The sequence below is a fragment of the Gouania willdenowi genome, chromosome 4 (assembly GCF_900634775.1).
Source record: "Gouania willdenowi chromosome 4, fGouWil2.1, whole genome shotgun sequence".
NCBI classification, from domain to species: Eukaryota; Metazoa; Chordata; class Actinopteri; order Blenniiformes; family Gobiesocidae; genus Gouania; species Gouania willdenowi.
In genome coordinates, this window is record NC_041047.1 from 39,081,236 (window position 1) to 39,220,200 (window position 138,965).

The following is a 138,965-nucleotide window of genomic DNA, read 5'->3' on the forward strand; positions in this document are numbered from 1 at the left end:
AGCAATTTTTTTAACTTTATTTTTATGCAGATTTCTATAAACCAAACCACCATTCCTTACTTTTCATAAAGAATTGTCCTTTTGTCCTCTCATCAATAAGCTTCATGGCATCTAAACATGTAGTTAGGTGAATGGTGTTTGTGTGTTTTATTAATAGTAATAATATCTGTTCTTTCTCTTTTCAGTTTATGTACCTCTCTCTCTCTCTCTCTGTGTGTGTGTGTGTGTGTGTGTGTGTGTGTGTGTTGGACATTCCTGCACTAAAGTCTTTTGGGGCTTCATCAATCCTGAGACCGGACTAAGTACTGACCCAGGTCCGGTGTCCTCGTGCTGTCCTTCCTCTGCTAAAAGCGTCACATTCTCTTCTCCAAATGTTGTTCTTTAAATGTTTAGTGTGGAAGAGAAAGAAGACGCTGAACGTCCGCCATTTTACTGCTTAATAAATGTCCGATCCATTCAACGCATGCGCAAAAATGTCTCAATCCGGTTGGCCTATTTTACGGCAGGTATCTATATATTTAAATCTAAATGTAATATATCATATCTAAATGCTTAATCTTATATCTATATGTTAAATGTTAAATCTAAATGTTAAATCTAAATGTTAAATCTAAATCTCAATGTTTAAATCTAAATCTAAATGTTAAATCTAAATCTAAACGTTGAACCTAAATGTTTCGCACATATGCCAATTGACCCCACCCCTTGTAACCTCAACCAATACACAAGCAGACACAGACAGCCACTCCCACCCACCTCTTCACTGGGTGATATGTATGGCTGGTTCTCCCCCAGCGGCGGAGATCGAGCACGCGGTAAAATTTAGATTTAGATTTAACATTTAGATTTCAACATTTAGATTTAACATTTAGATATAAGATTAAGCATTTAGATAGGATATATAACATTTAGATTTAGATTTAAACATTTAGATTTAACATATAATTTTTACATTTAGATTTAAACATTTAGATTTAAACATTTAGATTTAAACATTTAGATTTAATATTTAGATTTAAATTTAACATTTAGATATAAGATTTAGCATTTAGATATGATATATAACATTTACATTTAGATTAAATATTTAGAATTAGATTTAACATATAGATATAACATATAACATTTCAATTTAGATTTAGATTAAATATTTAGATATAGATTTAACATTTAGATATAACATATACAATTTAGATATAGATTTAAATATTTAGATTTAATGCTTTTTTTACCTCTATATATGTGGTTAAATGTTGTGTTAAATGTAGGAAAATGTGCTAAATATGAGAAAAGTGAGATAAATAATGAAAATGTGGTAGCTACAACTTTCATACAAAATTTTTACACTTGGCACCCCATATGTAATGCACAGACATCATCGGTTCTCAGATGAAAATACAGTATATGCTGTTAGTTTAACTTTACAGTAACGCTATAACAATGATTTGGTCAACTGACATCAACTTGAGTCACTGCTCATCTACGTTTATGTCATGTGACTCTATAGAGGGGTTTCACCGAAGTCACGTTCTGAGCAGTAACCCAGATGCTCGGCCATGTTGGCGGCACTCGGAGGTTAACACTGCGATGGATAAACCACAGAAAAGCTCCTCAAAATGCATTATAGATACAAAGGCATACAGGGAAGCACTCGGTCCAGAGGAAAGGACACTATATTTGGAAAAGTGATGCTATATTGGTGGTGCAGCAACACATTAGTAATGATATGAGCACGTCTGTGGTGTGTGATGTTACTAATGTGTTTCAGAAAAAAGTGTTAAATGGACTTGATTTTATATAGCGCTTTATCACCACAGTGAAGCAGTTTCAAAGCGCTTTACATATCAGCTCATTCACCCAATCACTCTCACATTCACACACCAGTGGGACAGGACTGCCATGCAAGGCGCTAGTCGACTACTGGGAGCAACTTAGGGTTCAGTGTCTTGCCCAAGGACACTTCGACACATAGTCAGGTACTGGGATCGAACCCCCAACCTCTCGATCAGAAGACGACCCACTACCACCTGAACCACGGTCGCCCTACAACGACTTGAGGTTCATTAAAATGTTCAGAAACAGTGTTCAGGTGGGCGGAGCCAGGTAGAAACCCGGGGTTTCTTTGATAAAACCTGCCAGCGACCAGGTTTAGTTCACTGACAATGTTGCCATGGTAACATACTCAGAGAAGAACATACCTCGCGTTTAGGAATGGGATACTCAGAGTTTCCCTCATTTGAGCCTGAACATACTCAGAGTTTGAACATAACCCGCTTTATGGAATACCCCTCTGGACTGATACTGAGAATATAAGGACCTGGATAATGTGGGGGGTAAACACATCCAGAAGAGGGCGGTAGAGCAACAATAAGGATACAAGAAGAAGAAGAAGAAGAAGAAGAAGAAGGTGAGAAGCTGTTTTCTGTCTTTAAAGCTGATTATTGTCGGTCAAACCTCCTTTAGGAGAACATCTGCACCGTGTTTATCTTCCTAACACTGACTGTTCCACTCAGCCCAGCCTCAGGGTAACACGGTCACTAGTTGAACCGTAACACCAGCTCAGCACCACAGATGCATCTGTTCTCTGTATTCTGTGTAGCTGCTCACTGTACGAGGACTTCTATAGATCTACACTAGATATGTGCTACTGTTCATATAGTCGTTGTTCATCTTTGCTTGGTCAAATCAGCCGCTCGTTGTTTTCTAGTGCGCGAATCTGGAGCACTACAATGTTATTAACTAACTGCTCCAGTGATGTACTGAAATACAATGTAACTGCATTTGTAGGTTGACCCATTAAGCTGATCATTTAGTGTGTTTTTGTGAGTGGACAGCATGGGATGACATATTGTTACTCCTTATCACACCTTTATTATAGCCAATAATACTTTTAAAAACTCTAACTAATAATAAAACATTGTGTCGTTAAGCATATGTCTTCTGATAATGTCTCAGGAAAGTGTCATGGTAAGTACAATGAAACAATTTTAGTATTGCATTGTTAAATATAACTTGTGGGAAACAAAAAAGACAGTTATAACTGTATGTACAAGTAATTTATATATCTCATCTGACTTAACATATGGCCACTGAATGTTTATAAAGTCAGGGTAGAGTAAGATTTTTTTTTTAAATTTTTTTTATTGCTACTTTGTATGTAACGACAAGAGATTTGATATATCTTAAATTAAAGTAAATATATAAACGTATGTTTAAACCTTTTGAAAGGCTATTTCGATTTATGTCACTAGATGGCAGCACAAAGCTGGTTCACATGGCCTACATTTATTACCACAGAGGAGTCTATTATGTTATATATTATAACTGCAGTTAAATAATATATTTAATGGACGGATAATTTGGTAAACGTCTTGTAATTGGCTAATCAAGCAGAATATTTGGCAAAAGCTTTAGCCTACATTTTGTAGTGTTGAAGGTCTGTATCAATATCATGTATCAGTAGACTGCCAGTCTATGCATACGCAGCCAGTTTAGGTGACGTGATAGGTGCACCACGTGACTTAAAGTTCCGTCAGTTTTATTTTAGCTGTTTTTTTTTTGTTTTTTTTAGCTACCCCTTTTATTTTATCCCTAACCCAGGAAATACCCTAATTTTATTTATTTATTTATTTTTTGTATATGTATTTTTAAATGTGGAATTTGCCGTGTTAAAAATGTTAAAATGAAAAAAATATATTTGACAAAAGTGGAATTCGAATCCACGGTCGCGTAAGGAAGAATCCTTGAGTCAGGCGCCTTAGACCACTCGGCCATCCTGACACGGTGAAAACAGGCATATTCTGCTTATGTAGAAAAGGTACAGAAAACGTACCAATAGTCCTGGGGGCTATTGATATATATATCTAAAATTATTAATGGTATCAATTAGAAAAATAGACGGGATCGATGCCCAATTAAGTTAAATATTCTGTGTTTGAAAGGAGTGAATCTGTTAAAAAAAAATGTCGAAGGAGTTTAGGGTCATACTTTATCACCTGGAAGAATAATAATTAGAAAAAAATAAAGAATTTGGTCGTAGAACATGCCTCCTGCATTCACAACCACTAATACTCTGTTACAAGTAAATTTCTACATATTCTTCACAATTTGAGTGAAGTATAATTATTCTTGTCCTTTGTAATGGATTATCATTATTTTAATTTTTTTTTACAGAGACTTACTCAAAAAGTACACAGTAAAAGTACTCCGTATTATGTATGCAAGTAGTCTAGGAAGTACTAAGTTCAGCAGTATATGAATCATAGACTACTAATATGCTTTTTATTCCACATCAATGTTGGGTGAAATATTCCTATTTTTGTCCTCTGTAATTAATTTTGACTGAGGATTACTCGCAAAGTACACTGTAAAGTATGTCATATTGTACATGCAAGTAGCCTATGAAGTACTAAGTTCAGTATGAATCATGTACTACTTTTGGAAAATAAGCTTTTTATTCCACGTCAAGTTTGGGTTAAATTTTCCTAATCTTGTCCTCTGGTAAGGAATTGGACAGATTAATAATAATAATAATAATAATAATAATAATAATAATAATACATATGTTTTATATAGCGCTTTTCAAGGAACTCAAAGACACTTTACAAATTGAAACAGACAAACAAAAAAAGGGAGTGCTATTGTTGGTTGTAGGCGAGCTGAAACAGGTGAGTTTTGAGCAGTGTTTTGTAGGTGGTCAGTGAGTCTGAGTTTCTGATGTGGGTGAGGAGTGAGTTCCAGAGGGTCGGAGCAGCGGTGGCAAAAGCTCGGTCCCCCAGTGTTCGATGCTTTGATTTGGTGATGGGTTTGAGAAGGTTTAAGTCAGCAGAGCAGAGGTGACGGGAGGAGCGGTGGTGCTGTAGAAGGTCTGTGAGGTACGGAGGGGCCAGGTTATTGAGGGCTTTGTAGGTGATGAGCAGAACTTTGTAATAGATGCGCTGGTGTACGAGGAGCCAATGAAGCTGTTGGAGGACGAGGGTGATGTGGTCTCTGGAGCGGGTGTGGGTGAGGAGGCGGGCGGCGGAGTTTTGAACATATTTCAGTTTTTGTAAATCAGACGAAGGGAGACCATACAGGAGGCTATTGCAATAGTCAAGTCGTGATGTGATAAATGCATGGATCAGAGTTTCAGCAGCAGATGTCGAGAGTGTGGGGCAACGGTGAGCAATGTTACGGAGGTGGAAAAAGGCGATTTGGTGATTTGACGGATGTGGGGCTTAAATGTGTGTGGGGTCAAAAATGAAAACAAGATTTCGGATCTGGGGAGAGGTGGTAACTGTATGGCCATCGACAAAGAGGGTAAAATCCTGAGAGGAGGGGAGGAGGGCTTTGGGATGAATGACAATAATTTCCGATTTATTGCAGTTGAGTTTAAGGAAGTTTGCGTTCATCCAGGATTTTATTGCAGAGAGGCCGTTTGTGATGGTTGATACTGTGGCAGGAGTGATATATCTGGTGCTGAGGTAGAGTTGTGTGCCATCTGTGAAACTGTGGAATTGTAGTTTGTGATTATGAATGATAAGTCAAAGGGGAAGCATATACAGAAGAAACAGAAGGGGGCCAAGCACCGAGCCTTGAGGGACTCCATGGTTGACGGGTGTGGTGTGAGACTTGCAGTTGTTGATGGATATGAATTGGGATTTAATGGTGAGGTAGGAGGTGAACCAGGAGAGAACTGAGCCGGAGATGCCAAGATGTTGTAGGCGTTGGATAAAGATGGATTGGTCGATGGTATCAAAGGTGGCAGAGATGTCAAGTAGGAGGAGAATGAATTCTTGAGCCGATATTTGGAGCTGACACTACTTTTGCTCCCTCAATTTACATCATAAAATCTACACAACGATGATAACAAATGTTACAAGTCTCAATTAAAAAAAAAAAGGAACATTTATTGAGATTAACAAAGGTGAGGTAGAACGATATGAGTAAAAGATATTTAACAAATAATAAACGGGTGATGCATCAACATTAACAGGATTCAAACAAGTAGTAAACTGCTTCTCAAAGTTTTAAAAACTCTCCTTCTCAGCGCAGCACTTTCATATCGCTGTAATGTGTGTACCCCACTGAGTGAGAAGCAAAGAGGGAGGGAGAGAGAAGCACACACACGCCAAACCTCTAGCCAGCTGCTCATTAAATACAACTGCGACAACAACACGGAACCATGGAACAACGTCAGCTAAGTTAAACAGTTCAAAGATGCTTTGAAAGTTTAAAACTTGCCGTTGGGGTTGAAGAGCTTCTTTCACGCTCTGCTAGTGGGGGGAGGGGCTCTGCACTCTGCAGCCTCTGTCTCCAGCCACATGGAGCAGCCTGTGGCAGCCGCTCTTTATAAAATACGGATCGGCGAAAGCAGCAGCCCGCATCGGCTGATGCCGATACACGTAAAACACGCAAAAATTGGCCGGCCTAATGAATTGGTAGATCACTAGAGGGAACCAGAGTCGGAAATGAGCAGGAGGTTGTTTGTTACCTTGAGTAGTGCGGTTTCAGTAGAGTGATGAGTGCGGAATCCAGACTGAAAGGTTAATTGGAGAGGAGGTGATGTTTTAGTTGAAAGGTGACAGAGCGTTCCAAGATTTTAGACAGGAAAGGAAGATTGGAGATGGGGCTAAAGTTGTTGGGATTGTCAGGATCCAGGCCAGGTTTTTTGAGTATTGGTGTGATGGCGGCAACTCTGAAGGAGGAGGGAACTGTTCCAAAGGTGCGAGAGGAGTTAATGATGTCCATGAAGAGTAAGGCTCGGGTGAGCGTGGTTCAGGTTGTAGTGGGTCGTCTTCTGATCGAGAGGTTGGGGGTTCGATCCCAGTACCTGACTGTGTCGAAGTGTCCTTGGGCAAGACACTGAACCCTAAGTTGCTCCCTTTTCTAATCACAAAGGCTGCTATTTTTTAAAATTTTTTTTGGACTGACAAGCTACATCCTTATTGGCCCTGTTACCGGTATTTTTAAGGTAGCGTTAATCCTCAAGCCTCAGACAAGCATTGATACTGCTGTGCTGCCTGTCAGTCTATCCTTAAGAATCCGCATGCGGAGCTGAATGATGGGAGGGGCTACTGTTGATAGTGCTCGCCTGTTTGCCTTGTTTCACGAGTAAGCGTGTCTCTAGATGCTATCTATTATTGTTTTCAGCCAAAAAACTGCACACTACAGTAAAACACATGGCTATTTAAGCGGCTATTGTGATTTTGAGTTAGAAAAGTGTGTGCCGCCATAGAAACAGAGCAGCAGAAGCAGATGAGTTGTGTGTATGCGCGGTGCGGGGTTCTCCACGGCTTAGCCTTTAGCCTAGCCAATAGTGCTTCGTGGCAGCCACACTTCTGCTGTTTGTCACGTCGGCTCCGTCGGCTCCAGTGGTGCTCCAGAGTGCTGGCAGGCAAAGCTGCTGGGTCTTCTTGGCGTAGCAGTCCGATGCTGTGTAGGTTTCCCCGCACATCGGCCGCTACCGTGCTTCGGCTGCCGGTAACGTTTAGGTCGAGTAGTGACTTGCGATCATATATTATCTTACAGTTAAACTTTGCGAGTTAATATGGCAAAACGGGTAAATCAACATAATTAGCCTTGTTGTCACGAGCTGCTGCAGCCATCAGCCTCACTAATTCTCCTTTTGCACATTTTTTCATTAACTTGTTTGATATGCTTGATTTGGATATTTGTATTGTTTAGATAGTTGGTTTAGTGTTTTGTTAATATAAAAAAAGTTATTAATACGGTATTTTTTTACTGTTTTATTTATAAATTTATATACATCGATAAAGTACTGGATCGATAAGAGTAGTAGTATGGTAGTATACCCATCCCTAATGTTGAAGAGGTAAAGCCACAGATTTGTTGCTTTATTGTTGTAATCTGTACTTTAAAATTTACATTTCATATTTATTTAAAATTTAAAAAAATCTGAAATTTTTTATTGAGAGGAAAAAAATCGCAATTAGAACATTTTCCAAATTCGTCCAGCCCCAATGAAGAGTGGGCTGACGTAGCCCTCGAGACCCGTCAAAGCAGCATGGGCAAAAGGCACGCCCACGAAACGGCCTCTTGAATGCCTTCATCTCCGAGAGAGTGGGTGTGTATGTTCACCATAAAGGCACAGCATCGGCAGCAGGCACTTTCTGAAGGGGACGGTTCAGATTCTTGTGTGCGTCAGTGGCGGATGGACCGCTGGTTTTTCAGAAGAGGGCGGAGAAGCAGCTCAAAGAGAAGATTAGTGAGGATTGCTCAGAGATGCAGGAAGGTAGCTCAATACTATTTTGGGGGGTGCTTTCGATAAGGAATTAACATTGTAACAAGGTTAAAAGCTCCAAAAAGTTGATTTAGCATGATATAGGACCTTTAAAAAACTAATAAATTGGGTGAAAAAAAAGGAGAATGAATGAGCAGATGCAGAGAAGGACGAGGAGAAAGAAAAAGAGAGACAAATATTTTGTTTTGGCTTTTTGTGGTGCCAATTTGTTTTTAAATACAGTAGAGCTGAGTGCTTTTGCCTAAAAAAAAAATCTGATTTTTTTGAGGAAAAATTCGATTTTCGATTGTTTTTTTAATGCACTTAAAAATGACTTCAGACATCAGATATATGGTCAAAAGTGCAACTTTATTGCTGTGATTGTCCTCAAGAGTTAAAATGCATGCCCAAAATAAAAAGCAAGTGAGGCTCTGCATTTCAAACTTTAACCCAGGTTTAAGCAAAAGTGCAACAGCACACAGTAGCTTACATTTTCTGATTAAGAATTCAGATAACTACATATTCTATTACATATAACATTACAATTAAAAAAATAATAAACTCTTCCTTTAGTATCTCAGCATAGTGTGAATAAAAAGTTGAACATGCTTGTGGCGCACATATAGCCTACTCAAAGGGTAAACAAATGTAAACAAAGAGGGGGCTGGTTCACATGGGAACGCGAAAAAGTCCGAAAAAACTGTGGTGGGGAAAAAAGAAAAAATATTTAAAAAAAAAAAAAAAAAAAAAATCGTTTTTATCTACAAATTCGATTACTCGATTCAAAAAAAAAATCGATTTTTTTGCTCAGCCCTAAAACACAGACCATTTATGATATGAACCGTATTGACCAGAACCCGACAAAGCAAAAGTGAAACCTACAGGTCCGACACAGACATTAGGTATTTATATCAGTGTCCGACCTGAAACTGACAATTGAAACGTTAGTTACGTATGTAACTATGGTTCTATGATTCCCGAATGACCGCCAGAGGCGGTGCTTCAAGCAGTGAATGATCATTCTTGAGCATGCGCAGGTCGAGAAATTAATAACAACAAACTCACCTATGACCTCCGGTGACCCACGTGAGTCTATAAAGTCACGTCACACCGGAAACCCAGTCCCACAATCTTCTTGCTTAACGAGAGGATTTCTAGGCACTGAATGCTCTGGCGGTCATTTGGGATTCATAGAACCATAGTTACATACGTAACTTACGTTCTATTTCATCCCTTCTGATTGCCAGAGGCGATGCTTCAAGCACTGAATGACTAATATCAACAAGTTCACAAGGAATCCACCCACCCAAAGACACTCACCTCACTCAAGAGCGGTGTTGACGGAGGACACCCTCCAACGGATTGGGGAGTAGCCACGTTCACCCTGTAGAACCTGGCGGAGGTGTTTGAAGACGTCCATGAAGCCGCTGCACAAATAGGCCAGCCTTTGCAACCCAGGAAGTGGAGACGCTCATAGTGGAATGGCACCTCACACCTGTAGGCAGTCGCCGACCACACCTGGCATAAGCCTCAGCAATAACAAAGTGTGACAGACGCTGCTTAGACAGTGGACGGCCCACATGGGATCCCGCAAAGCACACAAACAGTTGATCAGACTTACGTACCGCCGCAGTCGCTTACAGGTAAGCAGTCAGCGAGCGGACAGGGCAGAGATGCTCGGAGCCAGAGTCGGAGTCAAACCAAGCGAGTTGTAAGGGCCCGACAGGAGTCGTAGAGGGCACCTTGGGGATAAAAGATGGATTAGGCCAGAGAATAACCCCCGAACCGTCCGGGTTCCACCGGCAGCAGGATTCATTGACAGAGAAGGCCTGCAACTCCCCCATGCGCTTGGCTGAGACCATCGCCAAGACGAATGCAGTCTTCATGGATAACCACTTAAGGCTCACCTCTGTCAATGGCTCAAAAGGCGGAGACCATAAAGCCTCAAGCACCACAGCCAAATCCCATGAAGGCAGTGCGTGGCGTCTGCGGGGATGCAGTCGCCGGGCGCCTTTCAGAAACAAGGAGACAATTTTATTGCCACCGATAGTCGCACCATCCACTCCACTGTGTCAACATGATATAGCCGCCCTATATGCCCTCAGAGTAGAAGGAGACCGGCCCTTGTCGAGCAGGTCTTGCAGGAATTGGAGGATGGATCACGACACCACTTGTCACACAGTTTCCACATATTAGCATACGACCTGCATGTGGAAGGCGCCCGTGCATTGCACCGTCAAATCTGGAAAAGTCTATGCCGGACCTTGCAGTGGCCAGACCCAGAGCTGGAGGCGAGTGGGATCGGGGTGTAACACCCGGCCCCTCATTTGAAACAATAGGTCCATCCTCCCCGGGAGACGCATTGGAGAGCTGCAACAGAGCCTGTGCAGCAGCGGAATCCAAGTCCTCCCCGGCTAGAATGGAGCCACCAGGAGGAGCCAGTGTTTGTCCTGAATGACACAGAGAAGCGTCGTGAAAACGAGCGGCAACGGTGGACATGCGGCCAGTCGTTCGCCAGCGCATCCTGGGTCATCGGGCTGGTGTTGTCTCCCAGAGAGAACCAGAGAGGGGAATGAGCTCTGTCTCTTGAAGCAAAGAGATTCACCTCTGCCTCCAAATCTGGTTCACCACCTCCGAATGAAGCCTCCACTCTCCGGGCGGCAGCGTATGACGGGACAAGAAATCGGCCATCTGATTTTGCGGTCCCGGTATTTGTGTTGCACGCAATCCGGCCAACCAAGGCCACACCCACATGAGTAGCCGACCCGTCACCTCCGTCAACCTGACCGATCTGATTCCCCCCATGTGGTTGATGTGGTAGACCACAGAGGTGTTGTCCTATCATATTAAAACATGTTGACCCCTCACATACGGCAGGAATCGACGAAGCGTTAAATGCACCGCTAGCAGCTCCAGAACATTTATGTGTTCCTGCATTGATTGAGGGGACCATGCGCCCTGTGTTACTCGGCCTTGCCATGTTGCACCCCAGCCTGTGTACGATGCATCCGTACACACAACTTGTCACTGAGCCGGACAAACCCCCAGTCGGACGCCATGCATTGGCCAAAATCTGTCCATCCATGGAGTCAGAGTCGCAACACGCTGACGCGACACTCACAACAACACACGTTGGTGTGCAAGCCGTGACGGATCTAGGTGCCGGTTGTTCAGCCTGATTTGCTGGGGGTGCAGGTGAAGCAGTCACAAAGGAACTATGCTGGAAACCGACACTAGCTTGCCAAGGAGCCGAAAGTATTTGGCCAAAGGCAACCTCCTGTCCTCTTGAAACGCAAAGAGGGTCTCTTTGAATCTCCCCAAGAGCCAACTTGCTCTTGGGGAGATTCACCCTGAGCCCCATCTGTCGTACGTGCTCGAGAACAGTCTCCGTGTCCCGAATAGCCTGTGTGCGTGACGGTGCACAAATTAGCCTATCGTCCAGGTAGGGTAGTATCTTCAAACCTGTGCCTGTAATGGTGTCAACGGTGCCACAACCCGTGTGAACACACGGGGGGACAGCGAGAGACTGAAAGGGAGAACCCTCCAATGAGGAGGGGCGATCGGGACGTGAAAGTACGCATCCTGCAGATCAATACTGGTGAACCACTCGCCCCTTGATACAGTGCGAAGCACCGCCGTGGTGCGTAACATGCGGAACGATAACACTTTTAAAAACACGTTGAGACCTCTCAGGTCCAGCACGGGATGCAGGTCCCCGGTCGTTTTCGGGATCAGAAAGTATCTTGAATAAAAAACCCCTGGATCCTCCACACAAATCAGAATCAGCATCAAGGGGCCAGAACTGATGGACTATGATGCCAGGCCAGATGTTCAGCTGTGGTTCTCCAATCTGCGGCTCTGGAGCTTAATGTGGCTCTTTGACTCTTATGGCTCCCTATAGCTTTAAAAACATATTGAAAGAAAAAGTTATTTTTTACAGTGGCTGTTAATGATTAATGACAAATAAAATCAAGATATAACAATTTGTTAACCTAAAAATAAATCACGTTGTGCACCTTCCTACTTCGGCTCCTGCAACATCTACAGACCATCAACTTTCCTGCACCTGTGGCTAACCTTAAGTTTTAAATCCCTGGTAAGATAACTAAACCAACAAAAACACTAATCTGATAGAAAATAGAGATTTTAATTGTGTGGGAACAGATTCATTTAACCACCAATGTGCAGGTTAAATATACATGTTTTATGTGTGGCAAGAAATTAGCAATTAGCATGAGTTGACTGATATGGTCATGTGTTATCAAATTGAAGTTACTAGCCTTTCAAAAACATTAACTATAAAAAATCTTCTTTATATAACATTGTGTTCATGTAAACTGAGATGCGTACGAATTTGAGGATGCAAGATACTGTTTTATTTCTTGATGTCAATTTATTTTTATTTTATTTTAAACTGTTTAAGTTTCCATTTACATGATCAATACAAATCAAGTCAAATTAAATCAAACATTGTTCTATATAATTTTAACAGTATATAATTTAATACACTGTATTGTCTTCATTGAGAAGGTATTTTTTTTGGCTCCGGGAGGACTTTAATCCAGGTGGGAAGAGGGTTAGGAGACCCTCTTTTGAATTGAATTCCATGGGGTCAAGCAATGCAGATGCTAAGTTGGTTATGCTACTGTTAATTCAAGTACAGCATTTTTACAATAAAAAAAAAAACAGAATACATGTAACCTGTTATTATGCTTTGCTGTTATTTAAAACATTGTATTATGTGTTATTTTAAAATTATATGAAAGAAATTACCTATTATTTCAGCCACTGCTTGTTGCAGCAAAACTTAATATTGACAGTAAAACATTAAAACATTTTGCAAATATCTCGTCACTTGTTTTGTTTTTGTTGTATACTGAAGACATTTGGAATTCAGATCAAAACATGAATATGAGACAAAAGATTAGAATTCCAGCTTTTAGTTTATGGTATTTACATCTAGATGTGTTAAACAACTCAGGACAGAGCACCTTTTGTTTGAACCCACCCACTTTTCAAGTGAGCAAAAGTAGTGGAACATGTGACTGTTGGGTGTTTCTAGTTGCTCAGGTGTTGCCTTTTAGATCGATTGCTCAAACATTGAATAGTTCTTGTTTTTGGCTTTGCGTTTCACCTGTGAAAACTGCATTTGCTGTTAAGCAAACATGAAGACCAGAGAGCTGTCTATGGGAGTAAAAGAAAACCATTTTGAAGCTGAGAGAAGAGGGAAAATCAATCAGAGCTATTGCACAAACATTGTAAGAGCTGTGAAGAAACACCCCAAGACAACCGTCAGTGACATCACTGCCAACCTCCACAGAGCAGGGGTGAAGGTATCACAATCCACTGTTTGAAGAAGACTTTGAGATAAGAAATATAGAGGCCATACCACAAGATGCAAACCACTCATCAGCAAAAAGAATTGAAAGGCCAGTTTAGATTTTGCAAAGAAGTACAAAGATGAGCCACAAAAGTTTTGGAACAGTTTTATGGACTGATGAGACCAAGATGAACCTCTACCAAAGTGATGGAAAGGCCAAAGTATGGAGAAAGAAAGGATCTGCTTATGATCCAAAACACACAAGCTCATTTGTGAAGCATGGTGGAGGTAATGTCATGGCTTGGGCATACATGGCGGCTTCTGGAACGGGCTTACTAGTCTTTATTGAAAATGTAAGTCATGATGGTAGCAGCAGAATAAATTCTGAATTCTATAAAACTATTTTGTCTGGCAATTTACAGAAAAATCCATCCAAACTAATTGAGAGAAGCTTCATCATGCAACAAGACAATGACTCTGCTAACACAACAAAGGACTTGATCAAGGGGAAAAAGTGGAAGGTCTTAGACTGGACAAGTCAATCAATGGACCTTAACCCAATAAAGCATTTTCCCTCCGGAAGAGGAGACTGAAGGGAGAAACCCCCAGAAACAAACAAGAAATGAAAGAGGCTGCAGTAAAGGGTTGGAAAAGCATTTCAGTTGAAGAATGCAGGCTTGATGCAGTTATTGCAAGTAAGGGTTTTGCCACCAAATATTAAATGTTATTCACTTTAAGTTAATTTGGTTCCAATTCTTTTGCTCAGTTGAAAAGTGGGTGGGTTCAAATGAAATGTGCTCTGCCCTGAGTTGTTTAACACATCTAGATGTAAATACCATGGAATAAAAGCTTAAATTCTGAACTTTTGTCTCATATTCATGTTTTGATCTGAAACCCAAATGTCTTCAGTATACAACAAAAACAAATGAATTGCCTTTCCAATACTTTTGGAGGGGACTGTAGATTATTTTTCATATAGATCTATGCTATTTACGTTCCTGTTCATATAGGTCTATGCTCCATGCATTCCTGTTCATAAAGATCTATGCTAGATTACATGTGTTGGTAATTATAGTTGCTTGTCCCTGATCTATCCTGACATGTCTACAGTGAGCTTTTGATTCCATGTTGACCTTTTGTTTAAATCTTCTTCTCTGTGAATAATTGCAGCTGATAAAGGAGATCATGACTGAGCAAAGCCAGGAGGCAAAGCAGACTGACAGAGAACCTGAGGAGGTAACATCACAGATCTATCACCATGTTTACTGCAGACTTCTCTAACCTACATATTTCTACAGCTGCTCACGCTCATTATCTGATTAAATATATTTACTGTTTCCCAGAAACTGGAAATAAAAGCTTTGTTCCAGAACAAGAGGATTCCAGCCAACATCTTGTGTGGTAATCAAGTTTACTTTTATTTTGAAATTCATCTGAAATGACTTGAATCTTTGCTCTTCACCTGTTCATATTGTGCTGTGGGCCAACAGTGATAAACACATGAGAACTTCCACAGCTTCACAACTGAATATCTACATTTTAATAAGTCTCTACAGACGTGTAAACATGTTCTGATTTTCAGTAACATTTACTGTTGTACCACAGTAACATGTTATTATAAATGACTCTGGTGTTTCTTTTACTACATGAAGTCACCTCCTCACTGCCTCCCGTCTACATATCAATTCATTTACAGCTGAGCAGGATTACTATTGCAACAACACATCGTCAGTAGGGTAAAACTAACCTGTTGATTATTGCTTTTTACTGGAACCAGACTGATACACCGCTTGTCCGGGCTGGTGTGCTGGCCCCCAGACCAAGACCACTCCTCCCCTCTTACACCCGGCCCACAATGTCCCTGTATCTCAGTGCTGCCTTTGCCTGCTCAGTTGCAGCCAGTTGAGTCCACTCCCTCCCGGTGGCCAGGATGGGGACAACTTGGATCACTGAAATCCTCTTGACCAAGTGGTACCCCAGCCTGCACTAGGCATCCTCCTCTCAGCGTCAGTTCCTTTGAACAATAGTGTGTAAACAGACATTTCCCACTATAAAAAGCAACAACTACCAAAACAAACAAAATGACTCCAAATACACGCAAAACTACAAAAATAAGCAAAAGGTACTAGGGCTGAAATGTTCCTCGAATAATTAGATTACAAAAAAGCTTTGAGGCAAATTCTTTTCCTCGTTTAATTTGTGTTACCAATGTCCGTTTCAGGGCCGCTTTGTACGCGTCATGTTTCACCCGGATTGAATTAATTGACACGCATCATCTGCTCTGCGGTAGACGGGGTCACCGGTGGAGTGCAAAAAAGACAGAAATTGTCTAAAGTGTGGGACCATTTTACGCTTCGCAAGGCAACTTCTGCAGGTGTACTCGGAGTCTGAGCCTCCACAAGGTAATGCATTTTAGCCTGTATTATGAGTTAATAGTGATGAGGCATAAGTAACAAGAGGGCAAATGCGCTAAAATCTCACTCATAACTTTCTTCTTCACCTTCACACACACACACACACACACCCCTACCTCAAAACACGTCCTCACCGCACATAAGGTATTTAGAATAAAATTATACTAAATGAGTAAAATTAAGCAAAAAACTAAACAATAGTTATACAAAAAGTACACAAAACGACCACAGAAATTGACAAAAATATACAAAATGACTCCAGAAACACAAAATGACAACAAAAACCAACAAAATGACTGTAAATATACACAAAAAGACTCCAAAAACACACAAAATGACTCCAAAAAACATACATTACAGAAAAATACTCAATGACAACAAAAATATGAAAATAAGTTAAAAAAAAAAACTAAATATTTATACAAAAAATACACAAAACGACCACAGAAATGGACAAAAATATACAAAAAGACTCCAAAAACACACAAAATGACAATAAAAACCAACAAAATGACTGTAAATATACACAAAAAGACTCCAAAAACACACAAAATGACTCCAAAAAACATACATTACAGAAAAATACACAATGACAACAAAAATATGAAAATGAGCAAAAAAAAAAAACTAAATATTTATACAAAAAATACACAAATCGACAACAGAAATGCACAAAACTACACCAAAAAAGATACAAAAATACACATGACTTCAAAAAACATACATTACAGAAAAATACACCAAACGACAAAACAACAACAAACTAAACAATATTTATTAAAAAATGCACAATAAATACTAAATATGGACAAAGCTGCATTCATTACCATATAGATTTACTTATGAGTGAGTTTATTGAATTTGTTGTACAAATCAATGTTTTTTTTGTCCCCCACAGTACATCACAGTGGCGCATGAAAAGCTTTGTCCAGACAGGTCCCTCATGCACTGTGGAGGAAGCTGCAGGTCTTACAAGATGGGTTAGAGCAGTGACACCCGTTTTACTTTTTTCATTATGATAAACCTAAGGAAATAGGTTGTATACTTATTTTAATTTTTTTGCCCTGGCTTTTGTTTACTGTTAAGTTGTAATGTTAAGTTTTGAAAAATAATTTTGAATACAATTTTGAGGAATAACTGAGGATTGCTTGCTCATTTTAAGAGGTCTTTCATCTTTCATAACACACTATTGACATAGTTGTTTACAAACACTAAAGTAATTATCTGATTACGTGATTAAGTGATGAAAAAATTGACACAATACTCGACTACAAATATATTAGATAGCTGCAGCACTATAATGGACACAATGACAACAAAATCAAACACACCGTTTTTTTGTTTGTTTTGTTTCCTGTAAAGGAGAATCCACTGATGGACTGCAGCTCCAGGATCATCTCCACATAACGAAGGAAGAGGACGAACTGTGGGAAAGTCTGGAGATAAAGCAGGAGATGGATATTACAGCTGTTACTGTGAAGAGTGAAGATGAAGAGGAGGAAGCTCAGTGTTCTCTGCTTCTCTGGAGACAAAGTGAGGAGAACATCAAAGGAGAACCTGCAACCTGCAGCTCAGCTAAACTCATTAAAGTAGAACCAAATGTAGACATCAGTGAAGGTCCAGATGCAGCAAACACTTGTACACAACCAGACACTGATGGAGAGGAAACAGACTGCTCTGACACTGAAGACAGTGAGGATTGGAGGGAACCTTTGTCCCAGTCTGAAGCTCAGAGTGAACACATGGACATGAGCTGTGAGAGCTTTCAGACATCTGAGGTTAAGACTGAGAAGAACACCAAAGAAAAATCACAGAACACAGAGAAACGCTTTGGTTGTGATGTGTGTGGGAAACGATTTGGCACCAGAACACATCTGAAGGTCCACCTGAGAATTCACACAGGAGAGAAACCCTTTGGTTGTGACGTGTGTGGGAAACCATTTAGTACAAGATCTAGTCTGAAGAACCACATGATAATTCACACAGGAGAGAAACCCTTTGGTTGTAATGTTTGTGGTAAACGATGGAGGCTAAAGACTCAGCTGAATCTTCACATGTTTATCCACTCAGGAGAGAAACCCTATGAATGTGATGTTTGTCAGAAAAGATTTATTACCAAGCGTGAAGTGAATGATCACATGAGAATCCACACAGGAGAGAAACCCTTTGGTTGTGGTGTTTGTGGTCAAAGTTTTACTTTTAAGAGAAGTCTTTCCATACACATGAGTGGCCACACAGGAGTGAAAGCTTTTAAATGTGATGTTTGTGTGAAAGGATATATTAGCAAGTTTGAACTGGAGCAACACATGAGAACCCACACTGGAGAGAAACCTTATGTTTGCGATGTTTGTCAGAAAAGATTTATTCAAAAGAATAACCTGAATCGACACATTAGAATACACACTAGAACAGGCTTCACCAAACGGCAGACCCTGGTCCAGGCCCGGACCCACAGGGGGTGCCATGCAGAGTGAAACTTAATGTAGCGCTTCTATGTTTAGCCTGTGTAAGGAAACTCTCAAGCCATTCACATGTGAGTTCTCTATCCCACTTGACATGACTAAACCAATCAGGATTTTGTATTATCATTGGTAAATATTATGACTCAGAGCAGAGACGGACAGGAGGGTTTCACATGAGAAAATGGAAAAAGAAAAAAAAGATTGCATTACTGAGAAAGAGTAAAAGAAACAGATGACGGAGCTGATGGAAAGGAGAGACTCAAACAATGGCATCCTGAATACCCCTGCACTAGAGAGAAACCCTTTAGATGTAGTGTTTGTAGTTAAATTTGTAGTTTTAAGAAACTTTTAGGGCCTACTACGAAGCTAGATAATTATATCCTGGATTTATCTCCGTTAGTGGGCTTCACCTAACCAAACATTCTCCGTCAGACAGAAGCTGTCCTACAAAGCTAGATTACAACTTGCTAAATTAAGTGAGTTGATTTCAACCTACCTATGTGGGTGCTCTTGTGACAGAGCTGGAGATAACAGTGTCAGACCAGTCACAATCACAGAGGAACTGAAGAGTAATTTACATCACAATTGAGCATCCATCCATCCATTTTCAGATCTGCTTGTTCCTGTTATTTAGGGTCGCAGGGGTCTGCTCACACTAGGCGCTGGCAGGGGTATCGCATGGCAATACAGACACAAACAACCACTCCTACGGGCAATTTGTTTGTTTTTTGGATTGTGGGAGGAAGCTGGAGTATCCGGAGAAAACCCACGCAGCACGGCGGGTGTGCTAACCACTAAGCCAACGTGCGCCCCACAATTAAGCAATAATTCTTTAAAAATAAGAAAACTTAAAATCCATAATTCAGACCAAACACAACATTGTTGCTGCAGTAAAAGCATCAAGAAATTGATGAGTGTTGACGCTTAAATTACTGAGATTATAAACAAACACTGATCAGTTTCATTTTCACTTTTAGCTTGTCCGTGGCTCTGATGCTGCGTCATCAGAACTGGACAATATTTGTATTTTATATTATCTTACAGGACTGAGGCTCTCTGCAACACCACACAATACATTAATTAATTAATTATATCATTAATTTATCAGTTTGAAAGTGCTCGATGCACTTTATCAGCTGACTTATTTAGGTCAGTCCATCAGATGTAAATCTATTTGTGTCCTGTCAGATGTCATTGGGTAAATGAAAAGATAAGTATTCTCTCTCTGTCTTTTTTTCCCTTTTTTGTCAGCGTCAGATCAGATCTACACAGCAACATGTTCACAATGATCCTCCTTTTATTGGGCAGGTCGTTTTTAAGATAACTGATTGGTCAGGAGGCGGGTCTTTCGTACTCGCTCAGATCCAAGCCAGAACAAATCCTGGTCTCGACCAGGTTAGTCGTTCAGCCAAAGTTACCATGGTGATTTAGCTCTGTAAGACGTGAGCCAGCTTCGTAGGACAGCACACACTGATTAAATCCAGGAAGTTAGCGCGATAAAAGGCTCACAACCACACACAGAGCAAATGTGAGGTTTGTGGCCAAAACTTTGTATTAAATTTGACTCTAAAAAAAGGGAATATACACACTGAAGTGTAACCTTTACAATGTGATGTTTGATGTGTGTTAAAGTGTAGAAATGTTACAAAATGTGGAACTTATTTTATTAAATACACGCTAAAGGATAAAACATAAACACAAATTTAAAAACCTTTGTTTCAGAAACATGAATCTCCTGAGTCGATTATACATTTATGAAGCTAAATTAGCTTCATTCTTTTAACTCCACTCTTTTAAATTTAGATATTTAGAATTCTGAATCATTTTTTTTTTTTTTTAATGATTTGTTTGAATCATTAAAATAAACAAAAACAAATGTTAGTATGTATAAAACAAAATGTGATGAACTGGGTTGTTTTGGTCTTAAATGACTTTAAATGGTTTCAGTGTTGGGGATGGACACACTAAGCTGTGATATGGATTATTATGTAAATCACAGACTGTGCTGCAGTGTATCTTTGCTTGTCGGGGTGTGGATGTGGCTGAAATGCACACATTTGTATCTGTTATCAACTATTTGTTGCAGCATTTCAAAGCTTGTTTAACATATATTGTTGATTATATTAATGTTTCTCCATTTTTATTAAACCTGCCTTTTTTGTTGGACCAACAATGTGTGTGAATGTTAATGGAGTGTGTGTGTGTATTGATGGTTCCTGTAAACCCAGTTTGAATCAGTCAGTAAAAAAAAAGTTTCTTTAAATAGGTGGAGGTTTTGAAATAGACCGTGGCTATTGATACGAAAACGTATCAATAGACTGCATGTCTATTGATATGCAGCGCTCCTCATTGGCCAGTTTAGGTGACGTCATAGGTGCACCACGTGACTTAAAGTTCCGTCAGTTTTATTTTAGCTCATTTATTTTTAGCTACCCCTTTTATTTTAGCCCTAACCCAGGAAATACCCTAAAATGTTCCTTTTTTGTATATGTATTTTTAGAAGTGGAATTTGCCATGTTAGATATGTTAAAATGAAAAAAAAAAAAAATGACGAGCACGGGATTCGAACCAATGGAAGCGGAAAGTAGAATTCTTGAATCTCGTGCCTTAGATCACTTCCTTTGAAATAAGCCCCTGTGGGTTTTCTGCCTCTTCCTGCACATATTGAATATATTCTTTATTCTTTTAATTTTTGAACGTTTGTTTTCTTTAAATAAAAACCTGCATTACAGAGGATATAAGAACCTGAATAATGTAGCAGGTAAACAGATCCAGAAGAGGGCGGTAGAGCAACAATAAGGATGTAAGCAGCAGATAAACTCCAAAGTGGCAGAAGGAGTGCTGGTCTGCGTGAGCAAATTGTGTATTTTATGGTCAAATTCTACAATAATAGCCGAGAAAACTCAGTAGAAGTACAAAGCAAAGATCTGTCGACACTGGCTGGTGTCACGATTCAGGATTCGGCTCAATCGCTAAATGGGAAGCTGGACTCTCAATCACCACAAACACCGATTTCTGGACAGAAATTTGTTGCAATACCTTTAAGATGACTAAAAACACAAACCTTCAGCTAATTCAATACAAGGTCCTCCACAGATCCCACATTACCCAACAGAAAATGTATAAAATGGGCTTCTCCTCAACAGACATCTGCTCTCAGTGCACCCAGGGAACAGCTGATTCATATTTACATGCCGTATGGCTTTGCTCGCCAGTTCAACAGTTTTGGTTTCTAATTACTGAAAAACTGTCCTCCATTTTGGACTGCAGGATTCCTCTATCTCCAAATCTATGTCTGTTAGGAGACCTGACTATGCTTAATATTTCAGCAAACCAATCACAATCCATCCTTACGGCACTCGCCATAGCAAAAAAAAAAAACAATATTAGTGAATTGGAAAGATAAAAAAATCCTTAAACATAAACCAATGGCGAAATCTCCTCATAGAATTTATTTCCATGGAAAAGATGTCTGCTCTCAGAAAAAATAAAATAACCTGCTTTGAGGAGCGTTGGACTCCTTTTCCATTTGCATTGAATCTTGATTTTTCATTTTTAGCCTGATGATCTAGCCTGCAAGCAACTGCCAGCACCACTCTTTACTAACACACTGATCTAACTGTAGTCCTGGACATCCATGGGCTTGTGGGGTGGCCTTGACCTGGGTGGCTCGAGTGGGTTGCTGGGGTGTTTTGGGTGCCTCTGTGGGGGCGTGCGTCCCTTTCGGGTGCTCTCGTGGTCCCTGGGCTGTTTGGTGTTGCTCTCCTGCCCCCTTCGTGCACGTCTGGGTGGCCCTTGGTGCCAGGGGCCTGCGTGTCTCTCTGCCACTCTTTCCTCTTGCTCTCTGTCCCCCTGTCTCGTCCCCCCCCTTCTCCGCCTTCGCTCGGCGCCTGCTCTCCCATTGGGTTTGGCGTGGGGGGCTCCTGTCCTGGGACGGGCTGCGGTTCGGCGAGGTGCCGCGCCGCCTTGGGCGGGGTGGGGCTGGTGGCTGGGGCCCGCTGTCCTCCGGGCTGTGCTGGCGTCGGGGGTGTCTCATGTCGGCGCGGGGGTGATTGGGGGTGGTCTCCGTGGGTGGGGGGGCTCTGCTGGCGACATTGATGTGGGGTTGCGGTGCCTGGCTGGGGGAGCATTGGTTCGCCTACCTATTAGTCCGTGGCTGGCGGGGTGGCCCTGCTTGGGTGGTTGGTGGTGTCCTCTCTCGTCGGGGGGGCCGGGGCCGCCCACCTGTGGAGGGTGCTATGTCGTGGTGTCGTGCGGGCCTGTGCTGGCCCTGGTGTGGGAGCCGCCTGCTTTGGTGGGGCGGGCCGCTCTGGGCGGGCTGGCGGCGGGGGTCGCCTCCTGGACTGCTGGGGGATGTGGCTGGTGCCTGGCTCCGCCTGGGGGAGGTCCCGCCTTGCTCCGTATGGCCGCCGCGGTTCGGGGGGGGTTCCGCGGGGGGTCTCCGGTTGTGCTGCTCGGCGCATCTCTGGGGCCCATGGTGCCGTGTGCCTCGTCTGCGCCGTCTGCCCTCTCCGGTGGCCCGCCGTGCGGACGGGCCGGGCTCCTACCAGACAGGCCTCCTACATGGACACTTCACATCACTCACTCCCAGCTGGTCTGGCTCACCCACTTGTTTCACCACACTCACATACCCAACCCTTGGGGGGCTGGATGGTGGGGCTGGGGTGGAGGGGGCCGCCGCCTGCGCTACTAAGTAGTGGCGCGGGGGCGGCACACCCACCACTTGCTGCCATACTAATCCCTCCAATTTTAATTACACCTCAACACACCACCCCCCGGAGGGTGGGACCACCACTTCCACCCTCCGGAGCTATACACATACACATATATACCCCTCCATCCACCCTTTTTTAATAGCACTTCATACATTCACTAAACACATACATTCACTCAGGGGATAGGGAAGTGCCTCTCCATTGGGGAATGGAGAGGCACCATAACAGGGTGGTGGGTAAATTCACACATCTGGGCCTGTCGGGTGGGGGCCCGGCCCCTCTGTTGATGGCTGGGCTACCGTGTGGGGATCAGGGGGTGCGGTCGGGCGTGGCGGGGTGGTGGGTCTCTGGGGGGCATGGAGGGGTGTTGCTGGGGGCTCCCTTTGCGGGGTCTCTCCAGGCGGTGCCGGCCTGGTGGGGCGTGGGGGTGCCCATTCCCTGCGGGTGGGGCTTGGTGCTTGTCTCGTCTCCTAGTTGCCTTGGGGGCGTGCCTCGTGGCATGTGGGTCCGGGGCGGCTTGCCGCGCTGGTGTGGGGTGTGGGCGCGATGGGGGGTGCCGACGTCTGAGCCGGGGTTGGGGCGGGGTTGCTTGGCGCGCCGGGGTGGTGCTCTTTGCTGGGGGGCGGCTCTAGCTGTTCCGGGGGTTGAGGTCGGTATCGGCCACTTGGTAGGTCTGTCCTGCTATCTGCGGGCTGGCGAGTGGGTGGGTTCTGCGCCTTTGGCTGGGGGCTGCTGCTCCGCATCGGTTGTGTGCCATTGGGGTCCCTCTCTCCTGTGGTGGCGCCCGCTCTTGCGCCGGGGGAGGGCATTGCCCCGTGGCTTGCGCTGTCCGGTGGGGGGCGGGACCTGGGCAGCTGTCTTTTTGCCGTCTGGGGCTGAGCGGTCTGTTCGTGGGCTGGGGGGTGGGGGGGGGGGTCCGGCGGGGGTCTTCCGGGGCGTGCCCTGCCATACCTGCGGGTGCGGCCCAGGGTGGCCCCGGCTTGGGCGGCGCCCTGTGAGCCGGGCTCTGTGGTGTGGCTGGGCCCTTTGGTGGTGGTGGTGGGGGGGGGGGGGTTGTCTGGGGCGCATTGCGCGGGCAGCATTAAGGAAAGGCAATCTGGCGCGCTCTGAGGTGCCTGGTCGGTGCGCCTGGGGGCCGACGAGGCGCTTTGCAGCATCCCCTTGGTGCCCTCGGCGACTATGGGCGTGGTTGTCGTCCCTGGGGGCGCTGCTCTCGGTGCTGCTTCCGTTCCGGGTCCTTCTGGCCTGGGGTCCGGACCCTGCGGGCTCTGGGCCCACCGGCGGGAGCCCGCCGGCTGCCAGTTCCACGCGGCTCTGGCCGTCTGCTGGGCGGGGGCCTTGGCTCCTCTGCTGGGGTCTCGGGCGGGGGGCTCTCTGGGCCCTTCCCTTGGGGGGTTGGGTGCTTGGGTGTGGGTGGGTGGGGGGGCTGGATGCTGGCGGGGGGGCTTGGGGTTGGGGGTTGGGGTCGGTGGGGGGATGCGCTGGGTGCTCGGCTGCTTGGGGCTTCCTCGGATGTGTGTGTGGGGGGCGGTGGCTGCCTCTCAGCCTGGGATCTTGGGGGCATCTGGGGGTATGCTCGGCCGCGGGGGGGTTGCCTGGGACTCCCTGGCCCCCACTCTTTCTGCTGGCCTGGCTGCATCTGCGGGCCCAGGGCAGTTCCTGGGTTTGCAGTAGCGTTTTTTTTTTTTGCACATATACTGGTATACGATGCACTGGCACGCCTTGGGATGTGGGATAAAACTCATACTGGGCTTAACCTTAGACACGTTAATCCCAAATACCTGCTTTAGGTACTACCACTCACTCATTCCACCACCATTTTAGCTAAGCTTCACACTTGTCACTATACCGGCTTGATTACACAACATAATAAGCACAATTTATTCTACAACCTCACATCTCACCCTCACTGTAAAACAGTCTATTCTTCCCCACCTTTTCTATTTCCTACCTTGAGTCTCTCCTCCCTGCTCCCTTTCCCCTCCCCTTCCCCCTCCCCCTCCACTTAGGTGTAACACTGCTCTCCCTTTTTATATCCTCCCTATAATAAAAGACTTCTTACCCTTCCTTAGGGAGGGCTGGTGATGGTCACAATTAAGCAATAAAATAAATCAATGTATTTTATTGCAATAACAAAATATGCTTTGCTGTCTCATAATGATTGCACTTCCTGTGGTGTTGACCTTTGACAGCATGTGCAGACAAGTAAAAAAAAAAAAAAAAAAGGATTCGGCTCAAAAAATGAAGAATAAAAAGAGGAATAAGGCGACAATGGTGGTGGCGGGTAGGCATTCCTGTATTGGGAATGAACCAGAGAGTGCAAGGGAAGATCTAAGTACTAGTGAAGATGGTATGGAGTATAGCCAGGGTGAGTCAATCAGTGCAAGAAATAGCGATAGAACAATTGGATTAAGTAGTGACAAACAAAGTAGGGAGAGAGAAGGGCAATAGGAAATGAATTTAAGGTTATTTTGAGGTTTGCAGAGCAGGGAGGGATTGCGACAATGACAATGTCAGGTTGACTGCAGTGCTGAGGAAAGAGGTAGGATATGTTCTGTTGGCAAAAGTGTTAAGGGATGGAAACCTGTTGGTTTTGTGTAAAGATGCACCACAGAGGGAGCGTGCATATGGACTGAAAGTGATAGAACAGTGTCAGGTTGTGAGCGCTAATTATGTTGGAATTGGCAGTAGGTCGATTAAAGGAGTGATATGGGGCGTCCCTGCTGAAATGTCAATATAGTAGGTTAAAGCAAACATGGGGTGCAAATGTAGCAGCACTAGGGTGTCTGCAGACAAAATCCCCTCTGATTGGTCTCCTTGTTGGGCGGGCAATATAAAACGGTAACGCTGGGTGTCATTTCCTCTTTGCACTGTCAGCTTGGGGAAGGAGCAACCCCGGTGTTGCAACTGTGGCGGGGATCACAGTGTGGCTTATGGGGGCTGTGAGGTGTTAAAAAAGCAGAAGGAAATTCAGCAGGTAAGAGGTCATCAGAAAGTCACTTATGCGGAAGCCGTCAAAGTGGTCAATGAAGGTGGAGGAAGAGCTAAAAAGGATGAAAGTGTGAACTTAAGGATAGAGCGCGTGGTGGCGGCTGCAGATCAAGAAAGTGTGGTGAAGGTAGATCTAAAGAAGTTGGTCACTTTCATAAAAGCTGCGATAAATTCAACTATGGATGTGAAATCAAAGTCAGAAAGAATTCAAATAATTGTTAAAGCTGCAGAGTGTAATCTGGGCCTGAGTGGACTTACTTGGGGGGAGGTAAGCAAAGACCTGTATTATCAAGCCAGGTCAGAGAGACCATGTACATAATGACATTTTTATTCTTTAAATGTTTTTATTATTACAATGGAATGCTAGGAGTTTGTTGGCTAACGGCCAGGAGCTAAAGAAATACATTGATGATTTGCCCAGTAAGCCGGAGTTGGTGTGTATTCAGGAAACGTGGCTCCGGTCTAGGTTGGATTTTAAAATCCAAGGATTTATTGCTATAAGATGTGAAGGTGGTGGTGGGGGATGTGCAACGTTTATAAGGGAGGATGTTCCTTTTAGAGAAATGGGCATAGGAAAAGATCAAGAATGGGAATGTGCTGGAAGAGCTGTTGGAGGACAAGAGTATGGTCAGTTTAAAGGATGGTAAAGGGACCCGTATTGATGTACGGACAGGGAATACCTCTGCCTTTGATTTGACTTTGGTTACAAGAAACATGGCTGGTTTGTGTGAGTGGGAGGTGGTGGAAGAATCAACCGTGGGCAGTGATCATTTCCCTATAATAACTAGAATTTTGTTTCAAGGAATAGTGTCACAGAGCAGTTTAGCTGGAAGATGGATTTTTGCTAAAGCTAAATGGATAATGAAATTATTGATAGTAAGATATAGAAAGTATTAATTGAGGCGACAGGGCAGACCGGACCTAAAAGCAGTGGGAAAATAAAAATAAAATCAGTTCCGTGGTGGACGGAAGAGAGTAGTGCTGCCGTTAAAGAAAGGGATTCAGCATTTAGACGTCTGAGAAGAGTTATGAATTATGACAGCTTGGTAAAGTATAAAAAGGCTCAGGCTGTTGTGTGAAGGGTTATTAGAAAGGCTAAAAGGCAAAGTTGGCAGGTGTTTTGTGAAAAAATTGGTAGAACTTCACCTGTAGGAGAAGTGTGGGGTGCCATAAAGAGTATGCGGGGTATCCGGAAAGAGCGACACTATCCAGTTTTAAGGATGCAAGGTGAGGTAGCAGTGTCTAATGAGGAAAAAGCAGAAATGATTGCAAAAGCGTTAGTTAAAATTCACAGTTCTGATAATTTGACAGAGATGGGTAAAAGAGGAAGAGAAGAGACTAAAGCAAGGCACCCTGATGCTCTTTTGAGGAGGGAGGACAGTGTAGGTGGATGCCCCCTTTACTATGGAGGAAGTAAAGAGGGCAATATCTAGGTCTGTAGACTCCTCACCAGGTAAGGACAATATTAGTTATAGCATGCTCTAGAATCTGGGTCCTAAGGTGCTCAGGAAAATCTTGGGGTTTTATAATAAAGTATGGGAGACGAGTTCTTTGCCAAAAAGATGGAAAGAGGCAGTTATTGTTCCTATTAGAAAACCAGGAAAGGATTCTTCTAATCCAAGTAATTATAGACCAATAGCTTTGACATCTCATATGGGAAAGATGATGGAAATGATGATTACAGATCGGTTAGTGTATTATGTTGAAAGCAAAGGAATTCTGTCTCCATATCAGAGTGGATTTAGAAAGGGGAGGGGAACAATGGACCCTGTAGTATGCTTGGAGACAGAAATAAGGAAAGCACAATCTAATAAAGAGTCAGTCATGGCAGTCTTTTTGTAGAAAAGGCTTATGACATGGTTTAAAGGGAGGGGCTTATGATTAGACTAAATGAAATGGGTATATTAGGTCGAACTTTTATTTGGATTAAAGATTTCTTGTTTGACAGGCATATTCAGGTAAGAGTTGGGACGGCGATGTCTGAGCTGTATTCTGTAGAAAATGGTACTCCCCAAGGCAGTGTGATAAGCCCAATTCTTTTTTGTATTTTGATAAATGATGTTTTTGAACAGGTTGATAGTAGTATTGGACGGTCGCTGTTTGCGGATGATGGAGCATTATGGAAAAGACGGAAGAATATTTGCCTTATAACAATAAAAATGCAAGAGGCCATGAATATTGTTCATGGGGGTTTTGGTTTTCTGTGGAGAAAACTAAAGCAATGGTTTTTACAAGGAAAAAGAGATTTGATGCAAATATTAAGATATATGGACAAGATGTGGAACAAGTGAAGGAGCTTAAGTTTTTGGGAATGTGGTTGGACTCTGGATTAGCATGGAATTTTCATTTAAATCATATTGTGTCAAAATGTAAGAAGATTCTAAATGTGATGAGGTGTCTTTCTGGTGAGGAGTAAGAGGCAAGTAAATCAGCATTAAAGAAGATATATATAGCTCTGATTAGATCAGTATTAGATTATGGAAGTAGTGTATATGGTTCAGCTGCAGTATGTGTGTTGAAAAAGCTTGAGGTAGTGCAATCAAGTGCATTGATGATTTGTGGTGGAGCTTTCAGGACTTCTCCGGCCTCAGCCCCTCAGGTTGAGATGGGCGAGATGCCTTTGCACTTGAGAATACAATTAGTAGGGAATTATTGGGTGAATTTTAAAGGACATTCTGAAGATCATCACCCTGCAGTAAGAACACTATGACCTTGTTGGGAGAGTGAGAGCGCAAGGCGTGATTGTTTTGCATGGAAAGGGCAGAGAAATGCGGAGATCATGAAGATAGATCAGAAACACTTTTCTTCAACTGTTCCATTGACTGTTATCCCTCCGTGGTTGTTTCCAGCTGTCTCAGTAGATTTGAGTTTTTTTAGTAAGGAGAAATTATGAGAGTTTAATAGGAATATGGCAGTGTTGGTAGAGGAACGGTTGAGAACAATATATAGCTCACTCACATCAGTGTTTACAGATGGTTCGAAGGATCCTAACTTAGGAAGTACAGTGTTTGCATTTGTGATTCCAGCTCTTCAAGTAGCAGTGAAAAGGAAGGACGCAGACCATTTGGCAGTTTTTACAGTGGAGATGTTGGCAATTCCATCAGCGTTACAGAGGATGGAAGAATCACAAGTGAAAGAAATAATTATCTGTTCTGACTCGAGCTCTGTTCTAATGGCAATTCAAATTTTTAAGTCTTCTACTACACAGGATTTGGTGAAAGAAATTTATGAAAACTTGTACAGACTTCATAGGAGAGGTTTCAAGATTTTATTTTTATGGATTCCAGCACATAGAGGGATAAGCGGTAATGAAGCAGTGGATAAATTAGCAAAACACGCGTTTACTTCAAATGACCCTTGTATGGACATACCTTTTAGTAGGACAGAGGAAAAGTCGTTTATTAAAAGAAATATCATGGCAGAATGGCAGGCGTGTTGGGACTCATCAAACCCAGGGAGACATTTATACGCTATACAGAGCACAGTGGGTTCTAGGAGGTGCACCACTGGAAGTAACAAGGAAGAGAGGATCTTTACTACATTCAGAATAGGACATACGAGGCTGAATAAAACTTTACATCTCATCAAAAAGCATGATGCAGGATTGTGTCAACGACCAAGAGAATGTAGAGCATGTTCTCCTAAGATGTAGTAGATATGCAAGACAAAGACAAATTATGCTTCAGGATTTACATCGTCAGGGGATGGAGATTAATGTGGGTAATGTTTTGAATAAAGTTAAAATGAAAAGGGTCATCAAATTCCTTAAAGATTCAGAAGTTTTGAAAACAATATAGTTTGTTTTTTTTGTTTTTTTTTAAATTAATTAATTAATTTTTTAAGATATTGTTATTAAGAATAAGGATAATTGTTATGAGTTAGGAAAAGGAAAAATCTCTGGTTCATACACCGATACAGTAGATGGCGCAAAATGCACCATTATGTGATGAGAAACAGACTGCTCTGACACTGAAGACAGTGAGGATTGGAGGGAACCTTTGTCCCAGTCTGAAGCTCAGAGTGAACACATGGACATGAGTTGTGAGAGCTTTCAAACATCTGAGGTTAGGACTGAGAAGAACAACAAAGAAAAATCACAGAACACAGAGAAACGCTTTGGTTGTGACGTGTGTAGGAAACGATTTAGCAGACGAGCAACTCTGAAGATTCACAAGAGAATTCACACAGGAGAGAAACCCTATAGTTGTGGTGTTTGTGGTCAAACATTTACTTATAAGATAACTTTTTCCGTACACATGAGTTGCCACACAGGAGAAAAACCCTATGATTGTAATGTTTGTGGTAAACGATTTAGGCACAAGACTCATCTGAAGCCTCATATGTTAATTCACTCAGGAGAGAATCCCTATGGTTGTGATGTGTGTGGGAAACATTTTATCAGCAAAACACATCTGAAGGTCCACACGAGACTTCACACAGGAGAGAAACCTTTTGGTTGTGATGTTTGTGGCTTAACGTTCACTTATAAGAGAAGTTTTTCCGTACACATGAGTTGCCACTCAGGACAGAGACCCTATGGTTGTGATGTTTGTGGTAAACGATTTATGTACAAGACTCATTTGAAGCCTCACGTGTCTATCCACTCAGGAGAGAAACCCTATAAATGTGATGTTTGTCAGAAAAGATTTATTACCAAGCGTAAAGTGATTATTCACAACAGATCCCACACAGGTGAGAAACCCTATGTTTGTGATGTTTGTCAGAAAAGATTTATTATAAAATCTAACATGAATCGACACATGAGAATTCACACTAGAGCAGGGGACACCAAACATGCAGACCCAGACTCACAGACTAAACAGGAGTTATGAATGAAAACCTAAAGGTCCAGTATTATGCTGTTTTTCACTCATCTCCATTTGTTCTAAGAACCCAAACAACATAGTATTTGAAGTTTATTTTTCCAAACTCACCTGTTTTTTGGGTCACAATCTGTGACCCAGAGATGTAGGCAGAGGAACGGCTTGAGCCGCTCCAGAGTAGCTGCGTACATCAGCAGTATCATGTTTCACCACCTGAAATGATGACCCGAGCAAACGCTGCAGTCAGTACTAGCTTGTCTGGAAATGGGCCAACGTGTAACATGTACAGACATATTACTGTTCGTCGGTGGTCAGAAATTAGCGAGGGCCATTTGGCCCTCAATTTAGCCAAGAATGCCCCCCAAAACTTTGTTCCACGGGCCAAAAATACCCCCAATTTTTTGGTAATCAACTGATTAAAAGCCTCCTTTTGCAGAGCGCCATTCACAAATTATCAACCATAACTTTATGTAACTTATTGTCAGATAAAACATTTACAAGATTCAGTGGCAGTGGTTTATATTAAACAGTAAAAACACAATTCTCATTATAAATGAGGAAATAAATGCCAAAATTGCCCCATAATATTTTCTTAATTTCATACCCTGCTGTTCATGTCAGAGATGTTTGTTCTACCTCAGATGTGCACTGATTTATTATTTACAAAAAAGTTTAAGCATTTATTTAATGTCTGTTTGTACATTGAGAAGTATATATTTTTTTTAAATGAGGTTTTTTTTTTCTTCTATAGTTTTGTTGACTTTGTTTAAAACAAAAGTATTTAAATATGCCTTTTTTCTTCTTATTTTCAATAGGTTAAAATACCAGATCGTTATATACACACAGCCAGTGGTATTAAGTACAGACTAAATTTTGATTTATTTTTGTTATAATGATCATTGAACGGATCTTTTGGGGGAGGGGGTTGTCACTGTGACTGCTGGGCTTGCTGTTCCTCACTATTACTTTAGCATGTATGGACCAGCATAGCTCTATAGCCGGGCTTGTTAGTGGGCTCTTGAGGGTGTGTTTTCTTTGGGGTGGATGGGCGTATTTCATTTTGGGAGGTGTTTCTAGCTTTTTCCTTGTTATTGGTGTTCCTGTGTATTTTCTTTTTTCATGTTACTTTCTATATTAGCAGCAACCACTTTAAGTTTCATCATCTTTAAATTATTTTAATTTCTACTTATGAAAGTGAAATGTGAGAGGATTAAATAAAATTGTTGAATTAAAGCAAGTTATGAGCCGGATCCAGCAGTTAAATGCTAAGATAGTTTTCCTTCAAGAGACACATTTAACTGCTGAGGATGTGATCAGAGTGAAGAGAAGATGGTCTGGTCAGGTGTTTTCGGCTTCCTTTAGCTCACATTCACGAGGGGTAATCACACTCATACATAAGTCAGTTTCTTTTGAGCTAATAAATGTAACTATAGATGGTTTTGGCCGATATCTTATTGCTCAATGCCAAATTCTTTCTGTCAGGCTAAATTTGGTAAATGTCTATGGGACAAACAATGATAACTCAGCATTTTACAGACATCTTTTCCTATCATTAGCTGCCTTGCCTGGTCATCTTATTATCAGGGGTGATTTCAACTGTCTGTTGCAGCCAGAGTTGGACAGATCTACGGGAATATACTGTACACCTCACACCCACAGACAAGAAAAGAGCTTCTTCAGTGTATGGAAGATTTTAATTTGATGTGTGGAGAAGCAGGCACCCAGGCCAGTTGACTTTCTCTTGCTACTCCAGCTCCTACCAAACCTTTTCCAGAATTGATTATTATCTAGTTTCAGCAGGCTTATTATCCATAATTATTAACTGTTGGTATGATAGTATAGTAATCTCAGATCATGCCTCAACTTTTTTCCTGTTAAAATTTTCAAATATTGTTTGTCACCCTCCTATACAACGGCTCCAGACAACTTGGCTCAGAGACCCGAAATGTATTGATCAAACACTATGCTATGGTTAAATGCTAGGTTAAATGATAAGTTTTACAAGTTTCAAACACTTACAGGCTGGAGCTAGAGTCGCTTGAGAAATCAATCAGAGAAACTGAAACTCAAATTCACCAAAACCCTTACCAGCAGTTATTTGTAAAACTACATAAACAGAGCTAGATATAATGTTATATCTGCAAATAAGGCAACAAAAAGTCTGATGAGGCTAAAACAATCCTATTATGAACATGGTGAGAGGGCTGGGAAGTTACTGGCTTGGCGCATTAAACATACAAACAGAGAAAGCCATCAACACAATTCAAACATTTAATGGAGACACAACTTCTCACCCAAAGGAAATCAATAATACTTTCCTAGAATTTTACCACTCCTTATAGAGCTCTGAGTATTCAGACTCAGCCTCGCACCAACAAAAATAATTTTTGGACCAACTAGAATTTAGTCCCCTTAGTGAAGAAATCCTGGGCTCACGAGTCCTTGACCTCGAGACACAGGAAGTGTCAGAGGCTATAAGTAGCTTGAGAGGGGGCAAAAGTCCTGGACCTGATGGAATTCCAGTGGAAATCTATAAGATTTTTAAGTCGAAAATAATACCACCTCTGCTACATATGTACCGAGAATCATTTGACAGGAGACCCCTTCCTCCCCCATTAAAGCTCAAACGAGGAACAAGACATGGATGTCCCATCTTTTTTTCACTCTGGCTGTTGAGCTATGTTTATTCGTAAACATATGAATATATCAGGAATAGAAGTAGGCGACATGGAACATGGAAACGCTCTTTATGCTGATGATGTAATTTTATTTTGCTCAAACCTGAAACAAACTTTACCCGCATTACTGGACTTATTACACACTTTTGGTACATTTTCGGGATACAAAATAAATAACTATAAATCTGTAATAATGTTTTTGGCAGAAAATGAACGACTTAAACCTCCAATTTCAACCCCATTTGTGATATCAAAACAATAACTTACTTATTTAAGTGTCAAAATTACTCCATTTATTAACAAAATTATTCAAGTAAATTATAACCCCCTTGTGGAGACAGTAATGCAGCTTATTAACAGTTGGGGAAAAACTACCAATATCCTTAATTGGGCTCATTGACATTTTAAAAATGACAGTTTTGCCTAAGTTTCTGTACCTTTTCCAAGCAATACCTCTCTCTCTACAACCCTCCTTTTTTCAAATGTTAAAAAAAACCTTCTCCAATTTTATTTGGAACGGCAAAAGACTTAGGCTTAAGAAGCCAGCTCAATGGCAAGAACAAGTCCCGGGCAATAAACAGCTACGCCCTGCCAGTAATCAGATACCCTGCAGGAATATTAAGCTGGCCAAAGGATGAGATACAGACCACAGATGTTAAGACGCGAAAGCTCCTAACCATGCACGGAGGGTTCCACCCCAAATCCAGCACCCTGAGACTGTACGCTAGCCGGAAGGAAGGAGGCCGAGGACTAGTGAGTGTGAGAGACACTATCCAGGATGAAACATCCAAGATCCATAATTACATCAAGGACAAGGCTCCAACAAATGACGTGCTCAGTGAATGTCTCAGACAATGGGGAACAGAAGATGAGGTGCTGGAGGTTCCGTCATGGGAGGACAAGCCCCTACACGGGATGTACCACCGAAACATAACTGAAGTGGCGGATATCAAGAAATCCTACCAATGGCTAGACAGAGCCGGACTAAAGGACAGCACAGAGGCACTCATCATGGCTGCACAGGAGCAGGCCTTGAGCACCAGAGCAATAGAGGCCCAGATCTGTCACACCAGACAAGACCCCAGGTGTAGACTGTGCAAAGAGGCCAATGAGACAATCCAGCACATAACTGCAGGGTGCAAGATGCTGGCAGGGAAAGCTTACATGGAGCGCCATAACCAAGTGACTGGTATAGTGTACAGGAACATCTGTGCAGAGTATGGGCTGGAAACCCCAAGGTCAAAGTGGGAAACACCTCCCAAAGGTGGTAGAGAATGACCGAGCCAAGATCCTGTGGAACTTCCAGATACAGATGGACAGAATGGTAATGGCGAACCAACCAGACATTGTGGTGGTGGACAAAGAGCACTTCAACATCAGGAAAAAGGAACATGAGAAACTAGAGAAATACCAGGGGCTCAGAGAAGAGTTGGAGAAAACCTGGAGGGTGAAGGCATCAGTGGTGCTCGTGGTCATTGGGGCACTCGGGGCAGTGACCCCCAAACTGGAGGAGTGGCTCCAGCAGATCCCAGGAAACACATCAGACATCTCGGTCCAAAAAAGTGCAGTTCTAGGAACAGCAAAGATACTGCGCAGAACCCTCAAGCTCCCAGGCCTCTGGTGGAGGACCCGAGCTTGGAGGAAAAAAAAGAGACCGCCCGCGGAGGGTGAGGAAGAGTTTTTTTTAATTTTTTTATAAATACATATATATATACAGTATGTATATGTATATATATGTATATGTATATATATATATATGAAATATTATTGTTTTTTATATAAAAGTATAAAATAGAAAACGTGATACATCTTGAATCTCGATATATCGCCCAGCCCTAATTCCTAAATTATAAAACAGCCTAGATAAAAACACATTACATATTTACTGTTAATTTCACATTGCTTGTCTTTAACGTAGACATTAACATTTTATTTTCATTATATATTTTCTTATAATTTCTCATGCTCACTCATGTGGTTCTCTGGTATTCACTAATGATTTATTAGACACATTTATTGCAGATTTTACATTCTTTAACACTTTTTTTAAAGCAGTGTATATTTGTGGTGCTTGTGATTGGCTGATTTTTCATGGTGACTTACATGTTCCTTCCGCTGTGGTAAACGTTAAAATCTCAGTTATTAATCTAACAGAACGTGTAACTGTGTCCCATCCTGCTGCTCTTTAGGAAGATAAACTCTCTGTCACATTTTACAACGTTTTACACCAATTCTTTGTTTTATTCGTCGGAACGTCTTCATTCATCATCTCTGTTCTGAGTTGTTTCCGGGTTTGTTGCCGCTGTCGGAACTAATCTCGTGAGAACTGCCACACAGGCCATTTCAGGAGGCAGTTCTCGTGAGGCTAGTGACGACGTTCTGTTTAGTAAGGCATTTTTTAATTATTATTACTTTAAAATACGGGATATTTACGGGAAAATAATAATACGGGAAGATGGCGGGAAAGAGGGGTAAAATACGGGAGTTTCCTGGCCAGAACGGAATACTTGACAGGTACGATCCATCCACTACCATCACCATCTGAAGTACCACCCATTGCTACACTCACGGTACAGTTTGTTTGTAGTAACCCACTATTTCCACATTTTCCTGTCACTACTACGATCCCGAGCCTCCAGGTATTTCATATACTTAAACTTTTTAACTTGCAAAAAAAACATACATTGAACTTGTACTTGTTCAAAAAAGGAGAAGGAAAAACACCCCCAAACCAAACAACATGGGGACACCATTTCATTTCGATTCGTTTTCTTTTCTGAGTGTTACACTCTAATGTGTCCATGTGCAATAGGTGCGAGTAAGGTCTATTTTTATGTGTTCCTCAACCATGATAAATCCATATTCATGAAATCAAATCTCATAAACATTATGTGTGAACAAACAAATAAAATAATCACAACATAATTTATATTCAGAAAAGTATCTGCTTTGCCACAAGTGTTGTGTCTATACAGACAATAACCCACTTAGCCACTTGTCTTCCGCAAAACTGGGTGCCACTGAGCAGCGATGGGCAGCCCAGCTAGCTAGAAATGTCCATCGCACACTACTAAAAGTTGTGGTTGGAGATGGCTCCACAGGTCCAGCCCCTGGACCCCATACCTCTCAGTCTGACCACCCACAGTCAGAGGATGAGCTGTTGAGTGAAGAGGATATATTCGCTCTGAGGCAAGAGGCTCCACCTGTAAATTACTTTCAAACACCTGCCGTGACCCACACACCTGGTTTACAGCCATTGCCATCTGTCACAGTGCCAGGTCCCCTTATTTGGCCGTTCCATCTTCTGTTCCGCCAGATGTGGGTAAGCCAGCTGTGCGATGTACAGGACAGTTGACTGCTGGACAACCTCCCCAGAGCCATGGGTGCTGCAAACTCAAGTGTAATGTCAAACTCTGTTTCAGCTTTCTTTTGGCCTTGGTGCTAGTTTGTCTCATCGTCGGGACGACGATGCCGAAAGGCGGGTTAGATTGTAGCAGCAATAGGGTGTCTGCAGACAAAATCCCCTCTGATTGGTCTCCTTGTTGGGCGGGCAGTATAAAACGGGAACGCTGAGTGTCATTTCCTCTTTGCACTGTCAGCTTGGGGACTTGCCCACTTCCCGGTTTCCCGTCGTGAATCGCTCTCTAACCACCAGAGGATGTATGATTTCAGCTGCATGGTAATAGTTATGATTGGCAGCCCTTCTCATGCTGCTTTTCTTTCCTGTAGCTTTGGGTTTTTAGCTGCATTGGTGCCCGTACTCTCTCTCCGTGGTGCTGATGTGCACTTGCCTTCCGTGTGTGACAGCTTTTGAAAACTCTGGGTTACCGCTGTGTACGCCTCTCCTTGCTTCCTGCTAGTGGAATGTGTTTTTTGACTCCACGATTGATGGTACTCCTTTATGGGCTGTTTTATTGTGTAGCTGTGGCTGTGTGCGCCCTCGCTCTCTGCTGTGCCGGAGCGCATCCGCCTTCAGCCTCTGACAGGTACACACACCCCATGTCTGCTTCCGCTGTCATTAATTTAAATATTATTTCTAAATAAAGGTTTGTGTGACAGGGTTGTTTATTGGAGTGAGTTTGAGACCGCTGCTGCTTTGCTTTACTTCACGTCGCTGCTCTGCTGCACTGAATATCTGTGGAACTGTGTGCGTGTCCAGCCGCCCTCTTTGTGTCCCCGTGACTCGTTCCGACGTGTACCTAACTTTTTTTGCTTCGTTGCACTGTCACCTTGCACTGTCACCTTTAATTCAATGGCTTCAAATTAAATTTGCCCCTTTCTTCCACTCAGCTCTCATGTATTCTCCATGTGGAATGCACAAAACACTCCTTTAAAAATTAGCGCCTCCAAAATATTTAAGTTGCTCACTTTATTTGAGATCTTAGTAAATCTGCCTCTTATTTGGCTGCTATCTTTGGGTTTCCCTCAGTCCTCCAATTATTTGGTGTTTTTTATACCTCATTTTCTCATCAATGGGGTACACTAAAGACTGGGCTTTTTCCCTCGTCTCTGCATATGTTGTCAAAAGTTAACACTATTACATATATATGAGAAATACAATATTTTTTTGGACATCTATGCAGTTTTTTGTTTGTGCAAATAAAATGAACTAATAACATACCAGCCAGAACATATGAAAAGGGTGGGCAGTGCTACACACGGGTGATGTGGGATAGGACAGAGCCTATCCACCCGCCTCTGCTGGTCCCTACATAATAAGCTGTTTTGAATTTAAAATATTCAATGCCTTATGGCGTTGATTTGACCGAGTCCGTGCCGTACCACCACTAAGTGCGCTTGGTCAGCCAGCAAATGTATCAGTCAGTATCTACACACCACACTAATATGTACATATATTTATTTTTATACTTTATTTGTTCTAAAGTGTTAAATGAGGAAAATGCAGACATAAAATAGTTGTATGGTTAAAATGTAGCTTTTTAGGTCGATATCATAAGCACCGGTAAATAATGACAAACAAATGAAATACAGTTTTTTTTTTTATTTGAATATAGCAGACGTTCAAATATATCACAATATAAAAAGAAAGAAAGAATGAAAAAAAAAAATTCTTTTTTTTTTAATGTAGGCAGAAGCCGGAGCAAACGGTGTAGCTCAAAGGTTACCTATGTAACTACGGTTCTATGAATCCAGGATGACCGCCAGAGGGCGCTGCTGAAAGCACTGAATGTTGCCTTTGCGCATGCGCAGTTCAAGTAGTAATACAAACAAAGTCACACCTGTGGAGTAGTATCCAGCTGCAGCCCTGGAGTGGAAGCCCCTGACGGGACAACAAGCCTCTGGCTGGGTGGAAGTGACGTACAATACCAGTAACTAGGGATGTAACGATTAATCGTAAGGCAGTTTAAAATCGATTCATCGGTATCATGATTGACATCAATGCTTTGAAAATTGAATCGCAGTACTTTTTTTAAACAGCAGAAGGGATATACACGTTTGTAGATTGTGAAGTGATTGAGCTCCCCTAGAGCCAAGACAGCAGTATGGCCTCAGAACTCAAACCAGTTAACCTATTTATTTTTTTCTGTACAGTTGTTGTTTTCAGTATGGAGGAGGAATTACATCAGCTCAAGGAGCTTGTGCTGCGCCTGAAGGCAGACAACGAGCACCTGAATCGGGAGCGTGCTGTGTTGCATGCGGGTGCCAGTGGAGCAGCTTCAGGCTCCTCTGCTCCAGCTGCTGTAGCGAAGCGGCTGGTGGTTATACCTAGAGAATGCAAATGTCAATGGTAAAACAGGCATTGGTGTAGCCGAATGGCTTGAGGAGATACACGCATGCATACGGGCCCGCCACCTCACTGCTGCAGATCAAGTCCTCTTTATCATAGATCATTTGGAGGGAGAGGCACGGGAGGAGATCAGGTTTCGGCCGGGTGTAGATAGAGATGACCCTGCTCGCATTTTCTCCAACTTGCGAGAGCTATACGGTCATTAGTGATGGGACTTTCGGCTCTTTTAAAAGAGCCGTTCATTAGAGAGCCACCCGCTGTTGGATTATGATTTCTCATGGTTCCGGCAACCTGTAAACGTGGTATGTTTGTGTTGTTCCGCCTTCGTTCTGTGGGAGCTACTGACTGGCTGCGTGGCGACTGGCGTGCGGAAGGAGCCTCTGCCGCGCCTGCTGTGCTCAAGGGTACACGCCCCTTTCCCCATGCTTCTATCCAATGAAAAAGTAGTCTGTATCGAAAAGCAGAGAGAGAAATAAAAAAAGAGCCGTTCACCTCCGCGAACCCGTTCATGTCGTTCACTGTAAAGAGTCGTTCAAAAGAGCCGGATCGTTCATGACCGACACATCACTAACGGTCATACTCACACTTATGTCACTCTGCAGCAGGCTTTTTTCGCCAGACAACAGCAGGAGGGCGAGACACTGCTGGAGTTCTCATTATCCTTGCTGGCTTTAATGCAGAACATCGAGCAGTGTGCACCTGATGGGATACCCAATGCCGCAGCGCTGCTACGCGATAAGTTTGTGGAGCATGTCCTCAACAGTTCTCTGCGCCGTGAACTAAAGAAAATGGTCCATCAGCCTACTGCTTCGTTGCTCCATGTGCGTAGTGAGGCTATAAGATGGGAGAGGGAAGGCCTTCCTGGCGGTTCTCGTGGAAGAAGCCACTCTCTTCCTTCTGCTCATGGGCATCAGTTTAGTGTTCAGGGTAGCTCCCGTCCACCCGCTATGGTTGCTTCTCAGGGGCCTGATTTAACTGAACTGATGGACCTCTTGAAACGTCAACAAGAACAGCTTAACGATCTTAGTTGTACAGTAGCTTCCCTGCAGGCTCCCCGTCCCCAAGGCCGTATTTCATGCAACAATACTGTGATTTGGACATTTTGCCCGTGATTGTGATGGGGAGTGCAAACCCTTTCGTTCTCGTGCTCACTCTGCTACCGGGTTATTGTCCAGCCTTCCCAGCCCCCTCTTCTCCACTCGGGACGGAAAACTGCATCCGGCTGAGTTTAGGAGCCACAGCTCAGTGGGGAAATCTTCGGGCTGTGTAGAAGGTAACCTGGCTGGTCTCATGTTATCTTGTCCAACTGTTAATGTTTTAATGGGTGATGTGTCTGTGTCATGCTTGGTGGATACTGGATCAATGGTGTCCACCATAACGAAAAGCCTTTTCCTGAAGCATTTCGGAACATTGGGTCAGGATCGGCTCCAGTCTTGTCATTGGCTACGACTACAGGCCGCTAATGGCCTAGCCATTCCATATGTGGGTTATTTGGAGCTTGATGTGTGCCTTTGTGACAAAACAATGCCAAGCTGTGGTATTTTGGTTGTTAAAGACCACCTTGGAACGGTAACTTCGGTCCCTGGAGTTTTAGGGCGCTGCTATCGTGATCTTTTTGGGGCATATGGCCTCTCTTTGTTTGATTCATCCCCTGTGTTGGAGGCTCCTTTTCCAGTCGTTGAGGCCCTCCAAAAGTACCACCAGGGTGCAGCCCAGGTCCAGAAAGACCCCACCAATGTAGTTAGAGTGCATGGTAGACGGGCACTTTGTGTCCCGGGCGGAGTGATGCAGTTTGTTGCCAGCACGTGCTCCACACACTTAACAGATCTACTGGTGCTGTTTGAGCCCCCGGACTCTGGTCTGCCAGCTGGATTCCTGGCGTCTTCTTGTTTGGTCCAAGTTGTGCAGGGAATGGCTTATATTCCTGTGGTTAACGTAGGTAGTACTGACCTTCATTTGTACCCACAGACCTGTCTAGGTGCACTTCCTGGTGCACAGGATATTAGTTTACCCATGGGAGTAACTGAGTTGAGGCCCACGACGGCTACAATTGCTGCACAGGTAGCAACCAGCTCCCCCTTGAAGTGGCCCCACCGGTTGATCTGTTGATGTTGACTGAAGAAGAGCAGGGGGAGGTGAGGTCTGTGTTGCAAAAATACAGTTCAGTTTTTGCTACCCATGACGGAGACCTGGGCTGTACTAATCTTATTGCACATGACATTCCACTTCTCGATGATGTCTCTGTTCGCCAGAGGTATTGTCGTATTCCACCTTCTGAGTATGAAGCTGTCAAAGCTCATATCAATCAGCTTCTGGAATCACAGGTCATTAAAGAGAGCAGCAGCCCCTATGTTTCGCCCATTGTCCTCGTCCGAAAGAAGGATGGGAGTCTACGCTTGTGCCTTAACTACCATCTTTTAAATAGTAAGACAAGAAAAGACGCTTTTCCACTGCCTCGCATCGAGGAGAGTTTGGATGCACTTTGTGGTGCCCGCTGGTTCTTAACCATTGGTCTTGCTAGTGGGTACAACCAGATGCTGATGTCAGAACCAGACAAGCCTAAAACAGCCTTTTGTACCACTTTTTGGCTCTTTGAGTACAACAGGATGCCCTTTGGGCTATGTAACGCCCCCAGTACTTTCCAGCGGCTGATGCAGAGGATGTTCGGAGATCAGCAAAGTCAGTCCCTTCTCCTGTACTTTGATGATATTGTCATCTTCTCCTCCTCTGTTTCCCAGCATCTGCAGCGGCTGGAGGTAGTACTGGGAAGTCTCCAAAACCAAGGTCTAAAGGCCAAACTGGCGACAAAATGCACCTTCTTCCAGGAAGAGGTTAGGTATCTGGGCCATGTTATTTCAAACAAGGGAGTGTCTACAGACCAAGAAAAGATTGAGGCTGTGTCTAACTGGCAAAGACCCTGTCATGTTTCAGAGATGCGCTCCTTTTTAGGGTTTGCCAGCTACTACCGGCGTTTTGTTGAGGGCTTTGCCAAACTGGCCTACAGACATGTAGAAGTAAAGGATGGAGGCTGATCCTCTGTTAAAAGAGGTTTTGGTAATTTGGATGAGACGGGCTCGGCCAACGCATGTAGAAAGACCTCAGGTTTCTAAGCCAGCAATGGCATTGTTGCGCCAGTGGGACCGATTGGATGAACAGGAAGTCGTACTTTACCGGCGTGTGTTCCAGCCTGAGAGTGGAGGCAAATCCCTCCAGCTAGTCTTCCCTGCAGCCCTCAAGCATGAGACCTTGAGCGGCTTGCATCAAGACTATGGCAACCAAGGCATTGACCAGACCACCGACCTGGTAATACAACGTTGTTACTGACCAGGGATGTCAGCAGACATCAAAAGGTGGGTCCAAGAATGTGAGCACTGCCAAGTTGCTAAAGACTCTGGGTCAGTGCCTCACAGCTTCATGGGTCATCTGCTTGCTTCAGAGCCCAATGAAATATTGGCCATTGATTTCACCCTGCTGGAGCCCTCCAGTAGTGGTCTTGAAAATGCCCTTATAATGACTGATGTTTTCAGTAAATACACCGTCGCTGTCCCTACTCGGGACCAACGAGCCTCTACAGTGGCCCATGTGCTTCTGACAGAGTGGTTTTATAAGTTTGATGTCCTGACCCGTCTCCACTCAGACCAAGGTAGAAGCTTTGAAAGTGTCTTACTCCACCAGCTCTGCTGTTTGTACCAGGTTGCAAAGTCCCGCATAACCCCCTACCATCCCGCCGGTAAGGGCAGTCCAAGTGGTTCAGCAGAACTCTTCACAACCTCCTTCGCACTCTTCCAGTCTCTAGGAAATGGGATTGGGTGTTCTGTTTGCCTCAGGTATTATTTTCATATAATACTACACCGCATCAAGGGACAGGAGAGTCACCATTCTACCTAATGTTTGGAAGAGAACCTCATCTTCCCATAGATTTCCTTCTAGGGTGAGTTCAGGATCCTGTATGTGGGGAAGTAAAAGATTGGGTTGTTGAGCACCAAGCCAGGCTTCAGGTGGCTTTCAAAGATGCTCGGGAATGTTTGTTGGCCACACTGGCCGCCAGAAAGGGCTTCATGACCAGTGGGTTCTTGATGCACCATTCCAGGCAGGCCAGTTGGTTTACTTAAGAGATCACAGTGCTTGAGGTCATCACAAAATTCATGATATCTGGAGCCCAGTAGTCCATCAGGTGTTAAAAGCTCCAGAAAATCAAGGGGCTGTATATACAGTGCATCCAGTGCACCTACAGAAGGCACGAACAGTACATCTGGACATGCTGAAAGCTGTCCTTAGACCGGAGCCTTTTCCTGCTCCCTCGAAAGTTCCCTCACCATGTGGCCTGGACCATGTGGAGAGTGACTCCCTCGTGGATGGAGATTTGTGGCTTTTGGTTCCCGAAACATTTGCGCCACCAGCTACGGTTCCTAGTTGATGGTTGGTCAGAGCACTTCCTATGCTGCTGCTCAGCAGGAGTTTCAGGACAACTCAAAAGCACCTCCTGCATCGAGGAGCAATAACACTCCATCTCATACTTTGCTCCCATCAGAGCAACCCGGACCTAGCCAGCAGGTTTTACACCGGACTGCGCACTCCACAGCTGGCCACCATTCCAATGATCACCATCTTCCCTCAGTTGTAGGCACGAGTGGTAGGCCGAAACAGCCTATGTCTAATGCCCAAATAGCCATTTTTCGACCGTGGTGTTGGCATGCGATCTGCAATTCATCGTCGGGACGACGATGCAAAACCTGGGGGTAGATGTGGCAAGAGGGAGTTTCTCTCCCTACCGCAGGGGGCAGTATGGCCACTAAGTGATTAGTGCACTGCCTAACAATGCACCCAGCTGGCCTCTTCTTCTCTCTTCCTCTTCCTCCTTCATGGAACTGACACGTGTGTGTGTGTGTGTGTGTGTGTGTGTGTGTGTGTGTGTGTGTGTGTGTGTGTGTGTGTGTGTGTGTGTGTGTGTGTGTATGTGTGTGTAGGGGGGGGGGCAGTTGACGCTGTGCTCGTGCGGAGCCGTGTGCATAACAAGGTATGGATGCTCTGGTTTTCAATCCTCTGGGCGCTGTGTTTACTCCGGTTCCCTCCGTGTGGCGTGGTGTGGCTGGGAGTGGAGCTGCTTCCTGGAGTCTGTGTGGCACTATGCACTAATCCTGCAGGTAGGGCGCTGGATTGTCTGCTTTATGGTGAACGGAGGATGGTCTGGGGAAGCTAATTGGAACTCTTTTCCAGCCCTCCTTTGTGGAGTCTGAGCCATGTTTACCTCCTCCTGTTTAAACTCAGACTCAACGTTGATTTATCATTTGTTTTCATTATTTTTGTTCCTTATAAATCAATGTGTTGAATTATTGATGTAATATTTTTTTATTTCTTGTTTTCCATTTGTTGCTTGGTTTCTGGTTTATTCGGGTTGGGTTATTGTCTAGTTTTGTTTCTAGTAATATGAGGGCCGCCATTAATGCATGTGTTTAATTGTGTTTTCTTTATGTTTAACAGGTGCTAGGGGCCTTGGCAACAGCGGTTCCGTGGTGGTGGTCCCTTGTCTTTCACTTTTGGTTTGCTGTTTCACGGGTGCTGTGTAGTTTGGATCCTCTTTTTTTTTTTTTGTTACCACTGTCGTGGTAAGCCCCAGCCCTGTCTTTTTCCTTTGCAGGTCCTCATACCATGGGTTTTCTTGTTTAGTTTGTTTTTCATTCATTTATTCATTCATTCATTTCCAGACCCACTTATTCCTGTTCAGGGTCACGGGGGTTTGCTGGTGCCAACCTCAGGCTCTCATTGGGCGCTGGGCGGGGGTACACCCTGGACAGGGCACCAGTCCATCGCAGGGCAATGCAGACAGACAACCACTCATTCTCATTCACTCCAATGAGCAATTTAGAGACTCCAATCAATCTTACAGTCATGTTTTTGGATTGTGGGAGGAAGCCGGAGTACCCGGAGGAAACCCACGCAGCACGGGGAGTAGTTTGTTTTACTTATTGTTAATAAAGTAGTTTTAATTGATTGAAATCACGCTCTCTGCCTGTGGGTTTTTATTCTAGACCTTTTGTCCATCTTGTGGAAATTTATATCCTGGGGTGTAGGCCCCCAGGTGGCGTTGCCTCATAAACATTGCCACAATCGGTATTTAGAGCAGTTACAAGATAATATTTACTGGCTTTGAAATGTAGCGTGTTTCACTGAAAGAGTATCTGACTCACAAACCATGCTGGTAAACTCCTGTCGAACACGGCTTCCATGTGATCTGCCTCTTGCGTCAAGACGTCAGAACGAGCGGAATTCACGTGACTCACGGTGAAAGGGACGCTGACTTTTTTCCTGTGATTTCGTATTTTATTTATTCACATATTCTTTAAAAAAAAAAATGTCACTTGCCCAAAATAAATAAATAAAGTATAATCTCACACACCACCTCATGGGTAGGCAGAGAAGTAAGCATGAGCCTGCAGCCCGGAGGAACCGTCCACCCTTTAAATGACCCTCACTAACACTAACCATCACCATTTACTGAACAATTTCTTATTCTAATAAAATCATCAATGTGTTACAACAGCCATCATTCTATATCTACCTTACCAATTTCTGTCTTAAAACAAATTATTCAAAACTTAAAATTTTTGTTTACACAAACTAAGGGTTTGTGTTTAACACCAATGTAACAGCATAACTATGATGGATAACAAATTCATACTCATTACAATATTTGACCAAACATACCCATTAATTATCCTCAAAACAAAAATCTAACCAGATTTAGCTTTCAAAATACTTTCAATTATCATATAGGATGCAGCCTACCATTGTTGTTAGAGCTATCTTTACCAGGAAGCAAATACTGTATCTATTCCTGATTATTGTTTTCTAGAGTTTTATTAGGCTTTATTTACCGGTGATTAGTTCTTACTCGGAATTTATTTCAAATTTTCTTGTTCTTTGAGTCCACAATGTACTAATTTGCCTTTTTCCTCACCTGTGATTTACTGTGAACATGTAAAGGAGGTAAATCTTCATTTATAACACTATTGTTTGCAGTTAAATGTGTTTGACTTGTTTGGCTCTTTACTGCCATCTAGTGATAACAACCAGTCATAAATATATGTAACACAAAATAATTTATTTTAAAGAAAAACCCCAGCACCAATGTACACTAAAAGTGTATTTCCAGAGTTCATATCAATATAAAACATCAAACATGTAGTGGTAACGGCAGATACAAGTTAACTGTGTGTCTCCAAAAAGTCCAAAGAGTAGAATGTGTAAGAAATAAAAAATCTAGCATTTAATCCGCCCACCCAGAAACAAGATAATCCTACAAATTTATTGTAAAACATACGTTAAACTGTTTTTTTTTAACAAGAAATTTCCTTTCCATGTTTCAGTAAACATACTGTCATATAGTCCAGCTACTGGTACTGATATTTTAATTTTATTTTAAGGTGCATCTTTTCTGTAGCTTTCCTGACTCTCTTTAATCAGATGAGACTAAATTCTCAGTCAGTAAATAATTTAAAACCAAAATGTTGAGAGCTTTTCTTCCCTGTAACCAGTGTTTTGTAGAGTTCTCTGTGATTAACAGCTTTGACCTGATTGATGTTCCAACTCGCACAGTGAACATGTGGTCCTGTTTGATAGAATCTGATAGTTTTGGTGCTAAATGTTGAGTCCGTCTTCCAGCAAAGTGTCAGAGCGAGGTCGTGAACCTCTCTGACTGTGATGATGATGATGCTCTCTGTCTCTCTCGCTTCCTCTCCTCCGACTGCCCCTGTGCTCTCTGCTCCTCTCCTTCTCCTCTTCCTCAACCCTCTTCCTGGTGCTCTCCACCCTGCTCGCCCGGCTTTCTTTGTCCTACTCTCTGTGCTCGTCTTTTGCTGTCTTTTTATCTTTCCATTTGTGATCTGTTGCTCTCTCCTCCTCCAACTCTCGCTCCTGTCACTGTGGTGGTGGTGGTAATGGCTCCTTTTCTCCTCCTCACTTTGCCTGACTTCCTGTTTGCCTCTTTTCTCATCCTCCCTGCTGCTCCTGCTGCTGTGTGAACAGAATTCCATTCAGGCTTCAGTCCTCCTCGTCCCTGCTGCTCTTCCAACTGGCACTCTTCTTCTCAGGTTTAACAGATTCACTCTGAGCTTTCAGACACTGTAAATCGAAAGTTACGTATGTAACTACGGTTCTATGTATCCCGGATGACCGCCAGAGAGCGGTGCTGAAAGCACTGAATGTTCCCTTTGCGCATGTGCAATTTGAGTAGTAATACAAACAAAGTCCAGTAGTATCCAGCTGAAGCCCCATACCAGAAGCCCCTGACGGGACAACAAGCCTCTAGCTGGGCGGAAGTGCCCCTGGTTGGGCAGAAGTAACGTACAATACCTGTAACCCTATTCACTGTTCTGGCAACTTTTTTACTAACTCTAACCACTACCACCTCCACTTCCTGGTTGTACTTACCTTGCTTTTTTACTAACCCTAACCCTACCCATTTCTCTAACCGCTACCACCGCCACTTCCTGGCTAAATTCGAGGTTTGTCGCATTGTCAGAGGCACTTCTGCCAAGCTAGGGGCACTTCTACTCACAAAGTCACACCTGTGACCCAAGATGATTCCCCGGAAGCAATATTTCCCCATGTCACCCGTGGCTTTGTTCCTCTAGAATCTTCTCGCGGAAACACAAAGGTTCTGAACCTAAGTGAAGCTGGCTCCCCACCCCACGCAAAACTTTGTGAAAATTGTCTCAATCGTTTGCAACGTTAGTGCTGGTTTGTGCCGAACAAATTATCGTTTGTGCTGCTTTGGTTTTTATGATATATAATAGTTTATCTTCCCATGTATCTGGGCCAGACTGTCAGTGTTTCCTGCTTCAAGACATCCTGCGTTTTTTGTTCCTTTTTTGTGTCTCAACTTTATGTTTTTGAACCTTAGTTCACCTTTCTGACCTCCACCTGGATCTTTCCATGGAAACCTTCACCTGTAGCTTCATAGAGACGTTCAAATAAAGAGTTTTTCGAATCTGATCATTGGTGTATTTGAGTCTGATTTTGAGTTGTTGGTTTTTTTTTTAGCAAAAGCAGCACTAATGCAGTAAATAAAATGTGGACAATTTCACTCAAGTTGGAGAATGTGGGGGGCTGTGTGACGTATTAGTCTCATGGATGGATGGACTTGATTTATATAGCGCTTTATCCCCACACTGAAGCAGTCTCAAAGCGCTTTACATATCAGCTCATTCACCCAATTACTCTCACATTCACACACCAGTGGGACAGGACTGCCATGCAAGGCGCTAGTCGACCACTGGGAGCAACTTAGGGTTCAGTGTCTTGCCCAAGGACACTTCGACACATACTCAGGTACTGGGATCGAACCCCCAACCTCATGATCAGAAGACGACCCACTACCACCTGAGCCACGGTCGCCCACTCATAATAAACTTTTTGTCACAAACCCTAATGACCTCTCCACGTGCGGTGATGTTGAGTTTTGGCCTTTTTGGTGGCGGGTATTGATAGACCGCACCTCCTGTCTGATTGGTCACTTGAAAAAACGGTCAGAGCCAATCAGAGGTACAGTAGGGTGGGTCATCACGGTATAAAGTCAGTGGCTATTTCCTGGGACAAAAAATTAAAAAGTTATCTCTCAGATTTTGTTTTATTTTATGCTGGGACCAATGTATGAAGCTAGATTTTTTTTAAATTAATATTAAATAAAATATTAATATATAAGTAATATTAGAACCCTATTCATGTATTTTATTGATAGTCTGACATTCATTGTATTACTACTAAAGTGACTATACTTGCAACTATAACATCAATAATTAGGCCCATACAGTATGATAATCCTGTGGTCCTAATATGAAGTACGCATAGATAAGTGGGTTCAGGTGTACACACTGACCAAAAACCAGGTTGATGATATTGCAGGGTATGAAAATCAGTAGTACTCCACACGATGGTACGTTGGCACATTCCACACTCAGCCAGTGATTGTGCTGTGGGCCAACAGTGAGAAACACGAGAACTTCCACAACTACATACATTTAATTAGTCTCCAGCACCACCTGAAGGTCATTGGAGCATCTCTTTTATGGCTGATCAGACAGAATTGCTAAAGCTTCCTCTATTGCTAAAATGGCATCACTAAACATCTTTAGTCCTCTGTTTGATGCCTCAACATTCTCGGCAGACATTTTAAACATTTCCTCCAGTTCCTTACACTCAGCCGGTGGTTCTAGCAGTTCTGAGTAGAGATCTATGTTTTCTTCCTTCTCTGTCAGCTCCTGTACGTGTGTCTGCTCCATGTTGTACTTTTCCTCTAACGTTTTACAGCATGCCTTCGGCTCATCTATCTGGTGGTGTAAACTATTTTGTTTGGCCTGTGTTGTTATCAGTAATTCAACCTTTTTTCTTTTGTGTTCTAGTTGACCTTGATGGATGTCTGAGAAGTTGACGTGTCGATCCAAGTGCCTTCTTTTCTTTCCCTTTAGTGTCTGACAGTTTCTAGCGTTCACCTTATTTTCAAGGAGAATGATCCTCCTATTCTGTTTGTCACACTGGATCTGCATAATTTGGAGTTGCTTTTTCAGGGCTTTTTTTTCTAAAAACAGACTCTTGTAGGGACAAAATCGGTGCCAACGCTTTGCCATTTGCTTAGTATTTAGAGCAGTCACAAGATAATATTAACTGGCTTTGAAATGTAGCGTGTTTCACTGAAAGAGTGTCTGACTAACAAACCATGCTGGTAAACTCCTGTCGAACACGGCTTTTATGTCATCTGCCTCTTGCGTCATGACGTCAGAACGAGCGAAAGTCACGTGACTCACGGCGAAAGGGACGCTGACTTTTTTCCCTGTGATTTCGTATTTTATTTATTTACTTGTTCTTTTAAATAAAATAATGTCACTCGCCATAAATGAATAAATAATCTCACACACCGCCTCACGGGTAGGCAGAGGAGTAAGCACGAGCCTGCAGCCGTCCACCGTTTAAATGACCCTCACTAACACTAACCATCACCATTACTGAACAATTTCTTATTCTAATAAAATCATCCCTGTGCTACAACAGCCGTCATTCTATATCTACATTACCAATTTCTGTTTTAAAACAAATTATTCAAAAGTGAACATGTTTGTTTACACACACTAAGGGTTTGTGTTTAACACCAATGTAACAGCACAACAGCTGTGTAACAGCTGTGTGCAGAGGAAAACACAAATGTCCAATGTGTAGTGGAATAATGTAGTAACTGTGGGGGTGAACACCGTGTTATGATTGGAAATGTGAGGTGAGAAAAAAAGCAGAGGAAGTGGAGAAATTTATTTATTTTACTATCATTTATTTATTATTTATATTTAAGCAAGTTATGGTCCTCTTAAACACTGATCCACTTAGAAACAGTAGATGGCGGTAATGCAATTTTTAGTTTTCCAACTGCCATAAAACTGCAACAAAGAAGAAGAAGAAGAAGAAGAAGAAGAAGAAGAAGAAGAAGAAGAAGAAGAAGAAGAAGAAGAAGAAGAAGAAGAAGAAGAAGAAGAAGAAGAAGAAGAAGAAGAAGAAGAAGAAGAAGAAGAAGAAGAAGAAGAAGAAGAAGGAGGAGGAGGAGGAGGAGGAGGAGGAGGAGGAGGAGGAGGAGGAGGAGGAGGAGGAGGAGGAGGAGGAGGAGGAGGAGAAGGAGGAGGAGGAGGAGGAAGTAAACAGATCCAGAAGAGGGCGTTGGAGCAACAATAAGGATGTAAGCAGAAGATAAACTCCGAAGTAGAAGAAGAATGAGGAGGCGAAGGTGAGAAGCTGTTTTCTGTCTTTAAAGCTGATTATTGTCGGTCAAACCTCCTTTAGGAGAACATCTGAACCGTGTTTATCTTCCTAACACTGACCTTTCCACTCAGCCCAGCCTCAGGGTAACACGGTCACCAGTTGAACCGTAACACCAGCTCAGCACCACAGATGCCTCGGTACTGTGTAGCAGCTCACTGTACGAGGACTTCTATAGATCTATACTAGATATTAGAGCTCTGGCGATTCAGGATGTTTGTGACCGATACCGATACTGGGTGACTTAAAAACGAATATATCGAGTGATACTAAAACCCGAAAACATACGAGTAAACACGGCTCTGTACTGCATACATAGTCACTGTACCGGTTGTTAGTAGAACTATTGTTACCAGGTGGAAAATATGTATTAATGATTATTGTTTTCCTGAGTTTTATTTGGCTTTATTTACCAGCGATTAGTTCCTACTGCATTCTGCCAAGTGGAAGCACTGATAAGAATCCAGTACTGTTCATATAGATCTATACTACAAATGATACTGTTCATAAAGATCTATGCTTCATACTTGCTGTTCATATAGATCAGGGGTGCCGGACTCCTGAGACTTTTCGATGTCTTCCTGCTCCAACACCTCATTGAAACCAATGTGTTGTCATCAAGCTTCACAGAAGCAGGATAACGAGCCATTCAGATGATTCAGGTGTGTTGGAGAAGGGAGACATCTAAAAGTCTCAGGAGTCTGTGATCTATATCAGCACCCCCGTTATAGATCTATGTAACATATGGTAATGTTCATATAGATCTATGCTAGATCACATGTGTAGGTGATTACAGTTGCCTGTCCCTAATCTATCCTGACATGTCTACAGTGAGCTTTTGATTCCATGTTGACCTTTTGTTTAAAGGGGACATATCACGCTAAATCCACTTTTTTAGCCCTTAAATGCATTTTGATGTATATTTAGATTGTTTAGAAGCACAGAAAAGTTCAAATTAATCTCTTCAGGTGCTCCGTTGATATCTTCATATTCTGTTTTGGTCATATTTTTCAATCTGTTTCGATTTTTCGATTCTCTATTACGTTTTTTGAACAATAACGTCAGCGGAACTGCCAAATTAGGACATCGTCTCCAGGCCCAACACTTCAGCAATCCGCCATTTTTATTTCTCGCTTTTATTTTGTAGTCCAAGCTCCAGGATGCAGAAGTTACGAGAGGAGAAATCAAAATGTTTGGTTGTTGGATGTAGTAACCCACACGCTTCATTACAACATCTCCCAGCATCAGAACCTTTTCAAAGTGCCTGGTTGAGTTTTATTTTTCACAGAAATGTACCCACATCTGTGGGTAAGGTCATTTTTGGGTGCGCAAAGCACTTCAAGGATGACTGCTTCATCAACCTCTGCCAGTATAAAGAAGGATTTGCCGAAAGACTTTGTCTGATTGAGGGTTCAATTCCTTCTATCTTTAGACGACAAACAGAGCACTTCAGTAAGCTGTAAATAACGCTAAAAAGTGTGATGATAAGACGTCCCTGTCATTGTTTTGTTAGCATTAGCAGTTGCACCATCTTCATATGTTAGCGCTGTGTGCTCGTTTTAGATCCTTGATGATATGGCCTACGTGATTTAATTTAAGTCTAAAGTTTTCATTAGTCATTTCATTTTGCCGTTTTTGTCTTTGAAAAGACTATTAAAATGCATTTCGTGACGTTAGCTTGGCGCTAGCGTTAGCTCGGTGCTTGTGTTTGCTCACTTGTTAGGGTTCTGCAGGTTCATCATCTTCATTTTCATCTCGCTCCACCGGGTCAGACTCTGGCTGTAACATGTAAAGCTGGATGGACAAGTCTTCTGTTGTTGACATTTTGTAAATAACGTGTGAATAGACCGCACCAAAACGAGTTGCTCTCAGAAGCACATCAGAAAAGGGGTAGAAAAGGTGCCTGTGGAGCTATAATAATGAGGAATTCAGACCCAAGCAGTGCAGTTCCGCTTTATATAGACCACAACTGTTTGATTTATATCTAAAAAGAAAGGATTTAAAACCATGATATGGCCCCTTTAAATCTTCTTCTCTGTGAATAATTGCAGCTGATAAAGGAGATCATGACTGAGCAAAGCCAGGAGGCAAAGCAGACTGACAGAGAACCTGAGGAGGTAACATCACAGATCTATGACCATGTTTACTGCAGACTTCTCTAACCTACATATTTCTACAGCTGCTCACGCTAATCAATAACAGAATAAATATATTTACTGTTTCCCAGAAACTGGAAATAAAAGCTTTGTTCCAGAACGAGAGGATTCCAGCCAACGTCCTGTGTGGTAATGAAGTTTTCTTTTATTTTGAAATTCATCTGAAAAGACTTGAATCTTTGCTCTTCATCTGTTCATATTGTGCTGTGGGCCAACAGTGATGAACACATGAGAACTTCCACAGCTCCTCAACTTAACATCTACACTTTAATTAATACGTCTCTACAAACATTGTCAACATGTTCTGATTTTCTGTAACATCTGCTGTTGTATTACAGTATCATGTTATTATAAAGGACTCTGGTGTTAACTCATTCACTGCCATCCATTTTCAGAATGTCTACCCCCCCCCCAAGCCAGCCATTTTAGAGCATTTTGACTGATTTTTAAAGACCCACAGAATGTTGTGTACTTTGACAATCTGAAATCTGAAACCAGATTCAGAAAGATCAGAGTCTACTTTCATCAGATTTTTATTTATTTATTTATTTTTGCTTGTTTTGTTTTTCTGTAATCAGCAGTTGAATAGAGGCAAGTTTCCACAAATCCACCAGTTTCTGACAAAAAGTTGAGAGAAAAAGCTTTTTCTGAAACTAATTGTTTTTTGCTTTAGTGACACCTCAACATTAGTTTCCTTCTATAAAACTACAAAAACAACACAGACCGGGCTTTTGATAGCTAAATTATTATTTTGTTATCTGGGTCAGAATTGAATGGCTTTCTTACTGTTTTTGTTGGCTTTGCTCCAATGGCAGCGAGCGTTTGGATTTGAAATGACGCATATATGCATCAATGGCAGTGAGTTATTGTAAAGGAGGCTGCTATAATCTTTCATATTCTATTGACGAGAATGTCTGCTGTATTTTGCTCACTCCACAGGAAGCCAGAGGCTCTCTGCTGTCCTTCCATGGTCAAAATGTCAGTTCTGTTGTGTAGGATAAGATGTTTCCCTCGTTGCATACGTCTTGAGGCGTTGATGAGACTCTGTGGGGTGATGTCATCATTTGAGTTGTCAAGACCCAGGTTCACCCCCTAGATGACATCAACTCAATTTGAAAGCCCAGGTGGAGTTTTTCCTCTTAATCCACAGCTACTGACTGCGCATTATAGAAGCCTTGGAGAGGTCTTTAACTACCTGCCGGTAGTCCTTGCCTCACATCCCCATCTCTCTGAGTAGCCCGGATGTTGAGGTGACTACAAACCCTCTGCCGCCCTCTTCTACCGGAGGAACCTTCGCTTTCAAGCTTTGTTGTTGGTGGCTGCGATCTTGGGTGGGAAGTGGAGCTTCTGGCCCAAGTCTTCCAGCTTTCTTCCCACTGTCTGGTCTGACAAAGAGGTCACATGGGGTCTTTCAATAGAAATAGTTTATTTTTACTTTTTTAAAAGACAGTGGATTTGTTATCCTAAGTTGATTATTTATATTAGTTAAACATGAATTGATGTGCAAAGGAAACTGAATGATTATTTTTTAATTTCAATCATATCAATTCTAACTTCATTTATTACTTTTTTTTATTGCTGATATGCTTTTGTTTATGTACTCTTATCATGCACCAAACAACACTACAAGTAATTAATAAGTATTTCTAACTTGTACAAATACATTGCAGTTCATAAAACTAATAATAATAATAATAAAAAAAGGCTTCAGTATCGATATTACCCGGAAACGTGATACTTTGTCTGGTATAGTATCGTGGTTACTCTACTTTTCAAGTTATCTTCCTCTTCTCCACTCCTTCCCATGTCATCCACTACATTTGCTTTGTCTGTGCCACAGCTTGTGTGCAGCTTCCTGCTTCATCATCCCGTCGTACCTCCTGAATTAACAGTTTACACCTCTGTGCTGGACTGGCCTCGTCCAGGCTGGTGTGCTGTCCCCAAGACCAAGACCACTCCTCCCATCTTGCACCCGGCACATGATGTCCCTGTGTATGAGTGCTGCCTTCGGCTGCTCAGTTGCAGCCAGTTGAGTCCACTTCTTCCCGGTGGGCAGCTAAGCAGGGCTGGGCCTGGTTAGTAGTTGGATGGGAGACCACTGAGAATTCAAGGTGCCACAGTGGGGTGGCAGTTGCTTTAGTGGTCTCTGTCATTATGTCCTTAGGCAAGACATTCACCCGCATTGTATAGTATAAATGTGGTGTTGGTGGTAGTCGGAGGGACCGATGGCACACGTTTGGCAGCCTTTATTATTTTTTCTTTTTTTTCTGCCTTGTCTGCACATACTGTCAAAGGTCAACACTATATGTAGTGCAGTCTTTTCGTGACAGCAATGCATGTTTTGTTATTGCAATTACATTAATTAACTTTATAGCATAATTTTTTACCATCACCAGCCCTCCCTGAGGAAGGATAAGAAAAACATGATTAAAGGGAGAACATGAAAAGAGATGGCAGTGTTACACCTGGGTGAGGGGGAAGGAAGGGAGGGAGTCAGGGTAGGAAAGTAGAAGGGGTGCGGAAGACGACTGTTTTAAGGTGAGAGTGCAATGTGGTGTTACAGTTGTGCATATTGTGTTGTACCACCACCCACCACCCTGTTATGGTACCTCTCCATTCACTAATGTAGTCACTTCCCTTACCCTTGTGTGAATGTGTGTGTTTAGTGAATGTATGAGGTGTGGGTTAATTATTGATTAAATCATCATCTCTGATCTGGTTTAATTATAGAAAATCAAAGAGATATTTATCAACCATAATTTTATATAACTCATTAGCAGAGATAAAATAAACAAGATTGAGCAGCTGTGGTTTATATTAAAAACACTGGAGTTATTTTTGCTTTTTATGTACTTTAAAATACAAATAAATAAATGCACAAATGTATTCCATAAAATATCAGCCCATAAAGAATAGCTCTTTGAGTTGGCAGCTATTTTAGCCTTTTTTAATGTGTAAATATTTATACTGAAGCAGATTCTAGTGATTATGTATTCAATTTCTTTTGTGTTTGTAAGGAACCTGCTTTCACTTTAGGGAATTGTTTGATTATTTATTTGTTGTTTTTATTTGTCGTAATTTTTATCGTTACTGTGATAAATACCTGAAATTATCGGTATAAATGTTTTATTCTATCACTTATCCTTAGTCTGGGAGCATTTCACCCTTGACACGCACAAAAAAAAAGCTTACCTTCCCCAAGCCAAATGTATATTATAGCAACATAGAGCAAATAATTGAAAGATTTATCATCCGATTAGGCGATTAATCGTTTCAATAATTGATGACTAGTCAATGATTAAATCAGTCAGTGGTTGCAGCCCTAGTGCATGTAGTGAATAAGCCAGACCAGCTGGGAGTGAAGTAAAGTTTCCGTGTAGGAAACCTGTCTGGTGTGAGCCCAGCCCGTCCATACAGTGGACCACAAGAGAGGGTAGAAGGTGCAGACTGGCACGCGGCACTGCAGGCCCCAGATTGGCCGATGTTTTGCATTTTATGCAATTAATGTGATTGGCTGTAATGTCTTCATTTGCCGATCAGATCAATGACGTAATTGTCGTGATTAAACTTTCTGTAGATGCTGCCATTGCATTGTTTCATCCATTTCATTTGCACCAAAGGTGTCACGATGGGGTTTTATTTTGGAGGGCAGGCAGGAGATCGTGGACTCCCTTCCAGCAGCTTTCTCTGCTGATTGGCCTCCAGCTGCAATGGATTAGCTGATTAGTATAAATGTGGAGGCTTGGGTTCACTTCAGTGCTGGGACATTGCTACTTGCTGTTGCTTCTTGCTGTGACTTTGGTTCTTGGTTTTACTTTTGTTGTTTTTCTTGGTTGCCTCCCTGGACTGACCATGCCTTTGAGAACAATAAATACTGGTATGATGCACCTGAGCTCCGCCTCCGTCCCTGCATTTGGGTCTGCACCCACACATGCCCGTGACAGAATGTCCCAACCCTCAGCAGACCCAGCGGGACCTTCGGTGGATTTTGCTGAGATGGACCTGGCAGAAAGAACTGCCTACTGGCAGAGCTACCTTCTGGAGGCCAGGGAGGAGCTTTTATATGGATGGGAGGATGATCCTGTTAGGGATTCCTACTGGGGAACTCGACTGGCTTTGGGAGGACCCCGGAGCCTACAACGAGGTAGAGGTCGGCCGAAAAGGAAGGGTCAGCCCCGCCAGTCTCCAAGTTCCCAGGTTAGCATCCCTGTATCTCCTAGCGTCCAGGCTAGCGTCCCTGTATCCCCTAGCGTCCAGGCTAGCGTCCCTGTATCCCCTAGCGTCCAGGCTAGCATCCCTGTATCCCCTAGCTTCCAGGCTAGCGTCCCTGTATCCCCTAGCGTCCAGGCTAGCGTCCCTGTATCCCCTAGCTCCCAGGCTAGCGTCCCTGTATCCCCTAGCTCCCAGGCTAGCGTCCCTGTATCTCCTTGCTCCCAGGCTAGCGTCCCTGTATCTCCTAGCTCCAAGGCTAGCGTCCCTGTGTCTCCTAGCTCCCAGGCTAGCGTCCCTGTGTCTCCTAGCTCCCAGGCTAGCATCCCTGTGTCTCCTAGCTCCCAGGCTAGCGTTCCTGTGTCTCCTAGCTCCCAGGCTAGCGTTCCTGTGTCTACTAGCTCCTAGGGCTGCTCGATTATGGCAAAAATCATAATCACGATTATTTTGATTGATATTGTAATCACGATTATTAAAGACGATTATTCATTGATTTGAGAAAAAGCATTTATTGATCTTTTAACTCTGGTATTTCTTTTAACACCATAAGCTTGAAGTGAAAAACAAGACAAATGCAAATAATTAAGATAAAAAATATATTGATAAAATGAATTAAATAATATGTAAAAAATAAAAAATAAACACTATCCCAGACTTAAAGTATTATACACTGAAACAAAATTACTTTACCATAGAAAAAATTCCAACTCCAACTATGGTGTAATGCACTTGCTACAACAACCTTACCTAGTACTGCAAAAAACACAGTCGTATTAATCAGTATATTAACGATATAACAGTTAACAAATTAAAACTATATTTGAGGTAAAGGCACACCCTTTTGGTCAAAATTAGTCTTAACAAGAATAAACGGACTGAATCGTACTCACAAGAAAAATCAGCTGCCAAAACTTATTTTTAAACTCTTTTTAAAAACAAAACAACAGTAGTTGGCACCTAGTCCCATACTCCCTCATCCAGGCTCCCTGCAATCTGGTTGGAGAGCCGTGGGTAGAACTTCTGGGATACCTTCCACCACTCTAGTGGGTCCGCCTCAGTGTCCAGTGTCCCTGCCTGAAGGTAGGACTGTAGCTCAAAAGCTATGGCCTTGTCCTGGTCCTGGTCCGGTTGCAAAGCAGCGGATCTTGGAGCTGTGCCTTCAATGACCGGCTTGAAGAAGCTGCCCAGGGCTTTCTTCTTTCGTGCACCACCAGCAGCGGTGGCGTCAGTGTCATCAGCAGGAGTCACTGCTCTCTCAGGGGCCTTCTCCTGGGAAAAGGAGGAGGAGAATATTGTGAAGAGAAATGATTAAAATGTTTAATCTGACTAAATGGTTATGTCTATTCACAACTAGAAATAATAAAGTATAACTTAAACGACTTTTGTTTACATTAAATTACATTGTATTTACTGGTTGTTATTAGTACCATAGCATTGTTATTATTATTATAATTATAATTACCATGACAGCCTTCATCTCAGATGACAGTCTTTCTTCAATTGACCCATGCTTGTCTTCACTCACATATGTGAGCTTGAACCTTGGGTCCAGGGCTGAAGCCATGTCCAACAGCTCTTGTGTTGGTGCATCATCATATTTCTCATTGAGATAGGCCACGATCTTCTTCTTGATACACTTTGCAAGGTCTGTCTCGTCCTCCTGCACAGCCAATATGGATGTGTTGAAAAGGTGGAGAGTTGGCTTGACAAAAGACACACTCACATATTGCTCCCCAGAAAGTGCATCGGTAAATTCAACTAGAGGGCTTAGTGACTTGTTGATGGCCTCCAGTACATCGATGTCCTGCCATGAGGGGGTGAGGTGTCTGTTTCTTGTGTCGTTGTAGAGGACCTCTGCAATGGCCTTCTGCTGCTCTAGGACCCTGCCAATCATAGCCTGCCGAGACCCCCACCTCGTTGGACACTCCGTCGTAAGAGAGTGTTCAGGCAAATTCAGCCTCTTCTGTACATCTGTCAGCTCCCTTTTTTTTTTCCAACTGTAGGAGAAGGCACTGACCAGTTTTTTGCAGACCCCCATTGCACGGCCAATCCTGTGGTCCTTCATTGCATTCTCTAAAAGTACAATAAATATAAACATTTATCATCATTACCATCATCATAATCTTCATCAATGTATCAATAGGCTGGGAAATATTAATTATTATTAGGAATTAAATACATTATCGTGTGTGTGATAGATGGATAGATAGATAGCTAACATGATATATTCTACATCCTAGGTTCCCAAAGTGGGGAACGCAAATTGTCATAGAGGGTATGTGAATAAAAAAAATAAAAAATGGAAACTAGAATATAAATAGACCAGCAGTCAGGAGCCTCCATGCTTTGCCACAAATTACACATTAGCTGATGTAAGACAACCCATGGTTACAGAATATTATTATTATTTAATTTATTATTATTATTATATATTATTCAGAGACACATTTCACTGTAGGGCTACATTGTTTATTACATCAGTGGTTCCCAACTTTTTTGGGTTGTGACCCCATTTTAATCTCCAGAGACTTTTTTCTTTCTTTCTAGAGTTAGCTTTTGATAATGTTTATTGTTTGTTTTTTATTCTGCAATTTATTTTGAACTAGATTTATATTTGAGAAAGTGAAAGTATACAATACAGTTTAAGATTGTTGTGTGATGTTAAATTTTGAAAAATAATAATTACAACATTTTTAAAAATACATTGATATTCAGCTTTGTTTTTTTTTTTTATCATTATAAACTATTAGACTTTTCAGGGGACCCCATTTGAATTCCAGGCGACCCCACATGGGGTCCTGACCCCAAAGTTGGAAAAAAGCTGCATTTCATTATTATAATTTTTAAGTGTGCAGAAGTAGGGGCTACATGGCTTAAGATTACATGTCTGAAGGGGTACGGGACTGTGAAAAGTTTGAGAACCACTGTTGTACATGATTTGTTTAGTTATTAATAAATTGCATCACACAATCAGGAGAAGGAAACCTACTACTCACCTATGGCCAAGTGGAGTCTGTGCCCGAAGCACTGCAGCCTCATCCAGCCATTGAGTTCAGCTGCCAGCTTCATATTTGAGGCATTGTCTGTTGTGATACAGACGAGTTTCTCTTCGTTCAAGTCCCATGCAGCCATCGCTTGCCTCAGGCCATCGGCTAAATTTTGCCCTGTGTGGTCTTCGGGGAAAAAAGCCGTTTGGAGACAATTCGTCTTTATGGTGAAATCCGCGTCGATGTAATGAAGTGTGAGGTTAATATATGGCTCCATGGTGCGGCTCGACCATAGGTCCGTTGTGGTGGCAAAATATACTGCTGTTGACACTTCTTTTGCAACTTTTCCACGACATTCGTCATAAAGTGCAGGCAGCGCAATTCTGCTAAAATGGTGACTTGATGGTAACACATACCGCTTGTCCATTGTGTTCATCAGTTTAATGAACCCCGGATCGTTAACGGTGTTGATAGGGCTCATGTCTTTGGCAATCATGTATGTGACTGCATCAGTTATTTCTTTATGCCTGCGGGAGCTGGGTGGATATGCGGTGGCATTATAAAGCGTGTCCTTAATTGAGGACTGCGTGGCGGTGGCAGGAGTCGAGAGCTTTTCATTTTTGAGTTTTGTTCCTTCACTGCTTGGTCATATATTATTCTGTGTGTGGACTTTAAATGGTTAAATAAATTGGTTGTGTTTCCTTGAGGTGCAGACACGGTCGCGTGACATATCTTGCACAATATCTTAGTTTGTTCCGAGTCAGACTCCTCAAAACCGAAGTGTTTCCACACCACAGAATTCACTTTTCCTTTCTTCACGACCAAAGGCTCCCTTTCTGCCATCTTCTACCGTCTCCTTCCACAAGATTTTTCTAAACACTCACTTGCACCGGGGACTGGGAAGGGGCGGGGCGGAGTGCACAGTTGGAAGGGTCGCTGCATTTACCACACAAGACGCGCCGTGCGGGCGGCAGAATGATCGTTTTATAACGATTATCTTGTTTTTGTAATCGAGGGCAGCCAAAATCGAAATCGAAATTCAATTAATCGCCCAGCCATACTAGCTCCCAGGCTAGCGTTCCTGTGTTGGCTCCAGTCTTGTCATTGGCTACGACTACAGGCCGCTAATGGCCTAGCCATTCCATATGTGGGTTATTTGGAGCTTGATGTGTGCCTTTGTGACAAAACAATGCCAAGCTGTGGTATTTTGGTTGTTAAAGACCACCTTGGAACAGTAACTTCGGTCCCTGGAGTTTTAGGGCGCTGCTATCGTGATCTTTTTGGGGCATATGGCCTCTCTTTGTTTGATTCATCCCCTGTGTTGGAGGCTCCTTTTCCAGTCGTTGAGGCCCTCCAAAAGTACCACCAGGGTGCAGCCCAGGTCCAGAAAGACCCCACCAATGTAGTTAGAGTGCATGGTAGACGGGCACTTTGTGTCCCGGGCGGAGTGATGCAGTTTGTTGCCAGCACGTGCTCCTCACACTTAACAGATCTACTGGTGCTGTTTGAGCCCCGGGACTCTGGTCTGCCAGCTGGATTGCTGGCGTCTTCTTGTTTGGTCCAAGTTGTGCAGGGAATGGCTTATATTCCTGTGGTTAACGCAGGTAGTACTGACCTTCATTTGTACCCACGGACCTGTCTAGGTGCACAGGATATTAGTTTACCCATGGGAGTAACTGAGTTGAGGCCCACGACGGCTACAATTGCTGCACAGGTAGCAACCAGCTCCCCCTTGAAGTGGCCCCACCGGTTGATCTGTTGATGTTGACTGAAGAAGAGCAGGGGGAGGTGAGGTCTGTGTTGCAAAAATACAGTTCAGTCTTTGCTACCCATGACGGAGACCTGGGCTGTACTAATCTTATTGCACATGACATTCCACTTCTCGATGATGTCTCTGTTCGCCAGAGGTATCGTCGTATTCTACCTTCTGAGTATGAAGCTGTCAAAGCTCATATCAATCAGCTTCTGGAATCACAGGTCATTAAAGAGAGCAGCAGCCCCTATGTTTTGCCCATTGTCCTCGTCCGAAAGAAGGATGGGCGTCTACGCTTGTGCGTTAACTACCGTCTTTTAAATAGTAAGACGAGAAAAGACGCTTTTCCACTGCCTCGCATCGAGGAGAGTTTGGATGCACTTTGTGGTGCCCGCTGGTTTTTAACCATTGGTCTTGCTAGTGGGTACAACCAGATGCTGGTGTCAGAACCAGACAAGCCTAAAACAGCCTTTTGTACCCCTTTTTGGCTCTTTGAGTTCAACAGGATGCCCTTTGGGCTATGTAACGCCCCCAGTACTTTCCAGCAGCTGATGCAGAGGATGTTCGGAGATCAGCAAAGTCAGTCCCTTCTCCTGTACTTTGATGATATTGTCATCTTCTCCTCCTGTGTTTATTGAGGCTGTGTCTAACTGGCAAAGACCCTCTCATGTTTCAGAGATGCGCTCCTTTTTAGGGTTTGCCAGCTACTACCGGCGTTTTGTTGTGGGCTTTGCCCAACTGGCCAGTCCTTTGCACCGGTTTCAAAAAGTAATTAGTTATAGTTACTCACTACTTGTTCCAAAAAGTAACTGAGTTAGTAACTGAATTACTCTATAATAAAAGTAACTCATTACCAAGGAAAGTAACTATTTGCGTTACTGTTAAAAAAAAAAAAAGTTGCTATATGTCAAATAATTCATATTTTTTTAGATACGGGTGTCGTGAGGTGCTTCATTAAATTTGAGTTGCTTACAACAGATGTAGACAAATTCTTCACTCCTTTTTGTGCGTGTGTGTGTGGGCATTTGACACTGTGCTCGTGCGGAGCCGTGTGCATAACAAGGTATGGATGCTCTGGTTTTCAATCCTCTGGGCGCTGTGTTTACTCCGGTTCCCTCCGTGTGGCGTGGTGTGGCTGGGAGTGGAGCTGCTTCCTGGAGTCTGTGTGGCACTATGCACTAATCCTGCAGGTAGGGCGCTGGATTGTCTGCTTTATGGTGAACGGAGGATGGTCTGGGGAAGCTAATTGGAACTCTTTTCCAGCCCTCCTTTGTGGAGTCTGAGCCATATTTACCTCCTCCTGTTTAAACTCACATACTCAACGTTGATTTATCATTTGTTTTCATTATTTTTGTTCCTTATAAATCAATGTGTTGAATTATTGATGTAATATTTTTTTATTTCTTGTTTTCCATTTGTTGCTTGGTTTCTGGTTTATTCGGGTTGGGTTATTGTCTAGTTTTGTTTCTAGTAATATGAGGGCCGCCATTAATGCATGTGTTTAATTGTGTTTTCTTTATGTTTAACAGGTGCTGGGGGCCTTGGCAACAGCGGTTCCGTGGTGGTGGTCCCTTGTCTTTCACTTTTGGTTTGCTGTTTCACGGGTGCTGTGTAGTTTGGATCCTCTTTTTTTTTTTTTTGTTACCACTGTCGTGGTAAGCCCCAGCCCTGTCTTTTTCCTTTGCAGGTCCTCATACCATGGGTTTTCTTGTTTAGTTTGTTTTTCATTCATTTATTCATTCAGTCATTTCCAGACCCACTTATTCCTGTTCAGGGTCACGGGGGTTTGCTGGTGCCAACCTCAGGCTCTCATTGGGCGCTGGGCGGGGGTACACCCTGGACAGGGCACCAGTCCATCGCAGGGCAATGCAGACAGACAACCACTCATTCTCATTCACTCCAATGAGCAATTTAGAGACTCAATCTTACAGTCATGTTTTTGGATTGTGGGAGGAAGCCGGAGTACCCGGAGGAAACCCACGCAGCACGGGGAGTAGTTTGTTTTACTTATTGTTAATAAAGTAGTTTTAATTGATTGAAATCACGCTCTCTGCCTGTGGGTTTTTATTCTAGACCTTTTGTCCATCTTGTGGAAATTTATATCCTGGGGTGTAGGCCCCCAGGTGGCGTTGCCTCATAAACATTGCCACGATCGGTATTTAGAGCAGTCACAAGATAATATTTACTGGCTTTGAAATGTAGCGTGTTTCACTGAAAGAGTATCTGACTCACAAACCATGCTGGTAAACTCCTGTCGAACACGGCTTCCATGTGATCTGCCTCTTGCGTCAAGACGTCAGAACGAGCGGAATTCACGTGACTCACGGTGAAAGGGACGCTGACTTTTTTCCTGTGATTTCGTATTTTATTTATTCACATATTCTTTTAAAAAAAAAATGTCACTTGCCCAAAATAAATAAATAAAATATAATCTCACACACCACCTCATGGGTAGGCAGAGAAGTAAGCATGAGCCTGCAGCCCGGAGGAACCGTCCACCCTTTAAATGACCCTCACTAACACTAACCATCACCATTACTGAACAATTTCTTATTCTAATAAAATCATCAATGTGTTACAACAGCCATCATTCTATATCTACCTTACCAATTTCTGTCTTAAAACAAATTATTCAAAACTTAAAATTTTTGTTTACACAAACTAAGGGTTTGTGTTTAACACCAATGTAACAGCACAACTATGATGGATAACAAATTCATACTCATTACAATATTTGACCAAACATACCCATTAATTATCCTCAAAACAAAAATCTAACCAGATTTAGCTTTCAAAATACTTTCAATTATCATATAGGATGCAGCCTACCATTGTTGTTAGAGCTATCTTTACCAGGAAGCAAATACTGTATCTATTCCTGATTATTGTTTTCTAGAGTTTTATTAGGCTTTATTTACCCGTGTGATTAGTTCTTACTCGGAATTTATTTCAAATTTTCTTGTTCTTTGAGTCCACAATGTACTAATTTGCCTTTTTCCTCACCTGTGATTTACTGTGAACATGTAAAGGAAGTAAATCTTCATTTATAACACTATTGTTTGCAGTTAAATGTGTTTGACTTGTTTGGCTCTTTACTGCCATCTAGTGATAACAACCAGTCATAAATATATGTAACACAAAATAATTTGTTATTTTAAAGAAAAACCCCAGCACCAATGTACACTAAAAGTGTATTTCCAGAGTTCATATCAATATAAAACATCAAACATGTAGTGGTAACGGCAGATACAAGTTAACTGTGTGTCTCCAAAAAGTCCAAAGAGTAGAATGTGTAAGAAATAAAAAATCTAGCATTTAATCCGCCCACCCAGAAACAAGATAATCCTACAAATTTATTGTAAAACATACGTTAAACTGTTTTTTTTAACAAGAAATTTCCTTTCCATGTTTCAGTAAACAGCTACTGGTACTGATATTTTAATTTTATTTTAAGGTGCATCTTTTCTGTAGCTTTCCTGATTCTCTTTAATCAGCTGAGACTAAATTCTCAGTCAGTAAATAATTTAAAACCAAAATGTTGAGAGCTTTTCTTCCCTGTAACCAGTGTTTTGTAGAGTTCTCTGTGATTAACAGCTTTGACCTGATTGATGTTCCAACTCTCACAGTGAACATGTGGTCCTGTTTGATAGAATCTGATAGTTTTGGTGCTAAATGTTGAGTCCGTCTTCCAGCAAAGTGTCAGAGCGAGGTCGTGAACCTCTCTGACTGTGATGATGATGATGCTCTCTGTCTCTCTCGCTTCCTCTCCTCCGACTGCCCCTGTGCTCTCTGCTCCTCTCCTTCTCCTCTTCCTCAACCCTCTTCCTGGTGCTCTCCACCCTGCTCGCCCGGCTTTCTTTGTCCTACTCTCTGTGCTCGTCTTTTGCTGTCTTTTTATCTTTCCATTTGTGATCTGTTGCTCTCTCCTCCTCCAACTCTCGCTCCTGTCACTGTGGTGGTGGTGGTAATGGCTCCTTTTCTCCTCCTCACTTTGCCTGACTTCCTGTTTGCCTCTTTTCTCATCCTCCCTGCTGCTCCTGCTGCTGTGTGAACAGAATTCCATTCAGGCTTCAGTCCTCCTCGTCCCTGCTGCTCTTCCAACTGGCACTCTTCTTCTCAGGTTTAACAGATTCACTCTGAGCTTTCAGACACTGTAAATCGAAAGTTACGTATGTAACTACGGTTCTATGTATCCCGGATGACCGCCAGAGAGCGGTGCTGAAAGCACTGAATGTTCCCTTTGCGCATGTGCAATTTGAGTAGTAATACAAACAAAGTCCAGTAGTATCCAGCTGAAGCCCCATACCAGAAGCCCCTGACGGGACAACAAGCCTCTAGCTGGGCGGAAGTGCCCCTGGTTGGGCAGAAGTAACGTACAATACCTGTAACCCTATTCACTGTTCTGGCAACTTTTTTACTAACTCTAACCACTACCACCTCCACTTCCTGGTTGTACTTACCTTGCTTTTTTACTAACCCTAACCCTACCCATTTCTCTAACCGCTACCACCACCGCCACTTCCTGGCTAAATTCGAGGTTTGTCGCATTGTCAGAGGCACTTCTGCCAAGCTAGGGGCACTTCTACTCACAAAGTCACACCTGTGACCCAAGATGATTCCCCGGAAGCAATATTTCCCCGTGTCACCCGTGGCTTTGTTCCTCTAGAATCTTCTCGCGGAAACACAAAGGTTCTGAACCTAAGTGAAGCTGGCTCCCCACCCCACGCAAAACTTTGTGAAAATTGTCTCAATCGTTTGCAACGTTAGTGCTGGTTTGTGCCGAACAAATTATCGTTTGTGCTGCTTTGGTTTTTATGATATATAATAGTTTATCTTCCCATGTATCTGGGCCAGACTGTCAGTGTTTCCTGCTTCAAGACATCCTGCGTTTTTTGTTCCTTTTTTGTGTCTCAACTTTATGTTTTTGAACCTTAGTTCACCTTTCTGACCTCCACCTGGATCTTTCCATGGAAACCTTCACCTGTAGCTTCATAGAGACGTTCAAATAAAGAGTTTTTCGAATCTGATCATTGGTGTATTTGAGTCTGATTTTGAGTTGTTGGTTTTTTTTTTAGCAAAAGCAGCACTAATGCAGTAAATAAAATGTGGACAATTTCACTCAAGTTGGAGAATGTGGGGGGCTGTGTGACGTATTAGTCTCATGGATGGATGGACTTGATTTATATAGCGCTTTATCCCCACACTGAAGCAGTCTCAAAGCGCTTTACATATCAGCTCATTCACCCAATTACTCTCAAATTCACACACCAATGGGACAGGACTGCCATGCAAGGCACTAGTCAACCACTGGGAGCAACTTAGGGTTCAGTGTCTTGCCCAAGGACACTTCGACACATACTCAGGTACTGGGATCGAACCCCCAACCTCTTGATCAGAAGACGACCCACTACCACCTGAGCCACGGTCGCCCACTCATAATAAACTTTTTGTCACAAACCCAAATGACCTCTCCACGTGCGGTGATGTTGAGTTTTGGCCTTTTTGGTGGCGGGTATTGATAGACCGCACCTCCTGTCTGATTGGTCACTTGAAAAAACGGTCAGAGCCAATCAGAGGTACAGTAGGGTGGGTCATCACGGTATAAAGTCAGTGGCTATTTCCTGGGACAAAAAATTAAAAAGTTATCTCTCAGATTTTGTTTTATTTTATGCTGGGACCAATGTATGAAGCTAGATTTTTTTTAAATTAATATTAAATAAAATATTAATATATAAGTAATATTAGAACCCTATTCATGTATTTTATTGATAGTCTGACATTCATTGTATTACTACTAAAGTGACTATACTTGCAACTATAACATCAATAATTAGGCCCATACAGTATGATAAACCTGTGGTCCTAATATGAAGTACGCATAGATAAGTGGGTTCAGGTGTACACACTGACCAAAAACCAGGTTGATGATATTGCAGGGTATGAAAATCAGTAGTACTCCACACGATGGTACGTTGGCACATTCCACACTCAGCCAGTGATTGTGCTGTGGGCCAACAGTGAGAAACACGAGAACTTCCACAACTACATACATTTAATTAGTCTCCAGCACCACCTGAAGGTCATTAGAGCATCTCTTTTATGGCTGATCAGACAGAATTGCTAAAGCTTCCTCTATTGCTAAAATGGCATCACTAAACATCTTTAGTCCTCTGTTTGATGCCTCAACATTCTCGGCAGACATTTTAAACATTTCCTCCAGTTCCTTACACTCAGCCGGTGGTTCTAGCAGTTCTGTGAAGAGATCTATGTTTTCTTCCTTCTCTGTCAGCTCCTGTACGTGTGTCTGCTCCATGTTGTACTTTTCCTCTAACGTTTTACAGCATGCCTTCGGCTCATCTATCTGGTGGTGTAAACTATTTTGTTTGGCCTGTGTTGTTATCAGTAATTCAACCTTTTTTCTTTTGTGTTCTAGTTGACCTTGATGGATGTCTGAGAAGTTGACGTGTCGATCCAAGTGCCTTCTTTTCTTTCCCTTTAGTGTCTGACAGTTTCTAGCGTTCACCTTATTTTCAAGGAGAATGATCCTCCTATTCTGTTTGTCACACTGGATCTGCATAATTTGGAGTTGCTTTTTCAGGGCTTTTTTTTCTAAAAACAGACTCTTGTAGGGACAAAATCGGTGCCAACGCTTTGCCATTTGCTTAGTATTTAGAGCAGTCACAAGATAATATTAACTGGCTTTGAAATGTAGCGTGTTTCACTGAAAGAGTGTCTGACTAACAAACCATGCTGGTAAACTCCTGTCGAACACGGCTTTTATGTCATCTGCCTCTTGCGTCATGACGTCAGAACGAGCGAAAGTCACGTGACTCACGGCGAAAGGGACGCTGACTTTTTTCCCTGTGATTTCGTATTTTATTTATTTACTTGTTCTTTTAAATAAAAAATGTCACTCGCCATAAATGAATAAATAATCTCACACACCGCCTCACGGGTAGGCAGAGGAGTAAGCACGAGCCTGCAGCCGTCCACCGTTTAAATGACCCTCACTAACACTAACCATCACCATTACTGAACAATTTCTTATTCTAATAAAATCATCCCTGTGCTACAACAGCCGTCATTCTCTATCTACATTACCAATTTCTGTTTTAAAACAAATTATTCAAAAGTGAACATGTTTGTTTACACACACTAAGGGTTTGTGTTTAACACCAATGTAACAGCACAACAGCTGTGTAACAGCTGTGTGCAGAGGAAAACACAAATGTCCAATGTGTAGTGGAATAATGTAGTAACTGTGGGGGTGAACACCGTGTTATGATTGGAAATGTGAGGTGAGAAAAAAAGCAGAGGAAGTGGAGAAATTTATTTATTTTACTATCATTTATTTTATTATATTTAAGCAAGTTATGGTCCTCTTAAACACTGATCCACTTAGAAACAGTAGATGGCGGTAATGCAATTTTTAGTTTTCCAACTGCCATAAAACTGCAACAAAGAAGAAGAAGAAGAAGAAGAAGAAGAAGAAGAAGAAGAAGAAGAAGAAGAAGAAGAAGGAGGAAGTAAACACATCCAGAAGAGGGCGTTGGAGCAACAATAAGGATGTAAGCAGAAGATAAACTCCGAAGTAGAAGAAGAATGAGGAGGCGAAGGTGAGAAGCTGATTTCTGTCTGTAAAGCTGATTATTGTCGGTCAAACCTCCTTTAGGAGAACATCTGAACCGTGTTTATCTTCCTAACACTGACCGTTCCACTCAGCCCAGCCTCAGGGTAACACGGTCACCAGTTGAACCGTAACACCAGCTCAGCACCACAGATGCCTCGGTACTGTGTAGCAGCTCACTGTACGAGGACTTCTATAGATCTATACTAGATATTAGAGCTCTGGCGATTCAGGATGTTTGTGACCGATACCGATACTGGGTGACTTAAAAACGAATATATCGAGTGATACTAAAACCCGAAAACATACGAGTAAACACGGCTCTGTAGTGCATACATAGTCACTGTACCGGTTGTTAGTAGAACTATTGTTACCAGGTGGAAAATATGTATTAATGATTATTGTTTTCCTGAGTTTTATTTGGCTTTATTTACCAGCGATTAGTTCCTACTGCATTCTGCCAAGTGGAAGCACTGATAAGAATCCAGTACTGTTCATATAGATCTATACTACAAATGATACTGTTCATAAAGATCTATGCTTCATACTTGCTGTTCATATAGATCAGGGGTGCCGGACTCCTGAGACTTTTCGATGTCTTCCTGCTCCAACACCTCATTGAAACCAATGTGTTGTCATCAAGCTTCACAGAAGCAGGATAACGAGCCATTCAGATGATTCAGGTGTGTTGGAGAAGGGAGACATCTAAAAGTCTCAGGAGTCTGTGATCTATATCAGCACCCCCGTTATAGATCTATGTAACATATGGTAATGTTCATATAGATCTATGCTAGATCACATGTGTAGGTGATTACAGTTGCCTGTCCCTAATCTATCCTGACATGTCTACAGTGAGCTTTTGATTCCATGTTGACCTTTTGTTTAAAGGGGACATATCATGCTAAATCCACTTTTTTAGCCCTTAAATGCATTTTGATGTATATTTAGATTGTTTAGAAGCACAGAAAAGTTCAAATTAGTCTCTTCAGGTGCTCCGTTGATATCTTCATATTCTGTTTTGGTCATATTTTTCAATCTGTTTCGATTTTTCGATTCTCTATTACGTTTTTTGAACAATAACGTCAGCGGAACTGCCAAATTAGTACATCGACTCCAGGCCCAACACTTCAGCAATCTGCCATTTTTATTTCTCGCTTTTATTTTGTAGTCCAAGCTCCAGGATGCAGAAGTTACGAGAGGAGAAATCAAAATGTTTGGTTGTTGGATGTAGTAACCCACACGCTTCATTACAACGTCTCCCAGCATCAGAACCTTTTCAAAGTGCCTGGTTGAGTTTTATTTTTCACAGAAATGTACCCACATCTGTGGGTAAGGTCATTTTTGGGTGCGCAAAGCACTTCAAGGATGACTGCTTCATCAACCTCCGCCAGTATAAAGAAGGATTTGCCGAAAGACTTTATCTGATTGAGGGTTCAATTCCTTCTATCTTTAGAGACGACGAACAGAGCACTTCGGTAAGCTGTAAATAACGCTAAAAAGTGTGATAAGATGTCCTTGTCATTGTTTTGTTAGCATTAGCAGTTGCACCGTCTTCAGATGTTAGCGCTGTGTGCTCGTTTTAGGTCCTTGATATGGCCTACGTGATTTAATTTAAGTCTAAAGTTTTCATTAGTCATTTCATTTTGCCATTTTTGTCTCCAAAAAGACTGTATTACAATGCATTTCGTGACGTTAGCTTGGCGCTAGCGTTAGCTCGGTGCTTGTGTTAGCTCACTTGTTAGGGTTCTGCAGGTTCTTCATCTTCATTTTCATCTCGCTCCGCCAGGTCAGACTCTGGCTGGAACATGTAAAGCTGGATGGACAAGTCTTCTGTTGTGACATTTTTGTAAATACGTGTGAATAGACAGCACCAAAACGAGTTGCTCTCAGAAGCACATCAGAAAGGGGTAGAACACGGTGCCTGTGGCGCTATCAATAATGAGGAATTCAGACCCAAGCAGTGCAGTTCCGCTTTATATAGACCACAACTGTTTGCTTTATATCTAAAAAGGAAGGATTTAAAACCATGATATGTCCCCTTTAAATCTTCTTCTCTGTGAATAATTGCAGCTGATAAAGGAGATCATGACTGAGCAAAGCCAGGAGGCAAAGCAGACTGACAGAGAACCTGAGGATGGTAACATCACAGATCTATGACCATGTTTACTGCAGACTTTCTCTAACCTACATATTTCTACAGCTGCTCACGCTCATTAATAACAGAATAAATATATTTACTGTTTCCCAGAAACTGGAAATAAAAGCTTTGTTCCATAACAAGAGGATTCCAGCCAACGTCCTGTGTGGTAATCAAGTTGACTTTTATTTTGAAATTCATCTGAAAAGACTTGAATCTTTGCTCTTCATCTGTTCATATTGTGCTGTGGGCCAACAGTGATGAACACATGAGAACTTCCACAGCTCCTCAACTTAACATCTACACTTTAATTAATACGTCTCTACAAACATTGTCAACATGTTCTGATTTTCTGTAACATCTGCTGTTGTATTACAGTATCATGTTATTATAAAGGACTCTGGTGTTAATTCATTCACTGCCATCCATTTTCAGAATGTCTACCCCCCCCCCCCAAGCCAGCCATTTTAGAGCATTTTGACTGATTTTTAAAGACCCACAGAATATTGTGTACTTTGACAATCTGAAATCTGAAACCAGATTCAGAAAGATCAGAGTCTACTTTCATCAGATTTTTATTTATTTATTTATTTTTGCTTGTTTTGTTTTTCCGTAATCAGCAGTTGAATAGAGGCAAGTTTCCACAAATCCACCAGTTTCTGACAAAAAGTTGAGAGAAAAAGCTTTTTCTGAAACTAATTGTTTTTTGCTTTAGTGACACCTCAACATTAGTTTCCTTCTATAAAACTACAAAAACAACACAGACCGGGCTTTTGATAGCTAAATTATTATTTTGTTATCTGGGTCAGAATTGAATGGCTTTCTTACTGTTTTTGTTGGCTTTGCTCCAATGGCAGCGAGCGTTTGGATTTGAAATGACGCATATATGCATCAATGGCAGTGAGTTATTGTAAAGGAGGCTGCTATAATCTTTCATATTCTATTGACGAGAATGTCTGCTGTATTTTGCTCACTCCACAGGAAGCCAGAGGCTCTCTGCTGTCCTTCCATGGTCAAAATGTCAGTTCTGTTGTGTAGGATAAGATGTTTCCCTCGTTGCATACGTCTTGAGGCGTTGATGAGACTCTGTGGGGTGATGTCATCATTTGAGTTGTCAAGACCCAGGTTCACCCCCTAGATGACATCAACTCAATTTGAAAGCCCAGGGGGAGTTTTTCCTCTTAATCCACAGCCACTGACTGCGCATTATAGAAGCCTTGGAGAGGTCTTTAACTACCTGCCGGTAGTCCTTGCCTCACATCCCCATCTCTCTGAGTAGCCCGGATGTTGAGGTGACTACAAACCCTCTGCCGCCCTCTTCTACCGGAGGAACCTTCGCTTTCAAGCTTTGTTGTTGGTGGCTGCGATCTTGGGTGGGAAGTGGAGCTTCTGGCCCAAGTCTTCCAGCTTTCTTCCCACTGTCTGGTCTGACAAAGAGGTCACATGGGGTCTTTCAATAGAAATAGTTTATTTTTACTTTTTTAAAAGACAGTGGATTTTTTATCCTAAGTTGATTATTTATATTAGTTAAACATGAATTGATGTGCAAAGGAAACTGAATGATTATTTTTTAATTTCAATCATATAAATTCTAAACTTCATTTATTAACTTTTTTATTGGCGGATATGCTTTTGTTATGTACTCTTATCATGCCACCAAAACAACACTGCAAGTAATTAATAAGTATTTCTAACTTTGTACAAATACATTGGCAGTTCATAAAACTAATAATAATAATAATAAAAAAAGGCTTCAGTATCGATATTACCGGAACGATACTTTGTCTGGTGTATGTATCGTGTTACTCTACTTTTCAAGTTAATCTTCCTCTTCTCCACTCCTTCCCATGCCATCCACTACATTTGCTTTGTCTGTGCCAACAGCTTGTGTGCAGCTTCCTGCTTCATCATCCCGTCGTACCTCCTGAATTACAGTTACACCTCTGTGCTGGACTGGCCTCGTCCAGGCTGGTGTGCTGTCCCCAAGACCAAGACCACTCCTCCCATCTTGCACCTGGCCATGATGTCCCTGTGTATGAGTGCTGCCTTCGGCTGCTCAGTTGCAGCCAGTGAGTCCACTTTCTTCCCGGTGGGCAGCTAAGCAGGTCTGGGCCTGGTTTAGTAGTTAGTAGTTGGATGGGAGACCACTGAGAATTCAAGGTGCCACAGTGGGGTGGCAGTTGCTTAGTGTCTCTGTCATTATGTCCTTAGGCAAGACATTTCACCCGCATTGTATAGTATAAATGTGGTGTGGTGGTAGTCGGAGGGACCGATGGCACACGTTTGGCAGCCTTTATTTCTTTTTCTTTTCTTTCTGTCTTGTCTGCACATACTGTCAAAGGTCAACACTATATGTAGTGCAGTCTTTTGTGACAGCAATGCATGTTTTGTTATTGCACAATTACATTAATTAACTTTTTAGAATAATTTTACCATCACCAGCCCTCCCTGAGGAAGGATAAGAAAACATGATAAAGGGAGAACATGAAAGAGATGGCAGTGTTACCACCTGGGTGAGGGGGAAGGGAAGGGAGGGATTCAGGGTTAGGAAAGTAGAAGGGGTGAAGACGACTGTTTTAAGGTGAGAGTGCAATGTGGTGTTACAGTTGTGCATATTGTGTTGTACCACCACCCACCACCCTGTTATGGTACCTCTCCATTCACTAATGTAGTCACTTCCCTTACCCTTGTGTGAATGTGTGTGTTTAGTGAATGTATGAGGTGTGGGTTTAATTATTGATTAAATCATCATCTCTGATCTGGTTTAATTATAGAAAATCAAAGAGATATTTATCAACCATAATTTTATATAACTCATTAGCAGAGATAAAATAAACAAGATTGAGCAGCTGTGGTTTATATTAAAAACACTGGAGTTATTTTTGCTTTTCATGTACTTTAAAATACAAATAAATAAATGCACAAATGTATTCCATAAAATATCAGCCCATAAAGAATAGCTCTTTGAGTTGGCAGCTATTTTAGCCTTTTTTAATGTGTAAATATTTATACTGAAGCAGATTCTAGTGATTATGTATTCAATTTCTTTTGTGTTTGTAAGGAACCTGCTTTCACTTTAGGGAATGTTTGATTATTTAATTTGTTGTTTTTATTTGTCGTAATTTTTATCATTACTGTGATAAATACCTGAAATTATCGGTATAAATGTTTTATTCTATCACTTATCCTTAGTCTGGGAGCATTTCACCCTTGACACGCACAAAAAAAAGCTTACCTTCCCCAAGCCAAATGTATATATAGCAAACATAGTAGCAAATAATTGAAGATTTATTCATCCGATTAGGCGATTAATCGTTTCAATAATTGATGACTAGTCAATGAATTAAATCAGTCAGTGGTTTGCAGCTCTAGTGCACTTAGTGAATAAGCCAGACCAGCTGGAGTGAAGTAAGTTTCCGTTGTAGGAAACCTGCTCTGGTGTGAGGCCCAGCCCGTCCCATACAGTGGACCACAAGAGAGGGTAGAAGGTGCAGACTGGCACGCGGCCATCCAGGCCCCAGATTGGCCGATGGTTGCATTTTATGCAAATTAACTGTGATTGGCTGTAATGTCTTCATTTGCCGATCAGATCAATGACGTAATTGTCGTTATTAAACTTTCTGTAGATGCTGCATTGTCATTGTTTCATCCATTTCATTTGCACCAAAGGGTTGTTTGCTTTACATGACAGTTTTATTTCACTCGTATTTGTGCACAAAGGTGAAAACCTATGAGTGAACAGCAAAAATGTTGAGCGGAGCGGCTGAGCACTGGACTTCTTTCCCAGTCTACTGGTGCGACCAGGGCTCAGGTGGTAGAGGGGGTTCTCCTCTAAGCAGGATCCCCCAACCTAAGAGGTTGGGGGTTCCTGTCTATACCTGTCGAAGTGTTCTTGGGCAAGATACTGAAGCCTAAATTGCTCCCAGTGGTTGACCAGCGTTTTGCATGGCAGCTCAGTCCCTTGGTGTGTGAATGAGCTGATATTGTAAGGTGCTTTGATACTATTTCAGCATGTGGATAAAGTGCTATATAAATCAAGTCCATTTACTGGCTCTGAAAGCGGGGGACAGCGTGTGTGTGTATGCGTTCCACTCCGCTGTGCATCTGTGAATATGGACTATAAGTAAAGCAGGTTTTGCGGATGCCACAGTCAGTAAGTAAGTGTATTTGCTCCTAATGCTATATGCTAGTGCAGAATTCACGTAGTTCCAGTGTTGTCTGCCGCCGGCAGCTTCATCTCTAACTCTCTTGTAGTTGCTCCACAGCAGTCATTGAGTATGATATGGGACTCTTTATTTCAACAGCTGCAATGTTCATTTTGCCAATTACTAATAACGGCATACAGCTTATAATCACTCTGCTCTGGTCTCAAACGCTTTCTCACTCACTTTTTTTAAACTCAGTGATCGGCCCAAAAATCCTGATCATGTGAAGCCTACATAGATTACATCACTAATTCTCTCCAATTTCTTGATGGTGGTGCCTCGGACCCCTTCTAGGATGTTGCAGTAGGTGTTTGGACTTCTTCCACAGCGTCTTCTTGATTTTGGCCACTTGACTAATGGCCATCGCACTTGGATCGTTTTCTCCCTTGATCCTCTGGGAGAGTGGTATTGATGTTTTGCAGACTGTTGTGTGTGTCTTGCTGTTGAACTTCAGTCAACTGACTGTGCTTGGTTCTCAGAAAGTAGCCGTTGATGCGACTTCCCTGTTGACCCTTCTAAAGACACCCTTTTTTGCTCTGATGTATTTCAGGCCTTGGGTAGAAAGCAACCTTTGACCAGCCACATACGCAGCTTTGGAGTTTGCGTCCTGCTGTAGCTGTTGGATCCTCAGGTATGCTGATCATCAATCTTGTAGTCTGTTACGTTCCTGTGTTCATTATTACTGAGTTGTCTGCCGATGAACCATCTTATACCCCCGCTCTGGGTGGCTTAGGGGGTATTTTCTACATAGATTTTTCTTAGCCATGTTTGGGTAGAACCCATGCACCATTTGTGCTGGATCTTGCCACCATGAGTAGCTAGCTCATGGTAGACCCGGTGGGGTCTATTCCCTCTTGTCAGATGTCTTTCCATGCCATTACAAGATTTTTCCCTTGTTGCTTGCTGCCCTTTTGCAGTATCACTCGTTGCATACGTCTTGAGGCACTGATGGATGATGAGACTCTGTGGGGTGATCATTTGGGTGATGGTATCCTTGGGATATCAAGTTGGCGCCCTCCTTCTTTGGTGTTTTGCTGACAGTTCATCAGTGAGTCCTGGGTTCACCCCCTAGATGCCATGAACTCAATTTGACAGCCCAGGTGGACTCCTTCCTCTTCATTCACACACTGACTGCCCTTTGCCAGCGGTCCCTCCCTCGCACCCTAATCTCTCTGAGGAGCCTGGGTGTTGTGGTGGCTACAAAGTTCGACTTTGTTTATTGTCATTCAAACTTGAACTTTACAGTACAGATAATAACAAAATTTTGTTGTATTGCAGGATAAAAAAACAGCAAGTATTTACATAAGGTAAGTAGTATTAAAAAGGTTTATAAATAAACAGATATCAAGAGGAAAAGCTATATGTAAGATACCGATACAGATAAGTATATTGCATGTTATATTGCCTATTTTATCAGACCAGTGATGTTATATTGTCTCTTTTTTCAGTTCAATGAGGTAATCTGGTTGTGGAGGTTTGAGGAGGAATGAATTATTTTTTGTTCAAAAGTCTTATGGCCTGAGGGAAGAAGCTGTTACAGAACCTGGAGTTTCTGCTTTGGAGGCTCTGGAACCTCTTTCCAGAGTCCAACAGCAAAAACAACCGATACTTCTATAATACATTAAAAAGATAAAGAAGAGCAAAAAACAGATCCAGGATGTCCATATTTATTTTATTCACCTTAGTTTTATATTCAACCTTAAACAGAGCACTTCTGTGACGTAGCTTGATCAATCAAGCAATACATTAAAAGAAAATTCACTTTAGACTTTAGTGCAAGATTAAATAATATTAAATAAAAATGTCTAATAAAAATGAATAGTCCCTCATCTTAAAATACCCAACAAGCATGTTAACAAATAAGAAATAAAAGTGCCACAGTGCTGTAAAGTAAGGCCAGTAATGTGCTTTTAGAAACTGCACTCTTAATGCTCTCCTCATTTAGTTTCACAGATTGAAATGTATGTTTTTCTTCTTCAAACATCTGTGCGCACACACTATCGTCAGGCTAGTTACCAGCTAGGCTAACGATATGTTTTGTCTCTTCCAAAGAGAACAAATGTTGTAGTGATTTACCTGCTGTTGAACTCTTCATTCACAAATGTCTGAGAACTTCTATCCAACTCTCCACCTCCGCTCTGCATCCAACTTGTTCTGCCGACCAAACAACAGACAGGGCTTCTCTTTTTGACACAAGTTCTTCTGCGTCATCATGTTCGACTAGTTCTGCAGCTTCAGAGCTTTCCTATCCATTTACACCGTAACCATAGCGCTTCTGTTTACCTTCACAGTGCAATGTTGAAAAGGCTCCGGTGTGACACGGCGCAGCATAGCGTTCCAAACAATGGGTAATCATTATACCGGTACGGTATATCATAACGAAAATATATACCGGTATTTGGTATAAATCGGTATATTGCCGACCACTGTAATGATAATAAATATACATATATATTCGAGTCCTGGTCGGGAGATAATGTCCGAAACCACGTGATCGGGTTCGATTTTTGGGAGGTGTCAATGTTGATTTTCTGAGCCCTGGGGCCACATTTTTAAAAGTGTGCCTAGGTAAGCACACTTCAACTGGCGTACGATTAAAAAACCAGGAAGTGCGTACCAATGCACTATATATGCGCCAAAAAATGGGATTAAACTTGTCTTCCTCCCACTGCAGCCTCTTTCTCCGGGGGGCTACCCTTCGGTGTATCCCATGCACCTCGTCCTCCAACAGTGCCAAATAAGCCATTGTGCGTCTTTACGCATTAGAGTGTGTTCCTTTTTATAACAGCATCAGGTGTTGCAGCCATTTGATCGGCAGTTAGACGCAATGATCATGTGATTTTGATTATTATTATTATTAATAATATAAAACTAATTGTAGGCGTGCGCACATCACTCATTCCCTGTGGGCGTCAATAAAAAAATTTTCTCCTCTGTTTTTGCAAATGCATCCTTCAAATAATGTGTTGTGAAAGGTTCAATACGTTCGAATATTTCACGCAAATCATTTTACTTTCACAGAGCTGTCATTGATTTCATCCTTCTCCTATTGGCGTCGAAGTTTCCCGTTTCTCATGATTTTGTGCGTATGGCAGGGTCAGAGCTGCCGTGGAGCTTTGTTTATATGTGGCGTATGCTTTATTTTGTACGTACGCAGCATTTATTAATGAGGCCCTTGGTCAGACAGATCTCCTGGATGGGAGGAATTGAAGTCCTGATGATTTTTTCCCCCGTCCTCACCACTACAATGTACAGTGTACAGTGCCTGCAGTGCCTACGACTGGAAGTCCCTGCAGGCACTGTACCAGACAGAGATGCAGTTGGTCAGTAGGCTATCTGTAGTGCCTCTGTAGAAGGTGGTGAGAATAGGAGGAGGGAGGTGTGCTCTCTTTATTTGACACAAAAAGTGCACTGCTGCGCTCTTTTTACAAGAGCTCTGGTATGAAAGGACCAGGTCAGAGCCTCTGTTATCTGCACCCCCAGGAACTTTGTGCTGCTAACTCTCTTCACTGCTGTGCCATTAATGAGGAGTGGTGTGTGGCTGGGCCGTCGCTGCTGTGTTGTTGAGTGCCTCAAACCTTGCAAAGTGTTTGTTGAGGTCGTTGAGAAAGTTGATGTTGTCACGGGGGGAGGAGTCGCTTTATAGTCTGTGATGACTTGTATGCCCTGCCACATTCGTCTGGTGTCTGTGGGGTCCTCGAAGAAGTCCTGTACTTTCTGACTGTGGTCACACTTTGCAACCCTAATGGCCAGGTTCAGGTTGGCTCTGGCTGTTCTTAATGCCACCATGTCACCAGATTTAAAAACGTTGTTCTGTGCTTTCAGCATTGCACATACCTCAATGGTCATCCAGGGTTTTTTGTTGGCCCGTGTGGAGATGTTCTTGATCACACTAACATCCTCCATGCACTTCTGAATGCATGCAGACACCGACTCGGTATACTCCTCCACACACGTGTGGTGATTGTCCATAGCAGCCACCTTAAACATGTCCCAGTCTGTACTTTCAAAGCAGCATGCTTAAATTGCTCCCTCGGGCCAGGCCCTCACCTGCTTCACTGTGGGGTTTTTTTTCCTGATCAGCAGGGGCTTGTATTTAGTAATTAACTCACTCAGTGCCATTGACGAGATAACTCGTCGTTTCAAATCCAAACGCTCAGTGTCATTGACTAGATAACTCGTCGTTTCAAATCCAAACGCTCAGTGTCATTGACTAGATAGTCATACTCGTCATTTGAGTTTTTTCTCGGGGATTTCTAGAAAACACCCTGGCGGAGGTCCCTCATCAATATCTAAGCTGTGGGGTGTTGTAGTGACCAACTGTGCCCTGAAGATGGCAGCAGTACACCTTTAGATGAGAGATTAGCCACTGATGCTACCCAGCAAAGCAGGAAAAAGGGAGATTATGGCACTACAGAGTAATAATGTGACGTATCCAGCAGCTCACAGCTCCGCATACTAACACAGAACATGTGTGGACCTGAGTAGATTATTGATAATGTTGTGATCTTGAGATAAAACCATCAACTAATCGGGCCAAACGGGTCATCCCTGCGTGTCGGGAGGAGGGGGAGGAGGGGTTACAAAATACCCCCAGCCTGTGAGCCAGATAGCAAAATAATAGGTGACATGTTGGAGGTAGCAGCGCACCTTTGGATGAGAGATCATCCATGCTCAGCAGAGCTAAGAAGGAGAGAGGAAAGGAGTTTATATGAGACAGAAAATGGCGCTATGTACAGAGTTGACGTTCACAGCAGCGCACACTCGACCAGAGAATGTGTGGAACTCATGGATAGTGTGGCGATGGTGAGATAAAACAATAAAAAAAACGGGGCAAGCGGTGACACTCTGCATGTCGGGGAGGAAGAGGAAGTTGCGTGTGTACAGACTGACGGGAGAGAAAGTTGGAGGAACGCCAAAATCTAGTAAGAAATCATCTAAAGCCTGGTCTCAGTGTTTTTTTTTAATGTTTTATATAAGGAAACAATGTTCAGATGTTAGAGTTGTCACTAAAGCAAAAAAATAGCTTTAAAGTCACTGACAGGTTTTTTTTTTTTTACAAAAAGGCTTTTTTCCTCAGCTTTTTGCTCTGAAACTGAAGATTTGTGTAAAACTTGCTCTATTCAACGGCTGATTACAAAAGAACGAAAAGAGCCAGAAACAATTTTTTTTTTTTTTTGATGAAAGTAGAGGCTTCGATCTTTCAGATTTCAGATATTCATAGTAGAAAATATTCTGTGGGTCTTTAAAATCATTTAAAATGCTCAAAAACGGCTGGCACTGAGGGGGGTAGAAAATCTGAAAATGGCTGGCACTGAATGAGTTAACATCACAGAGAGCTCATCTGAACTGCCAAGGTGGGGGCTGGATGCAGCCTTGAATGCCTGTTTGATATTACTGTTGGCCAGGTCCAGCGTCTTTTCACCCCTGGTAGCAAAATCCACGCATCTGTCTATAAAGTAAGGAATCTGTCTGTCTGTGTGTGTGTGTGTGTGTTGCTCAAACATCTCTGTGGTTCAGGGACAGGCAGAGCTCAGACTTTCAACATGGCTGCTGCTTGGTTCAAAGGTGTGCAACGTTGGATTTGTTTGGACTGCAATGATGCAGTTGAGGCATTATTTCATAAAAACCATCCGCCGGAGCCACCTCATTCAGAAGCTTGACAATAACACGTTTCGCTTTGCTCCACGGAGTACAAGAGAGAGAGCTGCAGAAAAAAGAGATAGAAGTCTGTACTTTGGTCAATCAATGCCAGCGGTTAATTATGACTATTGATGATCCACGCATCATTAGTAATGCTCTGGTGCTTCATGCCCCGATGAAGTGTTTGCGTGCGCGGCAGAGCTTTATTTATTTATTTTATTTATTTATTCAGTTCATTTCCGGCATAGTTGCATTCACAGAAATTCATTTGACATTCAGAGCAAAATCACATTATTTTTTTTTTTTTTTTTTTTTTTTTTTTCTTTGTCCTTTTACATGCCGGAAAGGGCGACGGAAAAAAGCATTATGCTTATCTAGATCCGTCCCCTAATTTGAACACAGATAATTTTACATCCAACCTCGTTTCTTCCCTTTTTTTTTTTTTTTTTTTTTTTTTTTTTTTTGTGATGTGTTCTCGTCTGCAGTCATTGTTCCTGCTGTTACTCCTCTTCACAGTCTTTTTCCCCCGTATTTCCACGAGCTTTCTTTTCCAGTCGTTGTTTACGTTCCTCCAACTCTCCAAACGTGAAGTTCTTCTTCTCTCTGAGAACCTTCATATCCTCTGAGAGTCGCCTCAGCTTACGATCCATCCGGAAGGCACATGCACAGACACATACCCCCATCATTAGCAGGCCAAAGATCATGACTCCATCTGGCTTCTCCCTCGTGCGTCCACGACATATCCACTTGGGTATGTGTCCTTTGGACACGGTATTTCGTGCTGAAGCAATTGCCTCGTTGAGAAGATTTTGTCAATGGTGCTCAATGACCAGTTGATGAGTTCCATGTCGTTGCTGTAGAGTTCAATGGAGAGTTGACTTGAGATCTGTATGTGTGTAAAAATGTCCTCCTCGTTTTGTCCTTAAATTGTTTCAGATTATCTGACTGTTGTGTCTCTTTGTCAAGGCTGTTCCAGAGGTTCATGGCTCTATACACAGTACTATGTTTGCCAACGTTTGATATGATCCTGTTTGGTCTAAACACATTATTATGTCTGAATTCGTAGGGATTTTGATTGTAAGTGAAACGTTTTTGGATTTGATGTGGTAATTTTTTTGATGAAGCCCTAAATGCATGTATTTGTGTGTTATAGTGTATTATTTCTTGCAGTTTTAGGTATTTTGACTTCTCAAATAAATCGTTTGTGTGTGTGTTGTGTGGTACTTTATGTAAAATTCTTATAGCTTTTTTTTGTTGTTTAAATAGTGGTTCAAGATACGTTTTGTAGTTATTTCCCCATATTTCGGAGCAGTAATTTAAGTGCGATGCTATGAGTGAAGAATAGATTGTTTTAAGTGATTTGGTGTGTAGGATTTGTTGAAGTTTCCATAGGATGTAACTGCTTTTGGCCACTTTGTTTTTAACTATTTGTATATGTTTTTTCCAGGTCAGCTTGTCGTCCATCCACACTCCAAGTACCCTATATTCTTTTACTTGTTCTATTATTTCCTTGTTTAGTTTCAGTCTTATATCTCCTGTTTTTTTTCTCTTTCCAAAGTTAATGAATTTTGTTTTACTGACGTTTAGGGCTAGTTTATTTACATCTAACCATGTTTGAATTTTTAATAGTTCTTCATTTGTTGACTCTATTAAAGTGTTAATGTCTTTGCCTGAGCATAGAATGGTTGTGTCATCTGCAAACAATGTTAGTTTTAGGCAATTTGTGACTTTGAAAATGTCGTTTATGTATAGAATGAACAGTTTTGGCCCCAAAATTGAACCCTGTGGAACACCACATTGTATGGTTTGGCATTTTGATGTATGTTCTTCAAAGTCAACATATTGTCTTCTATTTGTCATATAGCTTTTAATCCATTTTAAGGCGTTGCGCTTTATTCCGTAATTTTGAAGTTTTTCTTCTAGAATATCATGATTAATTGTGTCAAAGGCTTTTTTTAGGTCCAGAAAAATTCCAAATACAAATAGTTTTTTTTCTAATGCTTCTCTTATATTCTCCGTGATGTCAATTATAGCCATTGCTGTTGAACGTCCTTTTCTAAATCCATATTGTCCTTCATGTAGTATATTATTGTCTTCTATAAATTTGTCGAGTCTGTTCATGAACAGTTTTTCCAGAATTTTTGACAGTTGTGGTAATATTGATATAGGTCGATAATTAGTGAAATTACATTTTTCTCCACCCTTGTAAATCGGTCTGATTTTTGCAATTTTCATTTTTTCTGGGAATACCCCATTCTTGAATGATAGATTACTTATATATGTTAGTGGAGGGGTTATTTCAGCTGTTATGGTTTTTATTAGACTCATAGTTAGATTATTAACGTCTCTGGATTTTTTTGAGGTACAGGTAGTGATTATTCTGTTCACCTCTGCTTCTGTTACTTCTTCGAGTACAAGATACTTATCAATGTCTTTCTTCTCATTGTCAAAATGGTTCCATTTAAGTGTTGGGTGTTTATTTATCTCTTTCTCTATGTCTTTTCCAGTATTTATGAAAAAAACTGTTGAGTTCTTGTGCTATTATGTTTTTATTGTGTTCTTTTACATTGTTTATTATAAAATGGTCTGCATTTTTTTCTTTGCATTTGCGCATGGTTATGTTATTTATTATTTCCCACAATTTTTTGTTTTTGTTTTTATTCTCTTTTAATTGTTTTTCATAATATTCCCTTTTTTTTTCTCTAAGTAAATTATTAACTTTGTTTCTGTATTTTTTATAACGTATTTCTGCTTTTAATGTTTTTTCTGTTATATATTTTTTATATAGTATGTTTTTCTTTTTGCATACGTTGGCTATTTTCTTATTAATCCATGGTACATTGTTTATTTTACTTTTGGTTGTTATTTGTTTCAAAGGGCAGCATTTATCGTATATTGTCGTTATTGTGTCTGTAAATGTGTCATATGCTACGTTCACGTCTTCTTCCTTGAAGACACTTTCCCACGTCTGTCTTTTTATCTGTTGTTTAAAGTTTTCTAATTGTTTTTCTCCTTCCACTCCGCTGGAGGTGCTTCACTTTTTGCTCACTTTGGGTGAAGTGTGTGTGTGTGCTTAATTCAATTCAGAATTAAATTTGTATTAGGAATTATGTGTTTACAAGGTCAGTTTAAAGAGGATTTAACTTTTATTCTGAATTAAAGAGGAATTAAAGCTCCCATGTAAACGTGAGTGTTTATCCCGGCATAACTCATAACATGCTGGTGTATTGCTTTTTCCCCAATTTATTAATTTAAATATTTGAAAACACAATAGTTGTTACTCTACACATTTCACAACCAACTTAAATGTCCGTGACGTCCCACTTTCAACTACAACCTCATTAGGCCATCCATGAAAAAGCTACTTAACCTCCCACTTTTGTATAGCAATACACACTGTATTGGGCACTGCGCTAGTTGATGGAAATGAGGAAACAGTTTTCATGTTAGCTTGATTAAAGTCCCCTGCAACGATAAAACTCCCTCTGGATGTTTAGATTGCAGTACACTGATGGAGCAGTATGAAACATTCAGGGCCTCTCCGGTGTTAGCACTGGGGGGATGTTCACCTTTGTGAAGATCATAACAGTGAATTCCCGGGGTAAATAAAAGTGCCTGCATTTTATAGTCAGTAGGCCTGGGCCGATAACAGATTTTGCTGGACGATATATTGTCCCACAATGTATTGTCGATTTTAGACCAAATTAACCACTAATGTAATGATGAATGCAAGTACACCCTTTCAAATGCAATCAACTTGTATTTCTTACCATTGTAATTGGAATGTCAAGAACTTTTAAATATTTTAAACAAATAAAACAAACTCGGTCTCTGTTTGCAAAAATATTTACTTGAATAAATATCACAAACAAAAACAATAAAATAGACCCTGTCTCTGTTAAGAAAAAAACTCACCTCAAATGCAAAGCCACACACAACCAAAGCAATAAATAAAATGGTTTATCAAGTCTCTCAAAAAAAAAAACTGCACTTGCAATGAATATTAAACATTGAGGCACAGAGGTATATAGTTGTACATTCCTTAACAGGTAACACTTCCAATCCAGTTAGAACCTTTGTAAACAAAAATGCTAGCAGCCCCGCCTCCCCGTTTCATTCTGTTTCATTTTCATTCAGCCTTAAACATACAGAATGGACCAAATAGTTTCTAGTTTACTCCATTCATTTCGCTATGGAACAAACATGCAGGTGCTAAGGGTGAACCCCCTCGTCATCCAGCCTGTTTGGAGGTGAAAGACGAAGAAAACAAAATACTTATACTTAGCTTGGTTGCTAGCCCCACTCGGCTTCCCCGCTTCTGCTTCCGATAACGCCGCTTACGTCTCCTCCACTGGCGGACACCGCTAGTACGAGGCTCCGCTGCTTCCTCGGCTGCTGGATGTAGCCGGCATAGCAATCCGAGGCTACGTAGGAAGTCCAGATTTACCACATCTACCGGACTTATGTTTAATCTACTGTCCCTAAATCTAAAATTCTTAGTCCCTCTGCAGCCTACTTCCATCGGACGAACCTTCGCTTTCCAGCCTTGTTGCTGTGCATCTTCTGCCAGCTCAGTGTATCAAAGCTTCTTGTGCTTGTAGGTCTTCTCCATTGCACTGATCCAAGGAACAGTGAGCTTCTGGCCCAAGTCTGCCAGTATCTTCTAGTCCCATGCATTGCGTAGCCACCCCTGTCTTAGCTTAACATAGTGAGGCTTGCTTGACCCTCTCCCTTATAGACAAATTTTGTTGCCTTCCAGCAGGATCACGAGGTTAGTGATGGGTTTGCACTTGTCCAATTGCTTTCCAGCACTGCTGCAAGATACTTTAACATCTGGTTTTGCCGTGAGGTGTACCAGCCTTGGATGAGGCTGGTTTTGTAGTCCACTAGGATGTGCTTCAGCGTAGCTGGATTTTGGACAAAGAGGTCACATGGGGTCTTCACCGTACCACTGGCCTAGGTTTGTGGGAGAAGGGAGGGCATCTTAGACAGCCCTGATAGTATCTCCCATAGCTCTTTCCAAGATATCTTCCTCTTCTCCATTCCTTCCCATTCCATCCACTGCCCTTGCTTTGCCTGTGCCACTGCTTCCTGCTTACTTTTTCTGACATGCCTCCTGGACCACCAGCTTACAGCTCTGTGCTGGAGTGGCCTTGTTCCAGGCTAGTGTGCTGGCCCCAAGACCAAGAATGCTCCTCCCTCCTACAAGATTACGTAGCACAAGATTTGATGTGTCCATCTGTTTCTGCTACACTTGCTAAAGCTAGACATGTATCCACTTGTTTTACAGTGAAAAAAATGGTGAAAATGTTTGATATTGTCCCAAAAAATATGGGTGAGGATTTAATCTGTGTCATAAAGATATTTACTTTCCAGAGGTCATATCATGAGATTTCGTAGCAACATTGAGCATGAGTTCTGATATTTCCATCTTTTTGTCCGTCAATTTACTTTGAACAATTGTGTGTAAACAAACATTTCCCACTATAATAAAGCAACAACAACCAAAACAAACAAAATGACTCCAAATACATGCAAAACAACAAAAATAAACAAAATGTACACATTGACAACAAAATCAAACAAACCCTTTTTTGTTTCTTTTGAAGGAAAATCTGCTCATGGACTGCAGCTCCAGGATCATCTCCACATAAAGAAGGAAGAGGAAGAACTGTGGGAAAGTCTGGAAGTAAAGCAGGAGATGGATATTACAGCTGTTACTGTGAAGAGTGAAGATGAAGAGGAGGAAGTTCAGTGTTCTCTGCTTCTCTGGAGACAAAGTGAGGAGAACATCAAAGGAGAACCTGCAACCTGCAGCTCAGCTAAACTCATTAAAGTAGAACCAAATGTAGACATCAGTGAAGGTCCAGAAGCAACAAACACTTGTACACAACCAGACACTGATGGAGAGGAAACAGACTGCTCTGACACTGAAGACAGTGAGGATTGGAGGGAACCTTTGTCCCAGTCTGAAGCTCAGAGTGAACACATGGACATGAGCTGTGAGAGCTTTCAGACATCTGAGGTTAGGACTGAGACGAACACCAAAGGAAAATCACAGAACACAGAGAAACGTTTTGGTTGTGATGTGTGTGGAAAACAATTTAGCACCAGATCTAATATGAAGGTCCACATGAGAATTCACACAGGAGAGAAACCCTTTGGTTGTGACGTGTGTGGGAAACCATTTAGCAGAAGATCTAGTCTGAAGAACCACATGATAATCCACACAGGAGAGAAACCCTATGGTTGTGATGTGTGTAAGAAACCATTTAGCAGAAGATTTGAATTGACTATCCATAAGAGAATTCACACAGGAGAGAACCCCTTTGGTTGTGACGTCTGTGGGAAACGATTTGGCAACAGAGCTAATCTAAGGAGCCACACAATAATTCACACAGGAGAGAAACCCCATGGTTGTGATGTTTGTCAGAAATGGTTTTCTCAAAAGAAGGATTTGAAGTATCACATGAGAATCCACCCAGGAGAGAAACCCTATGGTTGTGATGTTTGTCAGAAACGGTTTTCTCAAAAGAAGACTTTGAAGGATCACATGAGAATTCACACAGGAGAAAAACCCTATGGGTGTGATGTGTGTGGGAAACCATTTAGCAGAAGACCTGAACTGAAGATCCATAAGAGAATTCACACAGGAGAGAAACCTTTTAGTTGTGATGTTTGTGGCAAGAGATGCAGCCACAGTCAAAATCTCAAAAGCCACATGATGGTTCACACGGGAGAGAAACCCTTTGGCTGTGATCTTTGTGGTAAAAGATGGAGGATAAAGACTCAGCTGAAGCATCACATGTTTATCCACTCAGGAGAGAAACCCTATGAATGTGATGTTTGTCAGAAAAGATTTATTACCAAACATTTAGTAATTAATCACATGAGAATCCACACTGGAGAGAAGCCCTATGTTTGTGATGTTTGTCAGAAAAGATTTATTCAAAAGACTCACTTGAATCGACACATTAGAATACACACTAGAGCAGGGGTCACCAAAATGACAGACCCTGGTCCGGGCCCGGACCCGCAAGGGGTGCCATGCAGAGTGAAAACCTAATGTAGTGCTTCTATGTTTAACCTGTGTAAGGAAACACTCAAGCCATTCACATGAGTTCTCCATCCCACGTGACATGGCTAAATCAATCAGTTGTTTGTGTCAGAAGTATTACGACTAAGAGCAGACAGGAGAGTTTCACACGAGAATGTGGAAAAAGAAAAGAAAGTTTGCCTTATTGAGGAAAAGTAAAAGAAACAGACGACGGAGCTGAAGGAAGGGAGAGACTCAGACGATGGTGTCCTGAATACCTCTGCACTAGAGAGAAATCATTTGGGTGTGATGTTTGTAGTAAAACTTGTAGTTTAAGAAACTTCTAAATACTCACAACGACACACAAACAAATGTGAGGTTTGTGGTGAAAACTTTGCAACAACTTCAACTCTTAAGAAACGTGAACATACACACTGTATAGTGTAACCTTTACAATGCAATGTTTGATGTGTGTTAAAGTGTAGAAATGTAACAAAATGTTGAACTTCTTTTATTAAATATATCCTAAAGGATCAAAATAATGAAACACAAATTTGAAAACCATTGTTTCAGAAACATGAATCTCCTGAGGTGATTATACATTTATTCAGTTAAAGCTGCTTCATTCTTTTTACTCCACTGTTAAAATAATGTTTGAATAATCAAAATAAACAAAAACAAATGTTAGTGTGTATAAAACAGTCAAATATGATGAACTGGGTTGTTTTGGTCCTAAATGGCTTTGGATGGTTTCAGTGTTGGGGATGGACACTCTAAGCTTTGATATGGATTATTGTGTGACTGTAAATCACAGACTGAGCTGCAGTGTATCTTTGCTCATCAGGGTGTGGATGTGGCTGAAATGCACAGATTTGCATCTGTGACCAAATATTTGTTGCAGCATTTTTAAAGCTTGTTGTTTATCATATATTGTATAATATATTAATGTTTACCCATTTTAAATAAATCTGTTTTTTTTTAAATGTTTAGACCTACGTGTCGTGTGTGGATGTTAATGGAGGGCGTCAAAGCAGTAAGTGTGTTTTAATGCTTCCTGTAAACCCATCTTCGTCCACTATATCTGATTGTAAATGCATGTACATTTTTAGCTTTTTTTATTAGGTGGAGATTTTGGAAAAAAAAGCCCCTGTGGTGTTTCTGTCTCTTGCTGCACATATTACATATATTTTTTTTTCTTTTCTTTTTTAGTGTTTGTTTTCTGCTGCCGCCCACTAGAGCGGTGCGTCAACAGGGTGGCCATCTTTGACCGGTGGCAATCGCTCCTACAGTGCATTACAGCTATAGAGGAATGATGTGTAAAGTTGTCATAAATAAATCGCTCAGCCTCAAGCAATTTTCACGGGGTTTGTTTGTAACAAATGTCAGACATGATAAATAGATAGATGTAAATAGAACAAAAGGAACTTAGAAAATGTTCAGATGCGCTCAGGTTTTTATTGACAGCATTGTTTAAGGCTATACATTGCAATTTACTATTATTCTATCATTATACTACTACTGTATTGTTATTGCTATTCTTATAATTGTCATATTCTCATATTGTATTATTATTATTGATACTTTATATTATACTTGGTGGTATTCTCATTGTATTATTATTATTGTTGTTAGCAATTAATATTGTTTTTATTATTGGATTATAGTTACTGGCTTATGTTATTTTGTTTCTATTATTATTATTATACTATTACTATTATATCATTAATTATTGTAGCCAAAGAACTGAAATATTCAAGGATGTGGGTTTGGAGATTGTGTTAGGTGTTATAACCAGCATTTTAAATAAATTAATGCTGACACACTAGAGGCGAATCCAGGGATGTGGCCATGAAAATATAGCTAAGAGGGTAACCCTGGATTATAATACATATAAAAGTAATAGTTTTGGATGGGTAATTAAAGACAAAATTGAGGAAATCAACTTAATAATATCCATGTTAAATTGCCTACCCCTATTAGTAATGTTCCAATTTGGCTGTTCCAAGAAACTGTCATAGATTATAAAATATTAGAATTAAAGAATGACTGGGTAGAAAGTATAAAAGGGTATTAAATGAATACTTAAAAAGTAAATACTACAGGTATCTTGACACATATACTGATGGATCAAAAAATAATGAAGGGAAAGTAGGAATAGGAGTATATATACCATTATTTAATCACCATTTAGCAAGGAGATTGCCAGATGAAGTATTTGTGTATACAGCAGAAATGACAGTTATCACCATTGCTTTACAATGGGTAGAGGAAAAAAAAAACTATAGGGTGGTGTGTTGTGAAGATTCTCTCGCAGCTCTACATAGTATTAAAAACATTAAATCAAACCAAGAACATTTAATGTTAGAAATTCAACAAGGTTTGTTTCAATTACGAATGCTTGAAATAGAGGTAAAGTTCTGCTGGGTACCAGTGGTTGACAGTATAGCTAAGGAAGCAACAAGAATAACTGAAATAATGAATGGGAAATAAAAACAATTTAAAAAAACAAACCCTGAAGAAATGGCAAATTAGATGGGATATGATAATAATGGTAGGATGTATTATAATATACAGAAGTCAAAGCACAGGCAGTGAAGAGGAAGAATAGAAGGTTGTGCTCACGAGATTACAGTTTGATCATACAGGACTAAATAAAACACTGGCGTTAATAGGCAAACATCAATCAGGTGTTTGTGAGGAATGCAAAGTTACTGAAAAAACATTTTACTATCTAGTAAAAAATATAAGGAAAGACGAGAGCTAATGGAAAAGATCAAAAAGAGAGGGAAGTGATTACATATCTTAAGGACATATATATATATATATATATATATATATATATACACAACTCCGCCACCTATTGTATTACAACTCCGATACAGTAGGTGGCGATATGCTTCTCTCAAGTTATGGTTGCAATCCGCCAGAAGAAGAAGAAGAAGAATGAGGAGGAGAAGGTGAGAAGCTGTTTTCTGTCTTTAAAGCTGATTATTGTCGGTCAAACCTCCTTTAGGAGAACATCTGCACCGTGTTTATCTTCCTAACACTGGCCTTTCCACTCAGCCCAGCCTCAGGGTAACACGGTCACCAGTTGAACCGTAACACCAGTTCAGCACCACAGATGCCTCGGTACTGTGTAGCAGCTCACTGTACGAGGACTTCTAATGACGGAGTTTCCTTCTATAGATCTATAGATATTTGCACATCTGTTCATAAAGATCTATGCTAGATATTAGAGCTCTGGCGATTCAGGATATTTGGGGCCGATACCGATATTTGGGGGGCTTAAAAACTAATAAATCGGGTGATACATACACAGGCGTTGTTCTGGTGTCACGGTCTGAGTTTCCCTCCGTGCTGAGATTTTCTGGTGCTGCGCATGCTCATAATCGATCTCGGTACAAGGTAAACTCAGACCGTGACACCGGTTGTTAGAGCTACTTACTATCTTTACCGGGTGGGAACATCTGGGTATCTCACAATACGATACGCGATACAAAGCTCACAATAACGACTATCTCACGATATGACGATACTGCGATTATCGATATATTGGACAGAAATCAATTTTACGATAAACTATGACATAACAAGAAAAAAAGTTTAAGTGAAAAATAGAATTTTTATTTTATATCTCTGAAAGACAATACATTGAAAAAGTGTCAGAACAGTGACACTATTTTAGTGAAAACATTTCTGTAAATAAGTGTCAACATCCCCACTGCTGTTAGACTGTACAACAGGACCCTAATGTAACATGTGCAATAACCCCCCTTTGCAAAAACTACGTGCAATAATCTCCGTATCAGCGCCCCTTTATTTCCTGTACCAGCGTCACTTACTGACAACCTGCACTAGAACTGTAAACTTTGCACCTAGATACTCTAGTTTGTATAGTGTGTTTTATTCCATTTGTATTTATTCTTATTTCCCAATTGTTATAACTACATCCCCTCAAGATGTTTGTTTTTACCTACTGTGCATAAGATACCTCTTTTTACTATTTAACTGTCTGCACATTTCTTGTATATTCTGCACACCCTGTGATCTTATGCCAAATTTAACAAGTGAATTTCTCCATTGTGAGATCAATAAAGGATTATCTTATCTTATCATACCAATGTAAACAAATAGTTTTCTCCAATATTGCTTTCTGTAAACAAAAAAATAGGGTCTTTCTTACACGCATTGAGACACTTCATGGCAGTTCACCACAACAAATGAACACGTAAAACAGGCTGTAACAATGTTGTGATGACACAAACATCATGGTCACCGCGCGCTTGTCTGGAAACGGACCAATGTGTCCGTGGACTGACTCAGAGCGGCTGGATTTAATTCGTCTGATCACTGAAGAGTTTTCTAAGCAGAGTTGATGGAGCAGTACGTGTGTTTTATGTTTCTGTCACGTCAACAATGTAGTACCGTGGGACCCCTAAACAACAATCTGAAGCACGGCACGTATGGCGTTATATTTGTGCCACAACTCTGCTGTCAGTGCACATCTGAACTTTATCACGACTGTAAATGGTCTGCGTTATAAAGATTATCTCTTAATTGGATTAGAACTAAACCAGCGCGCAAAATACATTTACACAGAGCTGTGTGTGCGTCTAAAGAACATGTTTGGATAATAAATAAAACCAAGAAGCTGATTTTCATCAATAACTTCAATGTACTTTGTGTTTTAATTAGATAACATATTTAATGTGACTCTCTTTCAACAGCTGTGAGTTATAGGCCTGTACAACATTATTGAATGTATGAGTTAAACATTTAATTCTTTTATTTTATATTGTACATTGTTGGAATGTCCGTGCTAAATTAACATTTTTATATTTTTAATTGATTTATTCTTTTAAGCATTCATATTAATGTATACAATTGCAATGTTTTAATTTTAGTGATTAGTACACATTCAGAGCCAGAAATGCAATGGGGGACAAATATTTGGCATAATAATTTATTTTGGTGTTTCAGTTTTGGCCAAAAAATATAATTTGTGTGTATCCCTAATAGAAACTCCTGCATCATGTTTCATATCATCATCATTCATTATTGTAGCCAAAGAACTGAAATATTCAAGGATGTGGGTGTGGAGATTAAGCGTTGAGTGGTAAAACCAGCATTTTAAATATATCCAAGCACCTTGTATCATAGATACATGTGTGATATTTTTAAGAAAATAAACAGTTTGGAAATCGGTTAAAAATTCAACAAATGATTCTGCTTAGAGATTGAGAAATACCTCTTTCTGTCGTAATGACCATGCACCGCTGCCTCCACCACCACCCGTTCAAGATGGCGGCGCTGTTGACGTGTTCCTCCACAGTCGATGCGGTGTCTACGTATATAATGTCTATATTTGATTCCATGTTGACCTTTTGTTTAAATCTTCTTCTCTGTGAATAATTGCAGCTGATAAAGGAGATCATGACTGAGCAAAGCCAGGAGGCAAAGCAGACTGACAGAGAACCTGAGGAGGTAACATCACAGATCTATGACCATGTTTACTGCAGACTTCTCTAACCTACATATTTCTACAGCTGCTCACACTCATCAATAACAGAATAAATATATTTACTGTTTCCCAGAAACTGGAAATAAAAACTTTGTTCCAGAACAAGAGGATTCCAGCCAACATCCTGTGTGGTAATGAAGTTGACTTTTATTTTGAAATTCATCTGAAAAGACTTGAATCTTTGCTCTTCATCTGTTCATATTGTACTGTGGGCCAACAGTGATAAACACATGAGAACTTCCACAGCTCCTCAATATCTACACTTTAATTAATACGTCTCTACAAACATTGTCAACATGTTCTGATTTTCTGTAACATTTACTGTTGTATCACAATAACATGTTATTATTAATGATTCTGGTGTTAATGTTGTGGTTCCCAAACTTTCTGAAGTCGCGTACCCCTTCAGACCTTGAACCTGAAGCCATGTACCCACTACTTTTGCACACTCAATGTGATGTCATATACAACGTCTGAACCACGTCTGAATGCCTCCTCCTCTGATCCCTTTTTCTTCAACCACAGTGTCTGTTTTTTGTCGGTTATAATCTGATTATATTTCTTACATATAATAAGATATGGGTTTTAGATTATTTATTTAAAATTGTTCAAGGCACTGTGAACGCTTGAGTGTGCGTGTCCCTTTAAATGTTGTCGCCGCAAAGAATTGTGGGTCAGCATTATCGTGTCTCCTTTGGTTAAGGATGCATCAGTGTTTCCTAGGCTAAAGGAGGTAAAAAAATGAGCCTGTTTTACTGAGCTTAAAGAGAACTCTGACGTTCTTTATCACGGAACAGTGGATAGGAAAGGAGATAAGAGGGACTATTCAGACGCAGCTTTGCTTTCGCCGGCAGCTTCAGCGCTCTCGTTGTTTTTAAGTGGCGCTGGCGTGTGTGATGCCGCCAACCGATTCCAAGTCTCGCGATACCCGATCCATGCCTCTGCAACCGTTTAATCTAGGTATTAATGAGGCTGCTACCGACGCAACCGTATCTTTTACTTGTTGAACCGGTAATCCGGTCGCATCGATTTATTGTTCACAACCTTAGTTTACACGTGTCCATTTGCTTTCCAGCACTGCTGCAAGACACTTTAACAGCTGGTTGTGCAGCTGGGTGTAACGGCCTTGAAAGAGGCTGGTCTTGCAGTCCACTAGGATGTGCTCCAGTGTTGCTGGATTTGGACAAAGAGGTCACGTGGGGTCTTCACCGTACCACTGGCCTAGGGCCAAGGTTTCTTTTAGAAGGCAGGACATCTTTGACAGACCTGATGGTAAAGTTCACCCTGAATATCTCCATCTCCCACAGCTCTTTCCAAGATATCGTCCTCTTCTCCACTCATGCCATCCACTGCCCTGGCTTTGCGTGTGCCACTGCTTCCTGTTTCCTTTTCCCGACGTACCTCCTGGACCACCAGCTTACATCTCTGTGCCTTGTTCCAGGTTGGGGTGCTGGCCCCAAGACCAAGAATACTCTTTCCCTCCTACGAGATTACGTAGCACAAGATTTGATGTCCATCTGTTTTTGCTACACTTGCTAAAGCTAGCCATGAATCCACTTGTTTTTCCGTGAAAAATATGGTGGAAATGTTTGATATTGTCCCAAAACATGTGGGTGAGGGTTTAGTCTGTGTCATATAGATGTTTACATTTCAGAGGTTGAAGTCTGTCATATCATGAGATTTCGTAGCAATATTTAGTGTGAGTTCTAACATTTCCATCTTTTTGGTCATTAGTTTACTTCAAACAAGGGTAAACAGATATTGCTCACTACAAAAAAACAACAAAAAAAAACAAAATATACACAACGCACGGGATGAGTTTTACCTTGGGACCACATGCTATTTGTAATAATTGCAGAAAATGTCTGTGATGTTAATCTCAGGCGAATCAACCATGTCAGTAAATTGTAAAGTAAAAACTCCCCTACAAATTACCTACTATATTTTAAGGAAGTCCGAGGTCCTGTGATAATACTAATCCAATGCAAAGAGGCATCTCTGTGATTTGGACAGAAAGGGGCAGGATCTGATGCCTGGTTACGCGTTGTTTTGTTTCCAGTGTGACGTTCTGAGTTTACCTCGTACTGGAATAGATTATGAGCATATACGCGCATGCATGCAACCATAACCCTAACCTTAACCTAATCCAATAAACTAATAAACTACGTGTCCGTTCACATTAAAAAACAAAAATAAACAAAACTGAATTATTTTTTTTTTGCAAAAATGCATTTTCCGGTAGTGTTGCGCATGCGCATATATGCTCATTGAGCTCAGTACGAGGTAAATTCAGACCATGACACATTTAGAATCTTTTTTTTTTCTGTTTGTAGCTTTCTATTTAATACTGCTGGCTAGCGCTAGCAGTAACACAGCACTAAGCTGTGGTCAAAAGCCTGCAAAGTTGTTTTAACATCAACTCACACACTGTTTCACGTTTTCAGATATCCGTAAATTTCAGCAAAATCGGCTTCGGGTATCCCGTGCGAATGCGCCACATAAAAAGCAGAGGTTGGGGGGTCATTTATTTATTAGATGTGGTTTTTAGGTAAAACTAATCCCGTGCAAATAGTGCTAATGACAACAAAATCAAACAAACCCTTTTTTTGTTTCCTGTGAGGGAAAATCTGTTCATGGACTGCAGCTCCAGGATCATCTCCACATAAAGAAGGAAGAGGAAGAACTGTGGGAAAGTCTGGAGGTAAAGCAGGAGATGGATATTACAGCTGTTCCTGTGAAGAGTGAAGAAGAAGAAGAGGAGGAGGAAGCTCAGCATTCTCTGCTACTCTGGAGACAAAGTGAGGAGAACATCAAAGGAGAACCTGCAACCTGCAGCTCAGCTAAAATCATGAAAGTAAAACCAAATGTAGACATCAGTGAAGGTCCAGAAGCAACAAACACTTGTACACAACCAGACACTGATGGAGAGGAAACAGACTGCTCTGACACTGAAGACAGTGAGGATTGGAGGGAACCTTTGTCCCAGTCTGAAGCTCAGAGTGAACACATGGACATGAGCTGTGAGAGCTTTCAGACATCTGAGGTTAGGACTGAGAAGAACACCAAAGAAAAATCACATAACACAGAGAAACACTTTGTTTGTGATGTGTGTGGGAAACCATTTAGCAGCAGATCTAATCTGAAGGTCCACACAAGAATTCACACAGGAGAGAAACCCTTTGGTTGTGACTTATGTGGGAAACGATTTGGCGACACAACAAGTCTTAAGGTCCACACAAGAATTCACACAGGAGAGAAACCCTTTGGTTGTGACGTGTGTGGTCAAAAGTTTAATCAAAAGGCGAGTCTTTCTGCACACATGAGAATTCACACAGGAGAGAAACCCTTTGCTTGTGTCGTCTGTGGGAAACGATTTAGCAGCAGATCTCGTCTAAAGAGCCACATGATAATTCACACAGGAGAGAAATCCCATGGCTGTGATGTTTGTCAGAAACATTTTTCTCAAAGGAAGCATTTGAAGGATCACGTGAGAATCCACACAGGAGAGAAACCCTATGGTTGTGATGTTTGTCAGAAGCGGTTTTCTCAAAAGAAGCATTTGAAGCTTCACATGTTTATCCACTCAGGAGAGAAACCCTATGAATGTGATGTTTGTCAGAAAAGATTTACGACCAAGCAGTTAGTGATTAATCACATGAGAATCCACACAGGAGAGAAACCCTTTGGTTGTGGTGTTTGTGGTCAAAGTTTTACTTGTAAGAGAAGTCTTTCCATACACATGAGTGGCCACACAGGAGTGAAAGCTTTTAAATGTGATGTTTGTGAAAAAGGATATAATGCCAATTTTGAACTGAAGCAACACATGAGAATCCACACTGGAGAGAAACCTTATGTTTGTGATGTTTGTCAGAAAAGATTTATTAAAAAGACTCACTTTAATCGACACATTAGAATACACACTAGAGCAGGGGTCACCAAACGGCAGACCCTGGTCCGGGTTCATACTGCAGGAGGTGCCATGCAGAGTGAAAACTTAACGTAGTGCATCTATGTTTAGCCTGTTCAAGGAAACATTCAAGCCAATCACATGCAAGTTCTCTGTCCTACGTGACATGGCTAAACCAATCAGGTTTTTATATTACGACTCAAAGCAGAGACAGTAGAGTTTCACACAAGAAAGTGGAAAAAGAAAAGAAAGTTTGCATTATGAAGGAAAAGTAAAAGAAACAGACGACGGAGCTGAAGGAAGGGAGAGACTCAGACGATGGCGTCCTGAATACCCCTGCACTAGAGAAAAACCATTTGGATGTAATATTTGTAGTATAAGAAACGTGATTATCCACACTGGAGTGTAACCTTTACAATGTGATGTTTGATGTGTGTTAAAGTGTAGAAATGTTACAAAATGTAGAAATTATTTTTTATTAAATACACCCATCCATCCATCTTCTCCCGCTTAGCCGTTTCCGGGTCGCAGGGGCAGCATCCTCAGTAGGGAGGCCCAGACTTCCCTCTCCCCGGCCACTTCCTCCAGCTCTTCCGGGGGGCCCCCGAGACGTTCCCAGGCCAGCCGAGAGACATAGTCTCTCCAGCGTGTCCTGGGTCTTCCCCGGGGCCTCCTTCCGGAAGGACGTGCCCTGAACGCCTCACTAGGGAGGCGTTCAGGGGGCATCCTAATTAGGTGCCCGAGCCACCTCATCTGGCTCTTCTCGATGCGGAGGAGCAGCGACTCTACTTTGAGCCCCTCCCGAATGACTGAGCTTCTCACCCTATCTCTAAGGGAGAGCCCAGCCACCCTACGGAGGAAACTCATTTCGGCCACTTGTACCCGTGATCTTGTTCTTTCGGTCATGACCCAAAGTTCATGACCATAAGTGAGGGTTGGAACGTAGACTGACCTGTAAATAGAGAGCTTCGCTTTTTGGCTCAGCTCCCTTTTTACAATGACGGACCGGTGCAGACTCCGCATCACTGCAGACGCCGCACCAATCCGCCTGTCGATCTCTCGCTCCATCCTTCCCTCGCTCGTGAACAAGACCCCGAGGTACTTGAACTCCTCCACCTGGGGTAGAACCTCATCTCCAACCCGGAGAAGGCACTCCACCTTTTTCCGGTCGAGAACCAAAAATAATGTGGATAATTATATGGGACAAGGATGGCACATATAAATACACCCTAAAGGATCAAAATAAAGAAACAAATTAAAAAACCGTTGTTTCAGAAACATGAATCTCCTGATGCGATTATTAATTTTTTAAGCTAAAGCAGCTTCCTTCTTTTAACTCCACTTTTTTTAGACGTAAATATTAAAAATTCTGAGTCTATTTTAGTCTTTTTAAAATATGTTTTTTGAAGAATCAAACTAAAGAAAAGCAAATGTTAGTGTGTATAAAACAGTCAATTGTGATGAACTGGGTTGTTTTGGTTCTAAATGGCTTAAAATTGTTTCAGTGTTGGGGAATGCACACACTAAGCTGTGATATGGATTATTCTCTGACAATGTAAATCACAGACTGAGCTGTAATGTATCTGTGCTTGTCGGTGTGTGGATGTGGCTGAAATGGAGAGATTTCTGTCTGTAATCTAATATTCTCATTGCTCTACAAACATTGTTGATTATTTTTAATGTTTTTTAATAAACCTGCCTTTTTTTCCAAGTATGGACCTGTGTGTCATGTGAACGTTAATGGAGGACTTCAAAGCAGTAAATGTGTTTTTTTGATGGTTCCTTTAAAACCAGTTTGGATCAGTCCACTATGATCCCACCACTCTTTGGGTTGAGGAAACTAAATGACGATGATTGCACTTTTCACTCACAGATCTTTTTCCTGCCTCGTGTTGTTTCCACTCATTACTGCAGTAGAATTCTATGCCAGCACAGTCGCATCTACAACTGTAAACGTAGGACAACAACAATAGATGGCTGGTGATGTCGGGGTGACGGTGTCATTTGATACAAATGTGCTTCGAGGGCTCTTTGGTAGGCTTGTTATGAGAACACGGCTGTATGTAGAGTAGGAAGTTGCAGCTTTTAATTATTATTATATTATCAATAGTCATTATATCTCTGTTTGCTGCTGTTCCCTGACTGCTGAAAACCTCCGTGGGTTTTGAGTTGCCGATATTAGATGGTGGACGAGTTCCTGCATTAAAAGATTTTCTTCAAAAACGAAATCTAACGGTGACAAGACGTGAAGGAAAGACGAACACGTTGCAGCAGCTACATAGACCTCCTAAAACACTGCTTGCTGATTTCTGTGTAGTAATAACATGCCTGTGTTACTCTACCAGTGTAATTTAATGCTGATGGATCAAAAGAGCTGCATCATCATAGTGAGCGCATATTTAAAACTGAAATTTTCTTGGAATTTGTAAATATTAAATCTGAGCAGCTACATACAGCTACATACATGCTAAATGGCAGGATAGTATAATAAACCAGCTGTGACAGTGTTGGAACCCAGTAAGGTTACATATAGCAGATTAAGTAAAGGTGGCAAAAGTACTAGTCTTTAGTACTCAAGTAAAAGTTTAGATACTTGAATAAAAAATTACTCTGGTAAAAGAAAAAGTATCAAAGTAACTCTCTTTCTTGAATAAAATTTAAAAAATACATGCTACTAAATGTACTAAAGTAAAATGTAAAACAAATCTCCCTTCAATAGTAGACAGCGTTTTTAAACCAGCAAATTCCATTTTTATTTTTAAAATGATTTATCGTGGTCCGATGCAGTGGGTGGTGTGTGTTCTCCAGTGTCGGACACCTGAGAGTCCAGCTCTGTGTCCACCACGTATCAGCCCTTCTTAAGTAACAAAGTACAAATACTTCCTTAGTCTAATTTTTTCCTGGTATTTAAACTTCACTTGAGTATTTATTTTTTTGGCAACTTTTTACTTTACTTTTTACTTTTTTACTTTTTTAAAAAAACAAATATGTGTACTTTCTACTCCTCCGTACATTTAAAAAAAAAACTGGTACAGTGCCCGTCGAAGTATGCGTTCATGTGAGAGCATAGGGGTATATTTGCGGGTGAAAAATGTGGGTGCAATTTTCCTGGTTTAATTATATGGGACATGTGCATGATAAATGTGTTTGTTGGTTGTTTTTTTTTTTACTCACTTTTTATGTTTTTTTGTTTAGTGTATTTTTCTGTATTGTATGTTTTTTGGAGTCATTATGTGTATTTTTGTATCTTTCTGTTGTGTTTTTGTGCATTTTTTGATTCTGGAGTCATTTTGTGTAATTTTTGTGTAAATATTTAGTTTTGTGTATTTTTTGTGCAAATATTTAGTTTTGTGTATTTTTTGTGTAGATATTTAGTTTTGTGTATTTTTTTTATAAATGTTTAGTTTTGTGTATTTTGAGCCATTTTCATATTTTTGTTGTATTTTTCTGTAATGTATGTTTTTTGCAGTCATCATTATGTATATTTTTTTATCTTTCAGTTGTGTTTTTGTGCATTTTTTTGTATAATTGTTTTTGATTAACCCCTTAACCCCAAACTGCTCCCCCGGCGCCGCAAAATGGCTGCCCACTGCTCCTCAGGGATGGGTTAAATGCAGAGGATGAATTCCATTAATGTCATAACATTACATGGCCAATTAAAGGCGAAAGCCCCGATTTAATCTTTAATCTTTAATACCTGTGTGTTCCTGTGAAATGTTTGAGATGCCAATAACCAAACTCCATAGCCATTGTAGCGCCAATCAGAAAAGTAACAAAATGTAAAGCTCCAAACTACATGAGTGAATGAGTAAATTAAAGTATTATCTACAATTCGGCTGTGTTTTTAAAAAAAACAAAAATCATTGTTTACCTTCGAACTGAGTGGTCAGAGCTTAGCTTCCATGTGCGGCACCACAGAGAATCTGCAGTTTTCCAGATGGAGTATTGAACTGGTTGAGTTCAATACCGACTCTAGTGAAACAGCGCCTTAGTCAACAATTACACGGACAGTTATATGTTTTAAACAATGGGAAACCTGTCACCAAAAGACTCACCAGTGGCTGATGGTTTTAAACGATCTAGAGCCCGTGTTTTAGACGCTAACGATAGCATGGCTCAGGAGGAAGTGAAGTCTGGTACATAGACTGGAGAGGGAGGACGAATTGGACTCCATGACCCGTGACTTAAAGGAAGTTTGGGATCACGGGGATAATTTTAAGTAACCATGAAATATTAACTTAAATAACTTTTAGTAGTACAAAAACGTCTTTAATAATGACTTTTTTTTAAAACCCAAACAAACTGCGACACAGTGACGTCATGAACCGGAAGTTGCACGCTCAATACCGCGCTCATTACAGAGAGGGCCGTAATCTTGAAATGAACGTTTTGAACGTTCCGCAGCACCAAATTACTCCAAAATAACGGATGCACACACTTGGGGTATTTGGAACCTGTTGACTAAGTTTCCGGTCGAACTCATACCACGTCGGGGAGATATTTGCTCCACACACACACACACACACACACACACACACAGACCTTTTTTGATTTTATAGATAGATGAGGTCATGATGTAAGAAGATGCCAAATTTTGGTTGTTTGATTTTTTTTCTGTTAGGCAGGTCTCTTAGGTTTAAGGTTTTATGAAAAGTTATATTTTGTTGATATTTTGATAAGCGCATTGAGATGAATTTGTTGTAATTTTGTCATTGTCATCTATCACAGGGGTTCTCAACTGGTCTCACCCTGGGACCCAAATTTTGCCACAGTCCTTAAATCGTGACCCACTTTTTTTTTTTTTTTGAGAATTCAACCAACCAAATTTAGTTTTTCAAAAATAGCTGTTGAAAGCACACATAATCTTTTTAAAAACATAAATTTATGTATTTTCCTGTGCAACATGCATTTCACACCATGGCTGTCGAAAGAAAAGTTTCTTTCAAAATAAAAGACAAGTCCATCATGAGATATTAAAGGTATTGTAGACGATGTTTAGCTTCCAGGTGGATCATCAAGACTATTGGTCCTCCTAATTGTCAATCATGTTTACGAAAGGCCGTCGTACGTGCTCGTGCTCGTAACCCGGTGAGCACTGGGTCCTTTGAAAATGGATTTTCACTTACCGGTGGCGAGTCTGACATAGTGGGAAAAGTGCAAATCTTCCTTTGTAAGGTAAGCTTTTATGACCGATGTCCACACCAAACAGAGCTGTGCACGAGGAAAACGGGGCTCGTGCACACTCTCCCGCACACGTAGGCATGTTGCGAATGCACGTTTTTTTTCAAAATGTGGAGAGGGCGTTTCTTTTTTAAACATTGTCCACAATTCCTTTAAGTAAGCTATTTATCTATTTTTGACCAGCTGCCCACGACCCACCTAGTACAGGTCCACGACCCACTTTTGGGTCCCGACCCACCAGTTGAGAATCGCTGATCTATAAGGCCCTATTAGTTCCACGGTAACGGAATCACGGAATCGACCGATTAAAACTGAAAATCTTTCAGCACCGAAGGAGCACAGAGGAGAGAGTGGTGTGCTTCTCACCACTGAGAACATCAGTGAATGAGCTTAATGGGCCAAGCACTTCTTTTACAGTCTCTAAATATGTTAAGTCTGTATCTTTTGGCATGAGGTGACACTTTTTTTCTTCTTCTGCTAGAACAGCACATACAGCTTGTTGCTGATCCAAGAATTGCTCCACCATTTGAAAAGATGATCCCCGGCGTGTGTGTGTGTGTGCGTGTACTTTCTGTTTTTTTGTGCTGCCGTCTTGGCCAGGTCACTCTTTAATAAGAGGTTTTAAATGTCAATTAGTTTTTTTTTTTTTCAAACTTGGTTAAATAAAGGATATTAATTGATTGGTTGATAAATTGATTATTGTAAAGGAGGGGCTGTAACCTTTCCTATTCTATTGATGGGAGTGTCTGCTGTAAATTTTCACTCCACCTCCTTCCAAAATCAAAGTGTCAGTACTCATAAAATATGTGATTATTCCTAACATTTCTTGAATAAAAATTCAAATGTTTAAGGGCATAGCAACATACTTATTACAGGCTAATAAATGCAGACATCCTGCTTAATACGGTTGAAGAAGTTTACTATTGGTAGAATATTTTTTCTACACTGCAGACATGCGCTGACAAGCTCAGTGTTCTCTGCTACACTGGAGACAAAGTGAGGAGAACATCAAAGGAGAACCTGCAGCTCAGCTAAACTCATGAAAGTAAAACCAAATTGGAGGGAACATTTGTGCCAGTCTGAAGGTCAGAGTGAACACATGGACATGAACTGTGAGAGCTTTCAAACATCTGCAGAACATCACACAACGCACAGAAACCCTTCGGTTGTGATGTGTGTGTGAAAGTCTGAAGGTTCACATGAGAATCCACACAGGAGAGAAACCCTATGGTTGTGATGTTTGTGGTAAAGGATTTCATCGCAAGCCTGACTTGAATCCACATATGAGAATTCACACGAGAACAGGGGTCACCAAATGACAGACCCCGAACCGGGTTCAGACCCGCAGGGGACCCAGACCTACAGACTAAACAGGACTTATGAATGAAAACCAGGGTTCTCGCCAGTGCTGTTGAGCGTAGGGGCCCCTACGGTGTGATATTGATTTGTTGTTTTTTAATCAGTACCTTCGTAATTATTGTTACACACTTGAACACAGAGGGACTTCCAGGCGTGCATGGGTTGTTTTAACTCTTTTTGATCTGAATAATCCAGAAACACATTAATCAGCCTCATCGTCTATTTCAGTTGTTCTCAACCTTTTTGGCTCAAGCTCCCCTTTCTCTTATTTTTGAATCATATCCTTTAGTAGAAGATGTTGTTCAGGCAATTTTAATGAGACTTATGGCTCCTTTCTCTCCTTAGTTAATAGTCCATCATCTTTTAAAAAACGAATGTACTGTATATTTGACAGTTTTGTGTGACAGGATATTAATGGGTTATACCAACCAACTTGGAACAATTTAATTCCTTTGTACATCTAAATGTATATAATATTTGTGTATATTTTCACTGGTTTTACTTTATCTTTGTTTGCCTGTTTGTCTGATACAGTTTTTTGTTTTGCTATTATTATTATTTTTGTGTATATGTATGCGTTTATATACCGAATATGTATACAGTTAATTTATAAAACAAAAGTTAAAAACTAAAGACCAGTGGGGGGCAGTAATATGGCTGGTAGCGTCCACTGCCGGAAATATAGACGAAGAAGAAGGAGAAGAAGAAGCAGAAGAAGAATGAGGAGGAGGAGGAGGAGGAGAAGAAGGTGAGAAGCTGTTTTCTGTCTTTAAAGCTGATTGTTGTCGGTCAAACCTCCTTTAGGAGAACATCTGCACTGTTTTTATCTTTCTAACACTGACTGTTCCACTCAGCCCAGCCTCAGGGTAACACGGTCACCAGTTGAACCGTAACACCAGTTCAGCACCACAGATGCCTCGGTACTGTGTAGCAGCTCACTGTACGAGGACTTCCAATGACGGAGTTTCCTTCTATAGATCTATAGATATTTGCACATCTGTTCATAAAGATCTATACTAGATATTAGAGCTCTGGCGATTCAGGATATTTGGGGCCGATACCGGTATTGGGGGCTTAAAAACTAATAAATCGGGTGATGCAAAAACCGGAAACATACAAGTAAATACGACTCCTTACTACATACACAGACATTGTTCTTGTTGTTAGAGCTACTATCTTTACCAGATGAAAAATATATTTTAATGGTTATGGTTATGATTTATTTGGCTTTATTTACAGGCGATTAGTTCCTACTGCACTGATAGGAAACACTTGGAAACCAGTACTGTTCATATAGATCTATGCTACATATGTTACTGTTCATATAGCTCTATGGTACTGTTCATATAGATCTATGGTACTGTTCCTATAGATCTATGCTACATATGTTACTTTTCATATAGATCTATGGTACTGTTCATATAGATCTATGCTACATGCACTCCTGTTCATATAGATCTATGCTAAATTACATGTGTTGGTGATTGCAGTTGCCTGTCCCTGATCTATCCTGACATGTCTACAGTGAGCTTTTGATTCCATGTTTACCTTTTGTTTAAATCTTCTTCTCTGTGAATAATTGCAGCTGATAAAGGAGATCATGACTGAGCAAAGCCAGGAGGCAAAGCAGACTGACAGAGAACCTGAGGAGGTAACATCACAGATCTATGACCATGTTTACTGCAGACTTCTCTAACCTACATATTTCTACAGCTGCTCACGCTAATCAATAACTGAATAATTATATTTACTGTTTTTCAGAAACTGGAAATAAAAGCTTTGTTCCAGAACAAGAGGATTCCAGCCAACGTCCTGTGTGGTAATCAAGTTGACTTTTATTTTGAAATTCATCTGAAAAGACTTGAATCTTTGCTCTTCATCTGTTCATATTGTGCTGTGGGCCAACAGTGATGAACACATGAGAACTTCCACAGCTCCTCAACTTAACATCTACACTTTAATTAATACGTCTCTACAAACATTGTCAACATGTTCTGATTTTCTGTAACATCTACTGTTGTATCTCCCTGCCTGCGTCATTGCACAAATGGAGGCCAAGGCTCCTCTCATGAGGCTTGCGTCAATGCAGGAATAAAATCTCCAGCAAAAACAAGCACCAGGTCTGCTCGAGCTGTCTGGGACTAGAATATGACCGGCTCGCTGTCGACTAGGGATGGGCGATATGGGCTAAAAAAAATTATCCCGATAATTTCTGGTATTTATCACAATAATGATAAACATCACGATAAATAAAAAACTATAAACAAATAAAACAATTCCCAACTAAGTGTAAACAGGTTCCTTACAAACACAAAAGAAATTGAATACATCATCACTAGAATCTGCTTCAGTAATAGCATTTACTGTACACATTAAAAAGTTTGTGCATATTGGTTATTCCGTTAGTGTTATTGTATATAATTAATTTCCTCATTAATAATGAAATTATTTTCTTAAAAAAAAAAAGAAGAACATGAAAAGCAAACATTAGTGTTTTTACTGTTTAATATAAACCATTGCTGATGAATCTAGTTTAGTTTATATCTAATGAATTACATAAAGTTATGGTTTAATCTGACCATAAACAAATCGGTGGCTCTCTGTGATTTAATGACAGTAAGCTGTGTAGTTTTTACTTGGTCTATTCCTTTAATGCAATAGTTAGCATTAGCTCTTAGCATAATTAGCTTTAGTTGAGTTTCCAGTTCATAATCGTTGCTCCGGGTTCATCTCTGTGTGTGGATCTGACGGAGAAACTTGGATTGGTTCACTTTGTTGAATAGTTGTCTGGTCTTAACCAAGTAGCGGTCTATGATGTATCGCAGATTCAGGTTGACTGTGACGAGCAACGCCGTCTGTGTGTGTGTGTGTGTGTGTGTGTGTGTGTGTGTGTGTGTGTGTGTGTGTGTGTGTGTGTGTGTGTGTGTGTGTGTGTGTGTGTGTGTGTGTGTGTGTGTGTGTGTGTGTGTGTGTGTGTGTGTGTGTGTGTGTGTGTGTGTGTGTGTGTGAGTTGGCTGAGGGGCGGGAGCCGCGGTGGTGCACACCGTGGAGGAGGTTCCACTGCGAAGCTGCTGTGAACAGCGCTTCGTTCCAGAGAATAATAAGTTGTTGACAACAAACTTGTGGGCAATTTTTAGGGGCATTCTTGGCTAAATTGGGGGACAAGTGGCCCTTGCTAATTTCCGACATGGGCATTTATGGTTTATATTGTGGGATGACATACTGTATTCTTACCGGTGAGAATGTTTTTGACGATATATCGTGAACGATGATGTATCGCACATTCTTACTGTAGACTCCCCGGCTCATGTCGGCACAGTTCGTGTCCAACACGAAGAGCCTTCACAGGAGGCTGGCGCATCAGACGTGTCTGTCTGGGCAGGACCCCTTTCTTCCTCCTGAGGTTGAGCTCAACCCAGCCAGGTTGAGCTGGGGCTCCCAGCTCAACCTGGCTGCTATCTCCTCAGACCTCCTCATATCAGGAGAGGATGAGGAAGATAACACGTTCATCACTCCGGCCCGGGCTGCACAGCCTTTGACGTTCGTTGCGTCATCCACCGGCCCCAACTGTCTCAACGCGGTTCGTCCGGCTGGCTCGGCAAACCCCGGCCTCAGTCGCAGCTTCGCAGAGACAGCCCGCTTAAGCGCACCAAGGCTAAAAAAGAGTAAAAGGGAATGGCCTGACCACTCTCCTCTCCTCCGATGAAGCAGTTGGCTGTTCCCCGTCCCCAAGCTACACCTGTTCGGTTTTCAGACGTGCACTCGGGCGCCCTCCACACCCCAGTCTCCCCGCTGCCACGGCACGGTCCAGTGGCGGCCGGGAGGGACAGACATGTTCTAGGGAGGTTCGGCTGTTGCCCCCCCCCTAGTCCACAAGCGCGCACATACACACGTTTTATTAGGAATAATAAAATGTGTGTAAACAATTGGTCCGTGGCTCCAAGCATTGACTCCCAACATGATCGTCAGCACAAAAAGTAGTGCAGTTTGGGCATCCAGTAGTGCAGTTTGCATTAACATAGAAGGCAATGAAGTATAATATATATTCTATATTAAGCCGCAGTGTTTGTTTTAGCTGTGAGATAGTTGGCGAGGGAGGAGCTCACATTCTAGGAGGCGTGTTAGGTGACGTCACCTACCAACGTGGGCAAAATCCAACTGTCCCGTTTGGAGCTGACGTTGTTTTTACAAAATGTTGTATCGCAAGGGAGGGAGGAAACAGAACTTTTTCAACTTTGGCCCTCTGAGGCTAAAAGGATGTATATCACTGTATCAAAACCATTATAAAGTGATAATGGACTTTAGCTTTTTTTTGGAAGCATGTTTTGTTTTATTTGAAGGCTTAATATAAATGAAATGAAAACGTGCTTTTTATGAAAATCAAAGACCACTGGAATATTTAAAAAAATGTCACTATTCAATAAACATTTACTTTCGTTAAAAAAATATATCTAAAAATGAATTATAAGCTGTTAATGCACAATTTAAAAAATAGTGAAAAACTTAACAACCGATACAATTCAGTATTTGGCCAAGCGTTTATATTTTATTCAGCTTCATTCTCAAATTTTCATTTCCGTGCATCCCTATTTATTTATTTATTTGACAGGGCAATGCAGACAGACATAGTTACAACTGATGTGATGCATGCAGAGTGTATAGCAGCTATAGGGAATGGTAATTCTCAACTCCTGTCCCTGGTTGAGGTTCATGCGGATTCCGTGCGTCTGATTTCCACGCAACACATTGATGCATCAAGCATAAAACAGCCTTTAACTGGCTGCTGCTTGAAGCTGTACCTCGTTTGCCGGTATGATACCCTCACAGATTCAGGGAGAATTGGCCCATGTTCTACAGGAGGAGATCCTCACTCTGTTGCACAGAGGAGCGATCTTGGGGTACGTTCTCTCTGCTTGGCCCGTCCCGCCGTCTCAGTACGGTTAGTTTGGCTGGTTCAAGCCTTTCTTCAAAAAAAAAAAAAAAAAAAAAACAAATACATGTAGCCTGTTGTTATGCTTTGCTGTTATTTAAAAAAAAAATTGTTACGTCTTCTTTTAAAATGATATAAAAAAAATGACCTGTTATTTCAGCCACTGCTTGTTGCAGAAAAACTTAATATTGTCACTAAAACCTGAAAACATTTTGCAACGGAGCGTGTCTGTCTCCTTCCTCCTTTTATAGGAGGTGGGACTGTCCCTGGTGGACGGACACTCACTTTTCACAAGCCAATCAGGATTGGCAGATTGAAAATGCTTCTGAGGGCTGCAGATAAGAGGTGAGAGCTATGCTCCCCACCCACCCACCATGGATCTGTGTGTATGTGGTGCATTTGCTCCATGGGTTAGGGCCAGACCAGACTGGAAGTGAAGTAAAATGGCCATGTAGGAGGCCTGTCTGGTGTGACCCCGGCCCATCCATACAGCAGACCACAGGAGAGGGTAGGAGGGTAGATTGCACCGACTAGCACGGGCACTGCAGACCCCAGGGACATGCTGAGCAGCACAACAGGAAACCAACCCCGCGGCACACCTTGGACCATACCGGCCCCACGGAGCATGGCGGCATCCCCAAATTCTAACCACAGTGGGGCATCAGCCACACCCCCCAGCGGTCCAGGGCGCGACCCATGCCGCAGGCCAGCCCCGCAGCAACTGGGAGTGACTCCGTTACAGAAACTCCAGTGCCTGCACAGGCCTGCATGGCCCCACAATACAACACTGTCCACAGGTGGCCCAGGCCCCCCGACAAGCACTGACGCCATCAACTGCCTGAGCAGGACCACAGACCGACAAGCAGGCGTACCTAAGCCACAAAAACCGTGCACCAATGTTGCAAGCACAGTTCCCCCCACGGAGGCTACCTCCAATCACCCACGCCCCAATACGAGACAACCCCCGACACCAGGACAGCCCAGAGGACAGCAGGCCCGATGCCATCGTGCCAGCTACATCCTCGACTAACAGAAGTCTCACATCTGTCAGTCTACCCCTGGTCAGCTCTGGCTACAATTGTAGCTTGCCATCACTGTGTGGGGATTGAAAGAATATTGCACATCAATGTAAAGAAATTTGAGTGTCCAAAAAAGTACTGTATCAAATCCAATGCATCATTATTTATTATTTTTCATGCAGGCTCTGACTTCAGCTTCAGGCCAGGTCTTATTCACTGCCTGCAAACAATCCATTGAGAGGCCCGGATGATCACCTCCATGGCCAAGGTGCAGACCAGTGGGGAAATAGTGCATCTGGCAATGATTCTTACTTCCAAGTGTTGCCATGCTGTGTTGCACTCAGTTGTTTGTCAGGCAGAGCTGGAAGCCCTGTAAGTAGGCCTTTACAGGGTTTGTGAGTGCTGCTGTCACCTTGAAGTAGTCAAAGGCTGTCCACAGAAGGCTGTGAGGGACTGAGCCAAAGGCATTGGCGAGATCCAGAAAAACCATGTGAAGGTCTGTTCCCTCCTTCTTGGCAACCTGGATCTGTTGCCAGACAATACTTACATGTTCCACACAACCGGAGAAGCCTACGATGCCTCAGCTACCACGCTGAGGAAGATTTTTCCCTTGACATTTAGGAAGCTGATCTGGGGATAAGGACCCCTCCACCTCTACTTCAGGACATTGGTGTCTTCTTCTTTTGCCACACAACTCTCATCAGCTTCCAGAGGAATCACAAGACATCAGGTGCGTGTTTGTAGAGCCTATATGGAACTCCGTCGGAATCTGGAGCTGAGATGCTCCCTTGCTCTACGTACAATTTTGTCTATTTTGCTCTTTCTGGGTGGGCTGATTTTTAGTTCGAACTCTGGTAGATCAACTGGTGGCATGTCAGGTGGGAGCGTAAGTACTTTGTCCTGTCGGCCATCTGTAACGGACTTTTTCAGGTGTTCCTCTAGGTTGACTTTTGACACTGAGGGTGTACTCACACTGACAACCGGGGCCGTTCCTAACCAGCTCTGTGCATGTGTGAAACCATGGGGGGCCATTGTCTGGCCTGCGTAGGTGTGAACTGCACCTTAGGGGGGGATAACGGCACGGTGGGCCGCGCATGCACACACACCTTGACCCGCGTGCAAAATGTGGTGACGTTGGTACCGCGCGATGCTGTACGGCACATAAACATCCGCAGTGTCAGAAGTCCTCGTTAGCCGATGAAAAGGTCAGCGTGGGCGTTACCTGAAGATATACATGAACGACACCACAGAGAACTCATGGAGGCAGAGGACAACATGACCGGCTTCTCTTTGATCAGCCGACAGCGGGACAGTAACTGAGTGTAGTAGCCCACCATCAGGTCCGGGTATTTCCGAGGGTATAAATATACATATAAACACATATTAGTGGTATATTAACCCATACAAACCAAAAAGATGGAAATGGGACATTTTACTGCTGCTAATGTATAAATAATATGTATGTATATATACAAAGCGGCATCTTTAATGTTTTCGTTACGTGTGAGTAAAATTACCGATAGAGCAAATATGAGCAGAGTTACGGTCATTTAAATTAACATGATGCGTTCAGGGGCCCTGGGAAACCCTGTCCGTTTGTATAATCTAGCCGTGGAAAGAGCACGTGTATGGGTAAATCTTGACTTATAATTACCCTACGCAACAGAAGATATGAAATTAACAGCATGTACTGTCAACAACAAACCCAGAGTCGCTTAATGGTGATGTAATGCCATACGTGTGTCATAAATTAACGTGATGACGTGTTTCTCTGTGGTAACCGAGTTGAGCTGATGATCGGTCTACCGTGCCAGAAAAGGGACAGGGAGGGGGGGGATTCCTGCTGTGAGCTTGGAATGGCCCCGGTTGCCAGTGTGAGCACACCCTGAGAGACTACTGTAACCTTTGATCATCCTGCTGTAGCTGTTGGATCCCCAGGTATGCTGATCATCAATCTCGTAGTCTGTTCTGTTTCTGTTTTCATAACTGAGTTGTCTGCAGATGAGCCATCTTACGCCCCTGCTCTGGCTGGCTCAGGGGATATCTTCTTAGATTTTTCATAGCCATGTGTGGGTAGGACCCATACACCATTTGTACTAGATCTCCAGAGTTCAGCAGTGAATTCCAGCATCCCAGCATCACCCCCATGATGCCATCAACTCAATTTGACAGCCCATTTGATAGCCAGTTACTGGCCTTTTTAGCCACCTTGGAGAGGTCTTTGACTGCCACCTGGTGGTCCTTCCCTCGCAGCCATAATCTCTCCGAGTAGCCTTGGTGTTGAGGTGACTACAAACCCTCTGGAGCCTACTTCCACCGGAGTAACCTTCGCTTTCCTGTCTTGTTGCTGTGCATCACCTAGCAGTGTATTGAAGCTTCTCGTGCTTGTAGGTCTTCTCAACTGCACTAATCTAGGAACAGTGAGCTTCTGGCCCAAGTCTGCTAGCATTTTCTAGTCTTGTGTATTGTCTAGCCCCCTATTGTCTGGGCTTAACTCATTCAGTGCCAGCCATTTTCAGATTTTCTACCCCTCTCAATGCCAGCCATTTTTGAGCATTTTGTCTGATTTTTAAAGACCCATAGAATATTTTCTACTATGACTATCTGAAATCTGACACCAGATTCTGAAAGATTGAAGCCTCTCCTTTCATAAAAAAGTAATTTGTTTCTGGCTTGTTTCGTTCTCCCGTAATCAGCCATTGAATAGAGCAAGTTTTACACAAATCTTCAGTTTCAGAGCAAAAAGCTGAGAAAACAGCCTTTTTCTAAAAAACCCTGTTAGTGACTTTAAAGCTATTTTTATTTTTTTTTTATTTTTTTATTTTTTTGATTTAGTGACAACTCTAACATCTGAACATTGTTTCCTTATATAAAACAAAAAACAAAACACTGAGAACAGGCTTTTGATGGCAAACTTATTATTTTGCTATCTGGGTCAGAGTTGAATGGATTTCTTACTGTACTTTTGGCATCCGTCCAAGTTTCTCTCCCGTCAGTCTGCACACACGCAACTTCCTCTTCCTCCTGGACATGCAGAGTGTCACTGCGTTCCCCGTCTTTTTTATCTCATCATCGCCACACTATCCATGAGTTTCACACATGCTCTGGTCGAATGTGCGCTGCTGGGAACGTCAACTCTCGTACATAGCACCAATTTCTGTCTAGTATACGCCTTTCCTCCTCTCCTCCTCTCCCTCTGAGCTCTGCTGAGCATGGATGATATCTCATCCAAAGGTGCGCTGCTACCTACTACATGTCACCTATTATTTTGCTATTTGGCTCACAGGCAGAAAATTAGAATATTGTGGAGATGTTCAATATTAAAGACACCTGGTGCACCTGCAAAGGCCTTTAAATGGCCTCTCAGTCGAGTTTTGTAGGCTACACAATCATGGGGAAGACTGCTGACCTGACAGTTGTCCAAAAGACGACCATTGACATCTTGCACAAGGAGGGCAATACACAAAAGGTCATGGCTAAAGAGGCTGGCTGTTTATAGATCTCTGTGTCCAAGCACATTAATAGAGGCGAAGGGAAGGAAAAGGCAGAAAAAAGTGCACAAGCAATAGGGATAACCACGCCCTGGAGGGGAATGTGAAACAAAACCCTTTAAAAAATGTGATGGAGATTCACAAAGAGTGGACTGCAGCTGGAGTCAGTGCTTCAAGAACCACCACACACAGACGTATGCAAGACGTGTGTTTAAGCTGTCGCATTACTTGTGTCAAGCCACTCTTGAACAAGAGACAGCGTCAGAAGCGTCTTGCCTGGGCTAAAGACAAAAAGGACTGGACTGCTGCTGAGTGATGAAAGTAAATTTTGCATGTCCTTTTGAAATCTAGGTCCCAGAGTCTGAGAAAAAGAGGAGAGGAACAGAATCCACTTTGCTTGAGTTTGAGTGTAAAGTTTCCACAGTCAGTGATGTTTTGGGATGTCATGTCATGTGCTAGTGTTGGTCCACTGTGTTTCCTTAGATCCAAGGTCAACAAAGCCATCTATTCGGACGTTTTAGAGCAGCTTTTTGCTGTTGATCAACTTTATGGAGATGCAGATTTCATTTTCCAACAGAACTTGGCACCTGCACACAGTGCCAAAGCTACCAGTACCTGGTTTAAGGACCATGGTATCCCTGTTCTTGATTGGCCATCAAACTCGCCTGACTTTAACACCATAGAAAATCTGTGAGGTATTGTGAAGAGGAAGATGTGAGACACCAGACCCAACAATGCAGAAGAGCTGAAGGCCACTATCAGAGCAACCTGGGCTCTCATAACCCCTGAGCAGTGCCACAGACTGATTGACTCTATGCCACGCCGCATTGCTGCAGTAATTCAGGCAAAAGAAGCCCCAACTAAGTATTGAGTGCTGTCCATGCTCATATTTTTCATGTTCATACTCTTCAGTTGGCCAACATTTCTAGAAATCTTTTTTTTTTGTATCGGTCTTAAGTAATATTCTAATTTGATACTGAATTTTGGGTTTTCATTAGTTGTCAGTTATAATCATCAAAATTAAAAGAAATAAACATTTGAAATGTATCAGTCTGTGTGTAATGAATGAATATAATATACAAGTTTCACTTTTTGAACAGAATTACTGAAATAAATCAACTTTTTCATGTTATTGTAATTATATGACCTGCACTTGTACATATCAAATATTCCTATACCTACACACATCCAAAAATATATACACCATTTAATGTAATAATTAAAAATTATATCTTACGAAAATAGTTATATAAAAAAAATTATAAACTATGTTTAATTAGACCCACCCATACTTATCAACATACATACATATCTCATCTGATTAGCATACCTAAAAAGGGTTAGGAAGAAGTAAACATCAAATCCTACCCTTTTTCCAATATTTAATAGTTATGTATTATAATTGTCTTTCTGTATTAAAAATAGTATATATGTAAATATAACAGTAAGACTGTTTTCTAATATAGATGACATATATACATATATGTATGTATATATACAATATTCACACATATTTATCAGATATATACACACACATAAACACAAAATGTCAAGTTTGTATTCATATACATTCATTCACGCAGTGCTCCCCTTCCCAATATGCCTGTAAACACCCAAAACCTATATGTAAAAGTATATCTACAATCATGTATAATGCTGTTTGCAGTATAAGAGACACCCTATAGTTTCTTCACTATATTTCATACCTGTATTCGGTTACTATTTTAAGTTTGAGACATTTTTCAAACAGTCTCATGCTTGCTTGTTTATAACTTGGTGCATTAATTTAGCAGTTTCGAATTCTACCGGATCTGGGAGTTTTAGTAAGCCAGAATGAATAAATAAGTAATTCAAATAAGGCAGTATTAGTGAGCAGTATATAAGATGTAAATGGTAAATGGACTTGCTTTATCCCCACACTGAAGCAGTCTCAAAGCGCTTTACATATCAGCTCATTCACCCGATCACGCTCACATTCACACACCAATGGGACAGGACTGCCATGCAAGGCGCTAGTCGACTACTGGGAGCAACTTAGGGTTCAGTGTCTTGTCCAAGGACACTTCGACACAGTCAGATACTGGGATCGAACCCCCAACCTCTCGATCACAAGACGACCCACTACCACCTGAGCCACGGTCGCCCAGGTGATAGTAGTGCTTTGTTGTTTAAGAATTATTTTTGCTTTGCTGGGGACTGAAATACTTTTGGATAATTTAGTTTCAATATGTTTAATATGAGGTTTCCAACAGATGTTTTCATCAATTATCACACCCAGAAACTTAATTTCTTTAACTCTTTCTACTTTTACACCCTCTATCGTAACTTTTATTAAACACTATACATTAGGTTTTATCTACATTTAGCGATAGCTTATTCATGTCAAACCACTTTTAATTTGTTTAATTCTGATGTGATTTTATTGCTAAGCTGTTGTAAGTCCTCCCTTGTACCGACAATGTTTGTGTTGTCAGCAAAAAAACAAAATGAAGTATTTCAGAGATTTTACAGAGTTCATACTGTATATATAAAAGTAAATAGTTTAGGTCACAACACAGACCCCTGGGGGACACCACAAACAATGTTCAAGCATGAAGACTGAAAATCCTCTGTTGCTGTCTGTTGCTTAGATAACTTTTCATCCACTGTAGAACCACACCTGTGATACCATAATGCTCCAGTTTATTGATTAAAATTTAATGATTTATTGTGTCGAATGCTTTTTTTTAGGTCTATGAACACACCTACTGCCATTTTCTTTTTGTTTCTTGAGCTGGTGATTTCTTCTATTGATTCAATTGCCATTGAGGTGGATCTTTGTGATCAGAATCCATATTGGCTTTCAGACAGCAGTTTGTTTATCAATACATTTGCCCAATCTATGGGGAGTGGTGGCCTAGTGGTTAAGGACGCTGGGCTTGTAATCGGAGGGCTGCCGGTTCAAGCCTCACCTGGGCCGTCACTGTTGAGCAAGTCCCTTAACCCCAAACTGCTCCCCAGGTGCCGCAAAATGGCTGCCCACTGCTCCTCAGGGATGGGTTAAATGCAGAGCACGAATTCCATTAATGTACTAACATTACATGGCCAATTAAAGGCGAAAGCCCCGATTTAATCTTTAATCTTAATTTAAAAGCTTCCCTAGGATTTTGGAAAATTGTGGCAGTAGAGAATTGGGCCTGTAGTTATTGAATTGGTGTCTGTCTCCAGTTTTATAAAATGGGATGACTTTGGCAGTTTTAATTTCTTTTGGGAATTTACCAGATTGGAATGACAGATGTATGTTAGAGGATGAACAATTTCTTCAACAAAATTTTTGACTTTTGTCATATCTATACAAACACATTTAAGTGACGTCTTGCTTTTACATTTATTTACAATATCTATTATTTCTCTCTCCTCCACTGCAGTGAGAAACATTGAGTTTGGATTCCTATTAATCAATGTTTCTTTCCGCCCATCATCTGCTCCAGGATTATTGATTTTTTTCTGCCAGATTGAGTCCAATATTTACAAAATCCATGTTGAAGTAATTAACCACATCATTCATATTGTCAATGTTCTTTTCATTATTAGCAAAATGTTGAGGGTAACTGTTTTGTTTTGAGCTATATCTAATGACAATATTCAATATGTTCCAAATGCTTTTCATGTTCTTTTTATTTTTATCTAATAATTTGCTATACAATTCTTGTAATCCTCTTGTGATCCATGGGATTTATAAATACTAAGGTCTTTTAGTGTATTTCTTTATTGGACAGTTTCTATCATATAATCATTTGAAGGTATTTAAAAATGTTTCATAGGCTTTGTCAATATTGGTTTCACTTAAAACTGACCCCCAGTTGTGTTTACACAGATCTTCTTTAAATACATTTATTGTCTCTTCTATCCTCACTCTTTTAAATTGTTTAATCAGTTTCTCTCTCCTGTAGCAGCTATCATATATTACAAAAACCGCTTGATGGTCACTTATATATTTAATTAATAATCCACTTACTGTTGTATTGTCTATTAGGTTTGTAAATATATTATCTATTGATGTGGCACTGTGAGACGTTATTCTACTGGGTCTTAGGATTTTAGGATAAAGACTCAGACTGTACATTGTATCGATAAACTCTTTTGTTAGTTTGTAATTATTTGGGTTCAGTAGATCAATGTTAAAATCCCCACAGATAAGCAAGACCTTCTGACATGAAGCTGTAAATGTTTCTTCAACCCGATCCCTGAAGATGTCTAAGTTGGAACCTGGTGTTCTAAAAATGCAGCTTTCAATTACGTTCTTTTTTTTCTTTTTTTTTTTTCATATCGAGTTCAACTGTTATACATTCAAACGCATCTTTCATTGCTGTTGTCATTTTCTCGACCACTTTATATTTCAGGTCTATACCCACATATATAGCTACCCCTCCACCCGCCTTCCCCTCTCTGTTTAAGTAGCTGAACTTGTATCCATCTAGTTCAAAGTCAGCTCCCTTCTCAGTGACAACAAAATCAAACAAACCCTTTTTTGTTTCTTGTGAAGGAAAATCTGCTCATGGACTGCAGCTCCAGGATCATCTCCACATAAAGAAGGAAGAGGAAGAACTGTGGGAAAGTCTGGAGGTAAAGCAGGAGATGGATATTACAGCTGTTACTGTGAAGAGTGAAGATGAAGAGGAGGAAGTTCAGTGTTCTCTGCTACACTGGAGACAAAGTGAGGAAAACATCAAAGGAGAACCTGCAACCTGCAGCTCAGCTAAAGTCATGAAAGTAGAACCAAATGTAGACATCAGTGAAGGTCCAGAAGCAACAAACACTTGTACACAACCAGACACTGATGGAGAGGAAACAGACTGCTCTGACACTGAAGACAGTGAGGATTGGAGGGAACCTTTGTCCCAGTCTGAAGCTCAGAGTGAACACATGGACAGTGAGAGCTTTCAAACATCTGAGGTTAGAGCTGAGAAGAACACCAAAAAAAAATCACAGAAACGCTTTGGTTGTGACGTGTGTGAGAAACGATTTATTAACAGAGCTGATCTGGAGGTCCACACAAGAATCCACACAGGAGAGAAAACCTTTGGTTGTGATGTTTGTGGTAAACAATTTAGCAGAAGATCTAATCTGAAGAGCCATGCAAGAATTCACACAGGAGAGAAACCTTATGGTTGTGATGTTTGTTGTCAAAGGTTTACTTGTAAGTCAAGTCTTTCTGTGCACTCCAGAATTCACACAGGAGAGAAACCCTTTGGTTGTGCCGTGTGTGGGAAACGATTTAGCAACGGAACACATCTGAAGATCCACACAAGAATTCACACAGGAGAGAAACCCTTTGGTTGTGACGTGTGTGGTCAAAAGTTTAATCAAAAGGCAAGTCTTTCTGCACACATGAGAATTCACACAGGAGAGAAACCCTTTGCTTGTGATGTCTGTGGGAAACAATTTAGCAGCAGATCTAGTCTAAAGAGCCACACGATAATTCACACAGGAGAGAAACCGCATGGTTGTGATGTTTGTCAGAAACGATTTTCTCAAGAGAAGCATTTGAATGATCACATGAGAATCCACACGGGAGAGAAACCCTATGGTTGTGATGTTTGTCAGAAACGGTTTTATCAAAAGAAGCATTTGAAGCTTCACATGTTTATCCACTCAGGAGAGAAACCCTATGAATGTGACGTTTGTCAGAAAAGATTTACTACCAAGCAGTTAGTGATAAATCACATGAGAATCCACACAGGAGAGAAACCCTATAAATGTGATGTTTGTCAGAAAAGATTTACGACCAAGCAATTAGTGATTAATCACATGAGAATCCACACAGGAGAGAAACCCTATGGTTGTGGTGTTTGTGGTCAAAGTTTTACTTGTAAGAGAAGTCTTTCCATACACATGAGTGGCCACACAGGAGTGAAAGCTTTTAAATGTAATGTTTGTGAAAAAGGATATAATGCCAATTTTGAACTGAAGCAACACATGAGAACCCACACTGGAGAGAAACCTTATGTTTGCGATATTTGTCAGAAAAGATTTATTCAAAAGACTCACTTGAATCGACACATTAGAATACACACTAGAGCAGGGGTCACCAAACGGCAGACCCTGGTCCGGACCTGCAGGGGGTGCCATGCAGAGTGAAAACTTAATGTAGCGCTTCTATGTTTAGCCTGTGCAAGGAAACACTCAAGCCAATCACATGCAAGTTATCCATCCCACGTGACATGGCTAAACCAATCATGTTTTTATATTACACTTGGTAAATATTACGACTCAAAGCAGAGACGGACAGGAGTGTATCACACGAGAAAGTGGAAAAAGAAAAGCAACTTCGCATTATGGAGGAAAAGTAAAAGAAACAGACGACGGAGCTGAAGGAATGGAGAGACTCAGACAAAGGCGTCCTGAATACCCCTGCACTAGAGAGAAACCATTTGGATGTGATGTTTGTTGTAAAACTTTTAGTTCCAAGAAACTTCTAAAGACTCAAAACCACACACAGAACAAATGTGAGGTTTTTAGCGAAAACTTTGCAACAAAGTCGACTCTAAAGAAACATGTACATTGTGAGTGTAACCTTTACAATGTGATGTTTGATGTGTGTTAAAATGTAGAACTTCTTTTATTACATTTACTCTAAAGGATCAAAATAAAGAAACATGAATTTAAAAACCGTTCTTTCAGAAACATAAATCTCCTGAGGTAATTATACATTGTGAAGCTTAAGCAGCTACTGTCTTTTAACGCCACTATTTTAAATTTAGTCTTTTTTTGTCTTTTATTTTAATAATCTGTTTGAATAATTAAGATAAACAAAAACTAATGTTAATGTGTATAAAACTTAAATAAAATCAACTGGGTTGTGTTGTTTCCAAATGGCTTTGAATGGTTTTAGTGTTGGGGAATGCACACATTAAGCTGTGGTTCTGCATTATTCTGTCACTTTGTAAATCACAGATTGAACTGCAGCGTATCTTTGCTCATCGTAGATTATTGTAGATTATTTTCATGTTTGCCCATTTTCAATAAACCTGCCCTTTTTTCCAGTATTGGACCTACGTGTCGTGTGCGGACTTTAACGGAGCACTTCAAAGCAGTAAATGTGTGTTTTGATGGTTCCTGTAAAGCCAGTTTTAATCAGTCCACTATGATCCCAACACTCTGTGGGTTGAGATTAATTGAGGTGTGATTGCACTTTTCACGAACAGATAGTTTTCCTGCCTTATGTTGTTTCCACTCATCACTGCAGTAGAATTATATGCCAGCACGGTAGCGTCTACAACTGTAAACGTAGAACAACAATAGACCGGTTCCCAATTCATTTGTATAACAAAGTTACAAAAAGATAAGGCAGTGGAATTGAGGAGTGTGTGTGGTAGGGTGGTGTGTGATAGGTTTGTGATTGGAGAAAAAGTAACACGAGGAGAGGGCTACCAACTTTAGTCGTTTTTATTCGACTAACTGGTCGTCGTAGTCGACCAAGATTTTTATTGGTCGACTAGGCTTATTTAATATGCAGGGACTTTGACTTTCAATTTCAGCATTGGAAGTTGTTCATATTTGCAAAATAATGAGATTACAATGGGTGACATTTGTGCGATTTTAAAAATGTTGTCTACTGATATGTTTTGTATGTACACTGGCTTTTTCTCCTGGTAACTCGCCGCTGTTAATTAAGTGTATGACGCAACACCGCATGTGCTCAGTCCACATGCATAGCAGACGGCAGCATCAACCTCTCATCCGCGCACACATCCTGCTGTGCAAAGAGGATCTGGTTTCGACAAAATGAAGGATTACATTCAAGACCGAAGCAAATGTGAGTCTACAGGGCCACTGGTGTGTGGAAAACAAAATCAGGGCAGAAACCCCAGGCTCCTTCTGGCTGCGAAGCGACTCCTCTGCGTCCCTACCATCCATGCCCACCGAGCGCCCCTTCTCCAAAGCGGCCTTAATGCTCATTTTACATTTTTTTGTTCATCCTTTCACATTACCATTTAAAATGTGACCTGTATCAGACTCCAGTGTGAATGTTTTGTGGCTCCAATCTGTGGCAAGCATTGTCGCGTTTCTCTGAGTTTTTGTGCAGTGGAGCCGAAGAATGAATGAGCAGTTGGAGAGGAGGACTTGGATAAAAGAAAAAGAGAGAAATATTTTGTTTTGGTTTTTGGTGGTTAAACAAAGACCATTTATAATATGAATCTTGTTCAAGCTTTGGCCCGAACTCAAAACTGAAACCGACGGGTCCACCAGACATTAGCTATTTATATCTGTGCCTGACCCGAAACCTACAATTATAACCTATTTTTTTCCTCATACAAATGACATATTTACGTTTGTTTTATTGGTAAGCCTGCTTTTATTAACAGTTAACAGACCACTGTTTGTCATCATCAGATCAGCGCACGGGGAAACAAGTGCACGTCAAACACACAGGTGCGTAGGGCACGCTATAGAGATTGCTCGATTTTTATAATCTGTGTATCAAATATAAGGAAAATCCATGTTCTTGTGAAAAAAAAAAAGATTGATTCAAAAGTGCAGTCGACCTTTTTTGGCACCAAATTGTCAAAGTCGCTCCAAGTGTCAAGAAACAAAACTTTCTCTATCTCTACAAATATTTATCGTGCAAGTGGTGAGTGTTCCATTAGGTTGAAGAGTCTGCGAGTGCTGGTTGATGAGTGTCTGCCTTTTATGAAGCTGGTCTGATCAGGGGGGATTATGTGTTGAATGATTTTTTTTTCTATTCTATGTGCTAGTGTTTTTGTTGTTATTTTTAGGTCTACATTCAGAAGGGAGATTGGGCGGTAGCAACCTATCTGATTCTGATCAACCAATTGTAGTTTGTAAATGGTTGACAAGGTGATATTTTGGATTTCTCGTAGTATCTCTTAAAATACGATTGTTTCTTGTCCAAAACGGGAGACTTGACAGCTGAAATGCAACGAATATTGAAGCTTGGTTGGTGCGGTGGGACGGGTTGTGGTGGGCACTGAAAAATAAAATCTAAAACTTGACAGGTAAGGTCGGAGATAAATGTTCCTGCATACTCAATGTCTAAGGGAGAAGGGAGATTGGGCGGTACCTGGATGGGAGTGATGGGTCTTTGTTGGGTTTGAGGAGGAGTGAGATTGTGGCTGTGTTCATATGTGAAGGAAGTATTGAGTGTTGTTTTATTTCAATTATTACTCTGTGAAAAAGTGGGGATAAGATTCACCAAAAATGTTTATAAAACTCAGGGAAGCCACCGTGTCCTGTGATTTATGGTTGGGCTGTCATGGTTTCCCCCATGTGATGATGTGGATGATGAAAAAGGTTGTGTAATGTGGAAAAAAGGTCATCGATGAAACTGGCTCGCATAATAATACAAAGTTTATTAACAAAAGCAGAATCAAAAACCAGGGCTTAGACAGAATCCCTGGGAGAACAAAGGAGGTCAAATCATGTTCTCAGGCCAAAAACAGGAGAAAGGCAGAACTCCTGTGAGAGCACTGGTGGCCACATTGTACTCTGAAGAAATCCAGCTTGGTGATCACATATATAGGCTGACAAGAAATTTGAAACCAACAAGTGAATTCTAAGGCTTTGGCCTTAAGATAAAGAAAGAAAGCCACAAATGAAGAACTCCCCTGTTTTAGATTTACAGCTGTCAACGGAGGAGAGATAAGCCTGGGGAGTAGCAACTTTCAAGGTTCACAAGTCAATCTACATTCTAACAGCAGATCTGGCTGAGTTTGATTATAAAAGCATGTATTCAAACACCATGACAAGGCAATACTCAACTTTAGGTAAAATGTATATTGTATTAAATGAATATCATATTGCCACAGATATTACACCTCAGGGCATATGTTCTTCATGTGTTATTGGGGTTTCTAGTGTGGATATATGGTCCTCATTGAGAGTAATGACTGCTGGATCCCTGTGTAATTCTGACACAGGGCTTTGGTTGCGACAGCGTGCGCTAACCATCTTGTGTCAGAAAGTGATTTCAAAGTCTCTGTTTGTTATCATTAGGCTGCAACCCTGCCCTGATCACCAGCGTGAAGTGGTCTTTGATGAAAAGTTGAACAAAGTTTGTACAAAGCTGAAAAACTGTCTCCTCACAGCAGTTCACACTGTTGACCTCCACCAGGTTTAGGGTATGTGCTGCACAGGGTACCCCCTATGCCTGTTGTGTCAAACAACGGGCGTGCTGTTGGTGAGCTCTGCCTCCTCCTCTGCTGCATACCTGAGTGACTCAGCAGGTGCGCACGTTTGGGTAATCAGCAGAGCATCTGAGTGTTTGGCATGCTCTCTGCAGCAACAAGGATCAGAGAGCACGTGAACAGCAGTACCATGCACTGACTCGCTCATAAGAAAAGATACCGCCGGTAAGAGCTTATTGCTCCGCGGATGCGCTCCATTGACATTCTTAAATGCTTACAACAATGTTGCATTCAAAGAAGCTCTGTATTTCTCAAATGTGTTACAGTTTTCTGTTACTACATTAATTAATTGTTTGTGTTTAAGATTTTTTACCTAAAGACTGACTAAAGACTGAAGGCATTGCTAACTGCTACAAAGAATTTAAAGAAATGCAGGAAAGAAACCTGATGTCCGAGTAAATTCCTGTCAAACGTCTTCTGAGTGGGTCTCTAATCCTATCAAATACAGGATAGTTAAGAGAGGACTTCACAGTATTAAAAAAAAACGCTTGGGGATTTACCGAAGAAGGAGAATCAGTTCCAGTCTAACTCAAGCCCAGCTCCAGTCTGACTCCAGTTTAGTCTGACTCCAGTTTAGACTGACTCCAGTTTAGTCTGACTCCAGTCCAGTCTGACTCCAGTTTAGACTGACTCCAGTGCAGTCCAGTCTGACTCCAGTTTAGACTGACTCCAGTCCAGCCTAGTCTGACTCCAGCCTTGTCCGACTCAGCTCCAGTTCAACTCTAATCCACGACGACAGTCAAGCTTCAAGCATATTAGAGTTTAGATCGGGCCCAAAAAATCCAGCACGACCCAACCCAGGCCCGCGGGCATAAAGGCCAATCCGACCCGAACCCGACCCATTAACTTAAGTTGTAGGCCCGAACCCGAAGTGAACCCGACGTAAATTATTATCTTATTGAACGTATTGCAGCGGGTAGCTTGGTAGCGTGGTGCCTCGCGCAGCCCAAGGTATTGTAATGACGTGACTTGAGCCGTTATCACAGTTTTACAGGCTTTAATGGAGGTTGTAGTAACACGCCAAAAATGAACAATCAAACACACCGTCATACACTCACACTACCGTGGGAACAGAATTGTTCACTCTTTTCCCGGCTTACGCCCACCCTTTCCCTAGCCTCCCAGCCAATTAACACTCAGAACACATGTAAACACAGACACACATTAGCAGAGAAAGCTGTACGTAACCATGATGCCAGTGAGGAATGAGGAAAATCAGCAAATGATATTCAGTGAATGCTGAACAACAAAACGCAACACAACGCAGTCAATATCCTGTCCCACTACTAGCATAAATCACTTTATAAATGATACCACAACAAAAGTGTTTTTGTGTTTATTGAAAAATAATATTAATGTAATAGGGATTAACAATAAATAAATAAATACATTTTAAATAAAGCCCGGCCCGAACTCGGGTCGGGCTCGAGCTCGGACCAAGAATTTAAACTCTAAAGCACATCCTAATCCCAATCCAAGATGGCAAAGCCGGTGTCCATGGAGCAATTAAAGGCCCTCAGAACAGTGGCTAAGAGACAGTTGACAAAGATTGTGAACCGTGTCGGAAGGACATATACCGAGATGACTGTGAAAGAGCTTGAAGAAAGTTTCTTTAAACTGACAACTGAGGGTTCAAAGATAATGGACATGAACGATGAGCTGCTTGCTGAAGTAGGAGAAGCTGAACAACTTAGTCCTAAGCAAAGAACTGACTTGGCCAGGACAGAAGAGGAGTGTCAAACCAAGCTAAAGAAAACCAAAAGCCTACTGCAAGGGTGATTGTGGGTGGGTGACACTGGCACTGGAAGTCGCCGAAAAAGGAAACCAAGGGTTTACAAGGATCCAACCAGATACTGGAAAAGAGACCTATGATTTTATGGTAGACCATCTGGAGGAGCTTTTAAAGACAGCAAAGGCAACCTTCCAGAAATGGTATCGCTGGACTCCCCATCCTGAAGCTAGAGACATCACCCAATGGCTAAGAGTTCTTGTGCAGTCCCTCCCGGAGTTGGTGTCCAGGAAAGCCGATTACATTCGGGCTAAAAGGGAAGAAGAAGAAAGAATGTATATGTTTGGTCAGGCTGATTTATACACACCAGCCATCAGACTGAAGCCAACATCCTTGCCAAAGTTTACAGAAACAAGCATGACTTCTACCGCTGGTGGAAAGAGTGGGACGCTTTGCAATCACAAGCTGAACCATCAGGATCTAAAGAGATCAAGAAGTTCCAGTTGCTGGACAGTTTGGAAGGCAAAATAGTCCGAGACCTGCGGCTCTCATCCTACAACCCAGCAGATGACACTGTTCAAGTGCTAACTAACTGCTTTGGAAATCGCACTGCCATTGCTGTTGAGATAGTGGAAGAGCTACAAAGGTTACCACCCTTAAGGAGTCAACAGCCAAGAAGAATTATAGATTTGATTCAAGCACTTGAGAAAGCCCTGAGTGATCTGCAGGACCTTGGTGATACTGGAGCCATAAAAAAATCCTTTGACAACCAAATGTATAGAAAGTAAGCTTCCTGATAGACTCAAAAAAGAGTGGTTGCTGTATGCTGCTGAGGAAGGAAATTAAAGTATTCAAGAGAATAGATTTCTTCTTAAAAAGCCAAGAAAGTATTTATGAACAAATGGATCAGCTAAAAGATGAAGAAACCAGTCGGAGAGAGACAAGGTTGGAACCTAGACAAGCCAGGACCAAAGCTACAATGTCCAGTAGCAGTGACACCTTGTCAATATGGAGACCCAAAGCATCCCAAGAAGCTGTACCATTGCAATAATAATAATAATGATGCATCAATTTTATATATCACTCAAAGTCGCTTGGCAGAATTATGGGATTATTCTTTCCCTCCACACTTAGTGGTGGTAAACTACTATTGTAGCCACCTGGGGCAGACTGACGGAGGCAAGCCTGCCAAAGTGCGCCATCGGCCCCTCTAACCTCCACCAACACTCACTCACACACTACATTCATACTAGGCAATGTGGGTGAAGTGCCGTGCCCAAGTACACAATGACAGATACCACTAGGGTGACTGCCACCCCAAAAAAGTTTGTCAGGTGACAAAGACATGACCCTGTCAGAGGAAAGTAGGCTGAAAGTGGTAAATAATGGACATTCATACATCCTCAGTGATGAGCACAGCAGCGATCTGCACTGGCGTAGCAGCTATCCGTGGTCGGCAGACCCAGCAATGCTTCCGGACAACAGAAAAGGTGTCGAAGCCACAATTTTAAAAACAGAGAAGCAACTCTCAAGGGAGCCAGAATGGGAAGCTGCCAACATTGGTCCAGTTCCTGAGATGGTTGGCCGTCGAGCTGCAGAAAAGGTGACTCTACTTCAGCCAGCCACTGCCAGTGAGAGTGTCATCATGATACCGCAGAGAACCTACAATGTGATTTTCTGGATTTTTTTTTTCCTTTTGTTTCTCATAGTTGAGGTACACCTATGATGAATATTACAGGTCTCTCTCATCTTTTTAAGTGGAACTACTTGCACAATTGGTGGCTGACTAAATACTTTTTTGCCCCACTGTAAGAGGATACACGTGAATAAGTTATTCATTAAAGAACCAGTTATGCAACGTGACCAAGTGTTGTCTGTGTCCCCACTACACGTTCAGTGATAGGACTAACGTAACAACATGTCTTACTGTATGCTGCGCACTTTCATTGACCTATTATGTGTCCCACGTAACTTTACAATCAAGTTGAAAATAATATATAAGTGTATAATGCACCCCATAATCAAGTTTAGCCAGCTGTTGAATTTACCGTTTAGTGTCTTTAAATTTATATTTTTTATTTTCCAGGCTACCTGTGTGCAGCTGTAAACTGTGGGATGTTGCAATATATATATATATATATATATATATATATATATATATAGTATACAACTCTTCTTACATCACTATATTTCTGGTTTACAATCATGTATTTTATGTTTTCTTTGAGGTGCAGTAAACCGAGACACTAGAGATACTCACATAGAAATCCATGTCTGGTCTCAAACCCAGGCTCCAAAAGAACGGTTCTGGTCCAAGACATACTTTAGCTGAATGGAAAGAACATTTCAAATGAATATGCTTGAGTGAACTGTGGAAAGAGATGGACAGGATGGAGTATAAAATACAAATACATAATTGTATCTTTTGATTGCGCTTTGAGATGACTTTTGTTGTAATAAGCGTTATATAAATAAAGTTGAATTGAATTGAATTAAAAGACATGACATCATTATGACACTAAAGATACTCACGTTGGATTCCACATTGTAAATGCTCGTAAGTTTTAATCTTTTTTTTGTTTTATTTTTATTTTTTTAGGTAGAGGCTTTGAAATAAGCCCTTGTGGGTTTTCTGCCTCTTCCTGTACATATTGAATGTACTATTTTTTTTTTTTCTTTCATGTTTGTGTCCTTTGAATTGCGTGCAAAATAGATTTAAAAAAAACTGCATTAAACAGGAGGACATGTTGGAGGACTCAGAGGACAGACTGGTTGTTGTGGGACTGGGAATGAGACGCTAACTGGGCTGATACAGAGAATATAAGGACCTGGATAATGTAGGAGCTAAACAGATCCAGGAGAGGGCGATAGAGCAACAATAAGGATGTAAGCAGCAGATAGAAGAAGAAGAAGAAGAAGAAGGGTGAAAAAGCAGGAGAAGAAGAATGAGGAGAAGAACGTGAGAAGCTGCTCTCCGTCGTTAAAGATGATTATTGTCGGTCATACCTCCTTTAGGAGAACATCTGCGCCGTTTTTATGTTCCTACCACTGACCGTTCCACTCAGCCCAGCCTTAGGGTAACACCAGCTCAGCGCCACAGATGCATTTTCCACCGGGCAGGAGCTGGAGTTGACTCGGAGCTATCGTGTGTTAGCTAGATGTCTCGGTACTGTGTAGTAGCTCACTGCACGAGGACTTCTATAGATCGATACTAGATATTTGCACTTCTTTTCAAATACGTATAGACTATATATGAGAGCCCTGGAGATTAACGATATTTAGGGCCGATACCGATATTGGGGGGCTTAAAAAGCTGATGAATCGGGAGATACTTAAACCCAAAAACATACTGGACAGTAGTCAGAGTAAATGCGGCTCCGTACTGCATACATCATTGGTGGGCAAACTACGGCCCGCGGGCCACATCCGGCCCGTTGGTCTTTTTAATCCGGCCTTTTCCAGCCTCCCAGCCAATCAAAACGCAGAACACATGTAAACAAAGACAAACATTGGCCGAGAAAGCTGCATGTAACAATGATGCCTTCACGGCCATGGGAAACCACAACACTCGTTGAATAAATTACATTGGGACTCAGTCCGTTACAATATCATAATTATGACTGCATTCCTTTGACTTAGTCCTGTGATGCCTGACATCCTATTAGGTATGGACAGAAAATGTAAGATGGAAGAAAGCAGAGTTAGATTGGTCGCCGCCATAACACTCCCACAAAGAAGAAGCTGCAGAAGAACTTACTCATGGTAGAAGCGGAAACTTGGATATCTGGCCAGACAAACAGTTTTTCCACGTCGGATAATCAAAGTAAGCTGTTTGTTGATGTTTTATTGCGGGATCACGTGGTGTCGTGTGAATACACCTGGTGGGGATTGACGGAGCAAAACTGCGGCGCTGACAGCGATACACATCTACAACAGTGAGTGACAAGTGTTAAATAATGAATGGAATGGAGTAAATACTTTTCCACTGAAGTCCTGTCAAAGGCTGTACATCTTATTATTTGCAAAGAAACCGTTTTAAAGGAATAAAACATCCACCGTCACTTTTCCTCCAAGCATGCTGCTAATTATGCTAATAACCATTATTAACAAATTATGTTGGAGGGTTTTTTCATGCAAATACTTTTTATTTAACTGAGCTACTTTTACACACACACACACACACACATATATATATATATATATATATATATATATATATATATAGTGTGTGTGTTATGTGAACTTTCAAGTCCCACCTGTGCCCATTGCCCCCCAAATAATCCTGACAAATAACACGTTAAAATGTGTTGAACCAACAGGGAACAAGTAATATAATATTTCATAATAAATCAAAAACTAAATGAAAGTCATCATCTGAATTTAAAGGGGAAAAAAACAAATGTAAAAAGTGCAGTAGAAAACCAAAAAAAAAGAAAGAAAAGAAATTCAGTACAAGTCTGAAATGAACTAACAGGGAACAAGTATCATGTTTCATAATGGAAGTATATTTCATAAATAAATCAAAACTGAAAAACTAAATGAAATTATTTACCTGCATAAAAAAAACAAATATAAACAATATGTGCCAAAAAGCTTAAGAAAACAAAAAACTAAATGAATATTTTAAATCAGCTTATAAAAGTTTGTTTCTGGTTCCGCTCCACTTCACATGCCGACGTAAATCATGATGTTTGCATTTTAGTTCCACGTTACATTTAGATCCAGTCGCATTTCTAATGCAGTCTTAATTGAATGCTCCTTTAATTTCTGATATATTTTAGGTTTCTAAATTTGCCTAGTAATGATCTTTATCATCAATGAAGAAAGGGTTTTAAGAAGATTGGCATGAAATTGAAAATTTCATTCTGTCATGTCTTAATTCTCTATCACACACTTTGAGAAGCACTGCTCTACTAACAGGCCTGTCTCTCCTTAAATGTACAAACGTTTCTTTAGAATTGGGGCTAAATTTGGGTGAAAGTCCCAAATCTGCAACGCATATCGTTTATTTGTGATGAAGTTTTATAAATTTGAACTTTAGACAAGAAGAAGAAGAATGTATGTATGCATCGGGTGCTGACCCGGCCTGTCTGTCAATTTTTAAAAGTCCATGTGGCTCCTGAGCCTAAAAGTTTGCCCACCTCTGGCAAACATAGTCATTGTTCTGGTTGTTAGAGCTACTATCTTTACCTGGTGGAAAACATTTATTCATGGTTTTTGTTTTTCGGAGTTTCATTTGGTTTTATTTACAGGAGATTAGTTCCTATAGCATTTTGCCAGACAGAACTACTGATGGGAGACACTTGGAAACCAGTTCTGTTCATATAGATCTATGCTACATATACGTTACTGTTAATATAGATCTGTTACATACGATACTGTCAATATAGATCTATATTTACATATGTTGATGTTCATATAGATCTGTTACATAAGTTCCTGTTCATTTAGATCTGTGCCAGATCACACGTGTTGTTGATTACAGTCGCCTGTCCCTGATCTATCCTGACATGTCTACAGTGAGCTTTTGATTCCATGTTGACCTTTTGTATAAATCTTCTCTGTGAATAATTGCAGCTGATAAAGGAGATCATGACTGAGCAAAGCCAGGAGGCAAAGCAGACTGACAGAGAACCTGAGGAGGTAACATCACAGATCTATGACCATGTTTACTGCAGACTTCTCTAACCTACATATTTCTACAGCTGCTCACGCTCATCATGAACTGATTAAATATATTTACTGTTTCCCAGAAACTGGAAATAAAAGCTTTGTTCCAGAACAAGAGGATTCCAGCCAACGTCCTGTGTGGTAATCAAGTTTACTTTTATTTTTAAATTCATCTGAAATGACTTGAATCTTTGCTCTTCATCTGTTCATATTATGCTGTGGGCCAACAGTGATAAACACATGAGAACTTCCACAGCTCCACAACTTAATATCTACACTTTCATAAGTCTCTATGGACATTGGCAATATTAGGGGTGGGAATCTTTAGGCACCTCACGATTCGATTCGATTACGATTCAGTGGGGCTTCGATTTGATTCTAAATTAATTATTAATGTATTTTGATGCATGTTTTATTCACAAAATATTTGTTGTATTCACTGTGTCCATGCACCGTATAAAAATATATATTATTTGTATTTAGAAAAAAGGAGATACATTACCATTCATTATCCTTTATTACACTAATGGAAGAAGTATGTGAACTGAAAATGTACAACTTTTTGAAACAAAGGGAGTAGCAGCCTTCCTTGTAACATAACTTCAAGAAGGGATGGTATATCTCGGCTCCAAGTATGTGGCAGTGCACGAAAGCCCTGTTTTACAGAGCATACATACAGCGTGGCTCGTGTCCTGTTCATTTCCACCGTGGATATTAAAGAAACATCAGATTTTAAGTTGCACGGGGCTGGTCTTAACTCCTGCACGTCCATGCTTCCTTGTTCTACCTTTTTGTTCAGACTTTTTAACGGCCTCTAAAATTTATATTTTTGATTACTGGAAATTAAAGAATCGATTCAGAATCGTCCACCTCCGAATAACGATGCATCTAAGAATCAATTTTTTTCTCCCACCTCTAGTCAACATGTTCTGATTTTTAGTAATATCTACTGTTGTATCACAGTAACATGCTGTTATTAATGACTCTGGTATTAATGTAAAGGAGACTGCTGCAATCTTTCCTAATCTACTGAGTAGAGATTCTTTATTTATCCTGCAATGGGGAAATTTACTGACATGACAGCTCATTAAAAAGACAACAGAAGGTAACACAGAAAAACCCAAAAGACTCCCGAAAAATAGAGCAATGAAGATAAAATGAAATAAACAAAACAATAGAAGCTATACATAAATATAAATACAGATATATACATACAGTACATACAGACGGTCATACAGCGGTGGGAATGAAAGATCTGTGGTAGCGCTCAGTCCTACACTTTAGGTGTTTCAGTCTACCACTGAAGGAGGTGCTCAGACCTTCCACAGTCTGATGCAGGGGGTGAGAGGTGTTGTCCATGATGGCTGTCAGCTTTGCTACCATCCTCCTCTCACCCACCTCCTCCAGTGGGCCCAGGGAGCAGCCCAGGACATCACTGGCCCTCCTGACCACTTGTTCAGTCTCTTTCTGTCCCAGTCAGTGCTGCCCGGTCCCCAACAGACCACAGCATAGTGGATAGTAGAGGCTACCACAGTCACAGAAAGCAGAAGGAGGGGTCTGCTGACCCCAAACAACCTCAGTCTCAGGAGTTGGGGAGGACTCTGACCCTTCCTGTACACGGCGGCAGTGTGGTGAGACGAGTCCAGTTTGTTGTTGAGAACACCCAGGTACTTAAAGCTGTCCACCTGCTCAATGTCCGAGCCCTGGATGTTCACTCGTGTGTGTGTGTGGTGACTTCTGGAGAAAGTCGCCACACACCATCTCTTTTGTCTTACTGGTGTTCAGACTCAGATGATTGTGTTCACACCAGCTCACAAAGTCCACGATGACAGACCTGTACTCCAGCTCATCCCCCTCAGACACACAGTCAACAATGACTGAGTCATCTGAAAATTTCTGGAGGTGACAGCTGCTGGAGTTGTAGAAGAAGTCCACTGTGTACAGGGTGAAGAAGAACAGTGAAAGGACCGTTCTCTGTGGGGCCCCCTGTGCTGCAGACTACCACATCAGACATGCAGTTACGCAGCCCCACATACTGCGGTCTGTCTGTGAGGTAGTCAATGCTCCATGCAGCCAGATGTTCCTCCACTCCTGCATCCTCCAGCTTCCCTGGCAGCAGCACCAGACGGATGGTGTTGAAAGCGCTGGAGAAGTAAAAAGACATGACCCTCACATAGGGCAGGCCAAAAAATTGATTTAATCGATTAATCAAATTTGTAGATAAAAATGATTTTATTTTGCAAATTTGAGTTTTTTTCGGATGTTATCTCCCGATCAGGACTCGGATATATATGTATATTTATTATCATTATAGGGGCGGGCAGTATACCGATTAAAAAAAAAAAAGTGGGTCGTGATTTCATGACCGTGAAAAAATGTGGGTCCCAGGGTGAGAGCAGATGAGAATGAAAGTTACGTACATAACTACGGTTCTATGAATCCCGGATGACCGCCAGAGCGGGGCTTTAGCACTGTATATCTATGTCTCACATATGCACTGGTCGAGCACCTATACCAACAGAGTCACCTGTGACACGCCGGAGTCTATAAGTTCCGGTGCCACCGGTGGATCTTTTCCTCAGGAATCTTCTCGCTAAACCTCGGTGATTCCGAGTGACTGAACGCTCTGGCGGTCATCCGGGAATCATAGAACCGTAGTTACGTACGTAACTTTCGTTCTATTTCATCCCTACTGACTGCCAGAAGCGGTGCTTTAGCACTGGATGAGCAATGTCAACAGTGTCATGAGGAATCCAGACACCTACCTCGCATAGTGGATGCTGAGGGATTGATGGCCAAGATCGCTCTCAAATGAGGCGGCATAGCCACGTTCATGCTGTAGAATCTGTTAAAGGTGATATATAATTTCAGTTTAAAATAAAAAAACACCAGATGGAAAACAAAAGCCTAGCTGTGGGCAAATTGTGCAAGAAAGAGTTTGCCGATCACCAGGGGCCTCATGTACAAAAACTTGCGTGAAAAATGTTGTGAAAAAAGCGTACATCTCAATCCAGACACAGGCGTACGTTTGTAAAAATTCAGATGTAATATATCTGTGTGTAGGACTGGATCCACGCAAATTTCCTTTGAACATTGTGTGGATGTGAGCGCACATATGTCCCCTCCCTGTTCACGCCTACACCTACATACTGTATGAATCATATTAAAATGAGATCGGAGCCAGGATTCCCCTCAGCTGATCAGATAAAGCTGAGCTCTTAGCACCAGGAACAAAGAAAGTAAGAGATTTTTAGACTGACAGTAATATGTAAGATGGAGATGATTCAACAGTGGATACTTGAATGAATATAAATATTATTATATACACACAGTTCCCTGAATGCTTGACTGGATGTGTTAAGAAGTGGGAAGCGGATTAAGGTGGAGATGGAAAATGCTATCCTACTACTAATAATAGTAAATCATAATAATAGTAAGACGTTCTGATCGTGCAAATCAGGCTTAATGTTTGTGTCTGTCCTTCCTCTGATCATCAAACAGGCTGTGAATGTGTAACAGGTAAATGTGACTCAGTGGAAGACGCTTTGGTATTAAAGCCTCTATAGGTGAAGTACTTTGACCAATACGTCATTCGCCAACGTGTTAAAGTCTGTTACTCAGAGCACTGCTGGTACCACCTGCAGGAGATCCCAGCTCACAGAGCTCTGATAGGTAGTGCACGACTGACTTGGATTAGATTAATTTAAAAACTGTACCTCAAAAAATGTGTAAATGATACAGGTCAGCAGTAGCTCAGAGGTTCATGTGTGACTGTATTGTATTATTTAGGTAGCGTGCTTAATAAATCCTTAGAATCTAAAGCATTAACTATGTAAAAATGTACGTATGCCACCTTAGGACTTGACGTGAAAGACATTTCTATGCTCACTCAAGTTCCAGAACATCAGGAATTTGCCGTGGATTTTGAGGTATGCACGTTTTTGGGTGTACGTACCTTTTGACATGAGGCCTGTGAGCTCTTATAGCCTCTGCTAGCACCTCAATGCTAAACATGTAGCAGCTACCACCTCAATGCTAACCATGTAGCAGCGAGCAGGGACAATGGTCCTTGTGGGAGCAGACTGTGTCTCCAATCCACACTGGACACTCAGACAGGGTTCAGAGCCAAAATGAATAAATCCATGAGTGACAAATGAACAAAGTCAGTGGATAAATGATAGTAGACAGTCGACCACTCTCTGTGGTAGAGGATGTGGGCGGGGCTTGAAGCACTTCTACAAATAGCATCGTCTGACCCAACTTATCACCTGCTATGTAGAAAAACTATTTCAAACTAAATTCATCAGTTTCATCAGTTGCTCTGTTTATTTCATGCCACAGATATTCTAACTATTTTATTCTTTTCGGTTTCCATTTCTCTGGAATGTTCTGTAGAAGTACTGTTTTTTTTATTTTAATACACAAACACACATTTGTTTTTATAAAATCCAGAAAAGCGTGAATATACCTTACTTAAGTTGAAGTTTGGGCTTTGTGAACAATTCAATCATAATACGCTTTTTTGTTTTCGATCACTTATAGTTTTCATTGATTGTCATATACCAAAATCCATTTAAAATGAAAAACTTTTTGTGTGAAATAATGTCAGGCCATTAATTTAGATTAATTAATTACAAAGTTTCTAATTAGATTCATTTTTTTAATCGAGTCCCACATCTAGAAAATATACACTGACAACAAATTCCAACAAACCCTTTTCTGTTCTTTGTAAAGGAGAATCCACTGATGGACTGCAGCTCCAGGATCATCTCCACATAAAGAAGGAAGAGGAAGAACTGTGGGAAAGTCTGGAAGTAAAGCAGGAGACAGATATTACAGCTGTTACTGTGAAGAGTGAAGATGAAGAGGAGGAAGCTCAGCGTTCTCTGCTACTCTGGAGACAAAGTGAGGAGAACATCAAAGGAGAACCTGCAACCTGTAGCTCAGCTAAACTCATTAAAGTAGAACCAAATATAGACATCAGTGAAGGTCCAGAAGCAACAAACACTTGTACACAACCAGACACTGATGGAGAGGAAACAGACTGCTCTGACACTGAAGACAGTGAGGATTGGAGGGAACCTTTGTCCCAGTCTGAAGCTCAGAGTGAACACATGGACATGAGCTGTGAGAGCTTTCAGACATCTGAGGTTAGGACTGAGAAGAACAACAAAGGAAAATCACAGAACACAGAGAAACGCTTTAGTTGTGACGTGTGTAGGAAACGATTTGGAACCAGAACAACTCTAGAGGTCCACATGAGAATTCACACAGGAGAGAAACCCTTTGGTTGTGACGTGTGTGGGAAACGATTTGGCGACAGAACAAATCTGAAGGTCCACTTGAGAATTCACACAGGAGAGAAACGCTTTGGTTGTGACGTGTGTGGGGAACGATTTAGCAGACGGACAACTCTGAAGATGCACAAGAGAATTCACACAGGAGAGAAACCTTTTGGCTGTAATGTTTGTGGTAAACAATTTAGGTACAAGACTCATCTGAAGCCTCACATGTTAATTCACTCAGGAGAGAATCCCTTTGGTTGTGACGTGTGTGGGAAGCGATTTATCAGCAAAACACGTCTGAAGGTCCACACGAGACTTCACACAGGAGAGAAACCCTTTGGTTGTGATGTTTGTGGTCAAACATTTACTTATCAGAGAAGTTTTTCCGTACACATGAGTTGCCACTCAGGACAGAGACCCTATGGTTGTGATATTTGTGGTAAACGATTTATGTACAAGAATCATCTGAAGCCTCACATGTCTATCCACTCAGGAGAGAAACCCTATGAATGTGATGTTTGTCAGAAAAGATTTATTACCAAGCGTGAAGTGATTATTCACAACAGATCCCACACAGGTGAGAAACCCTATGTTTGTGATGTTTGTCAGAAAAGATTTACTATAAAATCTAACCTCAATCGACACATGAGAATTCACACTAGAGCAGGGGACACCAAACATGCAGACCCAGACTCACAGACTAAACAGGAGTTATGAATGAAAACCTAAAGGTCCAGTATTATGCTGTTTTTCACTCATCTCCATTTGTTCTAAGAACCCAAACAACATAGTATTTGAGTTTCATTTTCCCAAACTGTTTTCTGGAGTTTCAGCCCTCTGAAAAGTCGCTTTCATGACGCTTCTAAAAAACGGGCTGTTTTGGGGCCTTCATACATATGCATGAGTGGGCGTGTCTGTAGACGATGACTTCATGCCTCGCTCTAGAGAAGATGGTCACCTCCGTGATTGTCTTTTGCTCTCCACACACTTTTGTTTATGTTTTCAGCCCAAAAACTGCACATTACAGTAAAGCACATGGATATTTAAGCTGCTAATGTGATTGTGAGTCAGACAATTACTGCTCCATGGTGTGTGTTTATCACATCAGCAGCAGCGGAGTCAGTCAGCTGTTTCAAATACTCATTGGAGTAAGTGAGTCATTTGTTTTGTCCAACTGCTGCGTCATATTGGGTCACAAACATGTCAGATAATGTCAAAGGCGATACGAGGCCATATAACGGTTACTAAAAATGAATCTGTGGGCGCTCACAATTTTCTATGTACTGGATTATCTACGTCGGGATTATCTATATACTGAACATAAATATATTATCTGTGGATAGTGGATAAGGCAGCAGGCTTGTAATCGTAGGCTCACTAGTTCTAATTTCCCTGGTCCATCACTGTGGGATGATGATCAGTCACTTACATTAACTCTAACTGCTCCCTTAGTTCTAGATCACGGCTTCTCACTGCTCCTCAGGGAGGTGTTAAATGCAGATAACACATTTTGTGTATGTAGCATTACATATATTACAATAAAATATAATGTATATTCTATATTAAACCGCAGTGTTTATTTTACCTGTGATGTAGTTTGAGAGGGAGGAGCTCACATTCTAATATAGGGTCAAAGGAGCCAGGTTTGTCAGGAGGAGGAGTTTCCACCTTGTAAAAAAAATATTCAACTTGCACATTTGCAGCTGACATTTTACAAAATGTGGAATAACAAAGGGAGGAAAGAGAAGTTTTTCAACTTTGGCC

The 138,965-nt window shown here is 41.5% G+C and overlaps 5 protein-coding genes across 29 annotated transcripts in view; 4 read left to right on the forward strand and 1 right to left on the reverse strand.

Moving 5' to 3' along the window:
* Nucleotides 1–2,291: 2,291 nt before the first annotated feature.
* LOC114462371 (zinc finger protein 227-like) lies at nucleotides 2,292–20,583 on the forward strand. Of its 5 annotated transcripts, none has more exons than XM_028445171.1 (6): nucleotides 2,292–2,407; nucleotides 14,712–14,777; nucleotides 14,885–14,942; nucleotides 15,763–15,943; nucleotides 16,854–16,921; nucleotides 17,318–20,583. In XM_028445171.1, exons 5-6 carry the CDS (start codon nucleotides 16,870–16,872, stop codon nucleotides 18,427–18,429), a joined length of 1,164 nt encoding a protein of 387 aa, XP_028300972.1. In that variant the 5' UTR covers nucleotides 2,292–2,407; nucleotides 14,712–14,777; nucleotides 14,885–14,942; nucleotides 15,763–15,943; nucleotides 16,854–16,869; the 3' UTR covers nucleotides 18,430–20,583. The 5 variants fall into 5 exon arrangements, with proteins under 5 accessions (XP_028300972.1, XP_028300973.1, XP_028300971.1 ...); XM_028445172.1 differs by having other exon boundaries at nucleotides 2,293–2,407; nucleotides 15,832–15,943; XM_028445173.1 differs by having other exon boundaries at nucleotides 2,306–2,407; nucleotides 16,854–16,935.
* Nucleotides 20,584–51,032: 30,449 nt separating this feature from the next.
* Nucleotides 51,033–98,932, forward strand: LOC114462363 (zinc finger protein OZF-like). 17 transcript variants are annotated; one of them, XM_028445142.1, is made up of 4 exons: nucleotides 51,033–51,137; nucleotides 53,221–53,286; nucleotides 53,397–53,454; nucleotides 87,496–89,911. In XM_028445142.1, exons 2-4 carry the CDS (start codon nucleotides 53,236–53,238, stop codon nucleotides 88,950–88,952), a joined length of 1,566 nt encoding a protein of 521 aa, XP_028300943.1. In that variant the 5' UTR covers nucleotides 51,033–51,137; nucleotides 53,221–53,235; the 3' UTR covers nucleotides 88,953–89,911. The 17 variants fall into 17 exon arrangements, with proteins under 17 accessions (XP_028300943.1, XP_028300947.1, XP_028300950.1 ...); XM_028445146.1 differs by lacking the exon at nucleotides 53,397–53,454 and adding an exon at nucleotides 72,150–72,207; XM_028445145.1 differs by lacking the exons at nucleotides 51,033–51,137; nucleotides 53,221–53,286; nucleotides 53,397–53,454 and adding exons at nucleotides 69,688–69,890; nucleotides 71,972–72,035; nucleotides 72,148–72,207.
* LOC114462366 (zinc finger BED domain-containing protein 1-like) lies at nucleotides 55,645–63,159 on the reverse strand. The gene is made up of 4 exons (XM_028445163.1): nucleotides 60,531–63,159; nucleotides 58,997–59,607; nucleotides 58,425–58,803; nucleotides 55,645–55,727 (listed from the first exon to the last, which is right to left on the reverse strand). Exons 1-3 carry the CDS (start codon nucleotides 61,015–61,017, stop codon nucleotides 58,492–58,494), a joined length of 1,410 nt encoding a protein of 469 aa, XP_028300964.1. The 5' UTR covers nucleotides 61,018–63,159; the 3' UTR covers nucleotides 55,645–55,727; nucleotides 58,425–58,491.
* On the forward strand, nucleotides 91,856–121,265 carry LOC114462362 (zinc finger protein OZF-like). 3 transcript variants are annotated; one of them, XM_028445140.1, is made up of 4 exons: nucleotides 91,856–91,879; nucleotides 106,476–106,541; nucleotides 106,652–106,709; nucleotides 118,856–121,259. In XM_028445140.1, exons 2-4 carry the CDS (start codon nucleotides 106,491–106,493, stop codon nucleotides 120,448–120,450), a joined length of 1,704 nt encoding a protein of 567 aa, XP_028300941.1. In that variant the 5' UTR covers nucleotides 91,856–91,879; nucleotides 106,476–106,490; the 3' UTR covers nucleotides 120,451–121,259. The 3 variants fall into 3 exon arrangements, with proteins under 3 accessions (XP_028300941.1, XP_028300940.1, XP_028300942.1); XM_028445139.1 differs by lacking the exon at nucleotides 91,856–91,879 and adding an exon at nucleotides 105,602–105,638 and having other exon boundaries at nucleotides 118,856–121,258; XM_028445141.1 differs by lacking the exons at nucleotides 91,856–91,879; nucleotides 106,652–106,709 and having other exon boundaries at nucleotides 118,856–121,265.
* A 7,905-nt stretch (nucleotides 121,266–129,170) lies between these two features.
* LOC114462367 (zinc finger protein 664-like) overlaps nucleotides 129,171–138,965 on the forward strand; it is a 10,497-nt gene continuing 702 nt past the window's right edge. The window contains exons 1-4 of one of the 3 annotated variants that reach the window (XM_028445165.1): nucleotides 129,171–129,205; nucleotides 131,824–131,889; nucleotides 132,000–132,057; nucleotides 136,651–138,965. The exon at nucleotides 136,651–138,965 is cut by the window's right edge and continues 702 nt beyond it. In XM_028445165.1, coding sequence (XP_028300966.1) covers nucleotides 131,839–131,889; nucleotides 132,000–132,057; nucleotides 136,651–137,918 — 1,377 coding nt within the window. In that variant the 5' untranslated portion in view covers nucleotides 129,171–129,205; nucleotides 131,824–131,838 and the 3' untranslated portion in view covers nucleotides 137,919–138,965. Of the gene's footprint in view, nucleotides 130,182–131,299; nucleotides 131,305–131,823; nucleotides 131,890–131,999; nucleotides 132,058–136,650 lie in introns of those variants that run through there. The other 2 variants (XM_028445164.1, XM_028445166.1) reach the window with 2 other exon arrangements.

Bases quoted from the DNA above. Each gene is read 5' to 3' on its own strand.
- LOC114462363 (XM_028445142.1), top strand. From the start codon at position 53,236: ATGACTGAGCAAAGCCAGGAGGCAAAGCAGACTGACAGAGAACCTGAG. The intron at 53,287-53,396 runs GTAACATCACAG...ACTGTTTCCCAG, and splicing joins CTGACAGAGAACCTGAGGAG to AAACTGGAAATAAAAGCTTT. The intron at 53,455-87,495 runs GTAATGAAGTTT...TTTCTTTTGAAG, and splicing joins TCCAGCCAACGTCCTGTGTG to GAAAATCTGCTCATGGACTG.
- LOC114462371 (XM_028445170.1), top strand. From the start codon at position 14,727: ATGACTGAGCAAAGCCAGGAGGCAAAGCAGACTGACAGAGAACCTGAG. The intron at 14,778-14,884 runs GTAACATCACAG...ACTGTTTCCCAG, and splicing joins CTGACAGAGAACCTGAGGAG to AAACTGGAAATAAAAGCTTT. The intron at 14,943-17,317 runs GTAATCAAGTTT...TTTCCTGTAAAG, and splicing joins TCCAGCCAACATCTTGTGTG to GAGAATCCACTGATGGACTG.
- LOC114462366 (XM_028445163.1), bottom strand. From the start codon at position 61,017: ATGATTGCCAAAGACATGAGCCCTATCAACACCGTTAACGATCCGGGG. The intron at 59,608-60,530 runs GTGAGTAGTAGG...TTGTACTTTTAG, and splicing joins CAGACTCCACTTGGCCATAG to AGAATGCAATGAAGGACCAC. The intron at 58,804-58,996 runs GTAATTATAATT...TCCTTTTCCCAG, and splicing joins CTGAGATGAAGGCTGTCATG to GAGAAGGCCCCTGAGAGAGC.
- LOC114462362 (XM_028445140.1), top strand. From the start codon at position 106,491: ATGACTGAGCAAAGCCAGGAGGCAAAGCAGACTGACAGAGAACCTGAG. The intron at 106,542-106,651 runs GTAACATCACAG...ACTGTTTTTCAG, and splicing joins CTGACAGAGAACCTGAGGAG to AAACTGGAAATAAAAGCTTT. The intron at 106,710-118,855 runs GTAATCAAGTTG...TTTCTTGTGAAG, and splicing joins TCCAGCCAACGTCCTGTGTG to GAAAATCTGCTCATGGACTG.